Raw genomic sequence first — 140,888 nt, 5'->3', positions numbered from 1 at the left:
CACCGCTCCGCTCAGTCGCACACCCACAGAACCAGCAAGACCCCCAAAACGCAAGCAAGGCACTCGCGGAGCTGCCTTCGTGCTGCAGCTCTGCACAGAGAGTTTTAACCAGAGGAAGAAGGAAGTGGCAAGTAGGAACTTACTCTGTTCGTTCCCTAGAGGCTGCTCCAACATCGCCAGGAGGACACTATTATCCAGAACGAAGTAACGGAAGCTGTGCTTGTTTATGGTAGGTAGACGAGAATATTTAATTAATGTGGTTTCATTCACCAAGCTGCAAGGAGACGCAGGGCCACTGGGAGAAGGAAATGCTCCAAGTAACTGCATAATACTGCAGGTGAGAAAAAAGTTAAGAGTTACGACAGATTGAGACGACGAACTGTTCTACCCAAGCACAGACCTTCACTCATATTCTTCATTATTATCTCGACACAGCAGTTACCCTATCAGGGCAAGGCTGCCCTCTCCCACCAGCTTATTTTAAAACAGAACCAGTAACTTCAGAAATACATATATGAAAACCTACAAACAAGGGTACTCTGCCTCCAGAATTAGTTTCTTTATAACCTAGGTTATAAAGATGTGAAGATATGCTTTAAAGCACAAAAATCTGTACCATTCCACAGGTTTTTTTATGTTCATTCTTATTAGAAGATTATGGATGATTGGAGATGGTCACCCACACTTTAGCCTACTCTCATATCAACAAGCAAGAGACATTGTAGATGCACCAGTCATGATTGTCTTTGCTTTCTTGAAGTACAGATTACATTAACTTAAAACCTTTTAAAAAAGGCCCAGGATCACACAACTACCTGAAAGGAGACTGTCGTGAGATGGGTGTTGGTCACTTCTCCCAACTAACTAGCGACAGCACAAGAGGAAACGGCCTCGAGTTGCATCAGGGGAGGGTTAGATTGGATATTGGGAAAAATTTCTTTACTGGAAGAGTGGTCAGGCCTTGGACCAGGCTGCCCAGGGCAGTGGGGGAGTCCCCATCCCTGGAGGCTTTCAAAAACCATGTGGATGTGGCACTTGGGGACACGGTTTAGCAGGCATGGGGGTGTTGGGCTGACAGTTGGACCTGATGATCTTAGAGGGCTTTTCTGACTTCTGATTCTATGAACCTTAACAACCACAGATGATAACCTTCCCTGGCAGAAAGCCTCCAGGCACGGACCAACAGTGCCGACCTCCTTGGAGCCACAGCCTTGTGAGGCTCCTAGCAGTACCAATGTAAATCATCCAAAATTGTACAGGGTCTGCCTAATGCTATTAGAGACTGGAAATTTCTATGGCAAGAACCAATAATGAGAGTTGTCCAGCGTCAGACTGAAGATCGTATGATCTGTCTCAGGACTTCACTCTTCACCTGACCACCCAGACCAGTACGTTTACTGAAGTCCTTCCCACACACTTGTCCACTTTACTCTGAGAACAAATTGTTTCATTTCTCTAAATGAGAAGAGGCACTTTTAGCAACAATAAAGGTTTGTCCACAAGTTCCAACGAGTAGCTGCTTTCACCTTGGAAATTACGCAGTTGTTTTTACTAACAGTAAAGTTTATAACAATTCTATTGCAAAGCAGAGCAAAAAAGACAGCAGCTTTGCCTTATGTACAACATGTTTATCCTACCCATCCTCAATCTGTCCTGTCTACCATCATGCTGTTCATCCAGTAAAACAGTGCTTTTCAACTTCTCTAGAGCAGATCTCAATTTTCCTCTCTGTGCTTCCCCTCCCCAACCCACACATTATCTGTTACCGCATTTCCAGCGGAACCTCTCAAATATATTAAGCAAGCCCAACGCTGTGGGCAGACCGACATCCCATCCCGCACCAACCGACATCTGCTGCGTGTGCCATTCCCTGCTGTGTGACACCAGACAGTGTCTGTCGGTTCCCCAGTCAGCGTGGGGATGGTGCATCTTGTCTGGATAAGCAGAAGGAGAAGAGGGAATGGAAAGACAGCATCACTAGGTCAAGTGGGAGACAGGGAACTGCTATCTGCAGAGAGGACTGGATGAGAACAGAACACCAGGGGCTGCAGGAGGGCTCTGATTTTGCTCTCGAGCAAGAGAAAAGGCAGGAGGGGAAGACACCAATCACGGTGATCTTTTTGCTGTTGTGTAATGGGAGGGGGAAGGCAGTTAGGGCAGCACGGGACAGTCCCACCCAAAGGGCAACACAGAGGGAGCTTCTGGCTGACTTCTCAAATGCTCTTGCTACATCACAGACCTCACTAGCTGGGAACTCCTCATTAAAACACTCTCAGAGAAGGCAGTGCTAAACAGTAAACATGCTCTGACAAATTACACACCACGTTAGTGTAGCTTCAGCAGCATCCTTCACTCTCATGGATGCGGGGTTTGGCTCCTTATCTCCTTTGTACTTGACCTCTTGTTCACTGTTTTTGGATTTACTTCCCGAAATGCCCAGCTCCACAATCTCCAGTACCTCTTTCAAACAATCCTAAAACACAAGAGAAACCATTTTCAAACGGCAGCTCTCTGACCAACGGCTCCAAGGCCTCAGTGAAACAGTGATCTACCATCGATCAAAATAAAGTACTGCTGGACACGTGAGCTCAGAAATACAGGCAGAAGATCATTCTAACGTACAGTGTTGGAAATAAGATCACATTTGCTATAGGAATGACTTTTTTTCCATCTACAGACGTCTGCTTGTGTTTGTATTCTAACGGTAGAGAGAAAGTACTCCAAATGAGTATATACACCCAACATATTCCACTATACAAGTACAAAATTGCCAAGAGGACTACTAAGAGTGCAACTGAAAAATGTAAACATATTTAAAGAGATACTGAATGCATTTCTGAGACACTCTGCAGAACTTTGAATTAAGTTCTAAACACATTAAGAACCAACTTATCTGGACAATTGCAAGAAATTCTTTTCCAAATCTTTCAATTGCCAACAGCTTTCACAAGTAAAACATCATGGTATGAAATTCATCAAGTGAACAATAACAATAAAAGCACACAGCAAAGCTTCAACGAATCTACTGCAGGAGAGGCCAGCGCCCAGCAGAACGGCAGGTACGCCTCACAAGCGCTGCTCATTACAAAATCATTTGCTGAAAATATCTGGATTGCTACAACAAAGGTTCAAATCTCACAGCTTGAGCTATGGAATAACAAGGAAAACATTCTCATGAATAAACGATTGACTAAAATTTGAACACAAACGTTCATTTTTTTACCACCAGACACCAGGCAGGTTTCTATGCCTTGGCCTGTGTCCTTCCTTATATTTATAATTAATGTAGAAAAAGAGGTGAAGAGGAAGATCAAAGTTTTCTGATAGAGAAAAATTAATTAGTGTCAAGATGCAAAGACTAGCCACAAAGAACTACAGAAGGAGTTTAAAGTTTTGGCTAGTAAAATAGCAGGTGAAATTCAAAGCAAATGTAAAGTGAGGCACCTGGAAAATTGCAGTTCTAATACTTGCAAATGCAATGAAAGGTTCCCATCTGACAATCATGACCCAGAAATGAGCTACTAAGTGTCCAGTATTTACTACATACAGTATGTATCACTATCTTGATAAGCAGTGATTGGTAAAATAAAGAGAACCTCATGAGAGCAAATAAAGCATTACGCAACTGAATAAACCCATGCTGTGCCACATGCAGGGAAACCATCCTGTCCTACAGCCACGCCAGTACCACAGAGCACATGCAGAAAGCATCTTTATTTACAGTCCTGCTTGTGGGCTTTCAATTTTCATTTTTAAAAAATATATGTATTTTTATAAGCTACAGAATATATAAATAAAATATAAATATAAAATATAGAAAATATTATCCAATACATATTAATATACATTATGTATAAAAATATAGAAAGATCACTGAGCTGTCTCTGCAAGGAGACCAACAATGAAAATATTCACTTTTTTTTTTTTAATTTAAACAGAAGACTGTTGGAAACATGCATCTTTCCTTTTCTGCTCTTTTCAAGCTTCCCAAGCAAATTCCATCTTGTACTGAGCTATGCCTTGCTCAGTTTCTAGAAAATTGGTCTCTTGATGAAACAAACTACCATTATCAAAATATTAGCATCAAAGGAATTCTGTTAAGTCTAGAATATCTTCTAGTCAGGTAAGAGCTGAGAATTGAGAAGAGACATGGCATTTAGGGAAGTTTATCTGCAGCAGGTAGCTATGCTATATAAACATCATTAATTCCTGTATTTCTCTTTTCAGGTTTTTTTTTTTCAGATTTTCTTTTCTTCTCTCTTTTTCCAGTTTCACAAAGCAAGCAGAAAGATCAAGACATTCTTAGAAATACAAAAGGTCATTTTAAAGCCAAAAGACATTCTTGGTGAATAAAGAGCAGAAATCAAAATTTAGAACTACTTTGCACAGAAACCAGCTTTGAAATTCCCAGCATACTTCTGAAAACTAAGAAAACCACGTTATTTTCAAGTATCACGATCAGACGGGTCAGGCACAAAAGGGATTATGATTTGGAGCAGCCAGAACACACAGAGGAAGGGCTCCCACCTTCTCCTCCAGCATGTTCGGGTGCTCGGTGAGCCAGACGCAGAGGCACTGGAAAGCTGCCACTATCATGGAGTGGAGGTCGCGGGAGTGCAGCGGGGCCGGGCGGCTGCACTGGTACACGATGTAGCTGCAGACGGAGCCAATGGCTCGCTTCCGATCCGAGGAGTCCACCGCCACTCTCACCTGTCAGAAGCACGCAGGAGAGGATGAGAATTCCTCCACAAAAATCTTTCAAAGAAGAGTTTTTAAAGGCATTTTTAAATGCAGTTTTAAGAAATAGGTATCAATGGTTGAGCTCTTTTATGATCACAGCTTATGATTATGGTAACAGCTTAAAAGCTGTGGGTAAAAATATTTACCAGTGATGGATATCGAAACTTACAGGAAAGCAAAGCCACACTGAAGTGCCACCACACCGCATGGCTTGGTTTCCAAGAGCAAGAGCGGTACCAATACGGTTTGATAAGAAACTTAATTGCAAGCTGAATAAATCTGCATTTTAAACTTATTTTCAGCAAATACCTCTCTCCTTCAGCTACAGCAACCCATTCTGTACCTCTGAGAACCCACTCACTGCCAAGTCTCCCTGCCACGGGGCGTCATTCTGCTCGAACAGGTTTCCACTAGGCATATTCTGTCCGCACATTAACTTTCACCAGTGAAGAACGGACAGAAAAGCCAACCTTAGACAAGCAGACTGGCAAAAAACCCCATAAGCCCTCTCCCAAAACTCACTGCAAATAACCCTCAGCTGCTCTCTCAGCTCAGGGCTTCGGAGAGCAAGCCTCCAGACCAGAGGTACACCAAGTCACGAGGATCTACACTGTAAAACTAAAGAACTGAATTTCTCTTTTCTCCCAAGCCTGTGACTCGGCACAGGAACGGTCACAGTTCAAGCTGGATTTTTCTACTCTGTAGCATTTGGCCACGCCGTGTACGGATTTGCTCATTATGGTGCACCCTTATCCAAGCAGGAAGGCGGATGCTCTTGCTGGTGACACCACCGGAGCCAGACAGCTGTACCCCGCAAAGCAGGGGGTGACAATTCAGCACCCTAGGACGAAGGCAGCGTTTCCTCCAGAAGCGTAAGATCTACGGCAAAGGGAGTCCCCTCAAGATGAGCTGCCGAAAGGCAGGCTGGGGAACCAGCACTGTCACAGGATTTTTGAATCTGCCAAGTCCCACTAACAACCTGGTGCTGAACAGACAGAAGACAGGACAGCCCACCACCTGAGCAGGGCTGGGCCAATTGTCACCTCCCAAGGCACAAGCAGATCCAGTTCTCCACTCTGCAGTTCTGCAGCAGGAGGTGATCTCTTTCTACCCTCTTTGTTACAAAGGGGAAAGGTATCCAAGATACCCCAGAGAAAAAACTACCTCAGATGCGTGAGAATTATACAAAAATTACAGTATTTCATATTAACCTGGGGAAGCGTTTGAAAAGATAATGTATTTTCACATTCCTGTCTCCTTGCAATCCAAGAAAAAAAACCCAAACCCCTGGCTTAACCACACAAGCTGCAGGAACCCCTGGTTCTGTACAACACTCTAAGACCAAACAACCACACGTTAATTAATTGCAGAGCACTTTGAAATGCATCCTCCAGCTCATGCTGCTGCAGTAATAAAACAAGCACCCAGTCCAACATGGCTCAGTGCTGACTCCACGCTCTAAAAAATGCCTGAGACATATTTCAAAGAGATCTGTCGAGTTTCTGGGGGAGTATGATGGGAAATGCTGAACTGGTACACTGCGCCATCGTGGCTGCTGTAAATACACTGGACTGTTGCTTAACAAATGTCCAGCCTGGGGACAAGAGCCCTCAAGCAGAAAAGGGCGTTTCAATTCTCAATAACCAAAGCCCACCCCTGCTGCCTTGTAGTTTTAGTTCAGTTATTTGCTGTCGAATCAAGGCACTGCGCGCAGATAAAGCTCTGAAGAAGGTGATGCCTTCACATTAGAAATACACTATCATTTTCTAAGCTAAGAACACTATTTCCAAGACGAGATGGAAGGGGAAAAGCAGGTACAACACCTACACAAAGGGCAATGAGGTTGTTTAATATCCTGGGATATTTGCAATCTGCCAACTACCAGCAACAAAACCTCTTGTTTCTAAGTCTGGTTACGCAGTGACCAGACAGACCGGCCTCCCAGCCGAGCAAAGCTATGACAAATGGTTCACAGCGGGGCTGAGAACTAATGGCCCAAGCCCCTACACCGCCACTGGAAGCTTAGTGGCAAGATTCTCCTCGAACGTGCAACCTAATATGGCAGATGCATCCTCTGTAGCGTAAAAAAACCCCAAAACCCAAAACCAGACACATGCAGGAATCCATGAGAAAGGTTAGGAGGCATTCAGCTAGCTCAACAACCCCATCCAGAACCAGACAGCAGAGCCACGCGTACCTAACAAGCCATCCTGAGCTTCACCTTCAGCCACCAGGCTTTTCAGGGCATGCATCGCCTGAGCCACAGAGCACACACATCAGCAGACAGAGTACAAGAGGAGCACTGTTTTTTCTCGTGTCCAAACAGAACACTTGCTGACAGAGACATCTCTTTGGTGGCATGACTTTCACCCGAACAGGACCATAATCACCCTTCGAGAAGAGGCCAGGGCACACAAAACTTTGCCTCTCACCTTTGCTAGTCCAGACAGCAGCTCCAGTGCAGCCAGGGAGATACTCATGTCCTGCCTCCACTGCGAGTTGAGCCTTTGGGTTACCAGGTGAATACTGCGTATCAGCAGTCCAGCAGCTGTATCTGTATTAAGAGCTAGGATATAACCCCAATACCACATGCCACAGAGAGGGAAAATAACTAAGCGTTAGTGACAATAAGCAAGGCACAGGCACAACCACAGCAGCCACAACACAGACTTAAAATAAAATTATACACACCCCAGAATCTCAAAATAGGGCTGGTCACCTTTGCACAGGCTAACTCCCTTCTACACACCACCAGACACTGTACAAATACATTCAGACTAGCTTATCTCAATTGTAAAAGTTTTTTTTTTAAAGACGTTTTGGATAATCCCTGTAAAATCAGACCATTTTGTTTTCAGTTTTCTATTGTGTGAAGCACCCAGTTTCAAATTCTTTTCATAAATTTCATACACCCTTACCTTCTGTGCACAGGAAATAAAAAAATAAAATAGAATTAATATATTACAAAAATATCTTTCAAGTTACATCACTGTTTAAAGACTCCGTAAGTCAAATATTTAAAATTTTTTTTTTAACATTACAAAGGGATCTTTTTGCACGGACTTGTCAATGAGAACCCATACAAATTAAACACACAATTCAAATGGTGTGCTGAAAACTAGCAGTTTAATAATGTCAATCAAACAAATCCTGTAGAGAGAAAGCACCAACATATTTATATGAATGCCTAGAACATACTGAACTCTTTCCTGCTAATACCCCTCCTCTCCTTAGTTATAGAACTAGAGGAAAAAAAAATTTTCGTTGGCAAGAACAGAGTTGTCAGCCTAGGCTACAATACCAAGGTGAGCTCACTTCTATTTGGTCAACACCAGTTAAACTGAAGACCACCAAAGGAGCAAGTTAAATGCCAGGACCCCACCGTTCGGCCAGCTGACCACACACAGATTTAGTAGAACATGGACTTTATTACAAAGATTCAAAAATGCATGATACAAGACATAGCAAACTAATGTTAAGAAATACTTGTTATAACAAACATCACAAGCATTCTGCTTACTTGCTGTATAAAAACAGGAGTCCCCCAAAATGCTCTTTAAATATAGCTTAAGAGAAGGTGCTGCAAAAGCCAGGTAAGCATTTGGAATGCTACCGAAATGACTGAAGCAATTAGTTTGCACTCGGTGTACATTTGTCCCATTATTGTTCATGAAAACCAAGTGTCTTGAAAACACGCTGAAGTAAAACAGTTTGCAAACACCTCCTTTTTCATAAGCTTTTACATTCGTATTTTAAAAATATTCACAGAGTCCCTTAGTAGGATTAAAACCCACCCAACTCAAGGGCACATACGAGCACAAACTGGCAACAAACAAAGGGGCTATCCACCCTGGGTTCAACACACCCATGCACATTAATGTATTAGCCAGAATTAGGCACAGGAAAAAAAACCTGCAAAAAACATCACTCTGGCATCTGATGGCAGAGGTTGGTTGGTTGGTTTGTTTTCCAGACGAGCTATGCTTACCATAATCCCTCAGCAGGGCTTGTGCTGGCCGTTCACTGTCTGGTGTCGTGGGCTCCGTGCTGCCTCCGCTTGCAGTGCTGATGCCACTGTTAGTACGACTGTGGCTCTTGAAGAGGTTATTTTCACCACCATTCTGCAAATTCAAAGTCAGTTCTGAGTGATAAGCAGATTTTTCTGAGTAGAGTTCCCTATACCAGAGGATGTGCTCAGATATAATGGAGAAAAAAAGCTATTCCAGCCTCAGGATGCTAACCGACCACCGCACAACAGCGGACAAAGCCAGCAATGCATTCCTTCGGAAGTGGGAACTTTGTAAACAAAAAATACTTACCGTTTCCATCTGACAGCCAATGGCTTCTAACAGTGCCGAATCTTGAACAATATTTAACATTGCACCTGAAGAATCAGATATAAGAAGTTAACTAAAGACCACGGTAGAATACTCCCTGCTAAAATCTATACAGAAGCACTGAAGGTCTAACAGACAGCATCGCCATCCTGTTTTATAAAAACTCTTTCACAAAACACAGGATTTGCTTCAGGCTTAACCACTTGAAGCAGATGAGAACCGAGACAGAGAGTACTTTCAGCTACTTTAAAAATGCTTTGAACATAGGTTTTTCAAATTCCTCAGCTGACAAGGATTTTGATTTCAGCGAAGGAATGGAATTGTTCCTTGCCTCCCATCAGATTGTGCTCATTCAAAAACTCAGGTTATATTTAAGGATATCTACTGATTCTGTGGACAAAATAACAGTGCTTGTTAGATAACTAAGAGAGCTAACACGAGCTGCGTAGTCCGAAGCCACCTCAAAGGCTATACAGTGCTGACCTCGGCCACGTTCTCGCCGGGCACGAAGAGGCTCCCATCCCCAGGCTCAGCCATTAGGAGCCACAAGGCAGCTGGGGACCAACAGACAAAAACGTGTTTTCAAGTCTTACTGCCCCAGCAGCACAGACAGCAGCCTGCCAGAAGCTGAAGTGAACGTCTGGTCCTTTCAGCACCCCTTAAGACATCAGCACCAGTGACCACTCTTGTTCTCTTGCTGATCAGTGACCAGTGAAATGAACCCCAAGCAGCCACAACACAAGGAGTTGTTTTCATAAAGACATCTCCGCCCCTGATCCACAAAAAAAACACCCACAACAAAACCAAGGCTAATATTTGCATCATTGATAATTTATGGGTTTGTAAATTAAAAACTGCTTTCATTTCAATTTGGCTAAAATATACATCGAATTTCCTAAATCGGAAGGCCAGTGCATAATCTGAGGTGGGACACACCAAAAGTGTCTCTACCTGGAAGTCATCCCCAGCCTCTCACTTTCTGTGCTTTATTTTCCACCAGTGCCCAAAATACCATACGGAAAAAGCCAAAGCTCTAAGTACAGGGGCAGCCAACCCTACTGCATCCAAACCAGCCAGCAGGTTCTTACCTCTTCCATCTTGGCAGAGACAACTAACTACGCAGCAGTGTAACACACTGTTAAAGTGAAATTGCCGATGCATTCAGGGTGCCTAAGGTCAGCTAGCATCAACAGCCGTTACCTGCTCGGCAGCATGACCCCCAGGCAATGAGGAAAGAAGGAATAAGGACACAGACCTAACGCCGACATGCTCAGTAGCATCAATTTTCATTTTCTGCCCCACCCTCAGCAACGAGTGTTTAGGAAAACACCACTTGCTATATGAAGGGAAACGCACCACTTGCTGTCAAAAATTTAGTGAGCAGCTGGAAACACTGATTTTCTTGAGAAGCTGGTGGCACATGTGAGCATCTCTGGCTAAACTGGAGATTTATGAATCCTCTCTCCAACCAAAGCCAGGAGGAAACAACTTCACATACAGAACCAGGAGTTCAACAACAGGAACGGAGGGGACATGGACTGGTATGGACTATCATGGAAACAGCAATGAGAAAAGCCATTGAAGGCACAGCATCCACCCAGCCGGGCGCAGACACCAGCGCGCGGCAGAGGCATGCAGGAGCATCCTGCGCAGCTGCCAAGGAAGTGCAACCCCCTGCGCACCCATGCTCTGGGGTCTCGCCTGGAGGATCGCTTGGATACCACACATCTCCTCATCTCTTCACCAGCAGCGGCTGCAAACCGTTCCTGTCAGTCATGCTGCCCTAGGCTTCCACTAGTACAGGAACTATCTTGACCACGGCAAGGAAACTTTACGGAAGTCTGTGCAGACTGGATTTGCCTCCCATCACTTGATGGCTCACGCCATTTTCTTTCCCTCCCCTACTAACCAGTTAGGCTCTCTGTCTTCCAGAACAAGGCAGACATCTCCCACCGCAATGCCAGTCTGTTTCCTTTTTAAACAGACAGAGGGAAAGTGGCACTGTAATTACTGAAGGGCAAGAACACCATTATGTGGAAAAAGGCACTTGTAAGTAAAGAGAGAAAAATAAGGTGGGGAGGAGAATGAGAGGCAAGTACATTTTTTACTGGTCTGAAAATACATCTAACTTGCGCTAAACAAACGCTGCCAGACTGCCAGTGCTGGACCACCAGTCACCCAGGATTTCCATTTCTTTCTAGGTTTAATCATGTCAAAAAATAAAATGTTCTCTGTAACCCACTAGTCAAGAATCCTTCCCAATATTAAAGCAACATTTTTTCCTGTTCCCATTCCTAGTTACAACTGACTTTTCCTGCTAGAATGCGCTTTATTTCCGCCTCTACTTTTCAAGTACAATTCCACATTTGTAAAGAGAAAGAGATTATTTTAACAAAAATGTGAGGCTTTTCAAGATATTGTCATAGTATGAGGGAGATTATACAGATGACAACCTGGCAGGAATTTCATCTTTTTTCTTACAAAGCAATAAATGAGTAACAAAACATATTATTCCAGTACAGATTCAGGCAGACATTTTTATAACACAGTTAATAAACATAAAAGTTGAAATAACCTAGTATCATTTGAGTGTTGTTGGGATCTGTTTCCGTCTGCAAAGCTCCTATAAGTATATTCACAAGCCTCAGCTTCAAGGAAAGGAAGGTTACTGGCTTATCATATGTGGAGCTGTCATCGTTGCTGAATTTCCCTTCCAGGACAACCTGAAGGAAAAATACATTTATTTCAGGATCAGTCAGAGATCACACCAGCATGGTGTTGGTTTCGAAAGACAACCACCACAGCACACAGTAAGACTGTACTAACAGCTGTCAGTAGCACTGTTACAGACTCGCTAGCAGAGCTTCAGTGGCAAACAGAACACCAACTAAATCCCACGAGTCATCCCAATCCCAAAACAATCAGCAGAACAAAAAAGGAAATGCAAAACAAAGTGGTGAGTTTACTACCTCAGACTTTATGGTTCCAAAGTGATGAGGGAGAGGCAACAGAGACAGCAAGATGTTAATTGAAGCTCTTCTTAGCTCTGTGGGGTTTACATAGATTTTAAACTTTGAGAGTTCTCTGAAAATCAAAGCATCATATAGTTAATCAACTTCTCACAGGAATTTGAAGCCAAATTAATTAAGTTAAAATTAAATATACAGCCACTCAGTGGTCTTACATAATTTGCAGTATACAACGTAGCTGCTTCTTTCTAGGCTCAGGATTTTTTATTTTTTTATTTGAACAGCAGCAATAACAGAAGGAATCCATGCAGAAACCAGCACTTGCTAAAGGTTCTGCACTCCACATAGGAGCAACGAGCTGTTGGAAGCTTTATTCATGTCTTGCATCTTCAAAGCAGGAAGTTTCAGTCAGAGCCTCTACTGGCTAATTACAACTCCAACCCACCCTGGATTATTGTAGAGCCACAGAACATGCTCGTCTGCACACGGCATAAAACACAAGCTGCTTGGCAACTAGATCAGCTTTTGTCAGTAGCCATCAGCAAATTCTGCCACTTCTAAAGACCTATCCAAAAGAAGCAGTGGCTTAGATTTATGCCCAGAAGATAAATAATATTTTATGCGTAACTTCAAAATGAAACGCAGTACCAAGACATAAAACATATGTTGAGGGTGGCATGCAGAGCAGCATCACGTTCCTCAAATTACTTAGCAAAACATCCTGAAATCTGCAAAGCTCTGACAAGTGAGGTTGTGTCTTCTGGTTTAAGAACCTACTCCATTTTCACCAGCCTCTCTAAAATTATCAATTTTTCTATTTAATGATGTGTAAGATTACTCTCTTAATGAATTCACTGCAGCAACGGCCACTAATGAATATCCTGTAAAATTTTACTTAAAAATCAGTAGGCTTTAAATATATTTCAACTAAATCACTCCTTTTCCCTATTCTTACACATGCTGCTTTCCATCAGTGAATATGTAGATAACACAACTCACATATTTCATTTAAAATAAGCACTACTACTGCTTCAAAGAAAATTGCATTAAATAAAATGAAAAATTAGAGCTTACGAGCACCACTGTTATCACTTATCTAACGCGTTCACAGTATGGGGCTCACATTACAGAATTCCTTCAGCGAAAACCACTCAGAAATGGCAGAAACCCCAGAAGATAAACAATTCCCCACATTTCTGATGATATTTATATGGAAACAGCAATTTACCTGTCAGGTAAAATAGTTTCAAGAGCTGAAATGAAATATGGAACCACGACATCAATTCCTTTCAGGTCACAGCAGAACAAAGGAGGGGAGTTTAAAATAACACTGGCAAGAACCGGGTGGCAAATGAAATCTGCTATCTGCAAACCCTGAATTAAAAGCATGTAAAATCTGACAAAGAAAGATAAGATTAAATTCTGTGCACATAAAAAGCATAAGCACCCCACATGAACAAGAACGTGCAGCCACTATTTGATCTTTTCTATATAAAACAATGTTTTAAAATCAGAGCCAGGAAACATTGATCTGAGCATTCCCCCCAGGCTCCTTCAGCACAGGCAAACGCACGCACCGCTAACAACCCCCCTCACGGACTGCACATATTTCACGTGAAAAGCCCGCACAGCAGAGTCTGGCTGCAGCCTCTGACTCGCCGCGGGACGTGCCCTGGGAGCTGCGAAAGCACAGCCCAGCCGCTCACCGGCAGTGCTCGGACCACGTGCTCTCCCTCTACTCCCTTCCCCACGTAAGGATGGGAACGAGACCTTGATTTTAACTCCCCAGCACAAGAAAAACACCGTGAAATCTTTTGAGGGGGACAGGACAGGACGTGCTGATCAGCGATTTGGAGGATGAGACCAAACACATCCACCGTAACCAGTTCAAAAGAAAAAGCAGGGGGGCAGGAACCTAGCTGGCCTTCATCCTAAAGCAGTTAGTTCTTTTGCAGTTTCTTGTTAGAGAATACTTCTATCCTCCTTATTTTATCTCTTTAAAAGGCCTGCAAACACAGAGGAAACTCACTGACTGGGTAAGAGAAACACGAGCCATCTATACACAAAACACTACAACATGCAAGAAATAAAATGGCTCAGTCTTCCAGGGAGTCCTGATGCCACCTGGGACAAACGTACCCACACAGTTGGAGAGAGACAGGATTTAAAGTCGGCTCTCTGCCTCTAGCCTTTGCTGTTTTACTTTTTAACAAAAATTTGGAAAAAAGGTATACTGTGATAGGCAAGATTGCCTTATTTCATTAGGAAAAAGACCTGTAAACAGAGGTAGTTCAGAACACAACTGTTCTGAATAATGGAATATTAGTGCACTTCTATATTTAAAGGGCACCCCCCAACCCTCAGATACATTCTATCCCAGGGTGGTGGTGTTTGACAACACAGGACCCCTCACGGTCTAATAAAGTGCACAAAGTCTCATGTTTGCACACTTCTTTTTTCCTTCTGAACAATATTCAGTGACAAATTAAAAAAAAACCAAGAATGCAAGAGACAAGAACGTATTATAAAGACAACGTTCCTTCCAATTGGGAGACACTTTCAGGGACTTCCCTTCAACTGGAACTTGAAGAAAACCCAGAGAAAACGAGCATCACCAGAAGAGGAAAGGAAATCACTGTTTGGTTTGGCCGGGGATCCCCACCTACAGCACCTGCAGGCTGACCACGTCTTCCGAACGGGCAGCACAGCGTTCGGACAGTCACGGAATGCTATTCACTGCGAATTCATTTGCACCATAAAGTTACACTAATAAATCAACTGGAAGATAGGTTAGTACCGGGATAGGTAAGCTGGTAATATCTCCTCCCCAGTCTTCTTGCTACAAAATATCCTACACAGTGTCCCGCACGCCTCTGCCCTTCCCGCTTCGTAGTTGTCTGGGAATTCACTGGCATCAAACATGGGGTTGGAAGCCACTGTGTCTGTGGACATTTGTGATCCTTTCCGGCGAAACTCCACACTAGCTTGAGTTGCTATAGCTGGGAAGAGAAAAAAAAAACACAGCATTTCACTGCTTTTGTTAACATATTTAATAGGCTCATGGGATCCTGGACACAAAGATCAAGTCAAATTTAGGAGTTATCATGAAGCTGTTAGTTCACTAGACTTGAGACAGTGCCTCTGTTTAGGAAGTGTTTATGGGCGTAACTAACTTTTTTCTTTATGAGCATGACAACAACTGACCTTCATATTCTACAGCCTGTCCCAACTTTCTGCTGGGAAGAGTACGCTTACACTCAGGACCAGTTCCTACCCTCTCTGGAGGACAAGGATCTTCCCTCACCTACTTCTCATCCCCAGAAAAGTGAAGTACTACCTTGCCTTCCTGCCTGAAAATACTAAAAAGGATTTAGATGGTGCCATTACTGTGACCTCCACACAAGTGCTTAATTTTCAACTGGCCAGCTAATGTCTTACGCTGCTCTGAACACCAAGCTGCTTTGATCCAGTTCTGTTGTATAAACTTACTTATTAAGAAAAAACAAAACAACAAAAAAAAAAAAACTAAGGACTCCTATCAGAAGAAGTAGTCTGCTGAAACCCACCCTCCTGATTTGGTCCCTCTCTCCTCACCTGACTACTGAAATTGCCAAATGAATTAGTGGTTAGACAGCCCCCAGAGAGCAGCTACAGGGGAGGCTGGCCCTCTCCTGCTCCCTGCCCCACACTACGCTCCTCAGCAGTCCCTCGGGAGCCTGCTGCTCCCCAAACGGGACGTGGTCCTGCCAAGCTTTGTGCTCCCTCCCTGCAGGACAGTTCAGCTGAACTCGGGTCCTTCTAGGGAGATTTCTGGGCCCCCTTTCACATCAGCGCCTCGTGCATACGATGCAGGAGGCTGTGTGCTTTGCTTTGCTGCCTTCATCCTTTCCTCCAGGATGGCAACCAAAAAAGATACCTTGAGAGCAATATGATTTTTTAAGATTTTTTTGATTACTAATGGCAGAAAGAGCACATTCTTTCTTATTTTTAGCCAAGACTATATTGATTTTCAAAAGTTTTATAAGCTACCAAATCAAGCAAAAGATAACGTGTGCTCCTAACAGCATCATGCCAATGTAGTTCCACCAGCAGCAGAGATCTTCCTCTGCCTCAAGCCTGGGGCACTGGGGAACATCATGTTCACAACCAGTCTTGCAAGCAAAGGCCCATTAACGCTTTGACAGCTGGAATGCTTGTTAATTTATGGATAAGGAGGTTTTTTGGTGGGTTTTTTTTTTAAAGGAAACATGCTAATGACAAGTGTCTACTCTTCTTTTTTTTGTCTTTAAATTCGTGGTTTAACCTGCTGTTACCTTACAAATTTTCCTGACACAAGCAGCAAATAAACACAAATCTTTATGCATCTTCCCATGAGCCATTTTTTGTCCTAAATAAGCTATCCAGCAATATATTGTAGTTGGAAAAAAACACTACATGCACAATGCATACAAATCAAACACTAGGTCTGTAAAATAAGCTTTAAGTAAAAAAAACATGGTTAGTGCAAAGTCCTGAAACTCATGACATGATCACAGACTAAAGTACAGAAAAGATGGGACTGATTCAGGCAGATTAATTTGCTTTTGCCAACAATCCTCCCCATTCAAAAACACACACAAAAAAATTACTTGTCTTTTTCAAGTAAAAGTGCAAAAGCTACAAGAGACAATGAGAATGAATTTACAAATAAAATGTGGATTATGGAGAAAGAAAAGCATGACCGCAATTAAGGAAAAGCTACTGGTTCCTACTTACAAGATTTATAAGAAAGAAGAATTTGGATAAAAGATGCTGCAAGATAATAGAAATAAAATGGAAACAAATCAAAGGACAGCAGTAGTTATAAAATACTTTTAAGATGGTGAAATCGTAATACACGTTAAGAAGCTTTTAGCTTTTTTAAAAAATAGATTAAAAGCTTTATGATATAGCAAGCTCGTTAAACACATAGGAAATTGGCATTCAGGTCCAAAATTATGGTTTTGAAAGTACCATGCAAAACAATGAACAAAAAGTTACAAAATACTGGTAAGATTCAGAGCCGTTCACATCAATGCACATCACTTCTTTACAGGGGTGCATTAACCCTTCCCAGCTCGCGTACAGCCCCCCGGGTCCCTCTGCGCATGGAGCGTACACCAGGCTGTCCTGAGGCTTCTGTGACTCGGGGTATGTCTTGCAGGGGGAAGGCCACTTACCTGCGGAGCCTCCTCACAGCAATACTCCTCCTTCCAAACCACGAGCTCCCGACCGTACTGCAGCTCCATCTTCCCTCACCCAAGTTGCTAACAACCCCTACCAGCAGCCAGCACGCCTCCCCTACCACCAGCTCAACCCACCATCTTCCAACGCAGAAACAAAGGGCAGAGCACCACCAGAAATATCAACCTGTCAGAAACAATCTCCAGAGAAAGAAGAGAGAAAAGACTGCAGCAGCCAGGCACCGGGAGGGAACACCACCGCCTCGCCAGAACTGCTTCTCTGAACATGCAGGGTCAGGGCAAGACCTGTGACCAAGCCTCCCAGCACCACCCAACAGGTCCCGAATCAGGGCTGCTTCTAGCTTGCTTCTAGATCCTCAGAAATAGTCTTTGGGACATTAATATTAAAGACAGTAAGGTCACAAGAGATGGGGGTAAAACCACACCCCAAGACTCGCCCCCACTGCCAACAGCGCCTGGGTGACAGCAGCAGCCCTCCTGGGTAAGGCTCCTTCCGCTGCTGTCAGACACCGCTGGCAGGCTGCTGATGGACCTCTTTAGGTACGAGGATCAAGAACGAGCCCTTCAGACTGGAAGATTCAGCTGCTGAAATGCGGGCACCAGGTATTCCCGCGTTTCTCCCAGCTCTCACAAGCTGCTGAAGACAGCAACCAGCCACAGCATGCACTCTGCGGCCATGCTTGCCTCACCAAAACACATCCTGCCGATGGAATTCCACTTGGCACACGCATCCCAGTGCTGTCATATTCAGGGTTAACTTCATAAAGGCTTCACAGGGAATTTCTTATGAAGGAATTCCCTCCAGTACCAATCACAGGGAGCTGTGCACGCCACACTAACTGCTAAATAAACACGCTGCAGCCATCTCACTGTAAAGACTACGCCAGCAGGATCCAGCTCCTTTCAAAGCAACTGCGTTTTCAAACAAATAATTTTTCCTCACTTGCCACAATACAGAGTAGTGTTCATTAGCAGCCTGCTATAAAGCCATAAAGCTGCACCATCAATGTCTCAGTGCAGAAACTAAAACCTGACACAGGACACTCAAGGCACAAAAGCACTGCACCAGCAATGGCAAGGTCGCCATTTTGCTTCAGAATCCAAACGACATATGACTATTTTAAAGCATGGGGCTCAACGAGCAAACAGGAAGACTGCTCTTCAGGTGATAAATCCCACCAGTGCTCAGCCATACACAGATGGCCTCCAGCTAATCTCATGGGAGAGAACAATTCTCTCTTCCCGAAGGGAGACAGATGAAATCACAGCACCCATAAACGCGAAATACGTACAATTATCCTGAATCGTGCAAGGGTTAGGACAAGAAGTTTACCAATGAAGATGACAGAAAACTGCACAACAGTGGGGCAGCAGTTATATTCCCAGAACCAGAGCAGAGACGAGGCTGGAAGGGACCTATGGAGATGAGGACAGACTGAGGGAGTTGGGGCTGTTCAGCCTGGAGAAGAGAAGGCTCCGGGGTGACCTCAGAGCAGCTGCCAGTGCCTGAAGGGGCCGACAGGAAGGATGGAGAGGGGCTTTTCACAAGGGGGTGTAGTGATGGGACAAGGGGGAACGGCTCTAAACTAACAGACGGCAGATTTAGATTAGATATTGGGAAGAAATTCTGCACCATTAGGGTGGTGAAACACTGGCCCAGGTTGCCCAGAGAAGCTGTGGCTGCCCCCTCCCTGGCAGTGTTCAAGGCCAGGCTGGATGGAGCTCTGAGCAACCTGGGCTGGTGGAATATGTCCCTGCTCATGGCAGGGAGGTTGGAACCAGAAGATCTTTAAGGTCTCTTCCAACCCAAACCATTCTATGATCCTATGACATAGTCAGTGCGCCCTTCTCCGCCCGCTAAAATGGGGTCAAGTAGAGCAAGGTTGGCTACCCTTCCACCCATCCAGATACTTGTTCAGCTCAGAACCTACAAAAAGCTGCACCACAGCTTTTTCCACCACAGTCATTTTTCTTGACTTCCTTTCTGGAGATTACAGAGTTCAAGCAGTAAGATACGTGAGGCTCCAGGACTAGAAGCGCCAGGTTAGATAGGTACTAATTCACATCGGCCTTGGTCAACTGCTTCTTACTTGCTAAAGCTCACCAAAAAGACTTGTGCTGCGAGACGGGAGAAGGACGATGTGCAAGCCCATGGGAATCATCAGGGTTCGTTGCACAGAACTGAAGGAAATTCTGAACTAGAACTTGAGAGCGCAGCTCATCCGCAGGGTTACTTGCTAGGCACTCGCATTTAGCTCACAAATACCTCTTTAGAAACATGTCATATGGGTTCTCATTGAGAACGTGTCACATGACAGAAGAGGAATAAGAAACATGCACTAGAAAATGCAGTGTTCCAGAAAGGTGTCCCAGGGCAGGGAATCTCTCTGCAGGACCAAGGAGTGATCTGTATCAAGATGTTCCACCTCTTTCTTTTTCAAAGAGCAATAAAACAGAGATTTGTATCAGAGAGCTATGACAGAATTCTTAACCGCGTGGCATTGAAACAAACGGAACATCAGAAGGGTTTAAAGCTGTTGAGATCTCACACAGCTGCAGTCCCAGACCTAAAAAAAACCCAGTGTGTGTGGGCCAGCGGAAGACAAAAATCAGCATCACTATGTAGTATTAAGCGCAGACACTTCCCAATCATAAAATATTGAAAGCATCCACCAAAATAATAGTGCTTCCCGAAGCTAACACAGATTACCAACAGCAGTCTCACATACGGTAAGAACACGCAAGCTAGCGTCAAAAGCGTTACTGTACCAGGCCAGGAAGCACAGCAGACGGACCGCGATATACAGGTACACAGCCAACCCGCAGGCAAAGAGAAGTCCTGTAATAGATTTATTTTTGTCCTCTTTCCCAAGAGTAGGGATTGTGGCGGCTAACTGTCCCCTCTCTGCCACCCTCTTCCCTCAAGCCACATCTATACTGGGTAGCACGAGCAGAGGCAGGTGGATGGGCCCAGCGTGCAGCCCTGACTGCTACTGATGGGCCCCACTTGTGTGACGGAGCCACACCACACCCCACAGCCCCCCTGACCCCTCATCGCTCCAGCACAGCACCTCTTGCCTTCCGCTGTTCCAGGGGGAAAAGACCTCACCTGGAGACAGCAGGCTGCACAGATCAGACTCCCAGAACACAAGCTTTTCAGTTTGGACTTCAACATGATTTCTCGTCAACAGAAACTGCAGGAGCCTAGCCCTTTACAAGTCTTGCTACGTTTTCCCACCCAAAGCAGAGGCTGAGCAAAAGGATTTCTTCAAAAGGATAAATCAAGCAATCTGACTTCGGTGCCTCTCTACAGAGTTTCAGCAGCATGGGGCCATCTTGGGTTCGCGCTCGCCTGACAGCCTGCCATGGCACTGCTGTGACCAGCACTTCACACAGCGGTAACACTGCTGGCATCCCGGAAGGGCAGCAAGCACCTGACTAAATTCAATAAGTTCATTCTGTCTTCCAAACAGTTAGAAAAGCAGGACATAAACCAGCCAGTTCTCTGGGTCTCCACCCAGGTATTTCGCTCAGACCCACTGCGTTTAGTAAGTGGCAGAAGACGCAACACGCGAAGACCGGTCTCAATGTGGACAGCTCTGAAGAGCACGGAGGAAGAACAGAATCAAGCGATTTCCAAATAGTTTTCAGGAAGGTAGTAAGTCCCTCTGTAAGGCTAGCAATATGACAGTTTTCTGCCTGCTGTTAGGGAACTTCAGATATTGCATTTTGCATAAAAGGCTCTGGAACCCCTCCAAGGAAGTCAGTCATTTTGATTTTGGATGACTGCGTACTTCTGCTACAAGCACAACACTCTGCTCACAGCTGACACTGTTGCATAAGCAGTATCTCAGCTGACATCCTTTTCAGGTTTAGCACTTCACTAAAATTGCTCAAGATACAGGTTATGTTAAAATTAAAATGACCCAATCAATTGCAAAAGCATCAAAGACAGAAATACCCTAGCTGCACATGCCACTGAACACACCCTCGGATTCCGCCTTGCTCCTTCCTAAGTGCAGCTATTCCTCTAGCAGTGTGTGATCGGCCTTTTACAGAGGGACTCGGACCTCCTACCACAGAAATCCACAGCTGAACGCTTTCAAAAACCAGGTGCTGCACACCTAAACATACCTTTAACAGATCCCAAATCCCAAAGCCGCTGCCTCCACACGGGGCTTTGTGACACAACAGACAATGAAGATCAGTTTATCTGCTGCTGTTAAGTCCCACGCTAAACACAACTTGCTACAACAAACCTCTTCATGCTGTTGTTCCTAGCTGGGGCAGTGAGCTCCTGCCAGATAGATCTCTTGGAAGAGTTTAGCAGACATCCAAAATACCACATGAAGAGCAGGAAAAACACAAGGAGCGAGAAAGTTTATTCTTTCCTGAATATTATCACCAAAAGGAAGAAGAGTGTTAAAAAGCCTCTCTGAGCAAACACTAATTCTGCTGCCATGTCTCAAAAGATCTAATCTCTAAAGCTGAGCAAAGCATTGGAGACAAAACAAATCCAGCAGTAAGGACTGAAGACAGCCAAGGTATCAAGCCATATAAGGAAACACGTAGCAACCATCACTGAAAGGCAGCAACTTCACTTGCTATTTTAAGGACTTCTGTTTTCACAACACTCTCCAAAAAAAAAACCAAGTACCACTTTGTGCAGTATCTGGAGTGATGTTTGACAACTTTTCAAACATTAAAGAGTCATTATAAAAAGTTGCTATTACTCAGAGATACACTCAAGGAGATTTCAAATTAGGAAGTGGACTCTCATCACATTATTTCCTTCACTTAAAATTTTCCCCACTAGCATAATTGGCGCTGCCATGCTTGTTAGAGCAAGGGAGTGTTTAATAGCAAAAAAGCTATTTTTAATAGTTTTAAATCCCCAAACGCCTGCTCAGCTAACAACAGGCACTGGCTCGGCTGGGAGGGGTTAATCACAACGTAGCACTTCAGATTTTATTCTTTCTTTTATTATGCATATGTTAATCTTGCAGGTAGGAAATGTCAATAAAACAAGGAAAAAAGTGTAGGTATGTTTTTTGCAGTAATATTTACCAGTCATGCTGCTGTCTCTGTTTATTCCATTATGAAGTTTACAGTGAACAAATGCTGCATCAAATAACCATGATCCAAAGAGGTTCAGGATGCTGTTAACCTTTGGCCTGCGAGGAGCTGGTAGTGGCCGTGGCTCAGAACTTGTCTGGTTTGGGCTAGAGAGTGGAGAAGTAGAGGAGGGTTGGTGCTGCACTTTTGAAGTATGTGCAGTAGTTACCTATTCAAATAGAAGAACAAATCAGCTCCTAGAAGCAAGTAAATTACTTCCTCTAACCAAGGAAACTATCAAAAGGGTCAGCTACTTAAACACAGAGTATGGAGTCTTACAGTGCTGGTTTTCATCGTTGCTTTATTCACAGTCACTGCCCGATGCCTCCGGTTATGGGGCGGCGTGGTGTTGATCGCGGTGTTCTGGGGCATGCTCAGCCTGTTCACGGGCGTGGGCGGTGCGCTGTCTGACCGGGGTCGGGAAATGCCTGCACATCAAGAAATAAAGCAAGCTGTCAGCAAGAATTCCAGAGGCTCATACACAGCAGCCCCGTTAGTAAGCATTTGGCCTTCTGTAAACAGAGCAGCTTTCCCTCCTGCACCCCGAAACAGCAGCAGTAAGAAAAACATCTCTCTCCTTTCACTACTCGCACAAATAAACGCACAAGCAAAAGAATACCCTGCTCGCATTTGATGAGCAAATAATTAAAGAACACCAAAGAACCCCACACCTTAAGAGTGGGGAAAACGGCACATGGGAGGACCAACTCCAGCAGCAGGCAGAGGGGAAGGGGCAAAGCCACCGTAACAGCTCTCCTGCCCAAATTCAGAGACCTCTCACCTCTGCCTTTCTCTCCCACCCACACCTCCCAAGGCCTCTTCTGAGACAGCTCTAAGACGTCTGGCCCTTCAAAGCCAACTTAGCTCACTAAATTACGATGAAATCCATCCCCAAGCAGTTTTCTGCTGGTTCTGAGCTGCATCAGCTTGCTGAACAGTCCAACACTAAGTCAGTACAAGAGGTGCGGTCAGAAAGCAGAGCAAGCTGTAATTTTTCTGGCAGCAGCAGGACATCAGATCAGTCTTCACCCAACTTCAGGGAAATACTCTTGGTGTATACAGGTACTCTTCCCAGCCAGAACCCGAAGCAACCAGCCCTCTGCAAAACTTCAGGTGACAAACACCACTTCTTCCCATTTTAAGGAATACCATCACCCTCACACCCCGTGTGTAAAATGAAGTGTGGAATTGCAGAGTGCTTGAAGATTTGACACAGATTTTTTTGACCACATTAATTAAAGCACACAAGTAGCTTGTGCAATATGTTACAGAACACCTGCATGCACTATGAAACGTACTGTTTTGGTGTACTTTCTTGGAAAAGGGGATGCAGTATTTTGCCAAACGCACACATCATGTAAGCACGTATCAGGGAGGGCGAGATAAAAGCCACGTGCGTTGGCACTTGGGGTAGGAGGCAGCGAGACCTCCGTCAGCCTTAGCTGAAGGGGTCCGTACCGCAGCTCTAAGGTCTGCCGCAGCACACGCCCATCCACACCTCCAGCTGCAATCTAATTTCACCCAGAGCTCCCCTGTGCCCACGTGCATCGCAGCCTGCAGTCTTCTTCTGAACTCCAGGCGGGCTATCATCACCCTAGGCGTTTCATCTTGCTACATGAGATCTTTAGAAGTCTGAAGTCTCCGATTCAACGTCCCATCAAAAGCTCACGGAGACAGCAAAGCTCCTGGCGAGCTTGCAGGAGAGCCTGGGCTGCCAGGGGCCCACAGCAGCCCTCCACAGCCGGCCAGGGTAGAAGACCTCAAGCCCAGACACCACCACGGACCCCACCACTGCACCCAGACAAGGAGCTGCAGGTGTCACCACTGTCACCCCAGGGGGAACGGAGTCCCAGGCAGCCAGATGCAGCCCATGAAAAAGACTACCACACCATGAGTGGGTCAAAAACTTCAGGTGAGAACCCCAGACTATTTTTAGGGTGCAAGACGAACTCACGATAACAGCTATCCCAGTAGAGGTGCACGCACTGGGCAAAGCAAACAGCTGCTCCGCTTCTTCCTCTGCCTCCACTGCAAGATGCCCCCCGCATGAGTACAATTTCATGCACTGAAAATTACTTACTAACCACTTTCACAAAAACCTTGGATATGGTATTTTTTTCCTCAATACTTACTGTATTTCATAGCTTTTTCAAAAACTTTTTAGTTCAGCTTAGACAGCCAGTAAAAGATGCTTCAGAGTAACACCTTCTACCAATGCTCAATTAGACTTTTTTTTTTTTTTAATTATTGTTTCAGTGCAGACTGCCAAATCCTATTATCATATGCAGGAAGACACCGTAATCAGGAGGTTGTTTTTGTAAGGTTAGGCCACGTATTGCCTATACGCAATCCTCCTCTAACAAACTATGATATTATGTGACAGCCTACTGAATATTTTAAATCTCACACCTGGTATTAGTAAGAAGCAATCATTAAAATTCCTTACAATTGGTGGCAAGACACCTGGAAGAACACAGTGGACACCACAGGTTTCAAGATTCAATATCACAGCTTAAGAAATATGACCATTTGCTCTTTTACATCACTTCATAACTTTTTAAACAAAGCTATTTCTACAAAAGTGAAATCTAAAGTGACAAACACATGTTTGCACTGGGGAATACAGTACCAATAAACTTTTTCCTTTCAATATTTTTACAGAAACACAGAATGTATTTCTAGTAAAAAGGATCTTATAATTCTGCGAGACAGGAGGATCTTGAAGTGCTTTGCTGAAAAGGACTAAACCATTGAGATTTTACCAACAGACAAACAACATGCAAAAGCTGACAGTCCAATTCTGCAGCCAGGTTTTTTTCTGAACACAGTTTCCGTATCTGCTCAAGTCTTCTGCAGACTCGCATCAGCTCACACCTCTGGCAGATGACAACATTAGTCTGCATACACTGAAGCAAAAAAGCAGTCGGAGACAGGCAGCTCTTCAGAGTTTACAACAGCACGTTATCTCTGAAGAATTTTGATAAGTCTGAAGCATGCTGAGAGTAATGCCTTAGATTCCAGGCGCTACTGTGCTACTTTAAACTTACCAGCCAGTGCTTACACCTACTTTACCTTCCAGTCAAACCTGAGCCACGCAGCTACCAGCTGACACAAAGAAAACCAGCTTTTCTTCTCAGCAGCACTAGCCACCCGCTAACCGTGAACTAAGGGCAACTGGCACTTGCAGGATAACGATCTGAAGATGACAGTCAAAATCCAGGACCTTCTAAAAACGGGCACCGCACACAGCTATTGCCACAAAGTTTCTAAACAAGGTGGTCAGTGCTCAAAACATGCTAAAAGCAACTTGCATTGTGGATTACACAAAAAGAAAAAAGACTTGTTTGGGGAAAGAGATGGCTGGTTTTATTTTACACTTCATATTTACTTATTTGTTTTGCATGTGAAACTAAGGCCCCCTACAACTTCACGCAGTCAAGTATTATTATTGTGTATACAGATGTTCATTTAAAAGTGACCTGGGTCCCTTCCCTATCAATTCCAGGACACGTTTGCTAAAATCATTATGACTTTATTTATGGAGAAGATAGACTGGAAGAGAATGAAGTAATGATTACGTTACTATTCCTAGCTATCCACAGGTAAAACAAAAGCATTACCTAGGAACGCATCCACTAAACAGCTGATCCCACGCATGGCACGAAAGAATATCTGAGGCAGATGTTTAAGGCAGGGGTACTGATTCAGTTCTTGAGTCATCCCACTCACATTCAGAAACTGCTCCTGAAATTTGGGGGTAGAGCTAATAATGGCTGGGTTACTCAAATCCACAGGATTACTGCACACAAAGAGAGCAAGATACATTTTAGTGAGTTTAAGAACAGCTGTTAGGATTTTTAAAATACTTCAAGATGCAATAGTTTAAGGTATTTAAATAACAACACAAAACAGCATCCAATATCCATATATCTTTAGCTGTTACTCCATCACAGCAAGGCAGGTTTCACTTCCTGCTTGTCTTTATTTCAAACGTTACCCAAATACACTGAATAATTTTATTACAACCCAATAAACCAGAGCATACACTCGATAGAATAATCCCACCGTTGCAGTAATATTAATAACCTCTGAGGTCTTCTGAACTCAGCTTAAGAGGTCCTTAGATTGTCAAAATTATTCTCAAAATGTAAGCTATGAACTAAGTATTGCCAGCAACCAGTGACACAACCGGGCACGGGTTGTAAAAGCTTGAGCAATTTCTCCTGACTGATACAAACCCTGTAACAGCAGTTCCAGGTTTGAGGAGTACAGTACTGGTGACATCACTATCACAAATGAAGAAAAAGAACAGATTTTGTTTTTTGGTTTTTTTTAGTTAGTTCAGAAGTAGATTTTTAACAGTATAACCTTCACCTAGCTTTAATGAGTACATAATGCTTATATAGAAAGGTTATTATTCTGGCTTTTCAGAACATTGATGCCATGCTGTCATGGTTTAACCCGACAGCCAGTAACTGAGCCCTAGACAGCCGCTCGCTCACCCCTTCCCCCCCTCCCCCGCCAGGGGATAGGGAGGACAAACGGACAAAAGGTAAAACTTGTGGATTGTTTCATGAGACAAAGGAAATACTAATACTAAAAAACAATAATGGTAACGTACAACTTTTTTTTCTCACTGCCCGACAACCAGCTGCGTAGCCAGTCCCCAAGCAGTGATGGCAGAACACAGAACTCAGATTTTGCAGAACTCCCAAAAAAAAGACCGAACCCACAGAAAAGTCCAAACTCCCAACTCATGGAAAAGAGAGGATTCCTCGCCCCCGGCCAATCCTCACCGATAAACTGAGCATGCTGTCCACCGTGTGGAATATTTCCATGGCCAGCTCGGGCTGGCTGTCTGGCTGTGCCCCCTCCCAGCTCCTGCACAGCTGCTCATCAGCTGAACGTGAGACTGGAGAAAGTCCTTGATTTCTTAGCAAGAACTAAACCATCAGTGTTATCAACATTCTTCTCATACTAAAGCCAAAACACAGCAGCTACTGGGAGGAAAATTAACTCTGTTCCAGCCAAAACCAGGACACATGCCATTCCCAAGAAGCTCTGAAGCCAAGCATCCCACTTGGTTCTGCTGTGTATTTAAGAAACAGTAACATGGATGTTAAAATTAACTGTATAGCCTTCTTCATAGAAATAGAGATGCACCCATTTTAAAAATAATCTCTCATAGGTTAAATTTAACACCCTGGAGAATAAATGGAAGCAGTATACATCTCTCAGAGCTATTGTTCTGCTTTTCCTGTTTGCTATCTCAGAAACTAAACTGTACTAAAGTCTTGTTTTTCAGATCCTCCAAAATGCCAAAGAGCTAAAAACTTTTTGATTAAATGAACTAGTTTACAATACGAAAGAGTCAAAGAGTTCAAAGTTGAAAAACCCACTCACAACCTTGCCGTGGACCGCTGCAGGGCACTGGCACAACAAGTCTCCTGCACTTTATTCTGTTTCGGTGCTTAATCTTAGCAATCTCCAGAGAAATTTTTCATTTGTCATGCAAATTTCTAGAAATGATGCAAGAATATGAACAAGGGATGGCTGTAATTACAATACCTCAGCATATGTAAAAAGCGAAACCAAGTTTGTGCAACGCATTCATTATCCATTTCGGGAGGAATCAGACCAGCATCTTCATCGGGAATTTTAAATGGAGGAAATGAAGGTCCATATGTAAAACGCAGCAGTCTAAAAAGCAAGTCAGACAGATCTGTCATTCAGTTAATACTCCTCAAAAACTTTACAGCGCATCGGAGCCTCAAAGGTATCGGCAATCCACAGGTGAGCCCACAAGCACCAACACAACATCCCAAGTTTTTCTAGAGATCCCTATTTTATACAGTCATTTAGCCCTCTTCAAGCTTTGAAGGGTCCATGCCTCGCAGCCTGACCGAGGGCCCAACCAAACCAAAGAACTCCTGTGCCCTAACAACCCACAGCCGCTCTCCTGTCTGTTTAGCCAGGGGGGTTACCAGCTAACACAGGCACAACTGAAAAGATTTTACTTAGGGGGGAGATCGGTGAGGGGGATCGGAGGAGGGAGAAGGAATTTAAGCCCCTGTCCTCAGGGCTCTTTCACTGAAGTGTCCAATGACATCAGCAAGTCACATTAGGTTACAAGTCTAACTCTAAATGCCAAGTCACTGATGACTCCTAGTTTACACCAGCACACTGAGCAACACTTGATGCCACCCTACCAGCAGCACGGGATTTGCAGTCTGCAGAGTACCAAGCTCTTCCAAGAAGATGCACTACATTTTGCGGAAGCTGGGAGTTGCAGAACAGTGAAGAGCAAACCCACAGAGGGCTTCACAGCAGAGCAATATCATGAGGATAATGGCTTAGAGAAATGGAGATCTTTCTCCAGCAGTGCTATAGCTAGCTGGTGAGACACCAATAAGCTTCACTGAGCCACTGCTGTCCGATTTGACTGCTGCTTCATTCCCGACTCTGCAAACTTATAGATCAATTGCCCTGATCAACATAATCTTGGTGGTTTTTAAAGGGATGGAAGAGATCCAAGTTGCACCTTTTCAATATCCTCGCATTCCCAGAAATACGGGTTTTTTTGTCTTGCCCTAAGCTAAACTCACTTTTAGCACCATTTCTTGCTTCAGTTATCATGCCCTTACATCTAAGCTAAGAGCTGCCTGCAACGGACAAGAAACGTCCCCCTCATCATTGCCCAGTTAGAAAGACATACAATTTTAAAGAGATAAAGTCAATACAACTAGGAGAAATGGGAGGAGAGCAGAAGCCTTCAGCTAACTTCTAAATCAAGAGCTAAATAGGCTGAGTTACCACGTTCCACTTCCCCCAGCACCAGGCACTACAGTAACCTGCAGCCAACTAACACAAAATACACACAAATTGTGTTTGGGTTCACAGGCTATCATAGCAACGACTTCGACAGAAAAGCAAGCCAGCTTTAGGACAAGGTCTTCTCCAAGTCCAAACCAGAAATACACACACCTATAGCAGGCAGTAGCTGCTGGCCAGTACAGCCCCCGATGCCCCAGCACCTATTCACACTTAGTGCCCCAGAGGCATCACCCACAGTAAGATTTCCTCTGACAAACCCACAAAAGTCTGGGCACAGCCCATGCGGAGTCCTGTCCCACATCTCTGTTCCGCAGCAGACTGTGCTACTTCACAGCTCTCCCCTTACGAGCAGCAAGAAATCATTTTTTCAAGAAGCATGGCCAAGCCACAGCTGAAAACTGGGACATTTTCAAGAATGACTGAAAACAGAAATAAATTGCAATCCGCACATCCAAGACAGTTAAAATAGATTTAAAGCACCCTAGATGGGTAAAAGAATTGGTTTGGCAACGCAAGTCATCCCGCTACGAAGCCACAGCCATGGATACAGATCAACGCTGCCTGTGTGTCCAGATTTCCAAATATCATTTTCCATATGGTTTTAAGTTGAGACGGTTACTCTCAGCTTATTGCCAACAACCCAGTTCTGAAAACTGTTCACTAAAACAACACTTTAACCGTTGGAAGCTGGAGCCTCAGTGAAGTATTAGAAGTGGAGCTTAAAATACCACTGGACTTAAAGTTAGCCTCAGAGGAGTTCAGCTTCCTATGCACTAGGTGCAAAACAACATCACTGACAGCAGACTGGAACATCACAGAAAACCCGCAGATTACTACGCATCAACAGACCTCAGACTGTTAGCCAACAGTGGAAGATAAAGTGTGGGCACAGCGCATGGAGCAGAACACCAACGCATGTTTTGAGACAGAGCTGTTCTTTTCAGATCAGTGAATCATAAAATATTTTCTGTTATGCAACGCTACATCTAATGAGCTAAAAATAGCTAGAGAAATAGCGTGGGAAATACGCAGAACTTGTATTGCAGCTTCATTTCCCACAGGTTTAACAAGTAGCTGCATAACCTGGAAAAAAAAATTCTATCCACACTTGGAATTTTGGCAGGTAATTCAAAAGCAAAAGTTTTCAGAGTTAAAATAAATCCTTGCAGAAAAGCATACTATTAAATTTTTCACAGTGCAGCAATTTTAATACTTCTTTGAACTTTCACAGAAATGGTTACTGATGTCTCAGGAGAGTTGGGAAGAGGAGACTCAGACCCCTGCTCCTCACCCATTAGTCTCCTCCTTTCCTCCAAGAGGCTGAGATCTGTCCTGCAAAGACCTCACACTATAAAGACCCCCGTATCAAGGGTACCGAGACTCCCCTCGCTGCTCAGGGCCTCGCACGGCCGTCTAACCTCTCTGTTCCCACGCCCGGCGAGGCTTGGTACAGCTCTCCTCCGATGCTCCCCGGCGGAGAGGGCCACTGCTCGGCAGAGCCTGCAGCCTGCCTCTGGCCCTTCGCACCCCGACTGCCAGGGCACAGGCGCCAGGCAGCTACAGCACGGCTCCAGCCCCACGGGGCAGGAGAGGCAGAGCCCAAGAGTCACCTCAAACACAGCAACACGCAGAAGTAACAAGCACCTAACAATTCTGGTGGTGACTGCCATGAAACTACAGACTGCAATGCCGCAAAACACTCCTGACTCATGCTTCACGGGACGTGATGAAAAGTCACAGTGACGGAGACTGACACACACACACTGCACAGTGCCAAGCATCAGCGAGATGCTGAGCGTACACACCGATTCAGATCTTCACTTGCAGAACAAAGCCACACACAGACAGCAAAAGCCAAGGATACCAGCAAGATCTCTCACTTTGTTTTGCTCATTCACTTTTGGCTTGCCGTGCATTCCACAAATACGCAACTCCAGAGAAAAACACGTACAACCACGACCACCCCGCACACGCCTGTTTATTTCCGTGGGGTTTCTCCTACCTGGAGGTAAGGGCACAGATGACCTTGCTCCACTGCTCCACTACGGCAGGGTGATGTCGCCAGTTGGCCACCATCTCTTTGGCAGTTTTCCAGTAAGGTGGTGTTGGGAAGCACCGCGTACAAGCCAGTAACCACACCTCGAACAGCACGCCAATTAATTTTTCAGCCAGATTCTCAGCAATGCCACCTTGTAACAGAAACACCACATTAGTGAGGATTCAATCTAAATAACTTCAAGTACCTCCCCAAGGAGATTTCAGTTTAACAGCATAAAGATTCTTAAGTCCATTTTCTTCATCATTTGTCATTTAAGAGTGATTCCTGATTGCTTCCCACAGCCAATTAGTCTTTTTACAAGACCAAACGTAATATATAAAGCCCAGACACAGACGTGTGTCACTAAGGGACACTTGGAATTCACTGATCTTCGGCTGTCCTCTATTGCACTCCATATTGATGCCCTTTTTTTTTTTTGTAAATAGGTATAAACTGACAATATTATATTCCAGTAGGCAGTTCAAACAGCAAGACACATAGGGGTTTCAGTGAAGCAAATAGGAAACAACATTATCTGAAACCCTTCACCACGAACTGTTCCTCCACAATCACTTTTCTGCAAAAATAGATTTAGGAGACCTCAGCCCCAAATCGTTCAGTCTTTTCTGACAAAGCTTTATTTCAGAGTAGCACAGCAGAATTAAGAGCAAGCCGTTGTGCTTCGGTGGCTACTAAGAGCTTTTAACAGGTTTCCGCCCGTTCCCCTGGCAGCATCAAGCAGAGCCAAAGGTTTTTCCAGTAATTGAACCAAATGGAAGTTGAACAGGAACCTTGCACAGTTGGAGCTGCTAGAAGAGTGTCATTGATCTGAAGAAGAAACAATAACAAAACCTCCCAGGTTTCTCTTGCCATAATTGTCGATTCACGAGCCAGTTTCTGGACAGCTTTCAAAACCTGCAAGCACAATCTAATCTGACTAGATCCTGGGTCTGGCCTGCAAGAGAAGAAAACAATACTTGAGTCTCTAAACAAGAACTATAAAGTGATGCATTCAATAATCTGAACTGAGGAATTTCAAGAGGAAACATCAATATTATTGAACAAGCGCCAAGAACATGAGCTAATATGCTTCTGTGCACCCTACCTCTGCCTTAATGAGCACAAGACGTGCTGTAACATTCTTCTCTACACGACACAGGACTCGCCACCATAGAGTGAACACTACCTGGAGCAAGCACAACCTATTATCCCAAAGGACTTTATCTGAGACCAAACAATGAGAACGTAGTTGAGACATCACTAACTGTCACATACATAATTCAGAAGGAAAAAGGCAAAAATAGGAGAAAATATTGCTAGCAAACTAATTTCAATTCTTCCTAGTTGTCCTCTTGCTTCCAAATGTAGATCTAACTCTTACCTGCAATACCTTGGATTTAGGAAAAAAAAAAAAAATTCTAGAAGAGGGTCATTAAATAAGAAAATCAGACTAAAGGAAGAGAGGATAAGTAAGGAAGACAGAGCACAAGTTGGTATTATCGAGGTTTTCCCCATGGTAACACCCAGTTCAACACTGTCACTACCGAGTCACTCAACACGAAGTGGGGCAGAGGCAGCACAAAGCAGCATCCTCTCTTCCCATCACTCCGCTGGGACAAGGCAGGACGGGTACAACATACTAACATGGAACGTTCTGGACAGTCTCTGAGGACACCGGCAAACAAAGCTGAGAAAGCCTAAAAGTTTAAAGCGGGAAAGAGGAGGTTACAAATTTGAGTATGCAATATATACAAGCCATACTTCAACTTGTAAGCAGCTTCCTCATCCCTCCTACCACTTACTGAAAGGATGACAAAAAATATCATAAAAAATATTACCTTCCACTGGCCTACCAAGTAGTATTACCAGATTCCTACCAAATGTTCTCAGCGTGGTATAACCCACAAGCCATGCTGCATGGCAAGCATCTTAAGAACACACTGATCCACTAGATAGAGATCTGCTTTTCTTAAGAGAATAGTAGCTTGCATTGAGCTCACTTTTTGACAGACACGCTTTAAAAATACTATGAAGTCTTATCTTGATAGAGTAAATGTTGTGTTACAGTACAGGAAACAAGGTTACAAAGAGACAAGGTAATATCTGAAGCCAAATTACTGACTGCTAGTCACAGTAGTGCTAGCTCCTAACAGACAGTCTCTGTAAAACCAAGCCTGGGACAAGTAAGCCCTGCCTTGGTTACAGCACTGCTTTTTCCCTGAGCAACAACAGAGCAGATACTCTAATCAAAAGACGATATCCTTAATCTGGATAGGCTTGAAGTTTCAAAGCCTATTTCAAGACTTGTTTCCCTAACGATTTAGGGAACCTATATGAAGCAGGCTTACATGTAGGAGCTCCATACGCAAGACGACTAATGGGCTATTTCTGAGCAAATCTGGTAAAGGCAACTCTGAAGTCCCCGTCCATCTACCAGTTCCTCTTGTCCAATGCCAACTGAATGGCAGACGTTGGCTGCAGCATTTTGCAGACCCATGTCCAGATTTCTACAGAGCCTGGCCTTTTCATTCCCATACGCCTTTGCAACAAGAATTGTTCTCATGATTTCATATAAGAGGCAGAAGTTATAAAAAAAGGTCTATTACACTTGGACAGTCACACGTTCCATGGCCTCTCAAGCAATTCCAGACATTTTAGTTACACAGAAGACCCTGGTATCTACACCTCAGCCTCCTGGGAGAGAGTTCTCGTATTTTCTTTCTGGGCTTCCAACAAGAGTTTGCGGCACTGAAACGTCATCTGACAGCAGTAACTACCACAGCTGCTTAAGTAATCTGCAAGGCTTCCTGAGCGTCGTAGGGTTGCTAGAGACAGCCAGCCTGGGGTTTGCATGGGGACTGCTCGAATACATCAAGAAAAGAAGTGTTCATTTCATCGGGGTGGACAGAAGGGCAGCACTAGAGGGAAGGAGCCAAGAACCCTCCCTCCAGTCAGTCCGGCAGACAGAGGACAGGCAACCGACTCACCCGTTTCACCGCTGTTATTTTCCAGCACCACGCTATTTGAAGGACTGTGCATCTGACCATTTGATTTGGCTGAGCATTCAAACTAGAATGATTTATACACACCTGCTTTGTAGCTTGTGTATACTTGCTCCTGAGAAGCTATTTAAGTTGAACTGCTCACTTAAGGCTGCCACATTTCACATCACAACTACATATCCTCCTGAGGGTCTGAAACCCCCACCGCAACTCTGGGCCACCAGCTTCAAGGCAGACAAACCAACAGCTACATCATGTCCAGGAAACCAGGATGAGGAAGGAAGCTATTTTAATCACAACACTCCATGGGACACAGGCTTAGAATAAAGGCTTAGTATTTTCAGCAGAAGAACAGGATTTTTCCAGGAGATAGTTCAATGCAGGTGGCTACGTCATCTCCTGGGTAAGTATTCTACAGACGCCCACCAGCACCAGCATCAACTGGTTAAAACCAGCAATTATTCTCCCCTTGCCCTCCACAGGCACATAAGAACGTGAGCCTTTGCTTTCACTCGAATGAGGTGTGCACAGCTCGGTTCCGCATTAAATTTCCATTACAGAATGTCTTCCTGTTGCTGGAGCGAACTCTGAACACAACTCCCTGGAGGACAAAACTTGAACTTTAAAACCCTTTTTCTTAAAAACAGAGTAAGGACTTGAATATCAAGTGTTGACAGCAACGGCCATGAAACACAGTGTTTCAGATAGATCTCAGAGGCTTTTGAGAGAAAAACAATAGAGTAGTTACACTGGGGGGCAGGGGGGAAGTGTTTAAAATAATGATTTTCCGGCCCTCCCTGTCTCTGGATGTTAATTATTTCATTCAACAGCCATCACGTGCAGTCTATCACCCTGCACCAAGCTCCTTCAACGAACTTGGGAGAGAAGGGTGGAGTGGCAGCCTGTGCCAACAGCATGCAAGAAACAGGACTACTGAGCTGCCTGCTACCAGGGCCCCTGGTGTGAAAGCAGTTAAGAGCTCATAGTAAGAACTATTTAATGGAATAGTGATGAATTCTTTCTCTGCTGTGCCAAGGGAACAAATGTTCCCAGACAGTAGACACTACTCTGCATGTATTTAAGCTTAGAGACAACCTTCTGCAGAAGTCTAATCCAGAAGCATGCCTTCCTCAGATTTGTGCCGTTGCCCTGATCATCCTTTAATGGGAATTAAAATGGCTTTTCTGCTACAAGTTCAGAGCAATAACAACTAAGGTTAGGTGGTAGACTTTGCAGCAATCAACAGATATAAAGGAACTCCTCGTCTGAATTTGTAGGAGTTACTATTCAAAGCCCTTTATTAACAAAGCCTTTGGGCAAAGTTAAGTGATCCAAGCGCAGCAGAGCACTCTGAAGGCCACTTGCAGTGCTACATTATTAATACTGACAACAGCAGAGGATCTGGTACTTACAGACATATACTAAACACTGATCTCAAGCAGTTTCAGGTAGCTAACATTTAAATACTGTTTCACAGGGCACCATTAAATAATCTCCTCTTACTTATCCAACACGTGTTCAACAGCAGCAGGTAAACTTGTCATAAACCAAGTATGATGTTTGAGCCCTCTGACAACGTCACTTTGTCTAAGAGCTAGAAGCGTGTGTATCTCAACATTATCGTCCAAGATGTCTCGTGTAACACCAGGTTGTCAGACACCAAGCAGGATTCTTTTGAAACTACCAGCAAAAGACGGTCAGCGTAATTACGCCCATTCAACAGGCAGCAAGATGCAGGCACAAAGCAGTCACTTACTGTAACATCCTCCAGCACATCAGAAATGTGGCCAAGTCTTGAGTAAACAAAGCATGATGTGCTCTTAGTTATCTCAGTTTTACACAATACCAAGCACGTGGTCACACAGTGATGCTATTTAACCTCTCCCCCCACCATCCAGTCATCTAATACAGACGCAGTTCTTAGAACAGTACATCTTCAAGCCTATGAACAATCTGTAATTCTAATTACCTAAACATAGCAGCAACAACTTAACTTGCTACTGAGAAAAATCACAAAACAGGCTTGAAGAGACACCTTCCTCCTAACTTTGCAATGATAGCAGTCTTATTTTAATCGAGAGCCTCCACGGCTCATCGGGCCTCTTCAACAGGTTACCTGTTGGCTACAGCTTCGAGCTGCTGAGCCTCCTGAGCATCCCAGCCCTAACACTCACCTCGGTACAAACAGATTTTGGAGATGTTTGAGAATGCTTTGAACGTAAAGGTTTGGTTCCTTAATAACTGGTAAAGGAATGGAGTCCTTAGGTAACACAAGAGCCATAATCCAATCCGTATACACATCGACACAGTACTTCACAGTATCGCCATCCAGAGGGAGGGTCAGTCCATAACAAACCACCTCCATAGTCCATTTTACCTAACCAAATACAAAGCAACAGTAATTAAAAACAAATATTAGAAAGTAAACAATGGTCAGTGCACGTTGGTTCTAAGTCAACAAAATAACAGTAGTTCTGTGGTACAGGCAACTCTATTTAACATATACTGCATGAAAATACCAAGTCATTAATTTGTGTATCATGACATTATGAAGATTATGAATAAATTGCAAATCACTCTAAATCCTGAGTCTGCTTAGTCTAACCTGTAGATAGAGCTCTTCAGAACACACAAGACCTGATGTAAGGGAAGTTTTTCAAAATCTAGTAAATATTTGTACTAGACAAAGACTTTTTAAAAGTCACATACTGTTACTTTAAAAACAAAGATAATTAGAAAGGCTTTATGTGTCACCTGCTAAATTCTTTGGTTGTTTTGGGCTTGGTTTTTTTTTTTTTCCTTCTCTTTAGCCTGAACTTCCTGGTACAGTAGCTCAGATAAATGCTATGAACTAGCTGTTAATAGAAGCCTTACGTAGATTACTAACCTAAAAATATAACTTCATAAAACTTGGACTATTAAAGAGAGAAAAATAAGAGGCTATAGAAAATCAGTAAGTTGTCACTCTAGCACGAAGAAAACTATGATCTCTAAGGAAACGCACTTACTTCTTTGTCTGTTTTTAGTAAACTCTCACTTCCAACGGACGATGTAATTAAAGCTTGTCCAAGAGGACGCACCACCGCATTTGCCACTTCTCTCCCCACGTTTTCAGGATAGCTGTGAAGTACACTGGTATTACCCTGATCATTCTGAATGACAAGATGTAAGGATCTCCACTCCGAGTACATAGTGCCTCTATGCTACAATCCAAATAACACCTGGGGGTCAAGGAAGAAAAAAAAGACATAATTAGTAGAAATGTCTATGACATGAGTTACCAAAACTGAGGCTGTTTGCCATGATATGGACCCTTGAAAATTCAAGACGCACGTCCGTGTCGTACATTTGAAGACCTAGAAGAGATTCCAACAGCTGTTTTTCAACCTTCACGTGTTTAGGTTTTGGAGTTTTTGCTTGTTTGTTTTTAAAATATAGCCGTGAGCTTGTTTTTTTTCTAAAAAAGATTACAGTAAGTTTCAGCTAGGGAGCAGCCCTTAATTAGGCATGCCCTAATGCATTCCCAATCCTTGTAAAGTCAATACACAGAGTCACTCCCTCATCCAGATTTGTCCCAAAGATTCAGAATAGAAAAGCCCCCAGAAAAATGCCCAGACAGCACTCTCAGAACTAGACTGAAGAAGCGCAGAGTTCTCCTTTCAGCAGCGCTTCCGCACAGCAGCAGTTGTGCATTTTCCCTTGCTGCAGACTGCGCCAGCTCCGGGAGCCACGCTGACAGTGAACGAACCAGGCTCTGGCAGTGGTGGGCTTTTGGAAGGGGGCTGTGGCACTGTCGTGAAATCACAACCAAGAGAGGTGGATCCGAAGCAGAAGTGAGGCCGCGCTCCCACGGCCACTCTCAGGCAGCACATGCCCAGCAGCACGGCAGCGTGTGCCCCTCCGCCCGCGCTCAGCCAGCGCAAACCTTCTGTCTGCCGAGGTAGCTTTCAGCCAGATCAAGACCTGCTCTAACTCAGGCGAGCTGAGCATCTGTGCCAGCCCAGAGGAGCAGGAGGACACACGGCCGGGAGGGCGGCAGGAGCATCCCTTCCAACAGCAGAAGGCTTTTGCACCCACCCACAGCAACGCTAAAGCTGCTCCTTAAGCAGGTGGTGCCGCGGCAGCCTAAGCCACCACAACAGGGACTGCGCCGTCCCCCTCTTCCCTCCTCTCCCAGCAACACTGGCAGTCTTTTAGCAGTCATCCAACCCAGCTGAGCATGTGAACAACAAAACAAGGAAAACAGGGCTGGCACGGGAGAAAAGCAAGGAGTGTTCAACAGCCACAGCTTAGATCACCTCAAGCTCTCACGAATAGCACCCCAAAGACCGTTCACCAACTAAACTTAGTTGGCACATTTTGGAAGCCAGTTATTTATACAGGGAATATTTTGAATGCTTGCCTTAGACGTTCCTTGGCCCCAAACCAAATAAGAAGCCAGACCTGGAAATACACCTTCCTAGGAAGAAAGCCACCATTTAAACAGGTCTACCTATTTAGCTAACTCCCCAAGCGTTTGTTTAGACCCAAAACCAACGTGAAAAGCCTGATGATTCCCTTCAAGGGAGGAGGGAAGGCAAGGCAGCAAGATCTTAGTTTTCCAAACTGCGTCCTTCCTGGTTTGAGGCAGTGGTCACGTGCACTCATCTGATAGCAAATTAACCAGAGCAGCCACAGCCTGCAGGAAGCACGTCCTCTCTGTCCTTTAGGCTTTTCCTCTCCTCTGGGGGCCGTGGCGGTGGGCATGCGCGTGCCACTGTGGTCAAAGCCCTCAGGCTTAGAGGAAAACAACAATTCCAAGACACTAGCTCTCAGGACAGAGAAGTCACAATAACAAAAAAAAAAACCCAACAAAAAAAACCCAACCCCAAACCCCTCAAATGAATATGACTCACAGTCCTCAGTGATGGCTTCAGTCACTGCTTAACTTACCACATAGGTTTCCCTACTGCTATCTTTTCCCCTTTCTTCGTATCCCATACCCACTGGGCCCCTGCATCTTCCCCCTTCTGTCCCACCTGAACACTGTCTTAATGTTTGGAGCAGACCAGGAAGGGACAGAAGCGAAATACCATCCACTTTGCAAGACTTCCCCTTCCCTCTCAGGCCCACAGCACTGCCTCTACCCCACAGCAGTGTGGCTCTGCCTCCTGCTTTGGTGCACTCTCCATCCCTCCCATTTGACACCCGAGCTCATTACAGCAGCAGGCACCACCATTTGAGGAGCGTTGGTTTAAACAAACAGATTTCAGCTGATAAAGCAGCAGGTACTTTCCATCACCACACTCCAGCAGAAGGACTGGCAGTGAGCAGCTCACGGCAGGAACTTATCAGCGTGCTGATAACTGCAGGCAGGCTCACGGTGGCTGCCCTTGCACCAGCACAGGGCTCTCAGAAGCACGGAAGTGTTGCACAGCACAAGCAAACTGCAGGCAGCGGCTGTGTAGGAGCTTTCTCATCTAGAAGACAAAAGTCAGAGGAGAAGGATTCCCAGCTCCCGCTGCATTTTGGAAAACTCGCATCGCACTAGGGCAAGGCAATGGGCGGACACAACCGCCTGCCTCCATGCAGCTCCCTGCCACGCTGCAGCAAAGATGCAGAGGTCTTTTGGGTGACCCTTCCACACCTCGAAGAGGAGCAGCATTTGTAACAGACAGAGGACAGACAGAATATGCCATGCTTAAGAGAGACTTCGGAGCAGGACGGGGTAACCAAAACCTCTGGTGCCACATACTCCCAGCCTGCTGCCTGACCTTCACACATATTAACGATCAAATTTGTATCTTATTAATATTCCAGACTTCCTTCGGTCTTGCCATAAAAGAAATCTGTGAGTCATCAATATACAAGGAATACTGAAACAAGTAATTGCTTCAGATGTAAAATCCTCTTGAGGAGGGATTTCCTAGGGTATCGATTTATTTGCCCCCTACACTTAGCAGTAAAAACATCTTATTTGTAAGGACTAGAAGTTACTTTTCATTTAGGACCCCACTTCAACTGCCATTTGAATTGGAAATTGTTGCCCTCTGTTCAGACTGGGGTACAGCTAAACCCATCTACTAAGCAGCTCCCTATAACCGGACACCAGTAAAACCAGGCCGGTAAGGCCCCCCCACATCTGCCCCTGTGACGCTGTTCTGTTTCGACAGATTCAACACGCTGACAGCTCTGTCACTTGATACAAAAGGCACCTAATGTTTTGCAGAAGCACAACTCACTCCCTCAGAAGAGACTGTATTTATCACTAATTACTTCAACAGCAACAGCAAACTAAAAAGAAAAAAATTTTAAAAAGCGGCTGTGAAGCCATGCAAACAGCATACCCAGCTTTTCATTTCTGTTTTTGCAATGCTGCTGCATTTCAGTGTTAAAAAAATCACTCTCACTGGCCCAAATGACATCTCCTAAGTTTCGTGCAGCTGAATATTCATATTTCACAGAAACACTTGTCTTACTGAGGTTCAAATCACTAAGGACTCTCAGAATGAGAGGCAACGTAATTAAGAGGAGGGGTGGGAAGAAAAATAAATAAAACCCTGAAGTTTACCAAGCAGTTTTACACAGTTTGGAAAGGGGTCTTGTTTATGTTTCTGGAGGCTGCACTAAATAAAACATCCCCAGATTCTCACAGAGAGCCAGCTCTGCAAAGAAACTGTCAACATTAACACTGGCAGAACAACCGAGAGATGTGAAGTTAAAATATTTACCATCTACTACGAAATTGAGCATAATTCCAATATTCCTTAGTGTGATAAATAATTTGGGTTTCCATATATTCCCTTCAGAACCATCTCAGCTTAGAAATTTTAGTAGCTATCACCATATAAGCCACTGAAAATGGATGTTTCAGCATTTAAGACCAAAGATCTTCAGCTCAGTAACACTGCAGAAGTTGGCGAGCGTGAAAGAATTTACTAATGAGCCCATAAAACTCCAAAAACAAAGATATTTAAGTTCTATTTCCAGTCCCCAAATACCTAATATGAACAGCTGCAGCCAAAATATTTAAACTCCTGGATCAGTAAAGTTAGGCAGTGAGAATTACCTAACTAACCAGCCCCACATTCTGCAGCTCCTTTGGAGGAATACGCAGGAGCTCAGAGCCTAAAGCGGAGGCGGACTTTTGGAGTGTGTGCAGGGGAGAGGGCAAGGAACCAACACTGGTGTATGAAGCAGCTTCTCAGGAAGCGTGCGCTGAGTGAGGGGGGTGTTGGGGGCAAACACGAGCGTTTAGCCCTTTGCGCTCAGCAGCTTCATACGTAAAATGAAATGTTTGCCTACAATGCAAAAGGCTTTCAAGCACAAAGAGAAGCTGTCCCAAAAATGGATGCTTCCTGGGTTTCATCAGAACCAAAAAAGCAGAGCCTGAGCTGAAAATATAACCAAGGCAATTGTTATTCCTGTAGTGCAAAGACCATCAGCACAGAGATGCCCAAGGAAGACTGAAGACCTAACAGAGCCTACACCAGAGAAGCATCACCATAAAGGGTCTGCATGAGAAAGTTCTGGGATATCAGGTATACTTGATGAGTACCTCACAAAAAACAAGTAATCCCTCTCTCTGACACCAGCAGTACTGACACCTGCTCTCTAGAGGCAACAGGTACTGCCAGAAAGCCACCTCGCTAGAACCCGGTTTCCCTGGATCCAAACCAAAGAGGTTTATGAGGAATTTTCCAAGCCAGCTGAGGCCTACGACATCCTGAGCACAGACAACTGCCACATGCCCCTCTGCCCTCCAAGTCTGCCTTGGAGAGAGCAACTCGGAGCTTGCCAAGATGAACTCAGCACCTCTCGCATTAAGCCCACCAGGGCTGAAGAAGCGCAGAGCCCTCCGGGCAGCTAATCTCTGCTCTGCCCTAGGCACGGGCCCTGTGTGAAGGACAACGGCAGAGCAGATAGCAGGCGAAAAATCAAAAAGGCAAGAGCCAAACAGAAGACCTATCTGAGAGAAACGCTAGCAGGAAGTTAGTGTTTTGTTAATCCAGTATTTTGTTAAAGAGTAAATGGAGATCCATGTCAGGATTACTATTAAATGAAAAAAAAGTCGAGATTCAAGGCAGGAAGAGACCAGGCACAGAAAAAACAGGAACTCATGTCATCCTTTCCCAGGCCGTTCAGCCACAGGGCTACTGAGTAGAAGAGAATCACAGCTCTCGTTGCCCAGGGTAGATGAATTTGTCTGATTTTATCACCTATGCCGTAGCAGAAGTCAATACGTTACTCTGACACGGGGAAGGCTGGGTTCTCAGGCGTAATTTCAGCCCCAGGGCTCGGCCTTGCTCTCCCCAGCACTCCCTACTCACTGGCTCCCGGGAGCACTGCCGGGCACCAGCCGTCCCCAGGCAGCAAGCAGGCACCCGCCGCGGAGGAGCAAGCTGCCTAAAAATCGCACATTGTAACACCTGAAGATAAACAGAGCCGTAAGAAAGCAAAAACATCAGTCCATTTTGCATGTTTTGGCTGTTACTCTGCTTTCAGGTATTGTTACTCGGGCATCTCGCTATTGTTCTCATCTTCAGAAGTGCCGTAGAGAAAATCACCTTTCAGGCAGGTCACCTGAGAATTTCAGGAGGTTTCACGTTGTGCCAAAGCCCACGTGATGAACTCCACCGCAAAACAGCACGCTTCCCTGACCAGACTGAGGAGAGTTTTTGCTCAGCAGTTTATTTCACACCCGCCTTCTCCCCCAGCCCAGCTCTGGACACCGCCAGGCCGGGCCCCCCAAAGCCGCCGGGCCCCCCAAAGCCGCCAGGGCCCTCAGCCCGGAAGAAACCCGGCCTGCTGCCCGCGGGTCAAAGGCGAAGAAAAACCAGCCAGGGAAGGCAGAATGGCGGCGGAGCCGGGGAGCACCAGGCACCGCCGGTGACCCGCAGGGAAGTCTGTCGCAAACGGCGACACAAACTTTTCTGCCTGCCCCCCCACCCCGCCGGCGCGCAGAGGAAGGAGCTCCCCGACCGCGGGTGACACCTCACGCTCCTCCCGGCGACCCCAAACGCGGCTCCGCCGGGGCCCGGGCAGGGGTCGAGCCGGACCCCCGGGCGCCAGGCAGGGAGAGGGGCCGCCCCCCAGGCCCGCTCCTGCCCTCCCTGCGGAGGCTCCGCGGCCCCGGCCGGGCCCCGGTAGCCGCCCGAGGGCACCGCGGACACCCCCAGGGCCCAGCGCCCCCCGCCCGCTCGGCCCGGCCCGGCGGCGGGCAGAGGCTCCCGGGCGGCGCCCCGCCACCACAGGCCCCGCCGGCGGCACGAGCGGGCCGGGCGCGGGCAGCGCCGCGGCGGGAGGGCCCGGGCCGCCTCACCTGCGCCAAAGGGCCCGGCGGGCATGTCGGGGCAGGGCCGGCCGCTCCGCCCTCAGGCCGCCGGCTCCATGGTGCCCGCGGCGGCCGAGACGACACCGGGGAGACGCCGCTCCGCGCTGCCCCGCTCCGCTCGGCCCCGCTCCCCGCGCCCGCTTCCGGCAGCGCCACAAAGCGCACGGCGGGCGGCGGAAGCCCCGCTGCAGTCTACGCATGCGCGCGGCAGCGCTGCAGCACAGCTCCCCGCCCGGCCCCGCCGGCGGCGCCGAATAAGTCGCGGGGGAAGGCTGCGCGCATGTGCGGGGCGGCCGGGGCCGCGCCCGTCGCCGGCGCCGCGCTCTTCCTCTTAAAGCGGCCGCAGTCCGCAGCCCCCGGCCGCCCCTCGGCCCCTCGCCCGCCCCGGCCCCAGGGAGCACTCCGCCTTCTCCCTGTTCCCCTCTGAGCGTGGCTCCCCGGGGCCTAGGCCCGGGGCCTCCCGCGGGATGGAGCCGGGCCTCGCCCAGCCTGAGCCCCGAGGAGCCGGGGCCGAGGGCAGGCAGGGCCGCCCCTGCCGCCCCGCTGCCGAGGCTCAGCTCAACCCCAGCCGTGGAGGCCGCAGCCGGCAGCGCAGCCCCGTCTGCCCCTCCTGCGGACCGCGGCTCTCCCGCCCGGCGGGCTGTGTCCCCGTCCCGCTCTCCCCGCCGGTCCCTTGGCAGCGGTCACAGCTCTCCGCGGGCTCCGGGGTGCTGCGCACAAGCGGGGAGCAGCGCCCAGCGTCGTTCGGCGTGAGGCGATGGCAGCCGGGCCCGCTGAGGAGGCCGCGAGGGCACAGGGGCCCGCGGGCAGCGGCGTGGTCCGGAGCGCCGGTGGGTGAGCGGTGGGCGCAGCTGCCCGCGGGGACACACTGCCTCCACCCGTCTGCGGTGTCCCCGACCGTCTGCGGTGTCCCTGCCTGCCGCGAGCCCCTTCTGCAGGGGCCGTGCTGGGGCGCTCGGCCCGGTCTCACAGACTCCTCACGGCTGTGTCGCAGGGGCCGGGTCCGCAGGCCCCTTCTGCAGCATTGACCCGCGCTGCTCCTCGTTCGATGCCTCGGCAGAGCGTCAGCCCCACAGCCAGAAGCCTCCAGAGAGGTTTTCAACCCCTGCTGTTGCCCTCCACTGAAGGAACGCTGTCACAGTGCACGCTGTGCTGCTTGTCCTGCAGCAAGACCTCTGCCCTTCCGCGTGCCCTGTGCACGGGGGGCTGCTGACAGCAAGGGGCGAGGGTTTTAAAGAAAAGATCTGCTCAGTGCTTTTACTGTAAATCTGTTCTGCCCCGAGGGGAGAGGGGGGCCCTTGCAGGACACAACCCTCCATAGTACCAGGAGTCTCTGGTGCCTAATGAAAACCCAAAGTGCTCTGGAGAGGTGTAAGTGAGGCTGCCTGGGGGGTATGTACAGCAGGGACTGAGAAGGCTGGGTGGGAAGGGAGCTCAGCGCACGCTCGGCAGCAGCTCAGAGAGCCAACAACCCCGTGTGCAGAGACATGATGCAACGAAAAGAAACTGTGGATCATGAATCCCCCAGTCCTGAACCACAGCCTGAATCATAGACTCATAGGTTGGAAAAGCCCTCTAAGATCACCAAGCCCAACCGTCACCCCACACCCCAATGCCTACTAACCCACGTCCCCAAGTGCCACATCCCCACGGTGTGAACCCCTCCAGGGATGGGGACTCCCCCACTGCCCTGGGCAGCCTGGCCCAAGGCCTGACCACTCTTCCAGTAAAGACATTTTTCCCAATGTCCAACCTGAACCTCCCCTGACACAACCTGAGGCCGTTGCCTCTCGTCCTGTCGCTGGGTCCTGGGGAGCAGAGACCAACCCCCCCTCACTGCCCCCTCCTGTCAGGGAGCTGCAGAGAGCGAGAAGGTCCCCCCTCAGCCTCCTCTTCTCCAGCCTGAGCAGCCCCAGCTCCCTCGCCCGCTCCTCATGGGACTGGTTCTCCAGCCCCTCCCCAGCCTCGCTGCCCTTCTCTGGCCACGCTCCAGCCCCTCAATGTCCTTCTTGGAGCGAGGGGCCCAGAACTGAGCACAGCACTCGAGGTGCGGCCTCACCAGTGCCAGCACAGGGGCCCGATCCCTGCCCTGCTCCTGCTGGCCACACCATTCCTGATCCAAGCCAGGATGCCGCTGGCCTGCTTGGCCACCTGGGCACACTGCTGGCTCCTGGTCAGCCGGCTGTCAACCAGCACCCCCAGGTCCTTTTCTACCAGGCAGCTCTCCAGCCACTCCTCCCCAAGCCTGGAGCGCTGCATGGGGTTGTTGTGATCCAAGTGCAGGACCCTGAACTTGGCCTTGTTGAACCTCACACAGTTGGCCTCAGCCCATTGATCCAGGCTGTGCAGATCCCTCTGCAGAGCCTTCCTGCCCTCCAGCAGATCGACCCTCCCACCCAGCTTGGTGTCATCTGCAGACTCACTGAGGGAGCACTCAGTCCCCTCATCCAGATCATTGATAAAGATGTTAAACAAGATGGGACCCAAAACTGAGCCTTGGGGAACACCACTCGTGACAGGCCACCAGCTGGAATTAACTCCATTCACCACCACTCTCTGGGCTTGGCCGTTCAGCCATTTTTTTATCCAGTGAAGAGTGCACCCATCCAAACCATGGGCAGCTGGTTTCTCCGGGAGGATGCTGTGGGGAACAGTGCCAAAGGCCTTACTGAAGTCCAGGTAGACAACATCCACAGCCTTTCTCTCATCCACTGAGCAGGTCACCTGGTCATAGAAGGAGATCAGGTTGGTCAAGCAGGACCTGCCTTTCATGAACCCATGCTGGCTGGGCCTGATGCCCTGGTTGTCCTGCACGTGCCCGGTTGAGCGCACTCGGGATGAACAGCTCCAGGATCTTCCCTGGCACTGAGGTCAGGCTGACAGGCCTGTGGTTCCCAGGATCCTTCTTCTGGCCCTTCTTGTAGATGGGCGTTACATTGGTGATCCTCAGCCTGCTTGCTGAGCCTGTCTTCCCGTCAGCCCCTTGCCCGCTCTGTCAGAGGTGCAAACGCTCCTTCCAGTCTCCTGCATTAAGCTCGACAGCGGCGGAGGAAGAGAACTCGGAGTGTGCCTGCAGCAGCCCGTGGCCAGCTGCCTCTCTGCTCTCCTCTGCGCTCACTGTGTGTGGTTTTCAAAACCGCTGAGAATGGCCCCGGGGCTGCCTGCTGCTGCCTCCCCAGCCCAGCGCAGCTTGTCCTGCTTGCTTTCTCAGTGTCTTATCGCAGCGTTCGTGCACCCCACCGTTGTCATGTTGCTTCTATTTACGCATAAAAAAAGTTAAGGCTGCTGTCTCTTCCTTACCTGTCCATGCAGGGTTCTCTCTCCAAAGCCAAACCACAGCAGGACTGCTCCCAGAGCACGCTGGAAGATTCCCATCCCTAGTGCCCGTGTTCATCAGGGCAGGAGACTGCCAGGCACCGAGGGGCCGGTGACCCACGCAAGCGCTGACCCGAGGGGCACAGCCTGGCCACGCTGCACGTGCTGCCGTGGGAGCTTGGTCTTCAGGGCTGTGCCGGGCCACACGCACCCCCAGCTGCAGGACGGGCTTCGGCAGAGAACGGCCCCGGGGAGACCTTCAGGCAGCTCCCACACGGCACCTGGCAGTGAAACCGCCAGCCTGTCCTTGTCTTTATCTTGAAGTGAAGCCAGGTGTTTTCATTAAACATCCTTTTGCTTAACTGCAGAAATGATGAATGAAGTTGTTTACTTCAAGTAAAACCCTATAAAAACCCACGATGCCAGTGAACGTCTCCCCTGTGCCCTGTGCTGTGCCCTGGCTTGAAGACCACGCGATACTGCACGACTCGGCGTTACCAGCATCCGAAGGGACGTAAGATTATACTTTTTTTTCTTTCTCCTATTATCTGCAGGTCTTTTAATCTAAAGGCATTTTAATCAATACTTTACAGAGTCTCAGCGCCTTTCTGGCTGAGATCCCTAGCCAGCAGCAGCGCCTGCTCTTCCTATTTGGTGTTGGTGGCAGAATCCTGGCCAGAAATGTCTTTCTGGAAGAAGGGCAGTGGAGAAAAGAGTGGCAGTGTGCTCGGCTGGCCCCACGTGCAGCCATGGGCGGCCGTCACACGGTTTTTGGCCCGGCTGACCCCCCCGGTGAGCTGGGAGAAAGGGAAGGAGTCTTCTGCATGTCCTATCCCTACCAAAATATTCCCATGTCTCCAGAAAGAAGGGGCAGGGAAAGGAGAGGCTCAGCCGGGGTCGCGCTGTGTGCGGTGGTTACGGGCGTGCTGGCAGCGGGCGTGGGAGCGTTTCCGTCCCGCACGGAGGCAAGCGCAGGCGCAGCGGTGCAGGGAGGCCCCACGGCAGTGGCTGGTGGGGTCGGGAGGGGGCACGGAGCCCTTTGCGAGCCGAGGCGCTGAGGCCCGAGCCGCTCGCCACGGGAGTGCGTGGCAGGATGAGCACCTCCGGGACCTGGGTGCTGAAGAGTGGGGAGAGGGCTCGGGGGATGAGAGCGGCAGCAGCATCGCTGCCCGGCCATCAGTGATCAATGCAGCAAAGGGCTCGCCGGGGGCAGCCCAGCACACCCCCCCTTCCAGACAGACCGAGTTGCAAACTCTAGCGGAGACGCCAGGAGAAAGGCTGGCCCCGCGGCGGCTGTGTGCCTGGGACCGCGGGGCAGGCAGCGCCCGGTCAAACCCGCAACGCTTCGCGGGCTCAGCAGGCACCTCGCCGAACCTGCCGCTCGCCCGGCGGCTGCGGGGACCCTGTCCCTCGCCCTGGGATCGGTGCGACAAAGTAGCGCTTCGGGCAAATAGAGGTGAGGCTGGCCAGGGCGTGGGGGAGCTCGCCACATGGCACGGCAGATATCCGTGCGGCTTGGTAAGCCCCCTCGGGGAACCTTTTCCCCCTGGCATGAGCAGCCAGATGTTAGCGGCTGCCCCGTTTTCTCTGAGGGCATGGCCGGCCCCTGCGCTGGGGAAGGCGGAGGGGAATGTTCCCTTCTCGCTGCGGCAGCACATCGGATGGCCGGCTGAGGGGGAGGCAGGGAGCTGTGGGCCATTACAGGTGCAAAAGCAGCTGAGAACGGTGGCTTCCTCCTCCATCACGGTGCAGGCGTCCCCTGTATCCCACCAGGAAGCAAGAAAGCCTCAGCAATCAGCTGCTGTCGGGTCTGTTTCCAGGCTGTTTGGGTAAGCTGATGTTTTACACCTTCACTACACACCCTTGTGAAAAGTCTCTCTCCATCCTTCCTGTAGGCCCCCTGCAGATATTGGAAGGCTGCTATAAGGTCATAGAATCATAGAAAGTTTTTGGTCGGAAGGGACCCCTAGAGGTCATCTAGTCCAACCCCCCCGCAGCGAGCAGGGACACCTCTAACGAGATCAGGTTGCTCAGAGCCCTGTCCACAGAATCACAGAATAGTAGGGGTTGGAAGGGACCTTTGTGGGTCATCTAGTCCAACCCTCCTGCCCAAGCAGGGTCACCCAGAGCAGGCTGCACAGCACCACGTCCAGGCGGGTCTTGAATATCTCCAGAGAAGGAGACTCCACAACCTCCCTGGGCAGCCTGGGCCAGGGCTCCGTCACCCTCAGAGGGAAGAAGTTCTTCCTCATGTTCAGACGGAACTTCCTGTGCCTCAGTTTGTGCCCATTGCCCCTTGTCCTGTCGCTGGGCACCACTGAAAAGAGCTTGGCCCCATCCTCCTGACACCCACCCTTCAGATATTTGTAAGCATTTATTAGGTCCCCTCGCAGCTTTCTCTTCTTCAGGCTGAACAAGCCCAGTTCCCTCAGCCTCTCCTCGTAGGGGAGATGCTCCAGTCCCCTCATCATCCTTATAGCCCTCTGCTGGACTCTCTCCAGTCGCTCTTCATCTTTCTTGAACTGGGGAGCCCAGAACTGGACACAGTGCTCCAGATGAGGCCTCACCAGGGCAGTGTAGAAGGGAAGGAGAACCTCCCTCGTCCTGCTGGCCACACTCTTCTTGATGCACCCCAGGATCCCATTGGCTTTCTTGGCAGCCAGGGCACACTGCTGGCTCATGGTCAACCTGTCGTCCACCAGGACACCCAGGTCCCTCTCCACAGAACTGCTCTCAAGGAGGTCCACCCCAAGCCTGTAATGGTGCATGGGGCTGTTCCTCCCCAGGTGCAGGACCCTGCATTTGCCTTTGTTGAACCTCATCAGGTTCCTCTCTGCCCAACTTTCCAGCCTATCCAGGTCACGCTGAATGGCAGCACAGCCTGCTGGTGTATCTACCACACCTCCCAGTTTGGTGTCATCAGCAAACTTGCTGAGGGTACATTCTAACTCTTCATCCAGGTCGTTGATGAAGAAGTTAAACAAGACTGGGCCCAGTACTGACGCCTGGGGGACACCACTTGTTACCAGCCTCCAACTAGACCCAGCGCCGCTGATGACAACCCTCTGAGTTCTGCCATTCAGCCAGTTCTCAATCCACCTCACCGACCACTCATCCAGCCCACACTTCCTCAGCTTCCCTAGGAGGATATCATGGGAGACTGTGTCGAAAGCCTTGCTGAAGTCAAGGTAGACAACATCCACGGCTCTCCCTTCGTCTACCCAGCCAGTCATGTCATCGTAGAAAGCTATCAGATTGGTCAGGCATGATTTCCCCTTGGTGAATCCATGCTGACTACTCCTGATAACCTTCTTTTCTTCCACTTGTTTGATGATGGCCTCCAGGATAAACTGCTCCATCACCTTTCCCGGGATGGAGGTGAGGCTGACCGGCCTGTAGTTCCCTGGGTCCTCCTTCTTGCCCTTTTTGAAGATTGGAGTGACATTGGCCTTTCTCCAGTCCTCGGGCACCTCTCCTGTCCTCCAGGACCTCTCAAAGATGATGGAGAGTGGCTCAGCAGTGACATCCGCCAGCTCCCTCAGCACTCACGGGTGCATTCCATCGGGGCCCATGGATTTGTGGACGTCCAGATCACTTAAGCGATCCCTCACGCAGTCCTCCTCGAGCAAGGGAAAGTTGTCCTCTTTGTAGGCTTCTTCTCTTACCTCCGGGGCCTGGGATTCCTGAGGGCCAGTCTTAGCACTGAAGACTGAAGCAAAGAAGGCATTCAGTAGCTCTGCCTTCTCCGCATCCTCCGTCACCAGGACACCCGCCTCATTCAGCAGCGGCCCCATATTGTCCCTAGCCTTCCTTTTGCTGCTGATGTAGTTGAAGAAGCCCTTCTTGTTGTTTTTGACATCCCTTGCCAGCTTCAATTCCAGGTGAGCCTTGGCCTTCCTCGTCGCATCCCTGCATGCTCTCACCACATTTCTGTACTCTTCCCAAGTGGCCTGCCCCTCTTTCCACATTCCATGGACCTTTCTCTTCTGCCTGATCTCTGCTAGAAGCTCCTTGTTTAACCATGCAGGTCTCCTGCCTCCTTTGCTAGATTTCTTTCTCAGGGGGATGCATTGCTCCTGTGCATGGAAGAAGTGTCGTTTAAAGAGCGACCAGCACTCATGGACCCCCCTGCCTTCGAGAGCCCTGGCCCACGGGATTCCTCCCAGTAGCTCCTTGAAGAGGGCAAAGTCAGCCCTCCTGAGGTCCAGGGTTTTGATCCTGCTTATCGCCCTGCTTCCTCCACGCAGGATCCTGAACTCGACCATTTCATGGTCACTGCAGCCGAGTCTACCTCCAACCTTCACATCCTCCACCAGTCCCTCCTTGTTTGTTAACACGAGGTCCAGCAGCGTGCCTTTCCTTGTTGGTTCCTCCACCACTTGCATCAGAAAGTTATCATCGATGCTCTGTAGGAACCTCCTGGATTGCGCCTGCCTAGCTGTATGGTCTTCCCAGCTGATGTCAGGGTGGTTGAAGTTCCCCATGAGAACCAGGGCCTGTGACTGTGAGGCTGCTTGCAGCTGCCTGTAGAAGGCTCATCAACCTCCTCCTCCTGGTCAGGTGGCCTGTAGTACACACCCACCGTAATGTCACCCTTATGAGCCTGTCCCTTAATTCTAACCCACAAGCTTTCAACTCGTTCCTCATTTGCCCCCGGGCCAAGCTCAATGCATTCCAGTTGCTCCCTCACATATAGAGCAACTCCCCCACCTCTCCTTGTTGGTCTGTCTTTCCTAAAGAGTCTGTAGCCATCCATGACAGCATGCCAGTCATGCGAGTTGTCCCACCACGTTTCTGTGATGGCGACCAAGTCGCAGCCGTCCTGCTGTATAATGGCTTCCAGCTCCTCCTGTTTATTGCCCATGCTACGTGCATTGGTGTAAACACACTTGAGCTGGGCTGTCAATCTCACCCCTGGCCTTGGCACGCCAAGCCTATGCTCACCCCTAGTGAGCTGGGCAATATCCCCTTCCCCCTTCGAACCTAGTTTAAAGCTCTCTCAATGAGCCCCGCCAGCTCATGGCCAAGAATTCTTTTCCCCCTTTGAGATAGCTGAGTTCCACCTGTCGCCAGCAGGCCCGGTGCTGTGTACACCTCCCCATAATCAAAGAAGCCAAAATTTGACCGATGGCACCAGTCCCTGAGCCACCTGTTAACCAGGTGAGTTTTCCTGCGCCTTTCAGTGCTGTTCCCTGTCACTGATGGGATGGAGGAAAACACCACCTGCGCCCTGATGGACTCGCTCACCCTTTAATAGTCCCATATGGCCAGTGAGAAAATCTACTGGAGAGTGGAGACTGACAATAGACTACCGTGGCCTGAATGAAGTCACACCACCGCTGAGTGCTGCCATGCCAGACATGCTAGAACTTCAATACCAGCTGGAGTCAAAGGCAGCCAAGTGGTATGCGACAATTGACACCGCTAATGCATTCTTCTCCATCCCTTTGGCAGCAGAGTGCAGGCCACAGTTTGCTTTCACCTGGAGGGGCATCCAGTACACCTGGAATCGCCTGCCCCAGGGGTGGAAACACAGTCCCACCATTTGCCATGGACTAATCCAGACTGCACTGGAAAAGGGTGAAGCTCCAGAACATCTGCAGTACATCGATGACGTCATTGTATGGGGTGACACAGCAGAGGAAGTTTTTGAGAAAGGGGAGAAAATAGTTCAGATCCTCCTGAAAGCCGGTTTCGCCATTAAGCGAAGTAAAGTCAAGGGACCTGCGCAAGAGATCCAGTTTTTGGGAATAAAATGGCAGGATGGGCGCCGTCAAATCCCAATGGATGTCATCAACAAAATAGCAGCTATGTCTCCACCAACCAGCAAAAAGGAAGCACAGGCCTTCCTGGATGTTGTGGGTTTTTGGAGGATGCACATCCCAAATTACAGCCAGATTGTAAGTCCTCTGTACCACGTGACCCGGAAGAAGAATGATTTTGAATGGGGCCCTGAGCAACGACAGGCATTTGAACAGATTAAACGGGAGATAGTTCATGCCGTAGCCCTTGGTCCAGTCCGGTCAGGGCAAGATGTTAAAAACGTGCTCTACACCGCAGCCGGGGAGAATGGCCCAACCTGGAGTCTCTGGCAGAAAGCACCAGGGGAGACTCGAGGTCGACCCCTGGGGTTTTGGAGCCGGGGATACAAAGGATCCGAGGCCCGCTACACTCCCACTGAAAAAGAGATTCTGGCAGCATATGAAGGCGTTCGAGCTGCTTCAGAAGTGGTTGGCACTGAAGCACAGCTCCTCCTAGCTCCACGATTGCCTGTCCTGGGCTGGATGTTCAAAGAGAGGGTCCCCTCTACGCATCATGCCACCGATGCTACATGGAGTTAGTGGGTCGCTCTGATCACCCAGCGCGCCCGAATGGGAAACCCCAGTCGCCCAGGAATTCTGGAGGTAATTATGGACTGGCCAGAAGGCAAAGATTTTTGAGCATCGCCAGAGGAGGAAGTGACATGTGCTGAAGAGGCCCCACTGTATAACCAGCTGCCAGAAGAGAAGAAACAGTATGCCCTGTTCACGGATGGGTCCTGTCGCGTTGTGGGGAAGCAGCGGAGGTGGAAGGCTGCTGTATGGAGCCCTACACGACAAGTCGCGGAAACTGCCGAGGGAGAAGGTGAGTCCAGCCAGTTTGCCGAGGTGAAAGCCATCCAGCTGGCTTTAGACATTGCCAGTCGAGAGAAGTGGCCAGTGCTCTATCTTTACACCGACTCTTGGATGGTGGCCAATGCCTTGTGGGGGTGGCTGCAGCAATGGAAGAAGAACAACTGGCAGCGCAGAGGCAAACCTCTCTGGGCTGCCCCATTGTGGCAAGATATTGCTGCCCGGCTGGAGCAGTTGGTTGTAAAAGTCCGTCACGTGGACGCCCACGTCCCTAAGAGTCGGGCCACTGAAGAACATCAAAACAACCACCAGGTAGATCAGGCTGCTAAGATTGAAGTGGCTCAGGTGGATCTGGACTGGCAACATAAGGGTGAACTGTTTATAGCTCGGTGGGCCCATGACACCTCGGACCACCAAGGAAGAGACGCGACATACAGATGGGCTCGTGACCGAGGGGTGGACTTGACCATGGACACTATTGCACAGGTTATCCATGAATGTGAAACATGCCCTGCAATCAAGCAAGCCAAGCGGGTAAAGTCTCAGTGGTATGGAGGACGATGGCTAAGATATAAATATGGGGAGGCTTGGCAGATTGACTACATCACACTGCCACTGACCCGCCAAGGCAAGCGCTATGTGCTCACAATGGTGGAGGCCACCACCGGATGGCTGGAAACCTACCCTGTGCCCCATGCCACCGCCCGGAATACCATCCTGGGCCTGGAAAAACAAGTCCTGTGGTGGCATGGCACTCCTGAAAGAACCGAGTCAGACAACGGGACTCACTTTCGTAACAGCCTCATAGACACCTGGGCCAAAGAACACGGTACTGAGTGGGTGTATCACATCCCCTACCATGCACCAGCCTCTGGAAAGATTGAGCGGTACAATGGGCTGCTAAAAACCACTTTGAGGGCAATGGGGGATGGAACTTTCAAAAACTGGGATACTCATTTAGCAAAGGCCACCTGGTTGGTTAACACCAGGGGATCCACCAACCGGGCTGGTCCTGCCCAGTCAAAACCTCAGCGCCCCGTAGAAGGGGATAAAGTCCCTGTAGTGCACATGTGGAACATGTTAGGGAAGACGGTTTGGGTCAGTCCTGCCTCGGGCAAAGGCAAGCCCGTCCGTGGGATTGCTTTTGCTCAAGGACCTGGGTGTACCTGGTGGGTAATGCGGAAGGATGGGGAAGTCCGATGTGTACCTCATGGGGATTTGATTTTGGGTGAGAATAGTCCATAAATAAATTGTATAAAGTTAATTGTTAAATAACCCTGTCACTGTCTGTTATCACTGTTATAATTGTTATATTTTGTGCCAGTAGTAGCATAGTAAGAACTGCCCAGATTAAAGAAGGATGGACTTTTTTGATGAAAACCTAGCAGAGCACAGTGATGATGGAACTGGACCTGGTTTTCACCAACTGGCACCCAGCAACTTCGTCAAGATCAACATCTCCTGCAGACTGTGAGCTCCGGATGCAGCAAGTGACCGCCCACCACCACACATCACCTCTCCTGCCACGGAAGACCATTGCGACAGATGGAGCCCGAAGTCATGGATTAAATGAACTCAACGGACACTTCAGAGTGATGCTCTATAGACTAAGAGAATGATATCTGGAGACAGGAAAAGTGGTGGTGATCAACTGGACAATGGGGGACCTGGGCACGACCTAGATGGTATGGAATAAGGGGTGGATAATGTCCTGGGTTCGGCCAGGACAGGGTTAATTTTCACCATAATCCAGGAAGGGGCACAGCCGGGTGGGCTGACCCAACCCCAACCTGGCCAAACAGAGCCGGGTATTCCATACCATGTGCCTCATACTGGGTTCTGGGGGGGGGGGGGGGGGCGGGGCGGCTTGGGAGGGTGCGGGCGCCGGTCCTGTTTGGGAGAGCGGCTGTCTGGGTCGTGCGGTTCGTTGTTGTGTTTTCTCCTTATCTGTATCATTGTTGTTCCTGTTCCCTCTGTTTGCTGTTCTGTTAAACTGCCCTTATCCCGACCCACTGGTTTCTGCCTCTTTCTTTTCATTCTCCTCCGCACGCCGGCGGGGGGAGGGGCGGCCGCGTGGTGCTTTTGTTGCCGGTGGCAGCCGAAACCGAAACAGTAGTACACCTCCAGTCACGAGCGTCACGATAATGTCAGTGTTGAGAGCAGTGGGTAACTGTGCACATCACGCTTGACACAGTGTATGTCACGCAGTCCTTACGTGGGGCCCCCAACACGAGCCCTTCTTGGCCTGAGAAGAGGTGGTTTCCTTAACAGCACTCTGTGCTCCACGAGAAATTTAGAGGATAACACACAGTTGTTGACAGAAACTGAACAGCAACGCGGTGTTGTAGAACAGCAGCATGATGGTGCAGAACAGCAACGTTCTGTTGAGGATGTAGATCAGCAACGTTCTGTTGATGCTGTAGCTATCTACAACGAAATGTTGTAGAAATACGAGTGTTAAGCCACAATCAACACCTCACCCGCTCCACGAGGTGAGTAGCTTGTGCTGCTGCTGCCCGATGGTGGGACATCTTTTTTGGGTTTAGATCCAATGCTGCTGCTGTTGTACACCTGTTCTCACACCCAACAATTTTTCCACTTGTTGCTTTGTATTGCTGATTGTAGTAATGACTGTGTATATGAGGATCTTTCTAGCAGCCAGTAAGCCTGCTGATGTAAACTGCAAGTTACAGTACCCTTAAGAAGGGCCAGCCAGAGTGGATCAAGGGGTGAAGTGTAGTGGTCCTGACAGGAAGACTGTTGTGCATCGAGGAGTCAGTGACCCACGTAACAGCTGACCTGTGCAGGAGCAGCGCTGTGCCGGGCCGCACGCACCCCTGGTCGCAGGACGGGCTTCGGCAGAGAACGGCACCAGAGAGGCCTGCAGGCAGCTCCCACGCGGCACCCGGCGACGATGCTGCCCGCCCGTCCTTCTCTTTATCCTGAAGTGAAGACGCCTGTTTTCATTAAACACCCTTTTGCTTAGCTGCAGAAATGATGAATGGAGTTGTTTACTTCGGGGAAAACCCTGTAAGACCCGAATGACCACAACAGCAGGGGCGTAAGGCTGTCTCTGCTGTCCTCTGTTTCCTTCTCCTGTTCCCTCCAGTGCAGGGTATTTTAATCAATTCCTCACAGAGCCAGAGCACCTTTCTTCCAGGGCCATACCGAGCACGTGCGTCGGGACAAGAAGCACAAGCCCGGGGCGGGTGGTAGAGGTCGACGGCCCTGCAGGCTACAGAGTGGCGGTCTCCATCGTGGCGGTCTCCATCATGGTGGTTACATGAGCTGCTATATTTAGATATATTTATATGCACAAACCTATCTGTACGTGTGCAAAGCTGTACAAATATGTATAAATACATTATACACATACAGATGCACTTTTATATATTTTTTTATTTGCAGAACATAAATGTATATAAAAGTGTATCCATGAAAATGTTGTTTAGTGAGAGGTGAACTGAATAATTAAAGTTTAAATGCAAATAGAAAGAAAATTAAGCAGGAAGAAAAGGCAAGCTTGGGGACCCTGGTGTGCAGGTCTGCTGGGCAGTCCCGACTCTGTGGGGTGCAAACAGCCCACCCACGGCCAGGGCGGACCCGGAGGCACCCACCCAACCCCACGCGAAGCAGAGACCGAGCTGTGGCTGGCTCCCACACACAGCTCCAAGCCAGCTGGGTGACCAGCCACTGCTCCTGGGGCAGCCTGTGGCGTTTGTGCTGTGCAACACACGGGCACGGTGCCCACAGACATGGAGAGCCAGAACTAAACACCGGATTCCCAGGAGCGTGGGGGGGGGGAGAATAACCCCAGAGAGATTCCGGGGAAAGACCACGTGTGCTGGGAGAAAAGCGGGCTGGGCCAGGGGAGTAGAAATGGAAAACCGGAGTCAGTAGCAGGTGGGGGTTCCCTTTGCCCACAGATGTCAGTTGAGCTCAAAACCGCTTCTGATTACCATTCTGCAGTACCAGCTTGTGCTAGCTATGTCTTCTTCTCCTTCGGCCAAGGAGGATTTTATGGTGGGCTTTCAAAACGCAAGCCTGGCTGACAAGGCAGAAGACATCAGGGCTCAGCAAACAGTCTTCATCCACGTTTGGAACCACAGCTCTCAAACAAAGGACCTCAGAGAAAGTCTGTTGGCATTCGGAGAACAAAAAGGAAAGGCTTCTTTTAAATTTGAGGTCTTTTTGCCTGCTAGAGAATGTCATCCATCCACTAACGGAGCTATTAACTCTGGTCTACTAGTTACACTGTCCGAGACGCCCTGTTGTGCTTTACGTTGCATGCAGCAGTGACTGGGACGAGATATTACTTAAACTCAGCTGAGAATGGGGAAGTCAAAAGGCAGTTTTCAACTCTTTCTCTGAAAAGCTCCTTTCAAAATTCATGGCTCATTTTCAAAACTCACGTGAGAGAGTTTGGTCTGGAGTCACCGGTTTCTCCCCATCCAGTGATTTGGTGCTGAGAGCTGCAGTCAGGGGGCATCGCCCCTTGCACCCCATCTCGGCCCTCTCCCCTCTGCAGCCGCACAGCCGGGGCACCCCAGGGTGCTTCAGCCCATCGCCCCTGTGAAGCAGGCAGTGAGCACAGCTGCCGGGGAGCTGCAGCCCGGCCAGGAGAGGGGACGGGGCTCGGCCCTGGCCTTGCCGCTCCCCAGCCTGGTGCCCTGCTCTGTCTCCGGGGACCCAGGCAGACCCCTGCCCTCGCTTGCTGGGGACCCCCAGCCTCTCTGCCTCACCAGTGAAGCACTTTCCCCTCCATAAGTCATCGTGAGTCATCACTATTTTACCATATTTTTTCCATATTTCTATCAACTACATTCTTTGGTATAGCTTCCATACATTTGCCCGATAGGTCCCCAAATTCCTTTTAAAAAGAGGAATCGCATTTGCCATGTCCCGTTCCTCTCATGCCAAGGGCTTTTCCTTTCATAGTTACATAAGCAGGTAGATGTCTAATTTCTTGTTTAGTCTAAAACACAGGAGCGAGTATGATCTGGCACTAGCAATTTCTTCTTATGAGCAATTTGTCTTCAGATTTCTTCTACTTACTTCAGCTGGAAACAGGTTTTCTGGCTGACTCATTCCTCATAAAGAAAAATCTCAGCCAGGGAATAGCCTGAAGCTGTTCTGTAGTAAACAGCAATGCAAAGACTTCAGCTGGCTTCTTGAAAACATTTCCGATTTTCTCCCAGCGTGAACCTCTGTGCATTGGGACAGTGAACAGAGATGGGGGTCGTCCTGACCTTGGGCCTCACAGAGAAATTTATGGTCAGGCCTGTGCCCAGCTGCTCCTCCCAGAGTCTGCCTCTCCCGCTGCCCACTCCTGCCACCCGGCTGGGCAGACAGCCTGGGAGCATCGTCCCAGGCCGCAGGCCCAGAGCGCAGCCGCTGCTTCAGAGCCAGCGCCGAGCCCAGGCAGGACCAGGGCTGCTCGGGCCCTGCCTGACCAGACACTGGTTTGCCACGCAGCTGTCCCGTAGACAAGCAGGTGTTGTGCTGTGACCGAGCAGCACGCTGACATCTGAGCTTCAGGAGCTCAAACAGAAGCTAGGGCTGTTTTATGAGCATTTCATCAATTTCTTACTACACTGCACCATGCATTTTCTTCTAGGCTGTCTTCTATCATTCATGTTTTAATTTGCCAATTATTTTACACACTCAGTCTCCAGGACCATGCATTCAGTTAATTCTATATCCATATGACATCAGGTCACTGTGCATCATACATATAATGTATATAAGTAATATATCATGGAGCTATATCATACGTAACATACCTACAATAATAACCATTCATTTATGTACATACACATATATATGTATAGCTTTAATCTGGATATTTTGGCTACTTCCTCAGCCTGCTTCTCTGCATGGAGACAATAACCCAGGTATCTTGTGAAGATTCTCTTCCCTCCTTTATTGTAACCCTAGTGCTGTTGTCCCACTTTGAGCTTTTTCAGAAAAAAATTGTGCAAAAATGCTGTCCATCAGTTACACTCTCACATTTCCCATTACGTCCGCTGCACATCTCTACTCCACAGCTATACTTTCAGGCATGCTTAGCATTCATTGCTTTAGTTTCTGTTAATACTTACTAGGAAGTCAACACAGAGAACATAAATACTAAACAAGTAAACATTCTCTGAAGAAAAGGAGTGGTTTTATAAAAGAAAGAGGAATCTGATGCAGCCTGTTTTCTCGGCTGCAAGGCAAGGAGCCACCGCGGTTTGCCAGCACTCCCAGCTGCTGTGCCCAGCACAGGGCACAGCTTGGGCAGGGACAGAGGTGTGTGCTGAAAACGAGCAGAGGAGTCTTTGCCGCTCAGTGGAGCTGCTGAGCTGGCACACGGTCCTCTCACGCCTGGTCTGTGCCCTCCGACCATCCACCACCCAGCACACACGAGGCAGCTCTCCGCCGTGGGCGAACAGAGCAGCCAGCCTCAGCGCTGCCCTTTCGCGCACAGTAATCAGCGCTGCCCCACTTAGGCCTCTCAGTAAGCGGTCAGTACAATGGACGTGCAGTGGTGCTGTGGAAAGTGTTTTTCAACATGCCAATGAAATAAGAGTGCTCCTTTCAACTCTTTCACTGGCATGAAAGCCCCAGAAAGACACAAGCAAATCATTGGCTGTGACACAAAGAAACGAGGTTTGTGGAGAGCAACTCTGCAACCCTGCCCTCAGAGCAATCTGTCACAGCCTCTTGGGGAAGGAGCAGCCTTTTGCAGGACTTCTTTGAGCTGCCAGCTTGAGCCAAGGGCTACCTTTGATGCCAGCACACCGTGCCAGGAGCTTACTGGACTTGAGCAGTCCACTGCTTCGGAAGCACATGCCCTTACATCAGGTCCTCCTGCACAGCTTACCTTACAGGCTGGCCATTCTCCAAGTACCTCGGGCCTCACAGCGTAGCACCCTTCTTTGTTCCCCATCTGCGACTGAAGATGAGTAATCGTGCCTGCTGTAGCCTGGCCAGATGCTTCCAAAGTGCAGCCGGGAGGAGAGCCCCGTCCCGGCGAGGCAGAGCCGCAGGCTGCTCCTGCGGGAGAGCCAGCTCCAGCTGCTGCTGCTGGGAAGCTCTGCCCTCCGGATCCAGACAGCTTTGCTCTCTGCATAGAACTGGAAAGGCACAGGAAATCACGCTGGCCAGCTAGATTTGAATGAACCCACGGAGGCATGTGTATGTATAGATGGCATAGTTATGTCTGTACCCCCCTCCTCCCCTGACGACTGCAACAGAGGACAGAGGTGCCTGCTGAGGGCCAGCCCAGGCTCTTCACAGGCCAGTTCCCAGTCCCTGCTGTCCCATCCTGGTAGTGGTGAAAACAAGCCATGCATCATCCAGGACAGCCCTCAGGGATTCAAATGAGCGCCCTGTGGGAAAAATAATGGAATCGGCTCCCTTTACCTTGCACTGCAGCTGCACATGCTGCATCCTTCTTTCTGTGCTGTCACAAAAGCTCTCAGAGGGAGAAATGTTCGATTTAACTACTTGTAGAATCAGACCACTCACAGCAGCCTTCTAGCTCCATTAGATGCTTTGATGGGGAATCCGTTTTGACAAAGCCGGTATCTCTGGCAGATGCCTTCTCCTTGGAGAGAGCTGAACGCAAATATGCAGAGAAGAAGCTCTAACATCTCTGACTGTAACAAAAAACATCAGTATTTGGGAAAATCTGGCTTGGATTAGGCAGAAGAGAGGTCGACAGAGACTGACTGAATTGTAGCTGTTATTTTCCAAATACAGCTTTCCTCTGAACGCAAACACTCCAAGCTTTTAGCTGCACTAACTGTGCACAGTGCACAAGTGATGGATGAGGGTTAAGCTGGCTTAAGACAGTTTTATCACTTTGTAGTGAACAATTCCTTTTTCTACAAAGCTTGAAAATAAATCAATTCAATTAAAATCAATATCCTTTCAAGTTTGTCTTCATATTTTGAACTGCAGACCTGGATAGGTAGAGGAGTTGCTTCATTGCTACTGATCTCCTAGATCGACTCGTGTAAGCTGCAGATTTTGGTAGGAAATAGCATTGAGCCAAAGCTTTGTGAAGGAGTCAGGCTGACATGAGGAAGTTTGCAGTTATACCCTTCTTGTTCAGAAATAAACAGCCATCCACGTTCTCCTGGTGTGAAGTCAGCTGGCCCATGCAGGGCTCATTCGAGAGCTGCCTCAGCAGCCCCATTCCCCTTGGTGCCTTAGCCCAGAGCCACACTGCCCCAGGGCACCCATGCCAATATGCAACTGAATGACTGCAGAAGCATCGAGGCACCCCAGCTCTGACTGCCTTTGCAGCCGGAGAGCCCTCCGCTTCCCAGCCCTCACTTATGCCCGCAACATGGCTATTACTACTTTGGCTCCTCAACACAACAGCATATGGTCCTATTTTATTTCTAGCAGGAGTTGTTTTTATTCGTGTTTTCTCTGAGAAAAATAGGAAGCAACACTTTCTTCTGTCAGGATGGCAGAAAAGAAGACATAGGTCAGCCAAAAACCCATGGGGAGGAGCTGCTGGTAGCCTAATTAGGGCAAATGCTGCTGCCTTTTGCGGGGTCTTGGGCTGCTGTGCCACAGCACGTGCACAGATGAAATAATCCATGTTGACAACAGCAAGCGCAGCATGGGGACCAGCCACACCAGAGAGCCTAAAAACAACTTCCTGGGCCAGAGGACTGTTGCAATGATTGTACAGTCTGGTGGCATGAAATTCCTCTCTTTCCACTGCTGTTCAAAAGTTTACATAATACCGAAGAATTTAAGCAGTGGTGCTGACTATTTCTGCATACAGTGCCTGCACAGGTCCACACTTACCCGTCTTCCTTCCCCTCTTGCTCTTGGTAGCCCAGACAAGGACAAAGGCATCATGGGGAGCTGGAGGGCTGTGGAAGAAGAGGCGGACAGCACTAGGCATGCTACTCTTCAAATGCTTTTGTATGAAAAAGTGTCTATAAGAAAAAAAATTAATCGCCCAGTTAAGATAAGGTTGGTGGGCTACAACGTGCATCAAAGGGATCTGTCCAAGAGACAAGCTACTTAATGGCCAAGGCCCAGCCAGAAGCCGAGGGGGGAGACACAGCTGGAGACAGGCACCCCCCACCCAGGGCTGGGCTGGAACGGGGCTCCTGGGCCCCAGGGAGGCTGGTTGGGGCCACTCCGGCATCTGCTGGTGCACCTGGGTCCAGCACAGGACCCTCTTAGCCAACATGGTTGGGACTGGCTGTAAACTTACTGCACACCTCTCACATCTTAAGAAGGATCTGAAAGACAATCCCTGTCCTCATAGGCGAGGTACAGCAGGCACAGCCCGCACGGTCAACCTGAAGTGCTCCTAGACTTGTTGGAGGGCCCCAGGGCTCCCCAGGAGGGAGGTGCAGGAGGGGAGTTTGCCAGTGGTGGGTGCAAGGAGCGGGGAGTGGATATCAGACCCGTGCATGTTGCATTGGGAGATCCCACACACAGCGTTTTGGGAGGTACTGTTCGGGCCCTCAGGGCACCAACAAGCCTCAGTGGCCCTGACCAGCCTCACCTGGGGCTTCCACCCACATCCATCCCACCCGTGGGCCCAGGAGGCCCATTTAAGCTCAGACCCAGGCCCTTAGCCCTTGCCTGAACTATTTTACAAAAGAACCATTCTCTATTTGTCTCAGTTATACCCGGCCTAAACTGACCCACAGACTGGCTTTCCAGTTTAAGTTTGTGCCTGCCTCACCCCCACAGACTTGCCCAGCAATGGCTGAGCTGCCTCTGATCCTGGTTGTCCTCACCAGACCTGACCTCAGCCTGCAGATTGACTTGGACCTGCCTGATCACCATGAACTTGCCTGATGATCTGGACTCTTGACTGATACTGGTCTGCTCTGCTCGGGTGCGCAGGGATGGTGCTCTGGCTGGCACGGCCGCTGCCCTGGCCAGCTCCGTCGCCCCTCGTGGAGCAGCCAGCCCTCGCTGCTCCCTGGTCCGTATGCACTCGCCTTGGATCCTGGTTTCCTTCTGGCTGTTCCTTATAAGAAGGGGAAGGTGTCTGGGTTGAACTAGGAAACTTATGGGAGAGGTGGTCACCGCAGCCCCCTGAATTTCAGTAAAGCCAGGCAGCGACGCTCTGTAAGTGAGCGGGTGTGGTGGGAGGGTTGTACCCATCTCGGCTGGCAATGTAGAGCACTGCTTGCCTCCAGGCTTGGCCAACTCTGTGGAGCTGAACTGAATCTGGCTCTCGGGAAGCAGACTTGACTTTCCCATGACCTGCAGCGAGGTGGACCACTGAGGTGGATCACCCAAATCAGCAGGGTGGTCTCCAAAGACCTGAGACTCAGGCAAGAACCGGGTTGACTCCAGCACCAGGAGCCTGGGAGACAACTGCCATGCTCTGCCTTGCTACCAGCGCCTGGGAAGCAGCACGTGGCTAGCGGGGCTGAAGAGCAGGACTTGTCTGCCTGCCTACGGCGGTGCTATTCACCTGTGAGCATTTACCCCGTCTTTACCCTGCGTGTTCCCTGTATTGCCCTCACCAGGTCTCGGTGGCGGGAGGTCAGGCTGCAGCTACCTGCGGCTGTGTGAGCGGAGGTTTCCCCAGCAAGCCAATTTCTTCTGACCTGCCCTCAAAGGGGGGCACTGCTGGGAGGTGAGAAGGGCCTGACCTGGTGTGAAGTCAGCTGGGCAGGGTGGGAGATGCTACTGAGGAACTGCTAGAGATGGGGGGTGGGTGGGAGAAGGGGATGAAGCAGCAGCTGATGCTGAGGGAGGTGGATGAGGGGAGCCATGTGAGGAAAGGCTGGGGCTCAGAGACAAGGAGAGGGGAGCGCTGGGCACTCGGTGACGCTGCGTGGGGCTGGGACCACCCCAGTGTCCCAGCACAGTCCAGTGCTCTTCTTTCTTCTACTGCAAACCCCCTCGGGAATGGTTTACCTACACACCGCCTCGGCTCCCTGCCTCGCCTCCTCCATCGCTGCTCAAGAACAGCCTTTCGTTATTTGGGAACGGAGCTGGAAGCCGCGCCAGGACCACTGGATGGCACCACAAACCAGAATCACAGCCTGGCAGGGGCTGGCAGGGCCCTCTGTGGGTCACCCAGCCCAGCCCCCTGCCCAAGCAGGGTCACCCAGAGCAGGCTGCACAGCACCGCGGCCAGGCGGGGCTGGAATATCTCCAGAGAAGGAGACTCCACAGCCTCCCTGGGCAGCCTGGGCCAGAGCTCCGTCACCCTCAGAGGGAAGAAGTTCTTCCTCGGGTTCAGCTGGAGCTTCCTCTGCTTCAGTTTGTGCCCGTTGCCCCTTGTCCTGTCGCTGGGCACCACTGGAAAGAGTCTGGCCCCGTCCTCCTGACCCCCACCCTGCAGATATTTGTAGGCATTTCTAAGGTCCCCTCTCAGCCTTCTCTTCTCCAGGCTGAACAAGCCCAGCTCCCTCAGCCTTCCCTGGTAGGAGAGATGCTCCAGTCCCCTCCTCATCCTCGTAGCCCTAACGGGGCTGAGGTTCAGGCAAGAACTTGTTTTTGTCTGTCTGGGGCAGGGCCCTACCAAGGGTAAGGCGAGAGGCTCTGGGGATGCCGCGTTATCCTGGGAACCAGACACTTCCACCTCCAGGCGCTCCCGGACAGGGGAAATGAGGCAGCGGGCGGGGGAGGGCAGCAGCTCCCAGACTGGGTGCAGCCGCGCTCCCTCAGCGCGCAGCTCGCCCGGCCCCGCTCCCCGCGCCGGGCAGGGGCTCCGCTGGCCCGGCAGCCGCCTCCTGCTCCGAGCTTCCAGGTGATCGCCGCGAGGACGAGGGAGGCCGGGGCGGAGAGTCCGCGCGCCGTGGGGACGGCGGGGGCCGGAGGCGATGCGGGAGGAGCCACCGCCAAGATGGCGCTCGCCTCCCGGCCGCCATCTCGTTCGTAGTCCCGACCCGCCGCAGGGCCCCCGCGCATGCGCGGCCCCCGCGGCGCAGCGCGCAGGCGCACGGTGCCCCGCGTGCCGCGGCGGCCGGAGCTGCTGAGGTACCTGCGGTCCAGGTGAGCCCCGCCGCCCGCCCGCCGCTCCGGACGCCCCCGGACACCCCCGGCGCCGGCCCCGCGCGTCCTCCGCGGCTACCGGCTGCCGCTGCGGCCCCGAGGCGCTTGGCCGCCGCTCGGCTGGAGGTGCGGGCTCGGCGGCTCCGCGGGAGCCGGTGCGGCGGCGGGCGGGGGTCGGCGGCGTGAGGCGGCCGCGCCCGCGAGCCCCGGCTGTGCCGCCGAGCCCTGCGGCCCGCGGCAGCCCGGCCCCGGGGCGCCCCGGTGAGTGCGGGGACCCGAGCGCGGGCGGGCCCCGCTGAGGCGGCCGCAGCCCGCGGGGGCCCGGGCGGTCGCGGCGGCTGCGGGAGGGCCCCGCTCGGCTCGCCTGGCGTTAACGGGCGCGGAGCAAAGCCCCGCAACCCGCGCGGAGCTGGGTGGGGGAAACCATCCCTCGTCACCCCGGGCTGCGCTGGGGAGGGGGAGAGGCGCCTGGAGGGCTGCCCTGGCTGTGTCGGGGACGGGGTTCTGTCCGTCTGCGGAACGGAGTGGAGCGCGCGGGGCTGCCTGCGCGCCTCTGTAGCTGTTCTTTCTGGGATCCCAAAATTGTGATATTTACAGTCAAAGCTGTTGTATTTGCTTTGGACAGCAAAAACGGTGTTTTTCCCTGATTCGGTACAGTCTTGTCAGTGTGTGAATGGGAAAGGAACGGCTGGTGAAAATTTTTTTGTTGACTTGCGTCATCACTTTAGGTCAACATCCGTGATTTGAGTTTTGTTCATATTTAATGCAAGTCGTGGGGAGTCACTCGAAACATTGTAGCGAAGCCAGGTGCTTCTTCTCTCTTAGAAGTCGCCATTAGGAAAACGTGGTGCTACGACCCGAACGACGCGGTGCAGCGCTCTCGCGGGCTGCCCGGGAGGTGCCGGCGGTGCCGTGGGCTGGCTGGCTCCGTGGCAGCGCCTTGGGCTGCTGCGTGGCCGAGGGAGAGCCCAGCGCCCGACCCCTGCCGCGCTTCCTCCGTGGGCCGAGGAGGCCGGAACCGGTGCGTGGCCGAGTTGGGGTACGGTGCAGTCACGGCGTGTGAATCGTGGTCGCAGTTTGTAGGCAAACTGGGGCGACGCGGTCACACGTGTGTTTGTTCTGGAGAGTAGGAAGGGTCTGGTGAGCATCAGGGGGTTGCATCTGGGAAACCCGGAAGTGTTTTTGTTCTTGAATACTGAGGTGACGAGAAGATAGGGATTACAAGCTGAGAAGATAGGGATTACAAGCTGAGAAGAGTCCAGTTCCGCTTCTGGTGTCAGGCACGCTTGTGAGTCTGCCATGTTCAGGCAGGAGGACCTGGAGGTGCATTGCTTTAGCTTCTGCCTTTGCTTTTCTATAGAAAGAAGAGGACAACAGTATTCCAAATCCTGGAGCCTCTCAAATGGTGTTTGGCCCTAGTGTATCGGTCTGCGGTGCAATCGAAAGGTAATTTAAAGTCAAAGAGCTGAGCTTAAAATCAGCTTGAAGCTTTGCTGGCACAATGATTTACTCAGAGTAGGGAAGCAGAGCTTACCAAATGCATCTCTCTTACTGAATTGGGAGCAGACTCCTGAGGAAGCAGGGCTGTCACTAGGACTCAGTTGGGTTATTGTCCATTGGAGTGGGATTGTGGAGCGGGCTCAGGATTGGCAGTGACTGTCCAGCTTCGTTTATTTGTTCAAGATTTTGAAACTTAGCTTGTGTGTGGTGCTGAAACTGACTGTCTTGAGGGTAGAAACTTAGTGTGGGCTATACTTGGCTTCTGTTGAGATGTTTGCAAATGTAGAAGCTGGAAACATTATAAAATGAAAATTAAACAAATGCTAGAAGCAGCATTACTGGAGTCTGCAATTATATTCCTAGCTACTCACTTTGTATCTAAGGTTAAAAACTAATTGAAATGAACATACCTGTTTAATTTGCATTTTCCTAATCACAGATCACCTTCAGAAATCCTCTAGTGCTTCTGTTTGCAGCTCATATTTCCCATTGGCCATGTGTGATGGGATCTTTAACATTTTTCATTGGAAAGCATAAGCATAGTGGTACATTGAGATTTCAGAGGCTGTATTATGTGCAATGTATATTTTGGCCCCTTAAAGATGCTTCTACAAGAACAAGAGGCAATGGCCTCCGGTTGCACCAGGGGAGGTTTAGATTAGGTATTAGGAAAAACTTCTTCCTGGAAAGGGTTATCAAGCCTTGGAACAGGTTCCCTGGGAAAGTGGCTGAGGCACCGTCCCTGGGGTGTTTGAAAGACGTGTAGGCGTGGTGCTCAGGGACATGGGTTAGCGGTAGACTTGACAGTGTTAGGTTTGCGGTTGGACCCAATGATCTTTCAGGTCTTTTTTAACCTAAACAATTCTATGATTGTAGGACAGTTTTATTAAACGCTTCTCTGTGGAATCCTCAAGCTAAGCGTTATAGCAAAATAGTAACATGTAGGTATGGTATTTTCAGTGAGAAGCTAAAAAATTATGGTTGTAATATAGTCTAAGCACAAAAATAAAACAAGTGGGAGAAAGTAGATCAGCTTCAAAAATTTTTTTGGGTGTGGTTTTCGTGTGCAACAGAATAGGTATTTTAATTTTGAACTAGTTAATAGTCATTCTCACAAATAATAGCTCAGCTGGATTGCCACCACTGTTGCTTCCTGGAAAAAGGTGAAGCCAAACACTGTTTCTGTAGGCATTGCTGACACTGTAATCCTCCCTTATCAGGGTTTGTCCTGTGCCCATCATCTGTCAGCTGTATCTTGGATATAAGCAAGCATCCCTCTGCTGCTTACAACTCTTAAGCCTCATGTTGGATGCTTGCACAGTGCTGGTTAAGACTGTTTGTGTCCCCAATTACTACAGCTTGGTTTAATCCGCGGCAGCTGAAGGAGAACAGAGGAGTGTTTTGCTACTGTTTCTGTGTGTAATGTTGAAGAAAACGTTCCTGATACGTGTCTTGATACATCTCGGTGGTCTCATTTTTGTATGAGTGTGGCTTGGGAGGAATAACAACATTCTGTATTGCTTTTCCCTGGGAATTCTCAGTAGTATGGCCAGATGAGGTCAGTTGTTAAGCAGAGCAGTTATGATTTGGTCCTGACATGGGAAGTGGGTGACTGTGCCCTCTAATGTGCAAATCAGAGTTGATGAGAGATTTTGATGATCTCATTTGGTCTTCAGTGCTGTTCTTGTAAATTCTGAATTGTAAATGAGACTTGGTGGATTTTGAATACTATGTTCATATTGATCATGTACCTTTTTCTATCTGGTCATATCCCCTTTGCTTCTCTGACTGACGTAGCACCATATAATGTAGTAATCAAATTGATGCTCTGGAAAGCACGGGGAGGAATAGCTTTGTTTTCATTTGGCTGCCATCCTTACCAGAATTGGATGCATTTCTGTATTTGCGACAGGGTTTAGTTTGCTGAAGGGGCATTTCTTACTTTACATAGTATAAATACAGTAGAGGTTATAAATGCGATGTTTAATTTTAAAATAACCTTTACTATTCAGTCGTGTATAAACCAGACTCTATTCGTAATTACCAGATGGAATAAAACGTGAAACTAGTCTTTTTTTTCCCCACAAGAGCTGGAATTGTGCCTTTTCTCTGTGTGTTCGAACAGAGGATATAGAAAATCTGCTGATTCCTTTTCATCCGTATTTTGGTGATGAAGCTGCGTGTTACATCTTAAAATGATCTAACCACTGGTTGGCATGCAATAGGGCTGTCCTTTACCAGCTCCAGCATTTACTGGATGTTTTCCTGAACTCGTTCAGTTTGCTAAATCAGCAGGGCACTAATCCAGCCCCTCCGTGTCCCTGTCTCCTCAGAAGATCAACTTTTGCCCGGTAAGCAAGTTGAATGAGGTCAAAGAAGGGCTGAGGAGTACCAGAGATGTAATTGATTTTTTGCATTGTGAGAACAGCCCTAGAATCAGATGGAACCATCTAGTCCACCATTCTTTCCTGACAGTGACCAAAAAGGGAAGAGCAGAAGCTGAGGGGAAATGTCTAACCCTTTGTCTGATAGCCCGCTTGTCTCTCATCAGCTGTAGGATGTCAAGAGGTAGATGTTTGCATTTATTTTGTTAATGGTTAATGTATTTTTTTTACTGTGAACTTGCCCGTGTCCCCAGTCCTTTTAAACGTGTAGCACTGACATCTCAGAGGAGACCCTCCAGACCACAAAATAATGTTGTAGGCGCTAAACACCTCTGCTTGTTTTCTTTGAACTTGACAGCTCCTGGCTTCATTTCATATCTCTTAGCTTTTGTACTGTTTGGAAACAGCGAACAACTGATCTCTGTTCACCTTCTCCATGCCACTGATGATTTTATAGGCTCCTGTCGTATGTCACTGCAGTAATCTCTGTTTCCAGGCAGAAGAACCCTAGCCTAATTGATTATTCCTCATTGTTCATCTTTTCAAACCTTGTTTCCTTTTTAAAAATATTTTCCCCTTCATTACATCCTCTTGAAATGAAGGAACAGGCGCTGCATCCAGAATTTAAGCTGTGGACATTCTGTAGCTTGATGTGGTGGTTTAATTACCAATCATTTCCTAACATTATGTTTATTTTTTTATATGTTGAATGGCTATGAGCTGATGCTTTTGTCAGTTTGTCATGACTCCGGCAAGACTTTCTGAATGTTAAATGTCAGTTTGGAGCACATCACTCTATATGTGAAATTAGGATCATTTTTCTTTGGACTCCTACTTTATTTGCTCTGAATTTCATCTGCTGTTTTATTTCCCGATTATTCAGCCTCATGAGGTTTTTCTGCAGGTCTTCAGTCAGCCCTGCTCTTTGCTGTCAGTATAGCTTATATCCTCAGGAGGCTTTCACGCCGCTCCTTGGCCCCGTTTCCAGATTGCTTATGAATACAGTGTACAGCAGAGCGCTGCGAAAGGCTCCTGGCGGTCTCCCTCTCTGTGAAAATTGACCATTTATGCCTACCCTCTGTCATCTGTTTTCGGGCGGGGGCTGTCGCTTTTACCCTTCAGCTGCAGAGCTGCCGAAGTTCGGGAGCTCTCTGAACGTCGCCTGCTGTCGCTGTTCCGTTGCTGCTGGAAAAGCACGCGCCTGCTAACGGGGGGGTTCTGCCCAGCCCCGCAGCCCTGGCTGCTGCTCCCCTCCAGCACGCCTGCTGCCCCGCGGCGATTCCAGCCTCGGAGCAGAGCTGGCTGGAAACGAACCCAGCAAATGATAAATTAATGCTGATTTAGTGTTGCTGTACTGATAGTATAGAGATGTGTGGATTTAATTAGATTCAGTTTGGTTGGATAAGTGCGTATTTCTGTGCTCACTGCTGCTGACAAAGTTGTGACCAGGGAGGCTCAGCTGTAGCGTAGACTGAAGGCAGCGTAAGTGCCCGTGCACAGACTTGCACTTTTTATTTCAAATTGCCTTGAATTTGATGCTGTAGTTAGATTAGTATGACTTGGTGTGCGAATCGCACCGAGGTACTAATTCGATCGATTTTGTGACTGCGTCTGGGATGTTTTCGTTGTGCTGGGGCAAAAAACCAGTCTGACCATGGGTTGATATCTGGAATTTCTTAAACAAAGACAGTGAAGAAGGAGGGACTTTTTAGTGCATTTTTGTAAATTAATAGGGATCTAGTATTACCTTTTATCCTATATATGGACTTTATTCTAATTTATTAGGAACAATTGCATCATAAATATTTCAAAAACACATAATTGGAAATTCACAAATTTTTCTACTTGTGCCCTTGTAGTGTTTTGTAAATGCTAGAATTATTTGGGATTTGTGTACATTTAAGTTGCCTAAATACAAATGATACAGGTCTTTAATAAATTTTTTGTTCACTAAAGAGGTTTTTCATGTGTGCTCTTGAAAATTCGTATCCAGATTCACCAGTTCTGTTGTCTTATCTAATAACAGTTTTCTGCTGAGGAATTTTTTGGGTTGTCTTTCTGTGGAGAACTGAAGTTAGATACTTCTGTTTTTAACAGTTTCTCTTGGCTGTGGTAGTTTTGAGATGTATTGCTTAGCCAATAAGGTCTGTTTTTTCAGTTTGTGTAGATGTTCCTACCTTTGCATAGGCAAAAAGAAAAACCTGATTTGAGTAAATATATGGTTATATGACTTGGATTGGTGTATTTCCTTCCAAAAAAGGAGGGCTTCTATGTGGTTTTGTGCTTTATTTTTCAGACGGTAGAAGATGGGGGATCGGGGAGTGGTTTAAGTCTGCTTTTCTGTGGTGCCAATTCAGGTGCTGCGTAGTTTGTCTCTGCTGTGGCTGGAGAATTAAGAAGTGTTGGGAGTGCTGAGCAGGCATATGCTCATCAGTTGATAAAGAGGCATTTTTAACTGTTGTATAGTACTCTACCTTTGCTGGTTTTCTCGTGTAGTTTATTCTGACATGGTTTTCATCAAAGAAATCGTGTTTGTTACAAATTCAACTTCTTTTTTCCCTCAGCTTGGATAAAAAGGTTACCCAGCGTGTTTCTTATGGTCCTCAGGAAAGCCAAGGGAGATTTTTTTCTCAATTTACAGTGCAATTGAGCTTTATCAGTGGGCTGACAGAGAGAAAGGCACAGGGCATGGTGAAAGTCTGCACATGGATTAGCTCAGCCACAGAACAAAATTAACTCTTTATCTTTAAAATGTAAGGAAAGTATGGTTGAAAACACTCATTTTAAAAAAAAAGTAAGAGAGCTCGTATGCCCTAAATGTTTTTGGTTGCTTCTGGCAGTAAATGGACAGAACACCGAGCAGGTCTTCCACTAGGTTCACATCTGGCTAAAGAATCGTGTCATTTGCCAGGTCAGCTGGCAGTGAGTGGCCTCTCGGTTGTGTCCCTGCGAAGGTGAGCGTGGTCGTGCTGCTGTGAGGTCTCGGTGCGTGGGGAGTGTGGGAACACCTTGGAGGAGGGAGCTGAACTGTGGGACCACAGGTCTGCTGGCTTCTGGTTTGCAGCAAGGACGTTGCTTGAAAAGATGGTAAATTATCCTCCAGCATTTTACACAGTAGAATACCTGTGCAAAGCAAATGCGATAGCTGCTGTTACGGTGTTGGAAGAAACAAAAGGAAGGAGGGGTTGTTAAGAAGACTGTCCGTTGAGATGTCTCTTTGGTGAGACCTTGCGCTTGCCTGTGTGTCCATCTGCAAATGGTGGGTGGTGATGTCGTCTCCCTGGCTGCAACTGCCACATTTGTCATGTGGTAGTGTTTGGTGCCACGCTCGTTCATGCTGCTGTGTCATATAGTTGAGCAATCGTGGCTGAGGAGTCAGCATAGAGTAATCTAGGTCCATCAACTGCAGTTTGTCATTAGTGGCCCATCATCATGAAGCTTTCCACACAAATGTCTAAACTGCAAAAAGGGCTGGAATTTTCCAGCAGAGTGAACACAAAAGCACAAAGGAGGTTGTAGCTTTGTCTGTACAAAAGAGTTAATAAAGAAGTTCAGATTGTCTCTGCATCCAAGAAAGAGTTAAAGCAATTTGGGTTTTTGGAGAGCTGAGTGTCTTTCCTCCCCCCTCCCAGTGACAGATTAAAAGTAAAAAAGAAAGTGAGGCCTCCATCCCCAGGGAGGGGTGCCGATGCGGTCTGTGTGCTGTAGCCGCTCAGTGGTACCCCAGCCGGGGAACTTCGCAGTACGTGGGGTCTTGCTGTAAGAGAATGAAGATTTTAAAAATTCTTTTGACCACACTGAGCAGAACCACTGCACCAGCTGGGCAGTACCCTGATGTTTGTTACCTTTTGGACACTTAATTTGCACATTTGTTTTTAAATGGTGCTGGAGCTGGTGGTTGTTCTGCTGCTGGACTCGGTCATGGGGCTGACCATGGGAAGCAGGAGCTGGTGCAGGTTGGCTGTGATTCCGGGGGAGCACGGAGTTTTTAAAGTTCTACTGAAATGGCACAAACAACACACAGTCCAAGTCCTGCTGCCAGTCGAGCTTCAGGAAGCACCCGGTGTTTATGCAATCTCTCTTGCTCACAGAAGGTGTCTCTGATCTCTGAAGCAGTGTTCCAAATCTTAGAAAATACAAACTGTCGGCGTTTGTCCCGGTTTCTGCACCCAGAAGCATTATTTATGTGCAATTGCCGAGTGTGATGCTTGTGGCTGGAGAACACTCCTTAAAAAAGGAGCTGCTGGGGCTTAAAGCCAGATTGATTTTGTTGTCCTTTAGCTCAGGTTATTCATTGTATTTGGATGTATGCTTGTCTGGATGTGTTGCATGTGGTAAGAGGATATGTGTCCAGACTGCGTTGGGCGAGTAATTGCTGACTGATTTGTCCGTGGCCACGCTCTAACGGAGGGAGCCACCTCAGCTGTGTGATTCCAGCTCAGAGGTGTTTCTTACCTTAGGAATGTCTGACTTCATCACAGCACTCCCTGTCACTGGGCCCATTTGTGTTCCAGATTTCCACCCCAAACCCGCAAGGAAGTCGGAGACCTTTGCTGTCGTGGTTTCCTTGGGGAGTATCCAGGTTCTTCTGAACCTCTGTCGTGGTGGAGCTGTGGGGATAAGAAACACCATCCCTTCTCCTCACCCACATCCCCCCAAAAAGAAAAAATTTCTTCCTTTCTGAAAACTACTTTGTGTGGTGAATGGAAGATTTGTTGTTGTTGTTGTTGATTGATTGTTTTAAATAAAGATGACCTGACTGGGTATGGATGCACACAGCCTTTCCGGCCCCTCTCCGGCCTGAGACAGTCACGCCAAGACTGTGGTGGAGACTTCTTGCACCCTTCTTACCAAATGCGTTTTGCTGTTTTAGCTTTTTTTGTTCTGCGTTCTTGCATGTTGAATATGAATTCATACATTTTATGTGATGTGTACTCCATGTTGTCTTTGTGAATTCTTGGCAAATGCATAGGAATGTTGGCAGGGATTCCCGAATTTTGGATAGCCTGACAGCTGCTGGTACCGAGGATGACGAGCTAGAGGATAGCTCCCGCCTGCGTGTATTTCAGCAGTCTGCTGAAATCTGGGAAGCAGCAGCTTCGGTGCCAGGGCTCTCTGGTCCTGTGTCCTAGAGAGGCTTCACTACTCTAATGAGATCATCAAGCCCTTCTGACAGTGATTCAGCTTGTGCTGTGAGAAATGGCTTTTATTGTTATGCCTGCTAGTAATTGCCTAAGTGAAAACACTTCATTTAAGTGTTTTCAAGGGTAATTCTAGGCCACTATAATTATATGTCAGCTGCCACCCTCACCAGTATAAAAATGTCTGTAAAACAATTTGCAGAGCTCACCAGTCGGTTACTCGGGGGGGGTGTGTGTGTGTGTGTGTGTCTTGTGCCTGTTCCAGATGAATGCGTTGCTTTTTTGGCAGTGTTTTTAGCTGTTAGAAAATGGTATTTCCTCACTGATCACAGTTTTTCTTGGCAGTGCAGTGACCCTTAAAGACTTCTAAGTCTGTCGTCCAGATTTTTTTTATTAGCCATGATATCCCAAAGGGAGCAGAATTCCTGGAGGACACTTAAACCTCGATGGTGAAGAGCAGATGGGTGTCTGACTCTGAGGCAGAGCAGAAGATGCCTTCGGGAGGGACGGGGAGCTGCAGACAGCATCCTCGCCCCGCTGCCAGGCAGGGCTGCTCCGTGCGCTCCCGGCACAGCCGTGTGCGCGGGACGCTCTGGCGCGGGCCTGAGCTGCTGCTCTCCTCTGGCTGGAGAAGCTCTTCTGGTCGGGAAAAAAACTTCAGCTCTTTCTTCCTCGTTTAAAAACTGTTTTATTGAGGTTACAAAACAAGTGCAAGACAGCCTTCAAACGCCAGCTTTTAGAATTGTGTTGCCCAGGGTTTCTCAGTCATATCAAGGAGGCACTCACTGAGCATCAGATTTTTATTTTTTTTTGTCAGTACCGGAGGGATAGTAGAGGTTTTTCCTTTGGCCTTTCACAAGATAACTGCTTCCCCCCCCCCCCCCCCCCCCCTTGACTTTAATTGCTTCATTCTTCTTTAGTAAATACAGCAGTTTCTTAACAGTCAAAGCAATAAAACAGTTAGTCAGAGTAGCTTATGTGCTCTTAAAAAAAAAAAAAGAAAAAAAAAGAAATAGACTACAGTTTGTCATGTGGCGCAGTAACCTTTGAATAAATTAGTTGTAGAATAGGAATATGAATTTAAGACTTTGTGTAAAGGTAGGAGAAATACTGTCAGTACTTCATTTTCATAAAATAAGAACCGCTGAGGCAGAAATATTGTTCAGCCTTTTATGGAGGTCTCCAGAATATAAATCTCTGTGCTCTCTTTGATTGGTGGTGTAGTTGTAAGCAAAAAGATTGAAATGGCTTGAAGCATATGCACCAGAAGACTTAATTCCTGGCATAAGCATTAATTGCCAAACTGAGAAGTGTTATGATGTGGGCATTTTCAGTAGTTTGATTTCTCTGATGTGATGTATTAATATTTTCTCAGATCTCTAGCCTTCAAATGTCGTTCTGAGCTGTGGTTTGATTGTAAACATGGCACTAATGCTGCTATTTTTATCATGTCTCCACATTAAAATGCGCTGCTTATGTAGAAGCCATCATCAGTCACCTTGGTGGCCTAAAAATGGTTTAAGTGAATACAGTCTTAGTATTGTCAAAGCTTTCAGTAAGGAAAGGCTCTCAGAGTTTAAATCCTGATCTTGAAACATTTCCTTTAGTGACATCTGAAGTGATTTTTTTTCCGATCATAAAGCACGAGACTCAAATTTTCTTTTGCATTTTTGAGAGAACCCCAGGTCTTCACAGCAGCAGTGACTCCAAGTTGCTTTTTGTAGTCTGGGGCCTTAGCTTTCAAGACTGGCACTCACATTTCTGTAACTGGAGGGACATGTCCTGCACCCTTGGTCTCCACATCCCTGCAGCAAGGTTCAAGCGTCCCTGTGAAGAAAAGGGAAAGGGAAAGTCTGGGTACGGGGAGCAGAGGTGCTGCGTGCCCAGGGGCCTGCGAGCTCCTCAGTGCTGTTGCAGTGGGAGGGAGGATCTCTTTCTCTTCTCTGGGCAAAGGACAAGGACTGCGGTGATTTCTGTGCAGCTGTTAAAAAGTTCCATGCTTTTTTGACTGGCATACCTGTATACTCATCGTTTTTAAGGGATGAGCAGTCACGTCTCAATAACGACAGCTGCTGCCTCTTCCTCCGAGCTCCTGCGTTAACGCAATTTAGTGATCGCCATCACCGCTGGCCTTGGAAGGAGCTTGCTTGAGCGATGCTGTGCTGTCTTTCTCTCTCCTGCACTGGCTAGATGAAGAGCAGTGAGTTCTATTACTGGTGATTGGGTCATAAAAGGTAGAAAACTGCTTTCAATCTGTCTGCAGGACAGCAGTGGTGAGGGGAGAGTCTCTTTTACTCTGGAATGGCTGCGGTCATTGCAGAGGAGGTGGCCTTGGAGCCCTTACCTCTTCCCCTGTTTCTCCCCTGATTACAGCTTCATTTGAGGGAAGCCCAAAACATTTAACTCTGAGGTGAATAATAGGAGTGTGTCAGGCTGCAACAGAAAGTGTTGATTCCCTCATTAAACAGAAAGTTATTCAGTGCTGACTCAAAAGTTCTCAAGAGAAACTGCACCGCTCAATACCAACATGTGTGGCTTGGGGAAGGAATTATATGGAGAAATTCATTAGCCTGTGCTAGGCAGGAGGGTCAAACAGATGAATGAAACTGGTCTCTTCTGAATTTACTATGCTGAGTAAGATCGACATAAGAAGCATTACCTGAAGGGGCCAAGAAAACCAAGTGTACACCGTAAAAATAGATACGGATGAACTACTGAAACTAAATCAGAGCAACATGTTGTTTTGAAAAGAAATGGGCACCTGAGCCTGTAATGGTTCCCCCTGTGTCCTTCTTTTGATTGAAACTCTTGAACGAGTATAGGACTTCTCCACTGCTGTGGTGGATGGACGCTTTGCTCTTTGTTAGCGGCTGCCAGGCACTAATCTAGCGTAGCTCATACACAAGTGCAGAAAATGTACACAAAAGGGATAATTTAAAAAAAAAGAGGTCAACTTGAGGTCAAGGGGGAAGAATATGAGAAGCTTAGATTTTAAATGGTGTAATAAAAAATTATTTTTAACAAAATTCCCAGTTCTGGGAGTGGTGGGGCAGGGCATTACGTAGAAGGGTGCCTGCACATTTGTGAAGGTTAAGTGGCAATATTAAGGCACGTTGCTAAAGAGAAACTCTGACATATCTCCCTGAGGAAGCGTGAAAAATGGTCCTATAGAGCAATAAAATCTTAGACATAATCTACACTGGAGCTCGTTAGCAGCATGCTTATTCTGGCAAATTCTTCGAGTATAAGGGAACTAGAAAAGAGCAAGATGACAAGAGAGCAGAGGCGTGGAATGAGAAGAAAGGAGACATTAAACAGTTCAGGACTTTGCACCTTGGAAAGGAGCGGCTTGGAGGACAACAGAAAAGTAATAAAGCTTTATGAAAGCATGACTGGCATGTAAGTAGAGAATAATCAGCATTTCTGAGAGCGTGAGGACTGTTGGGACATTCAATAAAAATCTGTCTGTAAATTGGGCTGAAGGAAGGTTTATTTATACAGTGTTTTCACAATGTTAGCTATTGCCAGAGAACGATGCGGAGGCCAAAAGCACAGAGAAGTCAACCTGAGAAAAATAATTGGAAGAGAAGTGTCAGTGTGTGTTTGTTGATTAAAAATAAATTATTTATGATCGTAAATAGAAGAGTTAACTTTGAGGAAACACAGACAAATCCTGTGGCACTGAGTGATAAAACAGTATTTTAAATTCAGTGTGGTGAAGTAATGTGCTTGGAGGACAGCCCCGACTGTGTGTATACAGTGATGAGCTCCGAACTGGCTTTCCGATCATAGATGAAACTTCGGGGTTATAATAGGCAGTTCTGTCAAAGTATTACCTCAGTGTCTGGAAAAGCCAATTGAAGGGTAGGTGCTTGTGGACAAATAATAGCAATCAACTAGGAAACATAGTGCTGTGGAAACCCATAGTGCACCTGTGTTGGGAGTGCTGCGTGAGTGCTGGTCTCATTGCTCTTAAAGACCCAGAGAAGCTGGGAGAGATCCCGAAAAGGTCGACAAGAATGATCAAAGGTGTGAAACGAGTTCCGTGTAAAGAATGATACCTAGATCAAAGCTCTTCAGGCTCGGAAAGATAGCTTTGAAGAGGATACGATGGAAGCATATAAAGCCTTAGCAGCATGCGAGTGTATATGAACCCATCATTCACTGTCTCTTCTGATAAAAGGACAAAGACCACAAAATTAAAGTAGCGGGTGGCAGGCTCAAAACAAAGTGAGATATTTATAAAGCGGGAGCAGGGCCGCCTCCTTTCTCTTTGGCATTGAGGTTTTGATCTGTTGGAACAATTCCCTGGATTTAGGCTCATTTATTCTGCAGTTAACACTTCATCAGAACGCTGTTCACAGGGCTTTGAAAGCTTAGCTCTCGAGCTCTGCTCAGAAGAGAAATCCTTTTGAATGTTGGAGAAGGAATATGAAGCCTGGCAGGCTGAAACAGCCCCTCTGATCATTTTTTGTAGGGCGAAATCAGCGCCACTTCTCAGTGAAGTGTTTTGGTGGAAACACCCAGTAAAGTCAGACCCAGTTTGTACAGACCACAACACACAGCCTAGCCCTGGGGCTGGTATCTTGGGGTTGTTATTGGAGTGTTACAACTTCTGCGACAGCGAGAGCTCGTGTATCCTCTTGGTCTGGCCGTGAGTTGGGATGGTGGCACGTTCTTACAGTGGTGGTAGGTAGTTCCAGCTTCAGCTGCTACAGAAGTACCGCGACAATAAAATACCAAGCAGCGGCAGTAGTGTTATTTTGGGATTGCTCCTCAGGATTTAGAAGAAGACAAGCTGAAGGAGAAGGTTTTGGATCATGGAAACTGGACATGGTTCCAAGGTACAGGTGCTGTTTGTTTGGGGTTTATTCCCTGTGATTTGTTGTGTTCACCTGTTCATTGACAAAATTCATCTCTTGCCATTTTAGGCTGATTCAAAGCACCTGACTAAACATTTCTTTACTTAATGGTAAAGAGAGATACCACTTACTTAAAAACTCATAGACTGCTCAGGTGAATTGTGCTTTGAGTTGTATTTCAGTTTAACACCTGCTCCTGACCTGGAGAAGGGCTTCTGGTCACAAAAATGTGTCATTATTTCCAGCTGGTTAAATAAAAGCTATTACCTCAATCTGGAAATCTCTGAAATATTTGGAGGTAGAAAGAGGAGGGAGAGCGGTGGTGGGGTCTGGGTACCCTGGGCTGTAGCGGCTGGACGCGTGCTGAGCTGCGGTGTGAGCGTGCGGGAGGCTGGTGTCTGCCCGGGGACACGTCGCTTCCGAGCAGGGTGCCGCTGCGCGCGCCACTGCATCAGGCTCTTGAGCTGGTGAAGAGTAGTCTGTGGTAAGGTGGGTTGTCAGCATTTTGCTTTTAAAGTATTGCGTATGGTCCAGAGTAATTGGGTTACTGGGGCTTAACAGATCGCTAATGGTGTTACGCTGTGGGTGGGTGCTCTTAGGCCTCTCCGGCAGTTTCTCTCTTCAGCAGCTGCAACTCGTTAGCTCAAATTGCCCTGGAGGAGGCACGAAAGAGGATCTACACCTTGGTTCCATGAGGGTGGCCTGAACTAATATGGTATTCTTTGCAATTGGAATTGGCACCCGTTAGTACCACAGTTCACCTGACTGCTACATTTTATGGTGTGACTACCCTTCTTCAGAACATTGTCAATCTCGTGAGAGTTTCTTTAGATTTCATGGCTGTAACATTGGAATACTGGACATGGGGTAATATATAAAATAAATATATAAAAATAATGTATAAAATAAATATATCTGCCATTTTCCAAAAGGAAAAAGCAGTGAAGCTTGGAGAGGGAGGGGAAAAAAGTAATATTGCAGTGAATAAAAGCAATCCAGAACTAATTAGTGCTCTCATTTTATGTCTGAGGTGACTGCATCAGCAGTGTCTTTAAACTAAATCCTGCTTAAAGGTTAATACAGGAGAAGTGTACATGCAATGTTACAGGAAGGAAATACTAAAACTGGGTAAAAATATTTGACAGTTTCTGTGCAGGTCAGTGTTGGCAAGCTAGCCTGTCTGCAGAGCTGTTACCAACAGGCGTTGGTAGGGTCAGGGCTGGTGTTCTCCCGCTTGCTGTTTGCCAGGGGCCTTGCGCTGGGAAGGTCCTTCTGGACGAGACAGACAGGCTTGTGGAAAGCGGCGCCTGCTCAGAGCTGTTGAACGGGGCTGTCGGAAGGAGTTAGTCTTCGATTTAGCTTCCAGAGTGTGTTACTTTATATTGTATATTATGTTTTAGTTTTGCCACGTTGGGATGAAAGAATATTCTGTGTGTCATCGGTAAAGATGTTTATAATTTTTGTGACTGTCTGGGGAGGAGAGAGGCACCAAATTATATTTCATGGGGAATGCTGCCTGACCGGATTTTCTGCTGCACAGAGCCTGAGAATAAATAACCTCTGTGTTCGGGAAGAACAGCAGCGTTTCAGTGCACTGAGGAGGAAGCTTCTACAGGACCTGAGAGAGACGGATGCTGGTCTGAAGCACGCGTGGATGTACGAGCAGAGAGGAGGTGTCACTAGGGGCTGTTCTTTTGCTGTTTCCTAGGCATTCGCTGTCAGACTGTACCAGAGCGGATCTTGCACTACACAGATCCTGTGCCGTTCTTCGTGTGTTCTTATTCTGGAAAGTACTGAATATTTTTCAGGGGCGGGGAATCAATTTAATATTAAACCTGTTGTTTTGACTTATTAACATCTACCCTGAAAAATCTACCAGGAGATTAATTTCTGCTCCATCTACACCTTTAATGTGAGGTGTCTGACTTCATTCCTTATTCATTATGAAACAGTTTCAGAAAGGGAATTTTTAAATAGTGCTGATGTGTGGCTGTAACAGTCACTACTTCTGGATTTTCATTTTTCTTTTTATTCTGATCTGTGATGTTTTCAGGTTAAAAATCTCATTATTTATACATCTACTTGCAGCAAAAGAAATTCCCATTGGATAAAAGGAGACCATTTTTATGATGAGTGGTGTGTAAAGCTGGAATCTACATCCTTGGTGATCTGCAAATCTGTAAGGCCCTGAGCATCTGGATCCAGATTTGAAATTACTCCTGCTTGGAGCAGGAGGTTGTGCTAGGTGACCTCCAGAGATCCATTCCAGCCTACGTTGTTCTGTGATTGCATTCGGATCCCGTAAATGGAAACCTTGCAATGCCTCTGTCGTGCCATCTTCACCTGCGGAAGAGGCTGGGAGCAGACTTCTGAGGAACTTCCTCTTAGTACTTCTTACTCGAGAAATTAGTTTGAGACTTTGGTGTAGTCAGCTTTAGCCTTCACTGTCGCCTTGGTGTGGAGTGTCGTCCGCGTCTCATGCTGGTTTCTAGGGAATGAAATCAGGAATTAATCTGGTGTAAGCAAGTCTTTCAAAACGGGGTGGGGGTGTTGTTAATGTGAAACCCATGTGATGATTCAGCTTCATTCAGAGCTAGAGTATTGAAACTAAATCACTTGTATTGAGATCTTCAGCTACTTCAGAAAGAAGTAAAATCTTTGTGGTTTAACACCTTCAGGGCTTTGTTTACAATAACTACGTGTCCTAGTTGGAGTGTCCGTAGTATCACGGATTTCCACTCTAAGATTGGTCGTATGAAGTTCTCTTAAGCTTGTAAATGTTTTTGCTGTATCCCAAGTATACAAAACTGAATTTCACTTAATAGGAATCACTTTGACTTACACTATTGTTTCTTAGTGGAAACTAAACTCTGAGTTTGTCTCCACCATGGACTTTGGTTTGGAACAGTTTGGGTGAAGATAAAAAGGAAAGATGACTTTTACCTGAGAGATACTGCAGTCAACTTACCTTTGTAAAAACTGTTCCTTTCTTGGTAGAAGTTGTTCACTGAGTCCAGTTCACTCACTAGAGAGCTTCGGCTTCTTTGACCACACAAATTTTAATGTGAATCACTGTGGGGATATATAAGGAAAGGGAGGGGAAGAAGGATGGAGTAAAGGGGAAGCAGAAGTTTTTTCCTGCCTAAAATGCGAACAGGGCTTAGATTTGGAGGGACAAGATCTCACTGGGGCAGGAAGCACCTTCAAGATGATGTGTCTGTCAGACTTTGGCAGATCTTGGGCACTAATGGCCAGGGCTTTTGAAGGAAGACTGTCCTGGTTTCTGCTGAGACAGAGTCAATTTTCCCCTCAGTAGCTGCTGTGTTTTGGAGTTAGTATGAGAAGAATGTTGATAACACTGATGGTTTCAGTTGTTGCTATGAAATCAAGGACCTTTTTTAATCTCTCAGTGTTCAGCTGATGAGCAGCTGTGCAGGAGCTGGGACCGGGCACAGCCGGACAGACAGCCAAACTGGCCATGGAAATATTCCACACCGTGGATGGCGTGCTGGGTTTGGGAAGGGGGTTGGCCGGGGGACAAGGGTCTATCTTTCTTATTTCCCTGAGTTCGAATCCTCTCTTGTCCAGGGGTTTGAACTTTGTGGGAGATCAATCTTTTTTCAGGAGTTCTGCAAAATTCACAAAAATTCACAAGTTTGGCATTCTGTGGTCACTGCTCGGGGACTGACTGCGAATCAGTCGTTGGGTGGTGAGAAAATTATATTGTATTTAGTTTTGTTTTGCATATTCATTGTCACTATTGTCGTCGTCATCATGTAGTTTTATAATTGACTTCAAACAGAAGTCATTCTTATGAACAGTGGTTTGAAACTTGCTGATGCCAAGTGTTTGCTGGGTGCCTGCCATGGCTCTGCCGCTCTGCGGTGCCCTGTGTACGTCACCAGAAGGAGCTCCTCTATTTTATTTTGTGTAAAATTCCACTTGGTCATAAGAGCTTATGAAACAGCAGCAGTTGGCTCCCCTGTGCCCCGTCCTATGCTTGTCTGGGCCCTGAGCTGCTCAGCTACGTCAAGCAGGGGCATCTGAGGGAGACACTGAGCCTGTTCTGCTTCCGAAACCTCAGAAGCAACTGATGTCATTCCTGAAACAGCTAATGCATTTTACAGGAATATAATTTTTCTTTCTTTGTTCTTGTCTGATAGTCTGACCGATACCAAGGAAACCCATACTGATGCATGACTTCTAGGCAGTTGCCACCCAGATTCAAGCATCTCATTTGTCATCAAACGTGCAGAATTTAGCCAAAGGCTGGCATGCCTGATGGTATCCCAGGCCTGGTGTGACATGAGTCTGCTCCTGGACAGAGGATTTAAATAATTTGCATCATTGATGGATGGGTTTTACTGGCAAGGGAGAGAGGGCAGGCGTCTGTTTTGGGGTCTTGGCCTCCTGTTGATACAGCTGATAGTGAAACACATCTCTCTCACCTCTGCGTTTCACCACGAGGTGACTTCCACTGGTGACGGGGAGGGACTTGACTGTCCATAACCTGCCATCTTACTGTATGTGGCCAGGGGTTACAGGGTGGTGGCTCCCTGCTCAGGTGATGCTGTTGCACAGTTGAAGAGTAACTGGCCAAATCCAGGCACAGGCAAAACCCGTGTGGTGCTGGTGAGCAGGTAGTTCTGTAGTTTCCTTGCAGGCTGAGCACCCCGGGCTGTGCTGGGGAGCTTCTCTGCTACGTGCATGTTTCAGCACGTAGAGAAATGTGTGGTAAGGGCTTGATGTAAAGTATGTTGGATAAAGGGCGTAAGAGGGACACTGTGTGGCCTGCCCAGCAGTGTGTCTGGTCGCCCAGTTCTCCAGCAGTGGCAGGGAGGGAAGCTGTTTAGGAAGAGGCTGTGAGCTGGGCAGCTTTCTGCTGCTTTTCCCCATTGCTCTTCCAGGATCCGCAAAGTTTGGGCTATGGATGTTAGAGGATATATCCATTTTATTTTTTCCCTGCTTAGTGTCTATTTATGGACCTGTTCTCCTGAATGTATCAAAACATTTTTTTTTTAATCTCCTGAAATTATTTGCCTCCAAAACCTTGAATATTTGAGCTCTATTGGTAGTCCTCCTAAATGGTGGGTTGTATCCCTCCCTCCTTTCTCCTCACTTCCATCATTGCACTGGCTCCATTGCTCCCGTGGTGGCAGGGTGAGCTGCTTCAACTCACTGAAACAGCAGAAAGCAAACCTGTGCCTTAGGAAGAACATCTACCACCCAAAGTTTTACAAATACAGCAAGAATAAAAATGTTTTAAATTAAACTCTTCAATGAGTTTTAACTTTCAAACATTTTCACAAGTACTGATGTTTTCACACCTGACGTTTCTGTGGATGCCGTAACTCCTGCGCCCCGCACCACGAGGCACGCTGGCGTGGGATTTCCCTGGCAGCTTTGGAAGTGGCTGCTGATGCCAAGTGTTTGCTGGGTGCCTGCGACGGCTCTGCCGCTCCACGGTGCCCTGTGTACGTCGTGGTGGTCGGGTGATCCCATGCACTCGGGAGCTGGCTTCCCGGTTGTGACATGTTTGAGGAACGTAGTTGGCGAGTAAACAAGTAACACAAACTGTCGGTCTGAGCATCCTTTGCCAAGGGACCGTTCAAATTCTTCCTTTAGCCCTCTTAGCTTCCCATTTGCATTTGGTTTGCTGTGCTTTATGGAATTTCCTCTTTTGCTCATCTGGACAAAGTTCCTACTTCTTTTAAATTCCAGCCATTCCCAGGATAGCCTCCTTAAACTTCCTAACGAGTCATGCAGGGTTTGCATATACAGTGGCTCTGTCTTCATGCTTCCGTGGTGGCACGCAGATTACCTGGGCTTCCCATACATCATTTTTAAGAGTCTCCAGAGTCCTTCTGGGATTCCTTCTTTTTGCTGCTTTTTCTGGATTTTTAAATTTTATTTTAACAAGTTGCCTCATTTTTTATGTAGTTCCGTTTCTTGAAATTGAGTGTCTGTGAGCCAGATTTGGTGGCTTTCTGTCACACTACAGCATTTACAGAATCCCAGCATGGCAGGGGTTGGCAGGGCCCTCTGTGGGTCACCCAGCCCAGCCCCCTGCCCAAGCAGGGTCACCCACAGCAGGCTGCACAGCACCGCGGCCAGGCGGGGCTGGGATATCTCCAGAGAAGGAGACTCCACAGCCTCCCTGGGCAGCCTGGGCCAGGGCTCCGGCACCCTCAGAGGGAAGAAGTTCTTCCTCGGGTTCAGCTGGAGCTTCCTCTGCTCCAGTTTGTGCCCGTTGCCCCTTGTCCTGTCGCTGGGCACCACTGGAAAGAGTCTGGCCCCGTCCTCCTGACACCCACCCTGCAGATATTTAGAGGCATTTCTAAGGTCCCCTCTCAGCCTTCTCTTCTCCAGGCTGAACAAGCCCAGCTCCCTCAGCCTTCCCTGGTAGAAGAGATGTTCCAGTCCCCTCCTCATCCTCGTAGCCCTCCGCTGGACTCTCTCCAGCAGCTCCTCATCTTTCTTGAAGTGGGGAGCCCAGAACTGGACACAGTGCTCCAGATGGGGCCTCACCAGGGCAGTGTAGAGGGGAAGGAGAACCTCCCTCGACCTGCTGGCCACACTCCTCTTGATGCACCCCAGGATCCCGTTAGCTTTCTTGGCACCCAGGGCACGCTGCTGGCTCATGGTCAACTGGTCATCCCCCAGCACTCCCAGGCCCTCTCTGCAGAACTGCTCTCCAGCAGGTCCGCCCCTCTTTGTATTGTGTTTTCTAGGGAAAAGCAGATCTTCCACTTGTATCCTTCAAAGGATCCTTCCAGTGTAACCTATTCTACAGGCTGATGCTTCCTAAAAGAGCAACTGTAACGGCCCCTGCTGCAGTTTGCTGCTGAGTCATTTGGAGCCCAGTGTCTCTTGAGGGAAGGGCCAGGCTCTGGCACAAGTGCATCCCGGTGAGCTCTGGAGCTGACGTCTCGGTAGCTGTGCAGATGTGCCTTGCAGGGAGCTGATGGCCTCGGGCGCGCTTAGCAGTCTCGATTTACTGCTGAAGCAGTTGGCGTTCTCCATCCTGCGTCTCTGTTATATTCGTGCAGGTGTTTACAAACTGCCCCCGTTACTCATAAGGGAGGATGCTCACAATGGCTGGAAGACGACGTGGTCAGCTGCTGCATCCCGTAGCTGTTTCTGCCCCCTCTGAAAGATGTTGTTACCCGCTCTGTCGAAGGGCTTCTGTCCGTTTCAGAAACTTGTAACATGTATGCCTGTGCTGATGCCTACTAGATGTTAATTTATAGCCCTAGTTACTTGTATCCAGGGAGCACCATGAAGGCTGTGGTGAGTTCACTACTTTGTGTGTTTTCCTACTCTTGTGGGTTGTACATGATCCTCAGGGTCTGACTGCAGGGTTTGGAGCTGACTCCAGAGCTCGTTATGTGTCTGGTCCTCGTTACATGAGCTGGTCCTGATGTTCGTGTGGTTGTCCGATAGGCTCGTTCAGTTCACTAGAAGAGCAGAAAGCTAGCCTGGCAAAAAGTCAGCGTTCAATCTGCTCACGTTGCAGTCAGACAGGCCAGACACTGCTGAAGGCAGGGTTTGGGTCAGGGCTGCACGGGGATGGAGGAGCAGGGCGGGGAAGAGAGCTGCAGGGTCTGGTGTTCCTTTTCAGAGGCTGTGAGGTGAAACTTCAGTTGCTCTGTATCCTGAAATAATACCCTACAACAAGGCAACTCAGATTAGCAAACTGAGTTCTGTCTTATATTCTGGATACACTTTATCTACATTGATTAGATTTAGCATATCTTGAAGCTAAGTGCAGGCCCCTGCATAGCATCTGGCAGTGTTGTGAGCATGTCCTTTATCTGCTTCGTGATTCAGCTGAAGAGCTAACACTGCCAAAAAAGCAGTTTCTTACAGTCAGATCTCAAAGCAAGGTCTTGATACGTGACAGATTTAGAAAAAAGATGGTACACAAGGAGCTGAAGGAGCCCCTTCCTCAGTTGGTTCACTGATCCAAGTGAAAACTAGTCCTGGAAAAAACAGTTGGGGCGGCAGGAAGGAGATCTGCCTTGCCACATTACTGCGTAATCATCGACTTGGTGCAAGGGCAGGAGAGGAAGGAATTTCTGGCTGGCATAGGGAGGGAGGACAGGAGCATCCCTTTTGGCAGCAGCCCACAGTTATATTAAACGAATAATGAAATTACATCCTGAATTGATTCTGAGTTGCCCTATATCTGTTACTGGTTTTAAATGTGTTAATTTGAGCTGCCTCTCCTGCGCTGGCCAGCTGCCTGAGAAGGGACATAAAATTTAGCCTGACACACACAAGGATGTTTTCTGCTTGGGAGCTAATTCACAGCCTGGAAATGATGGAATTGACGGCTGTGCAGCTGGTGTGATGGGTCTGGAGTAATGACATTGATACTTGAGCAGAGGTTGTCCTTCGGGTGATGCAGGATGGGCAATAAGCCAAGCTGAAAGAGCTTGTTCTGGGAAGCTCCAAGGAGCTGTGCTGCATGGGTAGGGGAAAGATGTCTTTAATTAATGAGGAAGAAGGGGGGAAAAAAGCCTGTAATAAGAAACTAATTTTAGCAATTTGTTTTTCATACAGTGCGTATGCGTTCTTAAAATTTACGTCGATCCTGTGAATGCCCCTTTTGCAAGCAGTCTGCAGTTAGAGCAGATTAAAATAGTGAAACTGCATCCGGAGAATTAAATCTGTCTTCTGCGTACATCTGTATTCTTATATTCAATAGACATAATTATTTAATATTGAACAATATGTATTTGCTGTGATAAAATTTGAAGGTCTCTCCATGTCTGGTAGATGACTTGGAATTAGAGATGTTGAAATATTTCATCAGCTTTTGACTGCAAGTGTAGTATTTTCTGATGGCCAAAATCCATTTATTCAAGTTTGAAGGAAGTAAAAAGAGAAGTTTGGTTTTGCTCTGTGAAGACCTTAGTAGAAGTGATCTAGATGTGTACAGATACACAGCCCAATGCAAGGGTGTTGGGTGCTGCGTGAGCTGACACAGGGACCCGTTGTGCGGTCTCAGCTGCTGTGGAGCAGAACGCGTTCGTTCTTGCTGAGCTTTGGCCGTGTCTGCGATGGTTGCTGTGGGTACTTTACGCTAGATTTATCCAGGCTGCACGACGTTGCACTGCACGTGCCAAGAGCTGTGACCAAAACTACTTGGTGCAATTCCTTCGCTGCTGATTATAGGTTATTAATCAGTTTTAGGTTGTACAATTTGTGTATAGGAGTGAGCATAAGAATTTTAAGGTAGTTTTATTTTTTAAATGAAAGTGATTCTAGAAAGTTTTCTTATGCATTTGAACTGAATATTTTTCTTCCATCCCAATAGCACTTCACACAAACGAGTTAAAAAGATCAATCACGGTAGCGTTACAGAATATGAAAACTGAGATCTGACTAAATGTTTGTTTAGCTATACCGTGACTTCAGTGGTGGTTCCTCCCATGTAGCAGGAAGGCTCAGGCGGGTGTAAAGGCTATATTTATTAATGCAATTTATTGTTTGGTAGCCAGTGAAAATGCAACTTTTCAATAAGATAAATATAATGCAAAATCAGCATTACATGTCAGTAAATTTTAATGTGCTGCTTGATGGTTAAAATCTCATTTAAACAGATTTCCAGTCCACCTTGCTCTGGAACACTTTATTTTGCTCAATGGGATATGTATTCACATTTGATTAAATTTTTTCACTTAAAATGTAAAAAACACAGTCAATTAGTAGGAAGGGTAATTGGAACAAAGCAGAAACAAGCTTGAAAATAAAAACTGCAAAGGGAACTGAAGGACCTGGTGGAAAGCAGCCAGGTTTAATCGTAAGCTGCTTAGGAGGAAGCTGCTGCCGGAGAGACCGATGTCCCCGCTTGCCGTGTGCCGGGTCGGAGGACGTGTGCGTGCAGAGCGGTTGCGTTCAGCTGTGCGTGCTGCCTCTGCGGGCGTGAGAGCCCGAAGGTGGTGTCGCGGGCCAGAGAGAGGAGGTGGCCTGGGGAGAAGCTGCGGTGGGTGCGGTGACGGGAAGCAGTGCTGATGGAGAGCTGCAAGTGTTGTGATTGGGGCAGATGTCCAGCTGAAGCCTCCATGAGCCCTCGCTCATACCTGGGTGGGACCTCCTGAACTAGGGGGGCTGTGGGTGCGGGTGGCTCAGTAGAGGGAAAGTGTCTTTGAGCAGATCCCTTCAAATGTGTCCTTCACCGTGAAACTCATCAGAATGGCTCTGTGGTGTGGCTTGAGCTGTGTGAGCTGCTGGCGCTGGATAATGCGGGTGTTGCTTTAGGGTGGTGCCACTGGGCGAGAAAGGGAGTGGAAAAAATCATGTGAATGACGTAAGCAGTGACTGTTATTATCAGTTAAGTCATTTGCAGTGGGGTGAACAGCTTATTAAAGAAAGTGCTGCAAAGCCATTTGAAAGAGATACCATGACCAGAAAAAGCTCTGTCAGAGACAAGAATTTGCATCATTTTCGTGGGAGAAACTTCTCATTCCGGTTTATATCCCGGATATCCCCGCTCTAAAGCTTCTTGGACTGTACTGTAGAGGGGAGCTCACCATGGTTCAGGGTTTGGTCCAGGTAACCCAAAGCAGTTTGAAGACTTTTACATTTTTCTTGCATTCTTGTTTAATCAGCCCTGTAGTTGATGCTGGTTAATTCCAATGGTGAGCAAGGATGGCATCCAGCTGGCTGAGCTCAGTTATGCACATGGCAGCGTGACACTCCTCATAATGGAATTGGACTCTTTCTCCGAAATTAATGGAAAGCTGGGCATGGACTTTTTCCTTACAAAACCAGTGTTAAATGTAGGTCTTGTTTAAACTCCTTAGGAAGTATATTTAGCAGCTGGCATTTCTGCCCTGGGTGTAGCCCAGATTTAAAGGAGGTTGTGCTGTGTGACAAGCTGCTGTTGCTTGCGTGTGGCAGCTGGCACTGTGCTGGTTGAGCAGAACGTGATTTCTCTCTGCGGGCTCGCAGTTTGCCTTGGAGGTGGAGTGCCACATGGTGCATTCTCAAAAATATATGAGCTGGAAAACAAATGGAGTAACCTAGGAAGTATTTTGAAAGTGAACTTGGACCTTTTGCCTGTTTTGCTGGAAGTTTACTGTGTCAGCCGGCTTTTCAGGCTAGAAAACAGAGTAGCCTATGCCGGTGGTTAGGAAGCGCACTGCTGTCGAGAGGCTTACAGAGGACTGAGCAGCAACCTAACAGGAATGCCCAAAGGCCATAAATGAAACTTGTTTTACTGAAGATCTGTATGCCAAGACTCTGCGGTCTGCCTGACCAGACTGAGGAGCCAGCTTGGCTTGTGGTGTGCCCGGGAGAGAGAGGCGCAGGAGGCAGGAATCCCCTTCGACAGAAAGGAAAGAGCCGTAGCGAAAAGCCTCACAACACACACAGCTGAGCAAATGCCTGAGCTGCAAACCTGAGCACTGTGGGTAGTGTAGTTTGCTTCTCGCACTGACTGCAAATTCTGGGTTTGTTCCCGTCTTCCTTTGCACACCCTGGAGCAGCGTTTCTTCCTTCCATCTCATAAGAAGCAGGCAGCTGCGTCAGAGAGCAGTTCCTGGAAACCTAATCCAGATAGTCGTGGCTGTAAGTGCAGTCAGTCCCTAGAGAGAAGGCTTCTTCAGCCGGCCTCTGCTGGCTGCCAAACAAGGGAGCGGACATTCAGGTACTTTCAGTGCCCTGTTTTGTAGCATAGCTTGGTAACTGTGTGATTTTGCCTCAGTGCGGTTACCATACAAAGCAGGAGTAGAACAGGCTATGGAGTTAACAAATTAGAAGCTGTGGTCAAGTTGATGCCTGGGTCGGGCTGAATGAAGAAGGATTTTCAGCCTCAGAATACAAGATTTTGTTGCTCTGGTTTCCTAAACAGCATGGAGAGATTGCACGTCCGTAATAAAACAGAATGTTCAAGGGGGTGCCCGGAGAGTGGGATTCCAGATCCGTCTCTTGCAGCTTGTAACCCTGTGGGGAGCAGCACTGCTAGAACTTCGCCGAACAGAGACCGGAGCCGACGTACCCGCGGGCGGTGCGGTTTCCGCTGCTGGCTCGGAGAGTGCGGGTCTGTAGTGCTCCTGCTCTGGACTTGCTGAGCTTACTTTAACGCAGCTTCTTTCATTGTATATCGAAATGATGTAAGTTGAGAGCACACTTAGCTTGGAGTAAGCATGCGAGCACGTACTTCAGATCTTATTTATAGGTAGGTGGTTTCTTTCTGAGGCTCACCTGCCATCGTTTTTTGCAGCCCCCTGTGTCCTACCCTGATTGCTAGTCCCTCTGCTGATGATTCACCAAATGTTTTTCCTCGATTCTTGTCTTACTGGGTTTCAAAGAACATGGAGTCTACTCCAGCCTTCAGGAAGCCTTTGGAAAGGGAGGGATGGTTTAAACAGGGATATTTGAGTATATTTATAGTTATATAAAAATGGAGGCAAGAGGAATACTTGCAAAGCAGGTGGTACTGGGACATTTATAGAAAAAGTGTGATTTATACACGGATCGTTTCAAGCAAACCTTTTGCTTTGCCTGTAGCCCGTCTTCTACAGGACTCTTCTGTGTGCTATGAATATTTGTGCTGCTTTGTTGTGGTATTTTAAACTTGCTTTCAGCTTATGAAATGACATGTTTGTTTTTTTTAAATGACAGAAGGAATGGAGGGAGAGAATTGATTGTTTCCTGGGCAGACAGGTCTGCAGATCTTTTACAAGGAGTCTGTAACATGTCTGGAGCAGAGGATGTCTCAGGTCGCAGATACCCCCCCCTTCCCTTTGCCTCCGCATCTGGAGATGTGCTTTGCCAGGTCTCTCTGCTACAAAGTGTTCTGAGAAATTTTTGTGGCCTTTTTTGCATGAATGTGACACTTTGTTTCAAACCAGAAGCCATGTTGCTGTTAGCATAGCAGGGTGCTCAGGTGAAACTGGGGTGAATAGTCATGTAGATCGAGTCAGATCTCGTGCTGTAATAACAAGTCACCCAGATTTGGTCCAGGGCAATCACACTCAGGTGGCTAAAACCTTGGGAAGAGAAAAGTGCATGCATCTGCCTACAGAGTATCCTCCGAATGGATTCAGATGAAGGCCTGAGGCTGCGACAGCCGTTTCCCAGAGAGTTCACAAGTGAGTGGATTGGGAAGAGCTGGTTCAGCAAGCTAAAAAAAGCTGCATGCAAGCAGTGATGGGGACCCCCTGTACCTTTTCTTTCAAAAAGCTTTGGGTTGCTAGGGAAGCAGAAAAAACTGCCATTTACTGGATGAGCAGGTTAGAATCAGAAAGTTTAGAAAAGAAATCCACCATCTGGCTGTTTGTGGTAGTGTAGGTTTAATCTTTCTGTCTGATTTTGCCCTCAGTTCAGCAATTTTCAGTGGCTTCCTGGCTCACCTCAGCATTCGGTCGCCTCTGGCCCCGTCGGAGGTCCCGCTCTGGCTCCTGCAGCCGGGATGAGAGGCTGCTCCGGGCTGAAGAGTCTCCCAGGCTGACTGCTGCAGACAGACTCCTTGCAGAGCAGTCTCTTACTCTTCCTGCGTGCCCCCCTACAGAAGTTCTCCCAGCTACATGAACCCAGTTGGCATTGAGGAAGGTGGTGTCTTCACTCTCAAGGAAGTTTCACCCAATTCTGAGCCCTGCATCCCAGCAGCAGCCTTTCTTGTTGCTGTCATCTTGATTCAACAAAGGAGCCACAGGCGGTTTGTTGCCTCAGCCCCTAGAGACCCCCCTTCCCCGAAACAGTATTTGGAGCAATAGCAGACCAGGAAGATAAGCATCAGACTAATTTCAGAGTGATGTTGTTCATTGTAGTTGCATCTAGAGACCAAGTATGGAATCGAGGTTGATGAGGTAAAAGCGCTGGACGATCCTTGCTTTGAACACCTACTTCGTTTCCTATTATTCTCAAATAACAAAGGATTAACAAAGTAGTGCCTGGCATTTACAAAATGTGTCTCTCTGCCTCTCTCTTGACTTTACACACTTCATGGACTGGCATACTTGTATCAGCAGCAAATGATGTCCCCAGGCTGGTGTATGCAGGATGCGTCCCAGGGCGCTCTGAGAGTTGTTGCTCTTTGTATAGCTCTGCGTAGCTCAAGTGAAACTAGGAGGAATATCTGCAAAGCTTTAACAGAAGTATCTTTGAGCAACCTAGCGCAGAGTGGTTGGTGCTCTGACTTGTTCTTTGGTCAGTCAAAGCTCGGTAGACAGTGATTATTCCATGCCCTGCTTCACTGTGGACTCTGGTTTAGGCAGAAATGCTGGGTGGGAGCCTAAGACTCATGAACCACAAAACAAGTGTAAGTTCCTGCTTCCTTGTGTGTGGAAACCCGCAGAGAAAGGTGACCGGTGTGTGCACAGTCTTTTAATCCCGTTGGGTAGAGTGGACAACTGCTTGGTCTCTTGGGCAAGCCCAAGAATAAGCGCCAGCTTCCTGCCTGGCGTCAGGCCTGGTGGGTGTCTTTGCACAGGAGCCTGAGAGAAGAATAAGCTCTCCAGAGAATGAGGTGGTGGTTCTAGTCCTGCCTGTCACCACAGAATCACAGAGTAGTAGGGTTTGGAAGGGACCACTGTGGGTCATCTAGTCCAACCCTCCTGCTGAAGCAGGGTCACCTACAGCAAACTGCATAGGACCTTGTCCAGGCGGGGCTGGAATATCTCCAGAGAAGGAGATTCCACAACCTCCCTGGGCAGCCTGTTCCAGTGCTCCGTCACCCTCAGAGGGAAGTTCTTCCTCATGTTCAGACGGAACTTCCTGTGCCTCAGTTTGTGCCCATTGCCCCTTGTCCTGTCACTGGGCACCACTGAAAAGAGCTTGGCCCCATCCTCCTGACACCCACCCTTCAGCTGCAGACAAGCTTTGCGAGGCTTGTTTGAAACTCCTTTGGTGTCTGTAACCTTGTAGGATGCTGTTTTGGAGAGGACCTGGTAGATGCTGAGCTCTTAATCAGTCCCAATGTATATGGAAGTTGTAATTCCTTAGTAGAAAATATTTTTTGGTCTCTGTAACATCTTACCAGAATTACAGTAACTGGCTCTTCCTCTGGGGCTTACAGTGCGTTGTATAATGACTCTTACTGCTCTTCTGAGTAAAAACTCATCATGGGGTAAGGGGGATGTTACTGTGAATGAACTGGTTTCTTGGAACTGTCGCAACTGATGTGTTTTATAGCAAAAAAAAACCGAAAAAGAAGAATAATTTCAAGTTTCCCAAAGCAAAGGAGCTAAAAGAGAAGGAGTTGCTGTGTCAGATTTTCAGAGGGCATAGGCGTTATGATTTGTTTTGTGGCAGAGCGGCTTCAGCCACACCAGTGTTAGTCCTGGCACAAAGCGGGGTGACAAGAGTGTGCAGCTCTGCGCAGCATTTGGGGTGAGGGGACCCCTCCTTCCCAGAGCAGTGCACGTATGTGTGGAATGAAGGTGGCTGGAGAAGCACAGCTGCAGTACTCTTTTTCCACCTTTTTTTCTTTCATGGTTAGCAGCAGAGTATTATTTTGGAAAAAGAATTTGATTTGTGACAGTATTGGAGAGTCTTTTTCTAGCACATTCAGCTAACGCCAAGGAAGCCCACCACACGCCTATTCCTGTCCCTACTTATGTCCATGGCTTCTTTTATTTCATCTACAGTAATATAGTTTTCCTGAACAAACAAATAATCTGGCAGCATCATCTATTGCCAGAGCCCTCTTCATATTGCTGCAGCTGCCTGCTCGAGAAACTCGCCTGTCTCAAATCATAGGTAGAGCCTCTAGAATAAAAAGTTACACCCCTGGTGAGCTCTGCCATATTTTTCCTCCATCCTCATTGTTGTATTTATACTGGAAGATTTCTTCCCTGACTCTGTGCCAGCAGTGATCACAGAATCACAGAATGTTCGGGGTTGGCAGGGCCCTCTGTGGGTCACCCAGCCCAACCCCCTGCCCAAGCAGGGTCACCCAGAGCAGGGGGCACAGCACCGCGGCCAGGCGGGGCTGGAATATCTCCAGAGAAGGAGACTCCACAGCCTCCCTGGGCAGCCTGGGCCAGGGCTCCGGCACCCTCAGAGGGAAGAAGTTCTTCCTCATGTTCAGACGGAACTTCCTGTACCTCAGTTTGTGATGTGACAACCTCACATACGGTCGATGACATTTTTGTCTTTCCTTTCATGACTCTGCACCGCGTGATGGAGAATGAGTGCTTGGGCTGCGCGAGTGACGGTGTCACCCTGCACGTGTTCAGCTGGACCAGGACTGTCTGGGGGCCGTTTTTGTATCCCACTGTATAAAACAAGGGCTGCCTTGGGTTCTGCGCTGTCTGCTGTTCTGCCAACGAGGCGCTGGGATCTCCACACCTCTGCTTCCCACATGCCAGCGCAGTGTTGGCTGCGTGTCTCGCGGGTTGCGGGCACAGCCCCGTCGCTCGTGGCTGGGTGCCGTGGTTAAGCTGTGTTGGGCAAGGCAGTGAGATGTCCGTGTTCCCGCGTGCTGAACACACTTCTGCGCTCTGCTGATTTCCAGTCATTTCCAGTTCGTTTCAAGGCAGACTATGGCTAAAGTACCAGCAATACATGGAAAGGGGTCCAGACTTTCTGAGTAGAAAGGCCTGAGCTTTCGGGGACAATTTTCAGTGGGAAAGGCAGGGTGAGGAGTAACAGAACTGACACACTGGGTGCGAGCATGACTGTTTGCCTGCTATAGATACAGCTGCTTTGGGTTGCACGGAGAACCAGCTTCTTTCAGACTTCCAGGCTTCAGTTTGAGCACAGACGAGTCCAGTGAAAGATCTTCAGACTTTCTTTGGCTAGTATCTCTTGTAATGCTGTTAATGACAATATTCCTTTGTTTCAGAATCGCCCATTTGCTGCTCTGAGGGTTGTTTGGCTCCACTTACAGCACCATGGACGAGCTGCAGGATGTTCAGCTGACCGAGATCAAACCGCTGCTCAATGATAAGGTAATGCTAGCTGCTCCTTTGCAGGTGTGCTCTGGCTGACTTTGTCTGGCAAGGAGCCCTGACTGCCAGAATCTGTTTATGGCTTGAAGTATCTTGAGTACTGAGAAACAGTAAATGATTCCCCACTCTGATAATCCACCGCCACATGCTCTTCCGAAGTCGCAGGGAAAGACAGACCACCACACTTCAGGTGCATTTGGAGTCCCGGCCAAACAGTACGTCATGCCTGTGCTGAGGATTTGCAAGGCAGGGCTGAAATTGTGAAGGTGATACCATTCCTGATCTGAAGGAGCTGTAGAACCTCTAATAAGTTCATGCTTGTACGAGAAACCTTGGATTGTATCCCATTTTCTTTTTTTTTACTTTTTTGTTTAAAATCTTTTATCTTAAATTATCCTTTTGTGTTTTGACCCCCAGAACGACCTTGTCTCCCTGTATTTAGTAGTGGAGAGCCATTTCCTTTTAATATATGCAGAGCCTAGCTAGAGCAGTCCAGATTCATGCAATACTGAAACTTTGGAAAATCATTGTGTTGCAGCAACAGTTTAAGGCTTTCATTCTGTCTTCTGTGGGCTGGGGGAGAGCCGTGTGGGCTTTAGGAAGGCCCTAGCCTTGCTGGATTCAGCCATCAACTGTTGCTCTGAGTGCCTAAGTCATTATGGGCCATCCCAACAAGATCTGGAATCCTGCATCTGCAAATTGTGATTATGAGCAACGGTCGCTTTCCATACCTAACCGCCAAGTCTGATGGTATGTGAAGTGGTTCCCAGTGCTTTTCTGTTTCATGGCTGACACCAAGTCATTCTTGATGCTTGTGCTGCCAGAGTGATATGGTACTTTGCCCGCTCGCTGTGTGCTTGCGGAAGACTGCAGCTGTCTAGTTCAGACTCCTGCCCAAAATAGGTGAAATCTCTGAAATTCTGCTAGGTTTTAATTTGTGCTGCTTAGTTTTTGCTCATTTCTGCAGTGTGCTGGCGTATCTGTTCAGTATCTGTAAAATCTAAAAAATCAGCTGAAATCCGCAGTCCAGCTGCCTATTCTTACTCTAGTGCTGACTCCTGGGCTTCCACCATAGCTTAAATATAACTTTTTGAAATATTTCAAGGGAGGGTGAGCCTTGGAAGAACAAAATCAGTGTAGATGGGCAGGTAGAAATACAGAAAAGCCTTGAAAATAGTTTGTGACTTCAAAATGAGAGACAAACATTTACAGAAGACGAGCTTCCAAAGTGTGGTGCCCCAGCTCTTGCTCATGATTCTCCTAGGAGATTTCCATGTTTGAGTTCAAGGGGGTAGATTTCCCTTGCTTCATGGAGCTGACCTGAGTAGGAGGTATTGAAGCATGCCAAAACAAAGTGGTTTTCACTTTGTAACTTTTCAGTTGTTCTGTCAAGCGTTGCCTGATCAGTCCCACCAGGTCCCTGCCGTGGTGTCATCTGCACAGCCACTTCTCTTAGCTAATAGCTGGGACGGTGCTGGTTTAGGTGCAGAGTGGGTACCTGAACAGCCCAGTGGTGTCAGCCAGTGCACAAAAGTGTACATACAAAATGATACTTGATTTCCTTGACTCAGTGTTGAAGCTACAGGAAGCATATACTGTCTCATTAGGAAAAAATCAGTAGAGTGGCTCCAGAGCACTGCGTGGGAGGAGGAGTGTGCTGTGGCTCGCTTTTTTTATGCTTTGTTTTAACAAAAGAAATGCCTCGGGGAGCTACCATCTCTAAGGTCTGGCCCTTATTAATGTTGTCAAGCTTGAAATAATACACACGTGCTTTTTACACATACTTTATGGATTATGTGGGTGTGGTGCCGTAACGTGCTGTTCTGTGCAGCGTATCAGAGTGCAAAAAGCATTGAGCTGGCAGTGCACTAGATTTTTACTGACCAACCCACTTTAGATGTAGGAGTTTGAGCCACCATGGGTTGATGGCCAGAAATGGTACAGTGAAACTCTTAAGGTGCGAATGGTTGACCGCTGATGAACTCTTCAGATACAAAGGCTGCCGTACAGAGAAAAGGAGATCTGGTGTCTTAATACTCAGACTCTTAAATAAATCAGTGGAATTGCCTGGGAAATGGAAATAGGTCATACCTTGTTCACTTGTCTGAACTATAGGAAATGCCACTGATAACTACCCAGTCCTGGCTTTGTTTTGTCTCAGATCTGAGTCAGCAAAAGATTACAAGCCTGACTTTTAAACAATACAAACACTCTTATGTTTGTGTGTAACTTAAGCCTAACAGCATCTGCATGGAACTAAAATACATTAGATTGTGTATGTTCACCTGCTTCAGGCTCACTAAAATGCAGTAACCTGATAGTGGGAGAGAAAATCAAATGTTCTTGTTTAGTTGAAAGGGAGAGAAACTCAAATGTTCTTGTTTAGTTGAAAGAGAGAGAAGAGAGTACTGTGTGTAACCTGCTCATAAAACTTATCCCAGTGACACTTGATTATTCTGGCTGGTCCATACTCTGGCACCTTTGACTCCTATTAATACAGCCTCAGTGAAAAGTTACTGCAGTGCAACAGCTTAATTCAGGATAATGAAAGGACAGCCAGGAGGCTGGATTGGGTCATTGCAGCTAGCTCTTTGCCTTTGAGGTGCAGCCATCACACCTTCAGAGGACTGAGAAACAGGCCTTATTCTTAGATTTTCTCAAGTTAAGACAATGAATAGATTAATGGTTTCAAGTCCGATTTTGGTGTGTTAAAATCAAGTATCCAGGGGTCAGGACACGTGAGCGCTAATGCTACTTGTGCCTGGTTGTATACCCTGACAACAAGCAGCACGGCTGCAGCCCTTCATTCTTTGCTTTGTGTTGTTTCCTCCCTACTCCCCGCCCAGGGAACCTGGCTTTTCTCAGTGCAAATTCAGGCCAGCCTTTTCTTTACTTACCATGCACCATCCCAGTCCAGTGCTGGGTGCAGAAGTTTCTAATTTCTTCATAGGCTGTTTTACAGTCCTTAATCACTGTGGCACTGGATGACTGAATTTACCTTCTTTATGGCCTGGTAGATGGGTAGGCTCTACTGTCTGTATTTAACAGAGCAAGGAAAGAGGAATAGCCAGAGTTGTCAGAGATCTCAACTGACTTCATGATCTCAAAGTGAAATAAGAAGGGCCTGCTTTTTTTTTTCTTTTTCCTTATCCGGAGGATTTGGTGCTTTGTGCCACACCGCATTCAAAACATTGACACAGTTCAATACTTAACACCGGGGGAATTCTTAAAACAGATTTGCAGGTATTTCAGATGTCTCAGACCGAAGCATGTAGATAGCAACCTGCGTTCCTGTTAATGTGGCAAAGCTTTGGGGGGAGGAAAACAGGGCCATTTGTTTACACGTGGAGAGGAGTTGGGGTGCTCAGCCAGGAAAAAAGTTTGGGATGTTTCTGTTGTGCATATATGGTCCTAGTTGTAATTTTAGCACTAAGGTGCTATGCCTAAAACACATAAGCTAGAATGCAATCTCAAATGATTTGCTTAGCTTTTTGCAGCATTTGACAGCACTCGGTAGCGTAACCTACTCTGTGGTCAGGGTAGGACAGACTTACTAGATGACCTTTAAAGGTCCCTTCCAACCCAAACTATTCTATGATTCTAATATTGCTTTCTGTCAGAGCAGGAGTCTTATGAATCACGTGGGCATACAGACAAGTTACTGCAGACTTCGAACTCGCAGTGCACCAAATAAATGTGTGTGGTACTTGGTGTGCTCGCCTGTATGCGTCACCCTCTGGGAAAAGTCGGCTGTGACTTGCTGAGCCCAGTTCCCAGGGGCTCTGGTTTCAGTAGCTTACCGGTCACTGTGGCTGCTGTGGAACGACACCATCCACACAGCCGTTACTGCAGAGCACCTGACTGCATAGCTTGTTTTCTTGAGCTCAGTACCTGAGATCCTAGTCATGGTCCTTTCAAGAGTTTTGCACTGAAACTGATAACGGGCACCAGGACCAGACAAAACCCAACCTCGTAACCAGCCTGACGTTGGTCAGGGTCCTTCCTGTGTGCATCTGTCCCTGCTCGAATGCTCTCAGCTGTGTCCACAGGGACTCTCCTTAGCTGACAGCCTTGGGACAGCCCCCAGCAAACCTGCTGTGTAGTAGCGGGCAGAACTTGCATGGAGTTTTCTTGTATGGGTGTCACATTTTGCTGTTGTCCTGACTGCAGTCAGGCTAGACTGTGCTGAAGCAGAGGTCTCTGAGGGGAACTTCTGTGATGTTGTTGGGGGTGTTCTGGGGTACTGTGCTGAACTCTTTTTTTGTGTGTTTTTTTGTTAACAGAATGCAGCTCGCAACTTCCAGGACTTTGACTGTCAGGTAAGATGCGTGCAGGAGACAAGGATCTGTGGACAGATGTGCCGTGGCCCATCAGTCATGCTGAGAGATGAAAAAGCTTTGTATTTTAATTTTAAGTCCTGTTAAGGTTTAATCAATAAGAACTTGAACATGTCCAGTTGGCAGAAATTCCCCTTCACCCTTTGATGCAGAGCACGTTGTTTTGAGCTCTGAGGTACAGACCTGGTGCTCTGCGGAGGCTCCACGACATCTGACAGGATGGCTGGTCTCCTGAAAAGCAATTTCTTTGAGACATGCAATCTGCTGGAGAGCTGCAGCTCTGTCACATCCCATCTGGTTCACTGGCTAGGAAAGGAGGAGCCTGCATGCTCCGTCTATTTGTGTTGAGAGGAGGTGGAAGGCGTCAAGCTGCCCTGGATACAGCAACCCTGCTTTGCTGGGCCTGGGTCATGACAAGCAGTGGTCGTTTTCTGGGAGGTTATTCACCTGACAGATCAGTGTGGAGATGAGCCTGGTTGCTCTGGTTGCTATAGGAATAATCCTTGTAGAGGAGCAGTCGACCACAAGCCTCCAAGACAGAGGACATACCCTTTGCTAGGCAGAGCACAGCACTGAGGCTGTGTGGTGCGTTCTGGAGAGCGCAGGCTCGTTTACCGTGCCAGATTACCTCGCTGACTTCCCACTCGGCCTGCTGATGCACGGCCAGCGGCTTTTCTTTCTGTTCAGCTGCAGGAGGCTGCTGTGTCTGTAGCATTCTGCTTAGCACGAGGTGGGCTCTCACTGCTGTGTTACACCAGCGTGCAGCTAGTGAGTAGAGCTGTCAACATCACGTGATCGCTTTTAACAAAAGTCTGGTGTAGATGATTCCAGAAAAACCTCTGCGAGCCTGTGCAGAACAGGGATGTAATAAATACAGTCCTAAGAAGATAGTTTGTATTTTTTCCATCTCTTGATAACATGTAATGAAAGTATGCCCAGTCTGGACAGGAACGTGCACTGTACTGCTTTAGCTTGATTCAGTGTGAGTTTTAGTGTTATCTTAAAGCTGGTAAATGTGAAAATTACTGATCCTAGCACACTGTGACATTAGAGTCTAATCTTAGAAGTGGCAGCAGTGTTAGGCAATGGTTTTTCTGTTTTAATAAAGGTAGATAATGTGTTTAAAACACTTCCCTGTCTTGTCTCTCTCTGTCTTGCTGCATCTCCTCCTTCTCTGCCAAAGGCAAAGTGTGCTCCCATGTTGGATGGGGAATGGGTAAAAACACGTGCAGTGCGTTTGAGTTAGAGTGTCAGGGAGTACCGGCACTGCCTATTGAGGCCTCTCTGCCATGACTGGAAAGAATATAAATACGGTGCCTGAGCCTCTGAGCGCATTAACCTTCACTGCAAATTCCCTAATGACCCAGCAAAGCCTGGCCTTGCCCGTGCCCTGCCTGTCTGTGAGCAGGTCTGGTCTTTGGAGCCGCAACAGAGTGGCAAGGTAGGAGGGAGTCACCGTAACACAGCTGTGGTCGCTGCTGCCTTTTCACTCTGCGCTTTCCCTCTGTGATCGAAGCTTTGTTGTGCCCTTCTTTAAAGAACACCCCAAATCTGAAGCTGTGCGAGCCCCAGAGAAACATGGTGCTGCTGTTGTGTGCATGCTCGGCATCTCCTGGTGCTGCTGCTGTTTCGGCTCCCTGTCTGCCGCAGGGCTGAGCCGTGGGAAGAGCTGCCAGGCAACCCCAGAGCCAGGGAAGAGGGGCTCTCGGGAGCGCCAGGCCGGGGAAGGATGTGCTTGTTGCTTCTCTGTGCTTTGATTTAGATAAGCAGTGAGCTGGTGGTCATGGCAACAGTTGGGCAGGAGACAAGATGTTCCTTCCAGGAGCCCTCTTGGTAATTCATTTGGAATATTTTTTTTTTTTAGCAAGAAGTTAACACAGCATCTCTTGTGACTGTAGATGTTGTCCCAGCCTCCCCTTCCTCCAGCATCTCTCCCTACAAGGTGTGGTTTCAGGGCACACCGGGCTTGGCCCCTGGTCCTGCCTGGAAAGTGCCCCTAAGGGCTGGGTGAAGTCTCTGTTTGCAGTCTGTCAGAGAGGATAGATGGTGCGTTGGGATTTTCTGCCTCCATTCCTGGCAACAGGAACAGTACTTAAACTTGGAGGTTGAGCTCTTCCGCTGTCCTGTGAAGAATTACTGCTGCTGTTGAACCTGGCAAAGCACATCCAGCTGCCGCACCAGGCCGCGGTGAAATCGGTGTGCTTTACTTACCGGTGTTTGAGAAGGGGGGATTCAAAGTGAAGAAGTTTGCTAGGACTTTCAGAGGAAGGGAGATCTTGCTGTGTAGAGACTTAAAAGACTTAGGCTGAGGTGGGGGTTTAATTTGTCCAGAATCTCACAGGGAGGATCTCAATTTTACAAGAACAGGTACAAACTGGCCACAAATTCCTGAAGGCTGATAACTGGAAGGTGGTTTCTGCTGACAGGGCGGTGAAGTTCTCGATCAGGTTCCAATAGCAGTAACATCAGCAGGGGACTTGAAGGGTTTTAGGACAAAATTTGAAGTGTTTGTTGGATGGATTGTTTTATCTTATACAGTGTAGTGTTTGGGGTATGAGGGCATGGCATCAGTGATGCAAAACCTACATTTCAGACCTTCTTATTTTTCTGATAGTTTAAAAAAAAAAAATGTTTTAAATGGAGCTAAAGCTGTGGCTTTGCATGGGGCCAGCCACATCCTGGGCTGTGCTTGCAAGGCTGCGGAGAGCAGGGTGAGGGAAGGGGGTGCCCTCTCTTAGCAGCGGTGGCAGCCCTGTTGACAGTGCAGGTCCAGTTTGAGCTCCCCAGTACAAGGCATTGACATCCTGGAGCGAGTCCTGTCTTGTTTCAGCCTGTGTTATTCGGTGCCATTGCCCGTGCAGGGATTTACTGTAGGTCCATGCCAGCCCCCACAGAGCTCTGCCTTGGAGACAGCTGGAGCAGTGACACAGCCGGCCTCAGTGTTTGTTCATCCCACAGGGCCTCTAGACCTCCTTCTGTCTGGAAGCTGGACGTTCAAAATGTTTTCCGCAGTGGATCCATGCCTGTGACTGGGAGAAGTGTTTAGTTTAATCCCTGCCCACGAGCATGTCGTCAGCACTGTCGCTGACTCTGAGTGGTGTAGTGCCAGGCACACAGCTTGGGCACGCGGTTTGCTGTAACGCTTCGGGGTGTCTTACTTCTCAAGGTAGTGTGCGTATTTAGGGGTTTGTAAGCTCTTTCCCTCCTTTGGGGAAAATGGGTGATGCTGTTGTGAATTTCTGTTAACTTCCTGGTGTGCTTGGTTTTAGTTTTGAATAACTTGTCAGGATCAGATCTGGGTGAATTCAACAGAGCAAGCATCTTCCTGCTTCTGAAAGTTCTTACTCTGTGTTAATGTGATATGGAGAAGCTTTTAGCTTTTCTGATACAGCTGACTTTCAGATACAGGTGCCCTGGTTTTCTTAAACTGTTCACCTACAAGCAACTGCAGTTAACCCTGACAAATAAGAGGTTGCCTGGGCATCAGCTGAAACAACCCCCACATAATCTGATAACCGCTTGCGATGGAGATAAAAAGGAGAGCTAGCATGGTGGCTTAGGGGTCTTTATCCATATGAATCTAGGTTGTTCTCAGAAATGAAATGTATTAACCTAAATCTGAGACCTACACTTTACTTGAAAGCTGCCTGAACCCCGATGAAATCTAGGCTTGGCTGTTTCCCGTGTTTGCAGGCAGATGGCGGATTAAATGGTCTGGGTTGCTGATGGACAGATGGCGTGGTGACCTACACAGTTAATAGAGCTGTGCTTGTGCTTTTATTGTTATCTGCAGACCATCTTCAGCTGCTTTGAGAAGTAGGTGCTGTGTGTTAGCCTAAATCTCTCCCATTTTTCCAGGTGATTTGCTTTAAATACCAATGAAGGAATATGCAGATATATTTGTAGAACTATCCAAATAAGTCTGCATGATGTTTCAGTCTCCCATAAGCTAGCATTTGACCTGGTGTGTAGCGAGTACTTCCCCTCTGCTGCCTCCCACCCACGGGAAGGGAGAGAAGGGTTTTGCTCTCCAGCACACAGGCTGCAGAAGAGGACCTCCGGTGTGGAAGTGGGTCTGGGGTTTGGCGGAGTATTTGCAGAAACCGCACAAGGTTTGGAAGAGGTGTCAATAAGTAAGTCCAGGACATGCAGAGTTCAGCTGAAACGGAAAAGACAAGACATGCATAGACCCACGGAGGAAAGCAATGAAAGTTTCCAGGTCCAACTTGCTATACAACTCTGAAAATGGAGAGTTACTCAGTGTTGCCTGTGCCCAGAGTAAAACACAGCAAAATGTCTGGACAGACCTCAGTGGGGAATTTTTTGCCGTGTTTTTCTGCTGAAAGTGTAACTATTCAGCAAGCCCTTGTTTTTACTGATTCAGTTTGGAGAAATTCTTCCACAAGCACATTCGTTTGAAGCTTTTTAATCTGCATTTTTCAAAACTTGCTTACCCTTGTTCAGTCTATTTGCTTTGGTTTTGGTTGCTGTGCAGCAGGAGCTCGAGCAGTTACTGAGAAATCCCGTCGCATGCGTTTGCTGGCGTCATAGATGTTGAATCGAAACTGTTCGTTTTTTAGTGAAATCATTAAAGCCAGCTTGATTGCCACACAGGGGTGTTGAATACAAGGTGGTTTAGAGCACCTTCTGCTTATTGTAATGAAATAATGTGAAATGTTAGCACTTGGAGGAAGGGTTTGCTTTCTCTGTATGAATAACAGGGGAGCTGTTCTCACCAGCATTGAACCGTTCTGTGTAGGATATTGAGGACCATTGGTCTTCTGATTCGTACAAGTTCTTTTGTTCTCTTATTCAAAGTGCTAGGCTGAAATTAATGACAATACAGAAGATGTTTTGACCTGGAAAGCAAGATTTTTTTTAATGCCTACTAAATTAGGAGCTGCCTGTAATCTTATTATAACTAGTGTCACCACTTAAGTACTGATTTTGACTTCTGCTGACATCACAGCAACAAATACTGTAACGCTAAAAATGATTAAGGTGGAATTTTATTTTGGAATATTTTTTTTTTGTTCTTGCTTCTTGGGAAGCTCTTCCTCTGATTCCTCCCATCACTGGCTTGCCATCTAAAAACTCTGTCTTCTGTAAAACTGCAGTGTTGAATTCCAGAAAGCTTTTGCTAGCTGGGCTTGGACTAAAACATGGTTTTTATTTTTATAGGTATGAGTCCTTTCTTGGGGTTTACTTAAATGTTACTTTTGCTTTCTGTATGCTTGTGACAACAGTGTGCTGAGGAGGGTGATTATGCAGATGTGTTATTTGAAGTTCCTGTGCTTTTTTTGTTCTCGTCACTGAGTTCTTACAGCAAAAAAAAATATATGCGCTTTGAGTTGAGAAAGGGTTTTGCCTCCTTCCTGCCTTCAGAAATATGAATGGTGCCTTTCTGCTAACAGTGAGTGATCTGTTTCCACCCCTTGTGCAACACCCATTAATGGTATTTTAGAGCAGCTAACGAGCGATCGCAGTAATAGCTCTAACTCCATGCAGTGAGGCTCAGTTTTAGTTCCCAGGGCCATAGAAAGTTTGGAGACACAGAACATGGCTCTGCTTTCTCTTCGTCAGGAGATTTTAAGATGTTCATAGTCTTCAGCAAGACACTGAAATATAGTTGGGCACATGATGTCAGCGAGTGGACTGTCCTTCCCTGGAAACATGGCCCCTGGCCTATCTTCCAGGTCGCCTTTAGGGGTTAAGATGATCTGCGGTCTCGCAGTCACTCAAAGTATTTTTAGACTTGCCTGTGTGTGAGCACATTCAGATCTTCCTTGTGAAGGCTGTGTGTCTGCAGGTCGCGGCACCCTGAGTCGAGGGGATGGACGAGCGCTGGAGGCCTCGACCTGTGCCCTTGGCAGCCGGTGGGGAAGGCTGCAGCCCGGTGCTCTGCTGGCCAAGGGCAGTGGTGCAGAGTGCGGGGAGAAGCAACACCCTGCCAGACCTGTGCAGATGAGAGCTGAGCTGCGAGGGGTTGAATTCACCCTGAACTAGAATAGATCTAGGCAGGTCCAATTTCCTGTGTTGGTTGGGGAAGGGGGGATTTAACCCCAGAGCAGGAGTGAGAAGCACCACGTATTCTGACGTAAGTCTGTGCTGGATGACTTGCCGATGACTTTGGGTACTTGACTGGAGTGCAAGAAAGTTGTAGCTTCAACGGCTTCTTGTAACACATGGGCAGGGCAGGAGATGGAGAAGTACGTCTTGCTCCATCTCCAACATGTAGGTGTTGTCATTCGTGATCAGTCCCAGTACTGTGTGGCAGCAGGAGTTGGTGAGCTCTGCTGTGGGAGCACGAATCCAACCTGTCAGCTGTACTGCCGTTGAAGGCCCGTTGACCTCCGTGTGTTGGGCTGCAGAGCCAGTATCTGTTCTCTGGCAGAATCTGTGTTGTGGAGGTGACTTGCCCTTTCTCTCTCTGGCTGACACGGAGCATACTCACTAGGTCTTCTTCAGCATCACGGGCCTGTGGAACAGGAGCACACAAGTGCTTGTCTGTATGTACAGCCGTGTGCTGGGAATAGCCCAGCAGCACCTTTGTCTGCTGGTGCTGTTGTGTTTGTGTAACCAGCTTACACACCTCGTTCTGCTGCTGCTCTTGATTCTCACCCAGCATTTCTCTAATTCAAGATCTAATCCAAGTACACAAAGTACTAGTTTGCATAGATCATACTGTGTTTTCTATTAATAAATTTGTGCTGTGTATGGAAATGAATAATTTAGTTCAAGATGTTGCTTTAAATGTGATTTAGGCGTGCTCCCCATGCAGCCGTCTACTTCAGCTCTACTATTTCCGAAACTATTTTGCACAGAGAGGATGTGGTAAGCACTTACCTACCAACTGCATTAAGGTCTGTGGTATTGTAATGGGAAGAGTTCCCGGATGGTGATGTTTTACAGTCTTACAATATTTTTTTTCTTAGCTTATAGGCATAGTGTTGTTGTTTTAGTAATGTGTTGGAGGGCGGCTGTTGTGAAGAGCAAGACAATGGACTCCCTGCTTTACTCTCTCCGTGGTTAATAGCTGTGGAAGGTTGCCCGAGGAGCATGCTGCAATTGTTTTTCACCTTTGCCAAGACTGGCAAAGATGACATAAAGTAAATAATAGCTGTAGCTAGAGTATCATGGAAAAAGGGGAAAACCTGATCTGAGTAATCGGCGTCTCCTCCACCTCCCAGCAAAGCAGCAGTGGCACTTTTCTTTGCCTTAGGTGAACCACAGCCTGAGAGTCTAGAAACCGAATATTTTTTGGGGATGTTTCCAGCCCTCTGCTAGTACAGACATTTGACAAGCTAGAGCAGAGTGTGAGTGACAGACACCTTGCTGCTCTCTGTTCTGTCAGATTTGAACTTAAAAAAAAAAAATAAATTGAAGGGACTTCACAGATGGGGTTTTTTTTTTATTGTCAGTCTCCAAATTAAATCAGTTCTCAGTTTTTCCAGGGAACTAAATTTGAAGTTTGAGCAGCTTCACATTGGGAATAAAACTCATCTGGTTAAAGCCAAAAAAGAAGCTTAATAAATTAGTTGTGAAAAGCACTGGTAATATGAATTCACATCATTAATCATTCCCACTATGAAACAAATGGTTAATTCAAACTTTAATAACTTTAAAAACTTAAGCTCTGGCTCACACTCCGACATGGAGTTGAGGGAGCGTGGCTGGAATTTGGACTCAGGTGCCTCTGTTTGCTGCCTGGGAGTCTCTGGAGCTCAAGGCATTGGCACCCTGGAGCTGCTGTTGGATGCGTCACTCCCTCAGAAATATTTTTTTCTTAATATGGGAAATTTCCTGTGCCACTTCTCAGTGGCACTGTCGTTGTTCCCCTTTCTGGCCAAAGACAGAGGGTGGCAGTCGGAGATCGTTGCCCCATTTGAACCTTTTGCCACCTGGGCACGCGCCCACTTCTTCCCATAATCAGTCCCGCAGTAAATTTAGACTTTGGCAGTCATAATTGGGTGTGTGTTTTCCTCCTCAGTTTAAGAATCATTCAGAGATGTTAAGGCCAAATAGGATAATGTCCTAGTCTAGTCTGACCTTCTGCAAATCCCCAGCAAGGAATACCTCCCAGCAGTTCCTGCTTGTGTTCTATCTCAAATGTTTTAAAGCTGCTGTTGGGTTGTGTCTTATCACCTTTTGGTGTCTGAGCCTTTGTGGTTTGCACGCATCTCATTTTCCAAAGTGCAGGGCTCTACTAAAAGCAGTGATTCTCAGGAACTGGCACTATAAGGCATACAGCAAAAATCTCAGGGCTTTTAGAGATGGTTGGTAGTATTGGTGGCCTTTCTCTGTCTACAGTCTATTCTTCTGCCCAACCTCTACCAGAGAGTGTATCTTAACAGGATAGCTAAGGCACGTCAGTGCTTCTGCCTCCACACGTGTGCTCACAACGCTTACCTTCCACCCAAATGCGAGATCCTACGGCTGCAGCGTCGGTTGCTTTGGTTTCCCGATGCACTGGGACAGCGAACCCAGCCCTGCACTCCCACGTGCAGGTTTCCATGAGACCATCAGCTCGCTGGATGTGGGGCAGGGCAGAGGGACAAAAGTAGTGCTCTTTTCAGTAGCACTTCATCATCAAGTCAGCCAATCTGTAGCATGAAGTTGCACCCAAAACCTCAGTTTTGTTTTGTTTCTGCCAGTGGTTATTGTCTGAGATCACAGAAGAGAGCTGAGGTCCCTCTTGGTGGACACTGGTAGTGGAACACCAATACCTGGATACAGTGTGCAGGAAGGACAGGGTAGATGCAGGCGGATGTTAAAGGAAGCTTGTTGATCTGATTTGGCTCTTAACTAATATCAGTGAATAATTTAGATTCCACTTAGACTGAAGTCCCAGGCCTAAATAAGAATTTTATTTTTTGTCTGTAATTGTGTGAGTGCCCAAGATGGTGATGAGAGAACCTACGAGGCTAGGACATAGGGCAAGGGTAGGAAGCTTTAGGTGCCCTGTGTCAGTTAGGCAGATGTGGCTGTGGGACACAATACTAAGACTCCATTTTAGCTGCAAACTTCTATGGAGCAACAGATGAGGGAGCCCCAGGGAGGAGAAGCCAACAGTGACATGATTCTGAGAAGGGCAGAGAAACATGTTCAAAGCAGTGTCTTCAAAGAGCTGCTCTGTGGTGGGAACCGTAATGTGCTCCAGGTCAACAAGCTTGGGAAAAAGAAAAAAAAAAAAAAAAAAACAAAATAAAAAACCGGAAAACTTAGCTGGTTTTGCGCTCAAAATTCAAAACCAGAACTGCACAGCAATGGAGAAGCATACTGAAAATAAGCTAAGAAGCGAGCAAATGCCCACCGTCTGCTACAGCAGGCATGAGAAATGGTGCAGGGCAGGCAGCATGACTAAACGGAAGGGCATGGAGGCTATTGAAAAATAAAAGCGTTTTTCAAAAAGCTGGAGGGCATGGAAAGGGTTATAAACTCAAGCATATTAAATATATGGACAGAACAAATGAGGCAAAGGGGGATTTTGAGAGGCAACTTGCAAGGGGGGGGCAGGAAATAATAGTGCTGTTTCAAACCTAGCAGTAATGGAACCACATGAGAGAGTCTGCAGAGTGCTAAGGCTGCTCAGGCTCTGAATGAAGGGCTTGGGGAAGATCTAGGCACAGCAGAAAAACTAAATTCATGTTATTCTGCATGCAGGCTTGCCACAAAGCAGCTCACAGAGGTTACCATTCTGGAATGCTCTTTGTGAGGAGTCAGCAGAGACCCTGCCTTAAACCGCGGTGCCTATTGCAGAGGCTGGGAAGAAGCTAAAATATATGTTTTTATAGCAAGTTGTCAGGCCTGGATGTATCAATCCAGGAGTTTTAAATGCATTTAAGGATGAAATATTTGAGTTGTTAAGTGAGAGGTTATGCTCCTCTGTTGAAGCTGCCGTGGTGCCCAAGGACCTGTAACACAGTTCTTAAAGCAGATGCTGGAGGAGTTCTGGGGTTTCACTGACCGGCTGTACCAGGCAGACTGGTGAAACTAGCAAGGAGCGTAGTGGGTGAATTACACAGATAGTGCTGGGAAAGGGTCAGTGTGGTTTTTGTAAAAGGAAGAAGTCTTGCTCTGCAGAGCTGTTGAAATTCTGTGTAGGAGTCGGTAACAATATAAATAAAGGCAATCCGGTTGATGCAGCCTGCTTGGATTTCCAAAAGACAAGACCCCTTACCAAAAGGAGTCCTAAGGCGTATGTCTTAAAGGACTTCAGTGGCCGTGTGGTCAGAGCAGAGGTCCTTTCATGGATGAAATCTTGATTTAAAACGAAAAAAAACCCCTGGAAATTATTTTCACAGTTGTTGAAGATCACTAGAGAAGCACCTTAGAGATCTGTGTTGGGATCTGTGCTGCTTAAATCTACTCTTAAGTGATCTGGAACAAGTGATGGAAGGTGCAATGGCAAACTTCATCTGCCTCTGAGTAAACATAAAGTGTGATGCACACTGAGTAAAACCATTCTACAGTGGAATATAAAAGGGCAGGCTCAGAGCTGATGATAACCCAGAGGCGTAAGACCTTAACATTGCGAGAGATGAGTGAAAATGTCATCTCGGGGCTCATGGCTTTCAGCAAAGCAAATCAATTCCTGTTTATCAGGAACAAAGCACAAAGCAGCCTCAGTGTGCTACCATGTGAATCCCCAGCACACCCGCGTGCGTTTGACATACTGCCAGGCCCCGTATCTCGGGAAGGACAGAGCGTGACGGGGCAGTTTTGGAGAACAGCGGTATGGTCAGAAAAAAGCTGCTGTGCCAGGACTGGCCAGATAGTCCAGAGCACCTCAGCCCAGAAAGGGGCACGTGAAGGGGAGTCACAGCAAGCTGTTAGGTCACCGCTGCTGTGTGTTATGGAAATGGGATCAGTTCTCCGTCTTCCAAACCAAGGACTGGAGGATCTCGTGCAAAAGCAGGAGCTACAAGGTTGGGAACAAAGTGGTTCTTCACCCCGCACGTTGTTAAGCGTTGGCTTTTCTGGTCTCAGGGAGAGGCAGATGCCAAGGGCATAGGTAGCAGGAGGTCACTGCCCAGTTCTTGGAAGAGAAAGTCAAAGTGAAGACCACACCTCCTGTTCAGGAAGTCTCTCTTGACCTACCTGTTGCTGGAAGTTGGGAAAATTAAGGGAAACTGCTACAAGATGCAAGTGTTTGAGAAGTATCACTACATGCTTGCTCTGTTTATATTTTCCACAAGCACACATTAATCTTGAAGGCAGACTAGGAGGCCGGCTGGACCTTTGGTCTGAGCAGCTGCAGCGGGGCGCCGTACCTCCTGATCCTCCTCCATCACTGCACTTCTCGTCCATGCCCCGAGGGCACTGCTAGTTTTTGGAGCCGTGGTTCCCAGCTTATTTGAGTTGATCAATAGTAGCTGCGTGCGCAGGACTCGTGTCTCCGTGCTGTCCCCGGGAGCACGCTGCTGTGCGGCATGCGTGCGTCACGGGTTTGTGCCTGCGGCCAGCGAGAGCAGGCTGCCGAGAGCGCGGCTGCCTCTGCGGTGGAGTTCCCCTTTACAGCAGGTTGTCTGCAGCTGCTGTTCATTTTTTTGCCTACTGTATGAATAAGGGCAGACGATAAAATCTCTTGAGAGGAACCTCTGATACAATTTCCATTCCCTAAGTGAAAATTAAATTTTATCAGGCTTTTCAAAACACAACTGCAGATCATGATCGTCCCTTGCATTCATCTCCCTTGTTTTGCAGAACTGCACATTCGTTAAAGTCTGACTGTCTTCTGGCCACGTCTTTTCCATCTGCCTTCTCCTGTCGCTGCTTCCCTGCAGCAGGGAGCAGATCAGTGTTCAGGCCAGAGCTGGAGTCACACACCTGCAAGGTAACAGTCCTTGAATCTTCCTTCGAGCTACCCATCTGCAATGTGTCGAAGCTGGCCTGAGCAGAGACCAGCAACAAAGCGTGCCAGTGTCGGAGAAGTGTCAGAAACTTGTCGTCTTTACTTCTCCGACGTTGCGTTTGTACGTGAGCGGTGGGTAAAGACCGGGAGGGAACAGGCAGCACTGCCGAGGGGCAGCGGTTTGGGAGGCGGTGTGCCCCAGGCTGGACGCCTTGCTGGGGTCGGCAGGGGAGGCGTGCCTGCACGAAGGGCATGGAGAAGGCACGTTTGGCGAGGGCAGAGGGTGCAGCCCGCAGAGCTGCCGTTCTCTCACCGGGCTATGCTGCTCCGTGTTTGGAAGAGTAATAAACCACTAATGGTGTAATGAAAGAAGGACTTGTCTTTGGCCAATTCAAGGTAGCAGTTGTATCTTACAGGTGTAGAGGCTGTTGTTGCCATCTTAAGCGTGATACCTAAGCTCTGTATTAAGCGTCTGCCTCGTGCTGTCCTTCGGCTTTGGTAAGTGGCAGAGCTGTTTTGGAGAGAAGCAGGTAGCAGGGAAGTCATGTGTGCTGTACTTGTGTGGCGTCTGAGAGTGGTGTAATCACAGGTCAACATAAAAGCCCTAAAGCAACAGGGCAAAGTTTCAAAGAAAATAAAGTTCACTGGAAAAATGGACATAGAAGGAACTGCAGGGAAGGTAGGGGTAAAACTCAGTCTTATCTCTCCAAGTAATCTTGAAAAGGAGATCAGCACGGTGTTATGATGTGTAGCTGAAAAAGTGAATGCAGAAACCCTTATCTCAAATGTAGTATCTGCCGCTTGCGTTGTAGAGCTTGGAAAAAGCCATAAAAAAGTAAAAGGCTTTAACCAGAGGAGGGAAGCTGCTTCCCAGGAGGACGATTTCCACCTTTCTTGCGAACTAGCAATAGGAAACAGAAATAGCTTTAAGCACTCCCAGTGTAAGGCTTTGTCACTGTACAGGGCAGAGTAAGAAGTTTGCAGATCTAGCATCTTAAAGTTTTTGAAGTGCTGCTCGCTGAGATTTGTTAAAGATGGGATTTCTCAAGCTACTTCTGTCTTCAGCGGACATTCCCTGTATTTGAATCGCTAATGGGGCTGAAGGAGTAGCAAGGTGAGTGCTCTTCAGATTGGGCTGGTGCCTGGGGGTGACATGAAAAACAACTTCTCAACAAACTGTCTCATTTCCCCAAATTGTAGTTCACACAATCTGCAAAGTCAAAGTAAGTGGGATTTTTAGCTCAAGGAAACTCTTTTGTTTCCCTACTGGAGAGCTAAGACCCAAACTCAACTTCGGAAAACAAAAATGCAGGGCGTTGCAATATGAAGCACATTGAGGTGCTTGAACACAAGCTCTGAAGAGAGGTGGGTGTTTCTCTTTCCAGTAGCTAGTCCACTGTTCTGCCTAGCGGACACCCCTCTGAGATTAGCAGTAAGGTTGAGTGCAATGCCAGGAAGGACGCTGTATTGCTGACTTCTTTTAATATCGCCAGGCCTGCTGCTGATTTCTGTGCTTTTCTCACTGTTGGCTCAGTTGGAGTTTTGTGCTTCCGTCTGAGAGTCCACCTTGTGCTGCTGCTTGTAAAACCCTCCCTGGTCCTCTGGAGGTGCAGTTTCATGAGACGCGAGTCAGTTCAACTGGCCTTGTGCTGAGGGCAGGGCTGTGTCTTCTACCACCCCCTGCGTTCCCCTCGGGCTCTGAGCCAGGACCTGCATTTGCCAGACCTCTCCGTGAGCTTCTTAACTCATTGACCTGGCAGAAATGTAACAAAGCAAGATTAAAAATAAATGAAAGGCAGCTGGATAGTTTCCTGCCAGGTCAGTGAGTTAAAGCTGCTTATGGAAGAGACCAACAACTGCCAGAGCTGGCAGAGAGACCTGCTTTTGATGGCAGTCAGCCACTTGGTTGGCTCAGATGCGTTGCAAGCTCCGGCTGCGTTGGCACTTGCTGGACTGTCCATGAGTTCGCTGCGCCTCGCCGTTTCAGCCCCGTATACTGCCAGTCGCCACCCTTGGCCTTGTCCAGAAGTTGCCAGTTTTGTTAAAGGACTCATTAACACCCGCCAACTTGGAGAACGCTGAAATGAGGGCCTCTGCTACGGCTGCACAAGACATCCCGGTGGAGTACAAGCCAGGACTTTGCCCAGCTTAGCAGAGCAGCCCAGTGCAGGCAGGTCGCAGCTCCGCCAGCTTCTCCATGGCCACAGTGCAACCGCTGCCTGCAGGTAACACCCAACGCCCTGCTGAGGACAAGGGCAGTCAGAGGTGTCTCTTTATCCGTCAAAGCCGGTGGAGAAGGCTTCAGGCTACCTCAGGTGAATTGGCTGTGGCAGCTTGCTCCTGTTGCCACGCTTCTGGGAGAAGGGGAGAGGCTTTGGGACCCCCAAAAAGAAGTACAGCTGGGGGGAGGAGGATCTTTCACCGCAAGAACTAAATCCCTCTGGCCCACAGCTAGTCCTTGAGAGTGCCCAGAAGGGAGGGGCAAGATGAATTTCTGATGTGCTGCGAGCCAGGTGCTCTCACCTGTCCTGTGTTTGGTCCAATCACTTTCAGTTCATTAGAAATTACCATTTAAAAAAAAACAAATCACATACTTTGTGTAAACTAGTAAAAAAATGTTTTTGAGGTTGTTATGACCTGTCATCAGGCTGAACATGAGGCTATTCTCAAAGCAGATATTTTTTTAATATCAGGAAAATAATTGGTACTTTTACAGTGTCTGTAAGTCAGAGCATGTCTCTGGTTTTATTTCTGTAGAAGACAGGAAGGGCTTACAGACGACGTTGTGTACCCAGGCATGCTGCCATCTCCGCAGCTTTTCCAAAGGCCGTAGTTCTCTCAGACCAGTGTGTGTCTGAATGTGTCTGCAGCTATTTCAGTTAAACTCGGACAACTTTCTGAGCACTTCTGTGTTTGTCATCGTGAGGTTGTGGCTTCTGTTTCTGCACTGGGCGAGTATTGGAGAGGTGCCCAGAGACCTCATGGTCCCCTTGTTCTCTTTTGCAAGGCGCAGTGCAAAAAGCTCTCGATGTTTTGCTTGGGAAAAGGCACGTAGTTTTGCTGGCAAATAATCATGAAACAGGTCATGAAAGTGCTCCGCTGACACCCAGCTGAAAACCAGTATAACCTCCTCTGTCTGTGCAGGCTGCGTTTGCCATCACATTACCAAACTTGGTAGCGGGAGAAAAAAGCGTTTGGTTAAGGCACAGTGCTCAGCCTTCCCTGCGGTGACAGGCCAGGGCTCGTGGGCCAAGCTGAGAACATTAAGGCAGCAGTGTGGTCAAGATCTGATGGGCTCTCAGCCAAATGGCCAAGATGAGTCTGCAATGGGCAGGCAGCCCGGGAGAGCAGGTACCTGTGGATTTGTATCTTTAATTTTTAATGCTGTTGGAGCGAAAAGCTGCCTCCCTCTCCCCTGTGGATGGGTACAACCTCCCAGGCAGCCAGCGACTGGATCTGTAGAGCCTGGGTCTCTTTGGTGTCCCAGCCATCTGCCTGCTCGGTGTTGCCGTGCTGTTCCCAAAACGCTCTGGTACAGGGGGCCTGGGGTGGGGGCTGCTGCCAGCCTCTGGGCACTGCTGTGTCCCCTTGCGTGAGCTTCCCTGCAGACAGGACCCTCCCCGGGGTGTGGGTTGGAAGCACACTGGAAGGAGACTTATGGAAAGGCTGAGGGAGCTGGGCTTGCTCAGCCTGGAGAAGAGAAGGCTGAGAGGGGACCTTAGAAATGCCTACAAATATCTGCAGGGTGGGTGTCAGGAGGACGGGGCCAGATTATTTCCAGTGGTGCCCAGCGACAGGACAAGGGGCAACGGGCACAAACTGAAGCAGAGGAAGCTCCAGCTGAACCCGAGGAAGAACTTCTTCCCTCTGAGGGTGACGGAGCCCTGGCCCAGGCTGCCCAGGGAGGCTGTGGAGTCTCCTTCTCTGGAGAGATTCAGTCCTGTGCAGCCGGTTCTGGGTGGCCCTGCTTGGGCAGGGGGTTGGACTGGGTGATCCCCAGAGGTCCCTTCTAACCCCTGCCATGCCGGCATTCTGTGGCTGGTGGGTTGGAGGGAGAGGGGTGCCAGCTGGGGAGCGAGGGCCTGGCTGTGGGAGTGGAGCTGCGCTTGTGAAGCCATGAACCCCTAGAGACAAACAGACACGTGACTGACAGCTCCTGCTACAGTGCAGCAACATCGCTAAAGGCCATGGAAATGAGATCTTGGAAGACACAGCCCCAAACCCTTCACACATCTGTACAAAAGCAGCCAGCTTTTGGCAGTGGTAGGAGAGAGATTTGCTGGGGTTGCACGTTGCGAGAGCTGTGCTGAGCCGTCAGCTGTGGACAGGAGAATAATGTTGAAGTGTGGCTGACCCTCAGTTAGGATTCCCAGCCGTGCAGGCAGCACACATAACACTGCGCCTCCTTCTTCTCTCTCTGCAGGAACATGACATTGAGACAGCTTTTGGAGTGGTCCATGTCACCATGCGGGGCACGCCCAAGGGGAACAGACCTGTCATCCTCACATACCATGACATCGGCCTCAACCGTAAGCTCTTGCATTCCCAGGACCCTGAAAAAGTGGTTGTTCATGGTGTTTGCTCTTGAGTGTGGGGACCAGTGGGACTGGCCTGGAGCTGAGGTGGGACAGGTCATCCCAGGGTAAAAAGATAAAGGTCTGCAGGGGAGAGAGCATGTGGCATGCCCCTGTCCATTCTAACAGCCCTTGAGGGTCAAAATAGGTCCATGCACCACACTATAGTGCTCTAGCTGACTTGTTGTGCAGTGTGATAGAGCTGCCATAAGTTCCTGGATGCTGGGCAGGTGAGCAAGTCCCTTTTACAAGGCTGGAGAAGTAGTGTAATGTTTGTAGTGGGCTTAGTTGGTCTTTCCACGTGTCTTCCCACCCAACATGTAGTGTTAGGTTCACACAGGTGCTCCTCAGTGTGCGCTGTGAGTACCCAAGTGCTGCAAGGCCCTGTTCTCCTGGGCGGGCGTGCTGGGGTGTCATTTGTCTGCCTGCCCTCCGGTCAGGACAGTGAGTTTGCTGGGACTCGCTGCTGCGTGGCAGGCAGTGGGGCACGGCAGCGTGCGTCACCCAGCAGCCGCTGCCCCGCAGCCTCAGCGGGGGTCTGGGCTCATGCAGGTGTGAGCCGTGGTGTTTGGTGGGTGGATCGCAATAGAACTTCAGGAAATGTCTCATTTTGGTTTTGTTGTTGTTGTAGACAAATCTTGTTTTAATGCATTCTTTAACTTCGAAGACATGCAAGAGATCACTCAGCATTTTGCCGTGTGCCACGTGGATGCACCAGGCCAGCAGGAAGGAGCCCCTCCATTCCCGTCTGGGTAAGAGCTCGGGGGAGACCCTTGTTGTTCCAGATGCGGTCTGGACTGCGGTGCGGACTGAGGTAGCACCCCGCTTAAGCCAGCTGGGACTGCCGGGCTGAGTGCAGTGGGAGGCAGCTTCCAGGGGCAGAGGAAATGGGAAGATGAGGAGGCTTCCCAAGGGGCAGTCAGGGAACTTTCTTACTACTGAGGCATGGGTAAAGCCTCACTAGGGGTGAGTGCTGGTACCAGCTTTCCGACTTGAGCGTGAGCCCAGCACACTGCAGTCCAGCTGGCATTCCTTGCTCCGTCTGTCCATCCTCCTACAGAAGTCTGACTGCCCAATAAAACACAGCTCTGTGTTAGTCTTGTTCTGAGGGAAGGGTTCCATGCAGTTGGCTGGAATATACAGTACCGTTGCAGAATAGTCACCTATGCGCATGCCTGTGAGTTGTTCCTTGTCTCTCTTACCTTGGGCAGAACTGGCAGGTAACCTCTGTCGAGCTGTATTTGGAGGTGCTTTGATTTCAGTCTCTCTTGGTTTTCAGGTACCAGTATCCCAGTATGGATGAACTGGCTGAAATGCTGCCCGCTGTTCTGACGCACCTGAAGTAAGTCTCTGAAAGGAAGCACGGTGAGCCAGCTGGGTGCAGCCAGTCCAGCACCTGCCTCTGGCTCTGCTTGCGGCAGCTGCTGTGCTCACTGAGTTGTCCCAAGAGGCCTAAGCGTCTCCTAACCTGTGTAGCCCTGTGTGGTTCTTACGCTGGGAACATGGTCTGCCACATTACACATTTTATGGCTGCTGCATCACTGCTGGATCGTTTTGAAAATGAACCAGAAGTGGACAGCTAGATGCAGAGAGGGGAGAAGCTTTGCCTCTAGGGATGCTTCAGCTGTGAGATTGAAATTAGCCTTGCTGATTGTGAAATGCCTGTATTTCAGCCTGAAAAGCTTCATTGGGATTGGACTGGGAGCTGGTGCTTACGTCCTCAGCAGGTGTGCAGTAAGTATCTTTGCATTTCCTTGTGACTTACGTGAGCTGTGGTCTTCCACTGATCTAACAGACCGTCTGTGGGGCGCTGGCAAAGTAGCAGTAATTACAGCAGGCCTGCAGGGAGCCATGTGAGAGTTACCTTGCATCCAGATGGTTAAATTGGAGCAGCCAAGGCTACTCTGAAGCTATGCCAGACGTGGAAAGATGGTAATGTGATGTCTTTGAGACAGGAGAACCCATCCTGGCTGCTAGGAATAGCCAGCCTTGTGTCTGCACACAGGCTGACTGCGTTACTGGATGCTGTTTCCAGTGCTTGTGACACCAAACAATTGAATTGGGTGATGTGCTGTGAACCAGCTCTCATGAGGAATGTGCTTTTTCACTGGAAGGAAGTAGATTTTGCACTGCACCCTTTGACAAGAGAGTGCTAGCTTTATCTTGGTACTTACTTCTACTTTTCTCTATAGTGGAGTGTTTATAAGCATGTGAACTCAGTGGACGTAGTTTAGCAGCCCAGGAATTTGCCTGGGTCCTTCAGAGATGGAGTTAAAAAACCCCACAGAAATCTGATATTCTCAGTAAAGTTTGCTTCAAATTGTTGAGTGCAGAGAGTTGCTGATGATTTAGGCCACTTACTGCTTCTTCAAGCCTCTTCGCCGTGCAGCTGCCTTTCCTCCAAAAAGTTCTCTGCTTCCCATCTTTCTGTTTCCTCCAGTCAGGGTTAGCCTGGGGCAGCACGAGACACTGGTGCTTGCTCTGTTCCTTGCCTTTTGTATCTTGTGTAGTTTTCAGTCTTGAAAATAAGCCCTTGTCCTCAGCTCAGTGCAGTGCCAGAACGCCCATGCTGCCTGGATGGCAGACAGCTTCCTGCTGAGGACAGGGTTGTTTCCTTCTGCCTAACCAGTGCTGGTCTATGCAGTGGGGCAGAAGAGCCGCTGTAAATTTCAGCTGCGGAGGGAGCCTAGAGCGCAAAGTTCTCTGGTTGTGTTGCATTGCTGGGTTTGTGTTTGCAAGCAGTTCTCAAAGTATCTTGTATCCGTGCTCCCCACACGCCCCGAAGGTAAGCTGCAGGGTGGTGGGGGTGCCAGGCTGGAGCAGGGGCAGTGGGGGTGCCCCCGCGGCTGGAGCTCCCCAGGCCTCTGCTCAGACTGCAGGTGCCTGCGGGGCCTCAGCACCATTCCTGGGCCATTTGCCACATCTTGCCGTTTTGCCACATCTCCACTGGGAGACTGCCTCTTCCTTGAGGAGCGGAAGGGAGATGCTCTCCAGGCACAAGAGTTTGTCCAGGTCCTTCCCGGAGGTGCCGCATCGGAGCAGAGAGAGTCACTGCTTGCAGCCCTCGAAGGGAGCCTGAGCAGGACCTGTGGCTGCACCAGACGCATAGGTCACCAGAAGATACTGCTGAGGCCATCTGGGGCTGTGGGTGCGGTGTGAGCAGTCAGTCCCTCAGTGCCGACAACTGAATCGAGTAAGATCTGCCTGGGAGCCGGCTTTAGGCCAGGCTCTGAAAAGGCCACTGCCTGGCCGGCACAGGAGCTCCCCACTTAGCCTGCATTTTACTCTGTCTTCCTTTTGCAAGAAGCTTTCCAGCTGCCGCGCCTGCCATTAGGACTAACGTGTGGGCTGAATAACCCTGCTGAGCGTGCCTGTGCTCTCTCCCCACAGCTCAGCCACCCCGACCTGGTGGAGGGACTCGTTCTTATTAACGTTGATCCATGTGCAAAGGGCTGGATTGATTGGGCAGCATCCAAGGTGAGATTCTCCTTCCCCTGCACATCTCCTCTCCACAGTGCTTAATGAACAATGTGTAGAGTAAGACGAAAAAGGACAGAGTACAGGAATTTGTCAGTTTATGGCAAAAACTGTACAATCTCATTTCTGTCCCAGCTGCATTCCCAGTCTGGGTGTAGGACGGCCTCTACCATAGGAGCAGGGGTGGGTGTGATCGTCTGTGAATGAGAAAACCTGGTAAAATGCTTGGAGATCAGTGGCTGTTGAGCACTCAGCTTTCCTCTGGTTTAGTAGTCATGCTTGCAGACTTCATTTGGCTGAGGTTGAATGGATCTTTTAATTATTCTATTATTCTGGCCACTTGCAGTCATTCTGGGTTCCAGGTTTCTGGAGAGCTGTGTGTTGTGTGTGCACAGGCTTCTTGGAGCCTTGCACGCCCATCCCAAGCTTCAGGCATTCATTTCTTAGATCACTTGAATAGTTTCCTTGTTGTTTTCTTTACTCTGAGGAGCTGCTTTGAGATTTGTAATGAAACTGCATTTTCCAGTTATTGTCCCTCCTCCTCATTCACGGTCACTTCAGTTTTCAGGCTGGACAACCAACATAGTGGATATTGTCTTGGCGCATCATTTTGGCCATGTAAGTACCCAGCACATGTTAATGTTGCCCGTGCAACTGTACTTGGAGCTATAACTTCCGTATGTACCTGCTCTGAAATAGCTCTGGTCCATCAAATAAGGCTTCCCACAGATGGTACTATCTTCTCTGTGTGGCAAGCCTGCATCCAGGGCTTTGCACGCTGCAGGGAACATGCGCATCCTCACACTTGCACTGACTGTCTCCAGGCTCCAGACACGTTAAAGAAGTCCGAACCATTAGAAGTCCTGTCTTTGTGGTGCCTAAGCAACTGTCTGCAGAGCCAAGTGGCAGCTGGTTTTCCGTAGCCAGCATGGAAGTACTTGGGCTGTGGGCAGAGCAGAGATCAGCTGGGAGCTGACAGTGGGATATTGTACGTGTCCAGATGTTGAATTGCTGCCTTCCGCTCTTCATCGTCCCCTTCAGTTTCAGCAGAGACAAACCTGCCTCTCCTGAAAACCTGGGATACAGCAATGCCTTCTGTTTGGGATTTGCTGGCTCCCAACCAGCAAGCTTGCTGGGCAGCTGAAAGGGTCTGTGCCTCATGCACGCCATGTTTGACATACAGCAGATCAGTCCCTGACCTGGAGACCTCCTGCCACAACACACATCAGCGTGGGAAGGAATCACATATCTTCCTCCTGCTTAGACCACATGCTGTTCTCACTCCACTTTGGAGCCCCTTCATCATATGTAGTGCTTCCTTGCATTTCTTTTTTCTCTCTGTCTCTCTCCAGCTCTCATTGGAATGCAGTTTCTTCACAGAACTGGGTGCTGGGATTAATTTTTCCTTTGGTCCCAGTGCTGGGGCTTACCTATAGAGCTTTGTTTCTTTAGCATTAAGCATAAGTGGAAGACCTTCCTAAAACAGAGTGATTTTTATCTGTACAAGTATTGCCAAGGCTCAGGAGCTAACTTACGCGATCTCGCGATACCTTTGGGCTCCTGCAGCAGCGCGTGCACTGCCGTTTGTACAGGTGTGCGCACACTGCCAACGTACGTCACAGAAACGCTTAGTGTAGCCTAGGTACCAACGCAGTCTGGAGTCGCTGCCCTCTGTGTTGTGGTTCACAGGGCATCAGTGAGTATGGAGGCAGTTTAATGCTTCAGTATCTTTATGAGTATCGTTTCTTTACTTGTAAAAAAGATGATGTTCACTGTCTTGCAATTCTGCTTTTGTACAGGAGGAACTGCAGGCAAATCTAGATTTGATCCAAACGTACAGGCTTCATATTGCACAAGACATTAACCAAGATAACCTTCAGCTGTTCCTCACCTCATACAACAGGTACAGGATACCTTTTTGCCTGCTAGGTTGCTCCCATAGCTTCCATGCTCAGTAAATTTGCTGCCATATGTATTATGGTGTTGGATGTCATATGAACCTTTGTCCTTAGCCTAGTCTTCAGCCATTATCCTGAGCCAGGCTCAGCCTCAAGCCTGGCTGACCCTTTCACACCCCAGTAGATCATCTCTTAAGGTACACAGCAAGCTTGCTGTCAGAGCATGGATCCTGTTTCCTGGCAGTTACTGCTGGGGCTCCTGCTCCTGGCACGACACAGGGAGTGATAACATGTTGCTTGGGTGCTGGAGCCAGCACTCCTAGTTGGATTTTGTACACTTCCATGATAACCAATTTCCTCTGCTGATTTGATGGAGAATTGTTCTCTTTTGTCTTTCAGTCGTAGAGACCTGGAAATTGAGAGACCAGTTCTTGGCACCAATGAAAATACTGCAAAAACACTCAAGTAAGTTGCTGTGTATCAGCCTGTGCTTACTGTGCAGTCCCTTCAGCAGAAAAGCTGTTGCTGGGTCTCTGCAAGAACCCCACAAGCCCTAGAGCCGGGAGGACTGTTCAGACTGTCCAGGCTTTGGTGCGGTGCTGTCAGCTCGAGTGGGGCAGAGAGGTGTCTGGAGGCCCTGCCATGGAGAACAGACGGAGATTCTCTAGAAGGCAGGGTCAGAGGCGTCCGTGTACCCACCCAGCAGTCACTGGACTTGCTGAGCTGTTAGTTTGGTTGTTTTGCATGATAAATGAGGGAGGCAGGTTTCTGTTTGTTGCCACTGACTGCCTTCCCCCACTTTGCCAAAAAAAAATTACCTGCACAATTCTCCCAGCAATGACAGTGGGTTCTGACTGCAGAGAGTGCAGTGGTGTTTTCCCACTTTGGCAGTGACTCTTTCATCTGGGAGAGGATAGTCTGCGCAGGGTACCGCTGAGAAGGGACAGACACTGGAGAACTAGTGACAATCAGCACAGGGTAATATAAGTAAATTTTCAGATTCCAAGCAAGAAAGCAAAAGGGGCAAATTATCTCCGGTGTGTAGAGCGCGTGAAGGCTGCGAATTGCAGTGCTGGGGCAGGATGCCTGAGCTGAGCTAGAGACTGCTGCCCGGGCTCTGCTCTTTGCTCCTCGGAAATCGTATGTACTTGTGCTTCTGCCAGTCCCAAGAATGCTTTAGGCATCCGCAGCCAGACACTCTAGATCTTGGCTAACGTAAAAGAGCTGGATTTCCCTGCTAGGTCTCCAGGCAAAGCCAGTCGTGCTGCGCTCTGTCATGCAGGCAGCTCTAAGTCACCGAGCACTGTCTGTCCGTTCAGGTGACTCATGGGCATCTGCAGACCCTGAAAATACTTCTGGAAGCGTGTATCTCTGTGCCAGCAGGCTGACATACGGATCCCCCGCCTCCTGAGAGGTGGTACTCCACTGACACTGAGCTCTGTGGCTCACAGCCTCTCTACTCTGATTTTTGTCATCTAGTCAACACACAAAAGTGAGGCCTCTAGCCACCCCTTCCTTACCTGGATCTGTCAATGGATAGTGCAAATTCACAGCCACTTGGTCAGTGACCTCCTGCGTATGTTTTACACATTGAATGTTAATTCTTCTTCTAGAATTACAATACATATAAAAAATGGATATGAAGGCACAGGTTTGTCAACAGAGGCTTTGTTATCGTGACATTTTTCAGTATATTCCCCAACACCTTTTGTGCTTCTTTCTAAAATCCGAGCCCAAACACAGTGCTGAGCAGTAGCTGGCCTCAGAAGCATTAAACTCTCTTGGATGTGGTTATTCTTAAATTCCTAACAGACGTTCATTTCAGAGAGCGTGCTCCCTTTTGCAGCCTGAGATGGTGTTTCTCCCAGCCCTGGGCAGATCTTCCAGCGTGTGTGCAGCAGTCGTGGTTGTTGGTGTGCATGGAGGGGACAGCATGGTGCGTGTGCAAGCACTGGAGGACGTTTTGGTGCAACAACATGCCATGATGCGGTGGCAGGCGGGGATTTTGCTGAGCGTTGTTCAGCTTTCGTAAGGCTGTTGGTTCACCGAGCTCAGCCTTTTCAGAAATCCCTTAGAGGCACTGTGAGTAACGTCTCTCTGTTTTGGGTTTTGACCAGGTGCCCTGCCTTGCTAGTGGTTGGTGACAACTCGCCTGCCGTGGAAGCAGTGGTACGTATAAGTGAAGTCTTCCCTCATGACATTGGCCCCACAAATCTCTTGGCAAACCTGCCTCACCCAGCAGTGCTTTCACCTTGCCCAGAACTAGTCACGGAAGGGGGCTCTGTCCCAAGCTCTTTTCTAGACCCCGGCGACTGAGACCTGTCAGCCTCTGGTGGGAGAGCTGAGGCTCTGGAGGCTTAGTGGCCCTGCAGGGCAGCTCGAAAGTGGGGCTGCCAGGATCTGAATAAGAGTCCTTGTGCACAAGCCTATTGCTCAACAAGTGATGCAGAGGATCCCTTTCAGGAACTTGCATCTTTCCCTGAGCTCTGCCAGGCTGCTGCCTGGAGTTCAGTTCAAGTCATGAATTCCTGTTCTCTTGCTGTTGTACTGAGGCTGCCTGGGGGTTAAAAGTAAGCAGTGTGACTCCAGTTGCTGTGGCGGGGAGTCACACAGAGCTCTGCAAGAGCACTATCACAGGGAAGGCAACACTTAGAAGTGTCTCCTTCCTGTTCTTCTCTGCAGACACCTATAACCCACTTCCCTCCCAGCACAGTTCATAAATGAGGCATGGCACAGCACAACGTGGTTGTGGTGGATGTTGCTCCTCCCCTTCAACCAGTGATTGTGGGGAGACCAGGGGTTTGTGAACAAAAGAAGTTGTCTTAAGAAACCGTGGAAGAGTGTGGGAGTCTCCTAAAGCAGTAGCTGGGACCTAGGAGCTGTGCACAGAGAACTGCTCCAGGGCATTTGCTGATCGTGGCCGGTTGCCTTTTCATCAGTCTAGTCTAGAAGACTGAGACATTCGTCAAGTTTTGACTTTGCTAGGATAATATTCCTGAGGATTCTCATTGCTTCCCAGCCACAGCTGGGGGATGGGGTAGGGTCTTCTGGAGCTTGGCTTGCCTGTCTGGTTGCCCGGGTTCCCAGCTCATTATAAGCTCCCCTTCTGGGGTTGCTTTTCCTATAGGGCCCTCGCCTGTTCCTTTTTTGCAGCAGTCTTACAGAGGAGGGGTGGCCATGGCCTCCTTGTCTGGCCGGGGGATTGAGTGATCTCGCTCCATGCTGCACTGCACCGAAGTCTCCTTCATTCCCAGTCTTGCTGTCAAAACCCAGAAGGTGCTCCAGGGTTTCATGGTGCATCCCCAAAATCAGGGGATGATTTCCCTTGAAGTCACGGCCCTGTCTCTCAGAGCAGTGACATTTTGTCACCACAAGCTCCCTTGGGAGCACCTGCCTTTGCTCTCTGCATCTTTCATTCACTGTTCTCTTCCTGCATGCTCTCTGCCTTCTTGCTCAATCCTTCTTGGCCCCAGAGAAGCTCCCATTGCTGAAGACAGCCACTGCCTCTGTTGCAGCTGCCCCGCATTTTACATCTGACTCTTCAAGTTTTCTGTGTGATACCATATTCCTCTTTCCTCCTTTTATTTTAGGTTGAATGCAATTCACGTCTTGACCCGACCAAAACTACCCTTCTGAAGGTGAGTGCCACTCCAGAATCATTCCAGCCAGCACAAAGACATTATTTCTGCTGAGGCCAGCTCCACTTAGGTTTTTGCCTTCCATACATTTAGCTTTAAGAACTTTGTGGACAGTCATTCAGGGCTGTGTTCTCTCCTGCCTGGAGCCAGACTTAGGAGAGAAGAGTTTGTTGGGGGTCCCTGCATCCCTGCTTTATAGCCACTTCTCTGCTGCCTTCAACCGGCAGGGAAGAGCTGTTGAGAGTTAGCAGAGGTGCCCTGCCTCCACCCTGCTCTCTGCCAGCAACAACGTCACTTCTTCTAGCTTTATACCCATCCTTCCCATCCTCACCTGTGGCTCCACAGCGTGCCAGAAAGCTGCTGTATAGAAGTGTGAAGTGACAGGTTTGGGAAGAGTGGCAGGAGGAGGCAGGATGGTGGAGGGTTACTCCTGGGCCTCCTGAGTATGGCCTGAGATGCAGCCTCCAAGGTGCTGGGTGCCTTCAGAAGCAGACTCCCAGAGGACGTATCGCCAGGCCTTGCTTCAGCTGCAGAGACGAGGTGGTAGAAGCGTTCCTCGTGCAGGCTGGCGCCGTCAGCCCCGTGGGGTGGACAGCGCTGGCACGGTTCTGGGGCTGTCCTCCTGGGGTGGCAGGGGTGCTTCAACCTGCCTTCTGTTTCCCGTTGCAGATGGCTGACTGCGGGGGCCTGCCCCAGGTCGTTCAGGTGAGAAGTGCCTCTCGGCTGTCCCCCGGCACCGGGCTGGTACGGAGCCCCTTGCTCTGCTGGCACTAAAGCTGCGCTTTCTGTTTCCACAGCCCGGCAAGCTGACTGAAGCCTTTAAGTACTTCGTGCAGGGAATGGGCTACAGTAAGTGGCAAAAAACATTTTCTGTTTTGAAGCGGGGGTTGTTGTGAGGGGAACTCAGCCTTTCTGGTCCATCTGAGCCCACTGGCGTCTGTGTCCCCACCCGTGAGTTAGTGGTGTTGTCAGGAGATCCATCCACGCTGGAAAATCAACTAGTATGCTAACAAGCCTTAGCAAACCAGCGTTGCTCCCTGACCTGTGTTTACTCCACACTGCAGCTGGAGTGGTGACCCCTTTTTGGTTGCTGGTGTTGGTAAAACCTTGTAAGTCTGTCTTTGTGCCAGTCCAGAAAAGCGTGCTCCCAAGAACGGTAAATCTTCTGCCATCTTCTGTGGATACCTGCTCCGGAGGGGAAGGGCTTGGCAGTGCAGCCGCGCGGTTGTGAGGGGTACAGGAGAGCGCTTTGCTTTCTCCTCAGACATACCTGTTTCCTTCAGACTCTCACCCAGGGTAAGCGATAGCTCAGAACTGAAACCCTCTAATGGCAGAACAGAGCTGGGTGATGACTCAGGCACCCAGGGAGCCCAGAGGGAGCTGGGCTTTGATCCAGTGCATGCCCTGCCCTGTGGCTTCCTCCTTGTGCTTGGAAGCAGAAGACGTTGTGTCTGGAGTGTGTCAGGCTGACAGGTCCCCTGCCCTCGGTATGCCGCAGAGCGGGGGACTTCAGGAGAAGGCCTTCTCCGTGCACTAAAGCAGCTCTGTCTCCATTGCAGGCACCTTGGCACAGCTCTGTCTGGCCTGCCAGGGGCCAGGGCTAGGAGTCCCTTCTGTGCATGATGAAACCAAAAGCTGGGTTGGTCCGGTGACTGGCTGACCACCAGCATGGCCACTGTGGCAGCTGTGACGCTCCCAATGGCGTCCGCATGGCCAGAAGTTCTTGGCCAACTCATGGGCGTCAGGGCTGAGACGGAGCTGTCCTTTTGCTTAGAGCTGTGTGTAGCTGATACGTACGTAGTAGGACAATCATGTTCTCCAAGGCTGGCCAGAAGAGCCTGGTCCTGCCGAGGAGGGTGCTGTGTGAGAAGGCTCCCTCAGCCTCACAGCCCGAGAGAATTTCAGTGTTCACATCTCTTGTGTTCCTCATGTTGGTGAAGTCAGCAAGTGCTGTTGTCACAGGAAGGACTTCAGCAGCGCTTTGGGGTCAAATCTCTTGCAAATAGGATGCGTGGCACTGGGGAAGGACAGGGGGTAATTTTTGTACTTCCAGAATTAGTAGGTAGTCCCTGAATGGTTTTACCAGCTTTGGTGCGCAAGACTCTGCTGGCACTGCTGACCTTGGCCAGCAAGGCCTCCTCTCTCGGGGAGAACAAGAGAGAAGCAAAGCAGCAGCTCACCATTTCTAGAAACACACACGCCAGTTCCTCAACAGCTTCTTGTTCCTTCTGCACATCGGCTAAAACAGTTGGGCCTGCCTGTGATGACGCTGCAGGTGGGAGGTAATGCCGTGCAGGAGGCTCGTAGCAGAAATCTGATGCTGGTGACTCACGGGAAGACACGAATTTCTGTGCTGTACCTGGAGTTACAGAGCGTACCCCAGTGTCCCCGCCACAGGAGACTGACAGCTCTGCTGAGCAGTTGTGGTGTGTACGGTGAGGAGGCAGGGTCACCACGTACATTGCCATCTCCAGCTAAATGCATTGGAGAGATCTGGCCCTGATGGATTTCTGAGTCAGCTTGGCATCTCCCAGAGATGCTCCTTAGCAGCTGTTTTCACAAACACTGGGAGCTTTCAGCGCAGTGTGTGAACTGGGAGTGGAAGGCAAAGTAGCTGGGGTCACACTCCGACTAACTGGCTCTTCCCTGTACTCACCCCTTTCCTTGTCTCGTGTTGTTTCCAGTCCCTTATGTGCAGCTCAGCCACCTAAGCACTGAGTCAGGTACCTTCGGCTCCGCATCCGCCTCGGCCCCAGTCTGTGTGCTGAGTGGAATGACTCTCCGGGTGCATCGCTCTGTCTCGGCATGTCCTGCTGCGGCTGGGCTGATCCGTTGTACGGCGTCTGTGCTATGGTTTTTCACTTTTCATTTGTATTTTGTTGGTTGTTGCATGACTTCAGCTCTGTGGTTTTCTGGAGTGGTGAGACTGACTTTCAAAAGGTCACCTGTACAACAGCTGCCTTGGTCTGCGCAGGCACGCGCCGTGGCTGCCCTTGCAAATGACCAGTTGCACTGCTGGCATTTGCGCACCTGGGACCTTTTGAAATTGGGCCTTAAACATCTTGCTTTAGACTTGATTTTTGGCAGTGAAGAGTGAGTTTTCTTCCTGAGGGTACAGCTTCTGTGCTTACCCCGTGACACACATCCGAGTGACTGTGATACTTGCGCTGGGAACTCTCTCCTTTTCTAAGTCCCACGTGTGTTCTTCCTTGCAGTGCCGGCAGCGAGCATGACCAGGCTGATGCGCTCCCGCACTCACTCCTCCTCTAGCGTGGGCTCTGGGGAGAGCGTCCGCAGCCGGTCTCATACCAGCAACCATGGTGAAGGAAGTGCTGGAACCCCAGAAGGAATTGACCTCCAGGACGCACCTCAAACCATGGAAGTATCCTGTTAGGCAGGAGCCCCTCTTCTGGATTCACTCGCCCCCACTGAACCCACTCAGAACCTCGCATTTCATCCAACGTGGCATTAACTGTTCTCTCTAACTTGTGCATGCCCATCTGAGCTGCCACCTCCCTGGTAGTCTGTACTTGGCATTACTTTGGTCCTTTCTGTATGCCCTTGGCATCAGAGCCTCTTTAAAACTCGTTAACATCCCGTGGTCTTAGGTAAGTCACGTTACTGTACACTCTGATCCAACCTCCTGTCCGTGCTGTATATCAATCCAGATGACAGCCGTTGTCTCCCCTGTTCATTTAAATATAATTTCTGTGGCTTTGTGAGGTTTAGAATTGCTTTCTAGTTGTGCTTCTGCTAAAGGACCCTTGTGGTGCAGTTGGTGTGGCATCTGTGGGACGCAGGAAAGCAAGACCCTGGCGTTGTGGAGCTCCAGGTGCTGGAGCAGGCGATGCTCTTCAGCAGGGCTGTGCCCGGCGTGCGGAGCCCACCAGAAGGTCTGTGCGTTCCCAGGACGCTTGGCGTGCCAGGCAGCCGTGGGGAAAACAGATGGTCAGAAATCCTGTCTTGGTCTCATCTCTGTGTGTGTGTTAAGAAGGAGCAGAGAGATTTCTTACTGAGCCTCCTGAAAGGGAAAAGCAGTTAACGAGTAAACTTACGCTCACCAAGGCGCGCTATGAACCGCGTGCGAGGGATTCATCGACAGCAGCCCCGGCTGCCAGCCTGGCTCTGCCGACCCGCGGCCTCTCCTGCGCGGGGCCCAGCGCAGCCAGCACCGAGGCACGGTTCTGGCACGGCTCACGCTTCGGCATCGCGTGGGCTGTGAAACGGGCAGCGGTGCCGCTCGCCGGGGCAGAGCTCGGCCGCTGCTGCTGCCGGCCCAGGCAGGCTGTCTGCGCACGGGGGTGAGCGACTGCGAGTCAGGTCAGCAGTGTGAGCGGTGGATGCCTCCGTGCAGGCACCGTTTGCTGTCGTCTCGGAGCTCGCGGTTCTGCTGCCTTTTCACATCTGCCCGGCTCGGAGAGGGCAGGAGGCAAATGCCTGCAGCGTGCCAGGGTCCAGCTGTTAACGGGAGAAAAGGGATGAGTGGTCAGGCTGCTGCGGGCCTCGGCAGAGGAGTGAAACATCCTTTCGTGAACTGTTGAGCAGTCCTGACCCACTGGGAGCCAGCTCCTCTGAGGGTCACGCTCACGTTCTGCTCCATTTCAGGTCGGGAATGGGACTGGGAGGCTCTGCCTGAGGGGGACTTTGTACCAGTTATTAAATAAAGCTATAACGGAGTTTCGTTGTTACCCTGTGTGCTGGGGCTGTTTCTCGTGGCACGCACCGGTTTTGTCGGGTTTGGTGTCTCCTGCTGTCAGAACAGCACCAGCGTCCAGAGGAGGGCTATGAGGATGAGGAGGGGACTGGAGCATCTCTCCTACGAGGAAAGGCTGAGGGAGCTGGGCTTTTTCAGCCTGGAGAAGAGAAGGCTGCGAGGGGACCTTAGAAATGCCTCTAAATATCTGCAGGGTGGGGTCAGGAGGATGGGGCCAGACTCCTTCCAGTGGTGCCCAGCGACAGGACAAGGGGCAATGGGCACAAACTGGAGCAGAGGAAGCTCCAGCTGAACCCGAGGAAGAACTTCTTCCCTCTGAGGGTGCCGGAGCCCTGGCCCAGGCTGCCCAGGGAGGCTGTGGAGTCTCCTTCTCTGGAGATATTCCAGCCCCGCCTGGCCGCGGTGCTGTGCAGCCTGCTCTGGGTGACCCTGCTTGGGCAGGGGGTTGGGCTGGGTGACCCACGGAGGGCCCTGCCGACCCCTGCCATGCTGGGATGCTGTGACTCTGTCCTGTGCGGCCCCGCGACAGGGCAGTTGAGACGCGGGAAGGCGGAGGGCGGTCGGGCGGCAGCGCGAGCTCTGTCCGCACGCCTGCGCCGCAGCTGGGCCTTCAACAACCGAGTCTTCGCCTGCTGCTCTCCAGATGCAGCTTTGGCTCTCGAGTCTCCCGTGTCTGTCACCGCGCTGCCACAGCGGGCTGGCGGGGGCTGCAGAGGGGTCGCGCTGCCGGCCACGGGCGAGTCCCGGCCTCGCTGTCCCGGCCGCGGGCTGGACGCCTGCAGCCTCCTGCGTGGGAAGGTCTGCGGGAGAGGGCGTGGCAGGGAGCGGGCAGAGGGTGTGGGTGAATCCCAGACTGGAGGAGAGGTGAGAAATAGGAAAAACCGGCCAGCTGGATTAACGAGCGAGTGGTGAAGTGACAAAGTGATTAAATGAACAAAAACTTGAGTCTGTAGAAGACAGGGGGCTGTCAGGGAGACCAGGCCACCAGAGACCACGTGAAGTTCGTTGCTGGTAAATGCAGGTGCAGGATGCAAAGCAACGGAGGCAGGAGAACGGCTGGCGGACGTGCAGCGCTGCGGTTCACTGCCGGCTGGCTGCACTGAGAAGCGACTCTGCCTCGAGTTCCCTTAGGAAAATGCAGCAGCAGACCAGAAGAAAGGCAAAGACAATATTAAAATGACAATGAAATGAGGCAGAGGAAATAACACCACAGCGGGGGTTGGTGTGAGCTCGCTGAGGGCTGTTCCCGAAGATGTGGAGCTGGAGAGCGCAGAGCTACAGGCTGCCCATGGACAAGGAACACCGGAGAGTAAGTGAATGAGATTTTTTTAGCAATGTGGAAGGGGGATCAGAGTGGTTCATAGGCATCAGCAGGGCAAGATTTGTAGGGAGGGTCGTCATCTGTTGTATTACCCCAAGGATAACTGGAAAACCTGAAATTGTTTTCAGGTAAGCAAGTGCTTTTCCTGATAAAAATCCAAAAAGCCAAATGCAAGTTGAGAAACGAAGGACGAAGCGTTGCTTTGGGTGGCAGGAGCAATGCCAGCCAAACCCAGAAGCAGAGCTTGAGCTCGGGATCGGCTTCCCCGGGCTGGGTCCCCGACGGTGCCGGTCCTGGTGGCTGCTGGGCCACGAGCTGGGCGCCCGCGGGCGAGGGGGACATGGTCGGGCATCGCCACCCCGTGAGGTTACGGCTGTCCCTGTGAGACATGGGAGCGTGTCCTGGCCCCGCCCGGGCTGGAGCCTGCTGCACGCTCGCAGCTGCGCCGGCCTTGGAGCTTGGTGAAAGGTGCTGGGGCCAAACTCTGCTTGGCCATGCCAGATGATGCCGCGAGGCGTGACAGCCAGAAATTTTGGTTTGGGAGGCTCAGAACCCATACTGGGATTTTTTTAACTTGTTTTACAGCCAGGAGGGTGGTGCAGCCGTGGGGTGAGAGCAGGGGAGGGATGTCCACGCTTGGAGGTTTTCAAGATGGAGCCACAGCCAAGCTGGTGTCAGTCGCAGAAGGAGGAGGAAGCAGGACTGGGGGCCTCAGGGGCTCCTTCCCCCATTGCGCCCGTTGTTTGCGCTGAGCACCCGCCGCAGCCCGCGCAGACGGTTGCTGCGGGAGGCAGCCGGTTCCTGCTGCCCCTGCCCGCCTGTGGCACGGGCCGGGGGCAGCTCCTGGGCACGGCCTGCGCCCAGTGGACCCCCCGGCCAGGCTCCTGGCAGCCCCGCGCGCCACGTTGCCCCTGCGCCAGGCTGGGGGGGGGGGGGGGGGGGGGCCCGTTTCGTTCACCAGCCAGGAAGGTGCTGGGCAGCACAAAGCTGGGCTGGGGGGGGGGGGGGAGCTGAGCCGCGTTTGGGCCAGGTCGTGGCAGACCAAGAGCTGTCCCTCGCAACCCCCCGGGGCTTCACCACCGGTTCCTGGAGCAAACGCAGCTTCTCCGAGCAAAACCGCCCCGAGCGCGCCGGCAGCACCGGGTTTCGGGGGGCCCCTGGACCCCAGCAGCCCCGCGAGGCCCCGGTGGGTGGCTGCTTTCGTCGAGGCGCTTTGCTGTGTCCTGTCACGCTGCCGTGGTGGTTTCCGGTTGACCAGAAGCTCTGAAGGGCAGAGCGTAAATAGCGTGAGGATGCTGAGCCGCAGGCGACGGCCGAGCCCCAGCCCCACGGCGGGGGCACAGCGGGTGTCTGGCGTGGGGGGACGGTGCCGCACCCCAGGGCCTGTCCCAGCCCCGGACAGGAGCAAACCCCAAGGCCTGTCCTCGGGGTGGGGGAGACGGGGCCCCAGGGTGCTGGCTGAGGCAAGCAGAGGCCCCTGGGAGCCGTGCCATATCCGCACGCCGGGGTCCCAGCCGCTGGATGGGGTGAGGAGGGGGCTGTAGGGCTGGGGGTGGGACTGGTACGAAGCTGGGGCTGCTCCCCACGAACCCAGCCAGGCACTGAGCTTGGCAGCGCTGGGGAGAGACCCCCGCAGCCGGCACCTCACCCCGGCCCGAGGGCAGCCCCACGCCAAGGGGCACCCTGGGACCCCGCGGTTTGTCCCGGCTGCGGACGGCGCGTGTCCAGGTCAACCTCCGCGTCCTGGCGTTGGCTCAGCTCTCCATGGCCGTCGTGCCTGCAGCGCTCTCAGGTCTCAGCATTGGCCCTGGGCCCTGTGCCGGGGTCCCGGAGGGGCAGAGGCTGAGCCAGAGGAGGAAAAACCTCGCTCAGTGCCGGCGCGCGTCACAGGAAGCAGCGGCAGCCGCAGCCACCAGCTCCCCGGCCTCGGCACCTGAAAACACCCAGCGCAGAGCACAGGGCGCACCCGGCGGGTCCTGCCAGGGTGGGGGTTGCCTCCTTCCATCCCCCCCTCCCCCTGCCAGCGGGACCCCCTGCACCGTCGGGGCTGAGCACCATGGTGCCCGCAGGGAGAGGCAGGTGAGTGGGGGGCTCAGCCCAGGGGTGGTGGGATGGGCGGGGGGGGGTGATTTGGACAAGATGCCCCCACACATTGGGGGGAGACGCTGGGCTGGGGTGGGATGGCAGCACCCAGACGGCAGCACCGGACACCTCGGGGGGGGGGTGGGGGGGGGGGTGGGGGGGGATTTGCTCGAGTGGCTCCCCAGGGAGCTGCCCCCCCCCAAGCTCAGCCCAGCCCAGAGCCATTCCTGGGAGCCAGGGTGGGTGGGTGCTGTGACTCCTGCACCTGCACCCCGACATGGCCGTGCCGCCGGGCTCCCGGCTCTGACCCCTCTGCCCGCGGCCCACCGAGCTGCCGGCCCCGGGGCTGAGCCTCTCCTTCCCGCACAGCCGGCGGCGGCCCGGGCAGGGGGCCGGGGGCACGCGCTGACCCGCGCGATGGGGAGCCTGCCCAGCCGCGCGAAGCCGCTCAGCACCCCGCCAGCGGCTGCCAGCCCCGCGCAGCCGCCGCTGCCCACGCAGGCGGGTAAGTGCCTGGTGGCTGGGCCAGCGTCCCCAGCGAGCGCGGGCCTCTGGCCCCAGCTGGGTCCTCTGAGCCCCCCACCGTCCCCGCAGCCCCCAGCACCTTCCTGGCCCTCTGCGACTTCCCCTGCGGTGCGGGGGCAGCCGCCGTCCTCAGGATGGGGGAGCAGCTCCGCGTCCTCGCCGAGTAAGTCCCCGCACGCAGCGGGCGCTCCTGACCCCTCGGCAGCCCACGGGGCCACGACGGCGGCACCCACCCCTGCGCCCAGCAGCCTCGGCCGTTGGGATGGCTCGTCCCCCTTCCCCGCAGGGACGGGGAGTGGTGGCTGGTGGCATCCGAGGTGTCGGGCAAGGAGTGCCACGTCCCCAGCAGCTGCGTGGCCAAGGTCCGGCACAGGTAAACGCTGGGAAGGTTCCGTTCCACGGCCCCACCAGGGAGAGCCGGGACAACCCCCAGGCCAAACCCCAGCCACCGCGCCAGGACTTCGCGTCCCATTTCTCTCCCCGGGCTGAGGAGTGGCGCTGGGGCTCGGGGCGGCGGCAGGGCGTGCCGGGGTGTCCCCAGTGTCCCCCGCACTGTCCCCTGGGGCCGGGCAGGGCAGGCGCTGGGGTGCTGGGTGTCCCCAGCACCCGCTGCCCGCGTAGGTGGCTCTACGAGGGCGTCAGCCGGCAGAAGGCAGAGGAGCTGCTGCTCCAGCCGGGCAACCGCAGCGGGTCCTTCCTGATCCGGGAGAGCCAGACCAGGCGAGGTGAGAGCCCCCGGCCCCCGCACCCCTCCCCGCCGTCCCCGCCGGGTGCCGAGGGCGCGAGCGGGGCTGCGCTGGGGCTGATCCTGTCGCTCGCACCTGGAGGCAACGGCCCCACGCAGCGGTTTCCTCCCTGCTTCACGGCAAGCCTCTACCTTGCCACAGGGCCTCAGAGAAAGAAAAATTCACCCCCCCAGCAGGCTTCCTGCAGCTTTTGGTTACGCGGAGGAGTGAGGTGCTGAGGGGAGCCCGCGGGGAGATCCCCCGGGTGCCCCACTATGCGCAGCTGATGCACCGGTCCCCTGAACAGGACCCTCGGGCATGGAGCCACAGCTCCCGCTGCTGAGGGTGCAGGGACCCTGCGAGCCCTTGTCCCAGCACTCCCACATCCCCCAGTTCGGGGGTGCTCAGGGCATGGGGACACTCGCAGCCCACGGGGAGCAGAGTTCTGCCGGCCACCCCCGTGGGGCAACCCCATCCCCACTGCGGGAGGGCGCAGGGCGGTGGGGCTGGGTGGGGTGGGTGCCCACAGCCACCCAGCCACGTGCCGCTGGCCCCGTGCCCCGGCAGGCTGCTACTCGCTGTCGCTGCGCCGCGGCGAGCACGCGGCCTGGGACGCGGTGACGCACTACCGCATCCATCGCCTGGAGAACGGCTGGCTCTACATCGCGCCCCGGCTCACCTTCCCCAGCCTGCACGACCTGGTGGACCACTACTCAGGTAAGGGCCCGCGCGGGGGGATGCTCTGCGCCCCTGGGGTGCCGCTGGGCTCACCCCGCTGACGCTGCCGGCTCCCTGCGCAGAGTGCGGCGAGGGGCTGTGCTGCCCTCTGAGCGAGCCCTGTGCCACGGAAGGGGCGAGGGTGGCCCCCGTCCCTGCCATGCCCGCTGTCGTGAAGAAGCCATCACTCAACTGGGAGCAGATCGACGGGTAGGGACGGCCGGGGAAGGGGCTGGGGCTGCCCTCGCCACCCCCACAAGAGAGCCGGGGGCTGGGGGCTGCCGCTGACCCCCCGGCCGCCCGCCCGCAGCTCCCTCCTGTTCTCGGAGGCCACGGCCCCGCCGGAGGAGGACTCCCCCATCAGCCTGGGCCTGGGGGAAGCCATCAGCTCCTATCTCCTGCTGGCGGAGCCGACTGGCCGCGAACCGGACCCCGCAGGGAAGGGGGCGAAGAGCAGCTGAGGGCAGGCGCCCGCTCGGCCACAGCCCACCCTCGCTCCAGCGTTTGCCTGGTTCCAGCCACCACCGCTCACCGACACCGCGGGAGCCGGGCGCCCAGGGGCTGTGGGCCCAGACCAGCGACAGCCGAGAGCAAGGTGGGGACAGGCAGGCACTAATGCCCCCCCAGGGGCCCATCCTCCGTGGGAGGGGGTGTCTGAGCACCCCACGCAGCACCCAGCGCCCACGGGGGGAGAGGGCAGAGGCCCCACCACCCCTGCACTCCCACGGGAGCGGGGAAAGGGGACGCAAACGCCCAACAGCCAAAGCCTGCCCTGGGTGGGGGGCAGCCCTCCCTCCCCAGACGGCGCTGGGGGGGTGTCAGTGCGGGACGGGGCCGGCGAGCAGCACCCACAGCCGCTCGCGCTGGGACCAGCGGAGCAGCCGCCGACTGCGCCCAGAGGGGCTGCTTCTTCAACCTTTTAACCATGGGCTGTGCTGGGGTTACAGGGTCCTGCTCAGCATGGAACCAGTTCCAGTATCTCAATTAAAGGGCAACTCGGTCACAGTTGAGCATCTGTGAATAAACTGCAAACTGCCAGCTGTGAGCCCAGGGCTGCTTCCTCCGCCGCAGCCAGGGGGGTTTCGCCGTCACCCCCGGCCCTGCCAGCAGCCTTCCCCCACCCGGGGCGAGCCGGCAGCCGCGGGTGAGGACTGGTCCTCAGCCAACGCATGGAGGGCAACAACTTAGGAGCCCATTTAAAAATGTTGTAAATAAAAAAACAATAGTAAAAAATAGTAAAAATCATAGGAGCAATCGGGAAAGAAAGAGGTCCAGGCCAAGACCAGAGGATCCAGAGGCAGAATGCAAATACTCGTGTCCAACCGCGGTCCCAGCCATGCTTCTGGGCTTGGAGGGCCCTCAGAAGCAGCAGCAACGCCTCAGAACAGCACCACAGCTGAGCCTTCGCTGGCAACAGCCCCTCGTCAGCCAAGCAGGGCCTGGAGAAAGTGCCTGAAGCTTCCTCGGGGGTGAAAACCAGCACAGAAGCCCTTCTGCTGCTTGGTGACAGCCCTCCTTCCCCCCTCGGCGCCCGACGGCTGGGGCAGCAGGACCCCCAAAGCCCTAGGGTTCCCACCTCCTCCTCTCATTTTCATGTCTGATGAGCTTGTTCTTGCAAAGCTGCCGTTGCTTTCTCATTTCCTTCCACGCCACAGCCCGGAGCTTCACACGCTTCACACGCCTGCTCAGCCGCTGGCCTCTAGCGCAGGTGGCTCTTCGGCGCAGGACAGAGGTCGGGGTCTGTCCCCCAGCCTTGGCCCCGCCTCGCAGCGGCTGAGCCTGGGGCTGGCACCCCAGGGGCAGCTCCGAGGGGTTCAGTTCCTTTCTTTTTGCCATTAATCCACACTGTGTGAGCGAAGGCTGGCTCTTTGGCCTCCTTCCTCCTCCTCCAACCTGGATCCAGGCTGCTGGACTCAGGGCCCACACCATCCACCCTCAAAGGCTTGGTGCGGAGTGGTGACCAGCACGACTCTGGGGCATCATTCAGCCTTCGCTGACTGAACACCTGCAGGGCACAGCAGCACCACCAGCAGAAACACCCTGCTGGCAAAATGTGATGAATTCCAGTTTTTCTGGTTGTTTTGTTCTCGGTTTTGCTGTCTGCATGTGTCACAGAACCAGAGCATGGCAGGGGTTGGCAGGGCCCTCTGTGGGTCACCCAGCCCAACCCCTGCCCAAGCAGGGTCACCCAGAGCAGGCTGCACAGCACCGTGTCCAGGCGGGGCTGGAATATCTCCAGAGAAGGAGACTCCACAGCCTCCCTGGGCAGCCTGGGCCAGGGCTCCGGCACCCTCAGAGGGAAGAAGTTCTTCCTCGGGTTCAGCTGGAGCTTCCTCTGCTTCAGTTTGTGCCCGTTGCCCCTTGTCCTGTCGCTGGGCACCACTGGAAAGAGTCTGGCCCCGTCCTCCTGACACCCACCCTGCGGACAGTTGTAGGCATTTCTAAGGTCCCCTCTCAGCCTTTTCTCCAGGCTGAACAAGCCCAGCTCCCTCAGCCTCTCCTGACAGAAAGGAAAAAAAAAAGGTGGTATTTTCTGGCTTTGAGCCCCTGCCTCTTCGGACACAGACTTGCCCTGGTTAGCTGGGGCAGGCACTAACCAGACGAGAGGTGTACATCGTCTTTTTCCTTTCACAAGAGAGTCGCTATGCAAATACCGAAGGACGAGTATGAAGATCTGAAACACTCTCCTAGGCAACTGTAACAGCCCGAGGTCCTCAACAACGCCGCTGGCAGAGCCAGGCCGGTACCAGCCACAAACGCTTTCGCAGCCCGACGAGACCCCAGCGCGGCAGCAGCAGGGACGCTTCTCCAGCATCAAACTGAGCACGAACGGGACCCACGGTCCGGACGACGGCTGACAGCCGATCATGGCCTTAGCAGAGATGATGCTTTGATCAAATAACAGTACGAATGCTGAAATGATTGCTTCAGACTGCTTAGGCTGAGGAACTTCCAAGGGGAACCTGCCCATACGAAGGCTGACGGATCCTCGCGACCCCGACGTGAGAGTCTGCCCCTGCAAGGATCTTCACACCAAGCAAAGCAGGAAGCTTGGGCGAGCTCCCATCAGAGGGCATGCGGTCCCAGAAACGCAGCTAGCCACAGCACGTGTCTCAGTAAGTTTTTTCCAATTCAGATCACATCTTCCAAACCTGATTTGGATGTTGAAGTGACCAGCAAAACCCACACGATCTGGCTGAGCCCCGGACCACACGCCCGGCTCTGCCGTCAGCAGCAGCATCCCTGGGCTTCACAAGCTGGCTCTAGCAGCGTGATGCACCCTCTGGCCCGAACATCCAGGAGCTTCACAGGAATCTGGTTTTGAGAATGAAATTAGGAAGGAAGGGCAGTTTGCCAGGGCAAGGGAATAAACTTGTTTTCCTCCTGCTGGGGAAACTGGGAGGGGAAGAGAGGGAATCAGCAATGCATCTGGAGGCCCATCGACGCCTGCCCCTGCCTGCGGGCACACCCCGTGCCCAGTGCGCTCCCCTCCAGCGCTTCCCCCCCTCCTCTGCCTGGGTGTTTTCTCTGCACAGATCGTTCAAACGCCGCCGGAGCCCCTTCCTCTGCCCCCCTCCCCCGGCAAACGCACCACTCCTACGCCCAGCTCCCCGCAGCTGCCACCCCGCAGCTGCCGCCCCGCAGCGCGACCGCAGCTCTCGGGGGGCTCACGGCGCAGCACCCACGTGTTGTCCCGATTCCCCGGGCGGTTTCTTGGGCCCGGGGAACAGACGCCACGGAGCAAGGCAGACCCTCCACAGCCCCCGTGAGCTCTCCTACCGCGCGCTCTGCGGCTGTCGCGGCAGCTGCCCACAGACAGGCCACGCAGCAGCGAGAGCCAGCGGTGCCGCAGAATCTGCTGCGATCGATTCTGCGATGCTCAAACCACTGCTTCACGCAGCTCCGGCAGCTCGTAACCCGACTGAATTCAGCGCGCTGACAGAGACGCACAACACAACGAGCGATTAGATGATGACGATTCCCGCAACAAGCTCCCTCCCTGGGTGGAACTAACGCTTAGCACTGTAAACCATGCCTGTGAAACGGGGCAGGACAACGCGTTAGCTGACAAAAAACCAGGTGGAAGACCCTGAGCAGGAGATCATCAAGCACCATCAGTAAAACAAACGCAGGGAACAGGAAATGGGGCAAAGGAAAGGGAGGCTGTGGAGTCTCCTTCTCTGGAGATATTCTAGCCCCGCCTGGCCACGGTGCTGTGCAGCCTGCTCTGGGTGACCCTGCTTGGGCAGGGGGCTGGGCTGGGTGACCCACAGAGGGCCCTGCCAACCCCTGCCATGCTGGGATTCTGTGAAAACAGGCCTGAAGACCCGCGAGCAGCATCTCGGGAGGGCAGAAGTGGACTGCGAAGGAGAGCCCAAGCGCCAGGCGTTCCCAAGCTGCCCACTGGCTTTGTCCTGAGCGCAACTCCAGCGTGCCACAAACTCAAAGCAGTGAGTGCACTCCAGACACGCCGGTGCCATCGCCAGCTCCAGGCAGCAGCAATGACCCTTTCCTCCCGCTCAGGGATGGATCGCAACGCATGAGGCCAAAAACCCAGTAACACTAGGACAGCAGCTGGGCCTGCCTGCCCAGCAAGTGGAATCTTACCAATGCATAGACAATAATGGCCCAGATGTTTCATTCCAGTTGGCCCTCGATGACAACTGGTAAAATTCCTAACAGATACGGGAGCACAGATCTCAGTAGTACCACAGCAGGATGCCGAGACGCTGCGTGTGCGACCTGGACAGCGA

At 49.7% G+C, this 140,888-nt stretch overlaps 3 protein-coding genes across 8 annotated transcripts in view; 2 read left to right on the top strand and 1 right to left on the bottom strand.

The window, feature by feature from the left end:
* The window catches only part of RALGAPB (Ral GTPase activating protein non-catalytic subunit beta), a 67,117-nt gene extending 23,411 nt beyond the window's left edge, over positions 1–43,706 (bottom strand). The window contains exons 1-20 of one of the 4 annotated variants that reach the window (XM_075438921.1): positions 43,559–43,706; positions 37,266–37,478; positions 36,432–36,634; positions 32,047–32,210; positions 31,220–31,406; positions 27,952–28,083; positions 26,004–26,182; positions 22,663–22,811; positions 22,336–22,552; positions 16,802–16,837; positions 14,844–15,045; positions 13,275–13,442; positions 12,047–12,161; positions 11,653–11,800; positions 9,060–9,124; positions 8,729–8,861; positions 7,173–7,306; positions 4,528–4,710; positions 2,322–2,473; positions 144–331 (exon numbers count right to left, since the gene is read on the bottom strand). In XM_075438921.1, coding sequence (XP_075295036.1) covers positions 144–331; positions 2,322–2,473; positions 4,528–4,710; positions 7,173–7,306; positions 8,729–8,861; positions 9,060–9,124; positions 11,653–11,800; positions 12,047–12,161; positions 13,275–13,442; positions 14,844–15,045; positions 16,802–16,837; positions 22,336–22,552; positions 22,663–22,811; positions 26,004–26,182; positions 27,952–28,083; positions 31,220–31,406; positions 32,047–32,210; positions 36,432–36,634; positions 37,266–37,448 — 2,938 coding nt within the window. In that variant the 5' untranslated portion in view covers positions 37,449–37,478; positions 43,559–43,706. The remainder of the gene's footprint in view (positions 1–143; positions 332–2,321; positions 2,474–4,527; positions 4,711–7,172; positions 7,307–8,728; positions 8,862–9,059; positions 9,125–11,652; positions 11,801–12,046; positions 12,162–13,274; positions 13,443–14,843; positions 15,046–16,801; positions 16,838–22,335; positions 22,553–22,662; positions 22,812–26,003; positions 26,183–27,951; positions 28,084–31,219; positions 31,407–32,046; positions 32,211–36,431; positions 36,635–37,265; positions 37,479–43,558) is intronic. The other 3 variants (XM_075438923.1, XM_075438924.1, XM_075438925.1) reach the window with 3 other exon arrangements.
* Positions 43,707–65,402: 21,696 nt separating this feature from the next.
* Positions 65,403–130,738, top strand: NDRG3 (NDRG family member 3). 3 transcript variants are annotated; one of them, XM_075438951.1, is made up of 17 exons: positions 65,403–65,481; positions 96,167–96,272; positions 100,556–100,591; positions 116,887–116,992; positions 117,669–117,789; positions 118,317–118,379; positions 118,711–118,771; positions 120,428–120,514; positions 121,076–121,132; positions 122,314–122,417; positions 122,812–122,877; positions 124,530–124,581; positions 126,003–126,050; positions 126,720–126,755; positions 126,848–126,899; positions 128,735–128,773; positions 129,266–130,738. In XM_075438951.1, exons 2-17 carry the CDS (start codon positions 96,216–96,218, stop codon positions 129,442–129,444), a joined length of 1,164 nt encoding a protein of 387 aa, XP_075295066.1. In that variant the 5' UTR covers positions 65,403–65,481; positions 96,167–96,215; the 3' UTR covers positions 129,445–130,738. The 3 variants fall into 3 exon arrangements, with proteins under 3 accessions (XP_075295066.1, XP_075295067.1, XP_075295068.1); XM_075438952.1 differs by lacking the exon at positions 128,735–128,773; XM_075438953.1 differs by lacking the exons at positions 65,403–65,481; positions 96,167–96,272; positions 100,556–100,591 and adding an exon at positions 112,378–112,445.
* Positions 130,739–134,043: 3,305 nt separating this feature from the next.
* Positions 134,044–136,674, top strand: SLA2 (Src like adaptor 2). Its single transcript, XM_075438954.1, has 8 exons — positions 134,044–134,164; positions 134,537–134,672; positions 134,762–134,855; positions 134,979–135,065; positions 135,314–135,417; positions 135,985–136,134; positions 136,218–136,344; positions 136,445–136,674. The coding sequence occupies exons 2-8, from the start codon at positions 134,585–134,587 to the stop codon at positions 136,593–136,595; spliced, it is 801 nt and encodes a 266-aa protein (XP_075295069.1). The 5' UTR covers positions 134,044–134,164; positions 134,537–134,584; the 3' UTR covers positions 136,596–136,674.
* The last annotated feature ends 4,214 nt before the right edge of the window (positions 136,675–140,888 follow it).

This window comes from Opisthocomus hoazin, chromosome 18 (assembly GCF_030867145.1).
Source record: "Opisthocomus hoazin isolate bOpiHoa1 chromosome 18, bOpiHoa1.hap1, whole genome shotgun sequence".
NCBI classification, from domain to species: domain Eukaryota; kingdom Metazoa; phylum Chordata; class Aves; order Opisthocomiformes; family Opisthocomidae; genus Opisthocomus; species Opisthocomus hoazin.
This window is presented reverse-complemented; position numbering and strand designations above follow the sequence as displayed.

Coding starts and splice junctions, on each gene's coding strand:
- NDRG3 (XM_075438951.1), top strand. CDS start 96,216: ATGGACGAGCTGCAGGATGTTCAGCTGACCGAGATCAAACCGCTGCTC. Junction 117,790..118,316: donor GCCCCTCCATTCCCGTCTGG/GTAAGAGCTCGG, acceptor CTTGGTTTTCAG/GTACCAGTATCCCAGTATGG. Junction 120,515..121,075: donor TTGATTGGGCAGCATCCAAG/GTGAGATTCTCC, acceptor CGGTCACTTCAG/TTTTCAGGCTGGACAACCAA.
- SLA2 (XM_075438954.1), top strand. CDS start 134,585: ATGGGGAGCCTGCCCAGCCGCGCGAAGCCGCTCAGCACCCCGCCAGCG. Junction 135,066..135,313: donor GTGGCCAAGGTCCGGCACAG/GTAAACGCTGGG, acceptor CTGCCCGCGTAG/GTGGCTCTACGAGGGCGTCA. Junction 136,135..136,217: donor CCTGGTGGACCACTACTCAG/GTAAGGGCCCGC, acceptor CTCCCTGCGCAG/AGTGCGGCGAGGGGCTGTGC.